This window comes from Taurulus bubalis (genome assembly GCF_910589615.1).
Source record: "Taurulus bubalis genome assembly, chromosome: 5".
In the NCBI taxonomy this organism is placed as follows: Eukaryota; Metazoa; Chordata; class Actinopteri; order Perciformes; family Cottidae; genus Taurulus; species Taurulus bubalis.
In genome coordinates this window covers 23,021,371-23,165,549 of record NC_136593.1, presented here as the reverse complement: position 1 = coordinate 23,165,549, position 144,179 = coordinate 23,021,371, and the positions used below count along the sequence as shown (strand labels likewise).

At 42.0% G+C, this 144,179-nt stretch overlaps 2 protein-coding genes across 2 annotated transcripts in view; one reads left to right on the top strand and one right to left on the bottom strand.

The window, feature by feature from the left end:
• Positions 1-44,573: 44,573 nt before the first annotated feature.
• Positions 44,574-101,256, bottom strand: fbln2 (fibulin 2; the record flags this gene model as incomplete). Its single annotated transcript, XM_079218474.1, has 16 exons — positions 44,574-44,934; positions 47,902-48,025; positions 48,697-48,825; positions 49,931-50,047; positions 51,318-51,443; positions 54,255-54,383; positions 55,653-55,796; positions 57,007-57,144; positions 59,426-59,560; positions 66,459-66,560; positions 68,892-69,005; positions 70,660-70,869; positions 75,431-75,617; positions 76,401-76,530; positions 77,213-77,336; positions 99,429-101,256. 16 exons carry the CDS (start codon positions 101,254-101,256, stop codon positions 44,574-44,576), a joined length of 4,098 nt encoding a protein of 1,365 aa, XP_079074600.1.
• Positions 101,257-127,232: 25,976 nt separating this feature from the next.
• The window catches only part of hdac11 (histone deacetylase 11), a gene marked incomplete at its 3' end in the record, with an annotated part of 21,061 nt that continues 4,114 nt past the window's right edge, over positions 127,233-144,179 (top strand). The window contains exons 1-8 of the mRNA XM_079217758.1: positions 127,233-127,295; positions 127,416-127,564; positions 128,926-129,026; positions 130,080-130,196; positions 133,223-133,265; positions 134,353-134,429; positions 135,654-135,716; positions 142,651-142,747. Coding sequence (XP_079073884.1) covers positions 127,261-127,295; positions 127,416-127,564; positions 128,926-129,026; positions 130,080-130,196; positions 133,223-133,265; positions 134,353-134,429; positions 135,654-135,716; positions 142,651-142,747 — 682 coding nt within the window. The 5' untranslated portion in view covers positions 127,233-127,260. The remainder of the gene's footprint in view (positions 127,296-127,415; positions 127,565-128,925; positions 129,027-130,079; positions 130,197-133,222; positions 133,266-134,352; positions 134,430-135,653; positions 135,717-142,650; positions 142,748-144,179) is intronic.

The window sequence follows — 144,179 nt, the reverse complement described above, 5'->3', positions numbered from 1 at the left end:
GGCCACACGATCGGTCCGAGCCGGCGGAGACACAATGGCCGTTCCTCCACCCCCTTGGAATAATGTAGCGCTCCTCTGGAATGCTTAGCGGGTTCCTGGAGGCCATTCCCCTATTCAGCAAACAATCACTGCCAGGTAATAAAAGAAGCATTTGTGCGATATGTCAGCAGTGTGCGCAAGGCTTAAAAGCAGAGTGATGGTGTGGCAAGATTGCATTCACGCCGTCTCCCAGAGGGGAAAGCTATACTATTATTACCAGAAGCCATTGACACAGCTACAGTACTTCTTTGAAATGAAATGTGGCAAAGGCACTGTCAGATGATACTTGTGCGATCACGACCGCCGTAAATTGCAGTTCCTGAGGTCCAATGATTCTCTGGTTACAGGTGCAGGGACAACAAAGGCCTGTCCCCAGTCAAAGTCCCTCATGTGTCAAACAGGGGAAATTATACGGAAAAATATCCGATTTGAGCTCGTTTTAAAACCACCCATCTCTGTGGAGTCAATTTACAAAGACCAAAAGAATTTGTCAGTCAGACTTACTTATTCTGCAAAGTTTCCCGTTGTTATAGTTTGAGTTTTTGTGCTGTGTTATTGCTCTTGCTGGTGGCTTTCTCTTGTTTATGCTAATGACAGAAGTTGCCGCGGTTGCCGGCACGTGCGTCTAAGGTTTTCCTTTTGGAAAAGTTACTCCAGCCACAATGTCAAATGCCAGTTAAATTCCCGACAACAGCCTCTTAACTTCATCAGCTTGTTGGGAAACCTCCAGTGTGTGCACAGACTTGAGTATCCATCAGTAGTCCATAAGACAGGGTGCCAGAGGGCCGCAAAGCCAGTCTGTACATGCATGTTTTCTACATGCTCCTTAAAACACACAGAAACACACAGGTTTGTTTTGTCTCATCTGCCTGTGGTCTAACCGTGAGCTACACACTTATTAAACCCATTCATCATTTTTACCCGGCTCAGACTGTCACAGCTGTGGTGCGGTAGCTGGAGGACGGCACGTACACAGTGTGTGGTTTGAAGGGATCCGCATTTGTTGATATGTTGGGTGATTTTTGTATTTTCATTATGCTAAAAACATTTTCTCATACATGAGACTGTATAAAAGCTAAAGACACCTGAAACCACCACTGTTTGAGGCAGGAAAGGGTGAAGCTTGGATATGTATTTAAATATGTTGAAATATACACAATACAGTAAAAACAATTAAGATCTTTGAGGATCAGGCCTCTCAAGGAATCACAACAATCACAGAGAAAACACATGATTTACATTGTTATATTTGCCCATTGCATCCATCGACCGTATATAAGAAGTTGACGCTGTCATTGTGACGTCACCCACTGGTTTGTGGAATGCAGTTTTGCCTCGAGTTTGGCGATTTTGTCGTCACCATTTTGTTTTTTGTAGCAACCAAAGAAGAGAAGTTACCTGCGGAGAGAGAATACAAGTTTTAAGACCCTTCCGCATTGGCTTCACTCGGCAGAACCACAGGTTGCCGCCTGATTGCATCACAATCTGCGACTGAGCCTCCCACATCTGGACCCGAAGCACATCCCATTAAACTAATGACCTCATCATTGTCACGTCTTTGGCGGAGCCATAGACACACGGTCGTTGTCCAAATAACAAAACTCATGCTTTCCTTCATAATTAAGTCAGAGAAAGCTGTTGCGAGGCTTAAACATTGATGTCAGTGGAACAACCACGTGCATTAAGTTAAAACCCACGACGAGGCAAAGATGTAGAAAGAGACAGCAAATCAAGCAATTTTTTCATGCAATCTTAACAGGTTATTTACCAAAACATATTTTTTTCCACTTGCAAAGAAACCAGTTCAGTGATTCATGGCTATAAAGGGTTTGATATGACTGAATGAATGAGTGTATGCGCCTGTTGACTGCTGGGTTGTTAAAGTTAATCCTCTTAGTTCCAACGCAATGTTAACCACTGACAATGAGGAGCAAACTCATGGCTGTGGTGATGCTAAACAGCCTTGTGTGTTGGGTTAGGCCCCCAAAAGAAGGACAGTGTGCCTTGAGAAAAGGCAATATTTTTCAAATTGTCTGGCAATGATAGAGCTGCCTGTCACATTTTTCTCCCTGACTACAGGGGCTCCCTTTTCAGAGGGAGGCCTCGGGCCCTGCGACGGGAGCCCTTCCGGCCTTGTTTGCATTCAAATGTGATAAAACTAAGAGGTGACTCCCCCCCACCCCCTCCCCTACAGCTGGGCAGAAAACGGATTAGGTCAAAGTGACAAGGCTTCTCGGGGATCCTGCCTCGGCGGCTAGTCACACCGTGGAAGAAAAGAGGCCTCACTAAGCTCAGCTTTGGAAGCCAACTGAGGGAATTTGCTATCCCTTTCACACTTCCAGTGTTCCCAAATGGCAGCTAGCCAGCCATGGTGACCCGCTTACAGACAGGGTTAGTCATTCAGCGCAATCTCCTCCCAATGCCAGGGTGCGAACCCTCCCCAGCTCTGCTGAGAGTTGACTGAAATAATGTGGGGTTGGATATCGCCAGAGTAAATTGTGGGTTTGTTTTTTTGTTCAGCCATGAATCTGAAAACGTGTGAAGTGTGAAGCTACCAAAGTATACACCACAGTCAAAATACATTACCTGATGTGTAAGAAACCTATAGGTCCCATCATTTAAAACAAAACTTTTGGCAGAGTGGAAAACAATATTTGGCTGATAATGATCAAGTAGTTCCGGTTAAACTGTTCACCGTTCTACATTAATGCGCTGGCTGGCTGCCATATCTTCTTTACAACAATGAGTGTAGTCCCTCAGTGCCTCATTTACTGCTTGTCAAACATAAACAATGTTATTAACTTTGAATTTTACTCGCATAGCATGTTATGCTAGCGTTATATGCTAATCAAGATTTTGTAAAAATATTGATGTAGTTTGGAGACAATGACCTGACTGGATGGCTAGCTAGTCTTGTTGTTAAACGTACTGTCAAATTATAATGACCATTTGTCAACCGTTTACAATGTTATTGACTTTAAATCTTGCTAGCATAACGTTAGCTCTGCGGCTCGCAGCTGAATGGCTTGTCAATTTTGTTTGCAAAACACATGAAAATGTAAATGAATGGTCTTAATTTTTTGCGGCTGCATGGTGGTGTAGTGGTTAGCACTGTCACCTCACAGCAAGTGGGGGTTGGGGTTCAATCCCCAATCCTGGGCGTTCCTTCTGTGTGGAGTTTGCTTGTTCTGCCCTTGGCAGTGTGGGCTCTCTCCGGCTTCCTCCCACAGTTCATAGACATGCAGCTCGGGTTAATTGGAGACTCTAAATTGCCCGTGTGAATGTATGTGCCTTCCTATGATCGCTGCCTTTGCCAAAACAATTCACTTTGGCAATATTATGCTCCTCCTGTCCACGTATCAAAGTGTCCTTGTGCGAGACACTGAACTCCCAGAGTTAGTCCCGATGGACAGGTTATATCTTGCATGATGATTATGAAATAATCTTGTTTAAAGTGTCTCTAGCTCACACCAAGATGAGGGTCCAAAAACGTTTGCCTTCACCAGAAACAACTTGCGGGTGCAGGCTCCTTGAATGATGTATCAAATCTGTTGGATGAACATATAAACGAAGCAGTTTTTGTAATATGGCTCTAAACAGAAAACATGTATCAGTGTTCCATTCTGTGGTTGTATAAGGAGGACAAACCAACTTTCTCAAACAATCAGAAGCGATGTGTGTGGAAATGAATGAATTTGATGAATTTATCATTTTCAAAGAAGATGATTTTGCTGAAAGAAACCTCACTTGAATGAATTTTTTTTATTTTTTTACAATCATTTTAGTTTCTTGAGTAGGACTCTTGAAGATTTGTGTTTAAAAGACAGATTCTCTTTATTTATTTAGATGTGTATGATACACACACACAAATGTGTGTATTCTATTTTCATGCCATGCGGCATTGAAGTGTTTATTTTCCAATAGACCCGTACTCTGTGGTTGTTGGCCCCAGATTACAACCAGTTGACGGTCCCTAAAGCACAGTTTGTTTAAAGCTCAGCTCTCTGTTGACTTTGGCTTAATCCACTGCAAGACACAGGATGCTCCCATTTGAAAACAAGCAAACACAGTTCCATTTACATGCTACGGGACACAAGTTCACATCGCCACATGTTGATGATTGTTCTCTTTTTTTTCTCTCTTCTTTTCATTACCAAAATGTGATGACTAAATTTGTACCGGAGGTAATGGTTTTCAGACTGTGCTCAAGGACAACAAGAATTTCAGGGTGCATTTATTGGCCGTGCGCCACAATATGATCAAATTGTCTTATTGAATATAGCTTAATCATGGCTCTATGTTCCTATAAGATTGAGCAGATACATGCTTGGGTTGGTTTTCAGAGGGCTCAGGAACTGGGGCGCCATCTGCAGGTTCACTTTGTCTGAGGGCTGTATTCACTTATCAGCAATGTATTCATTCACACAGTCACATGCTCTATTGTTGTAATGAAACAATAGGTTTCAGCCATCTATGGGAATTTATTATGATGCTGTCTAGCTGGTGATGCTTCACAGGCTAATTAAGTAGGAAAAGGGAGTAGGAAAGACTGACATGTGTGTGTGTGTGTGTGTGTGTGTGTGTGTGTGTGTGTGTGTCATAGTATATCATGCCATAAAAAAGTCATAGCATCATATGTCATAACAAATTTAAAAAAAATCACATTAGAGTATGTCATAAAAAAGTGTAAGCCATAAATTAATAAGATGTCATAAAATGTCATAGTATGCCATACAAAATACCTTGACCTCAAGTAATTGTTCACCTTATGCTTGGATTTAGTTCAAATGTGCACTATATATATATATATATATATATATATATATATATATATATATATATATTTGCGATATATGTCGTCTTGAACTACTCTGTCGACATGACATTAAATACTCAATTTAATACTCAACTATGCTGTCTCTATTGCCTTTCAATATTACCATATTTTTAAATTAAGCAAAGGTGCCTCTAAATTAGCTGGACTTCCTCTTTTTCTTTTTATCACATGACATTAGGATGGTTTATTCCTGAGGCTTAAGTCTGGTGATATTTAGGTTGTAGGCAGCTTTGAACGGATCTTGTGTGTATTTCCTATAGGTTATATTATTAATCCTACTATATATTATAACATAATTGCAATATATATATATGTATATATATATATATATATATATATATATATATATATATATATATATATATATACATACATATATACAGTCACACAGTTCACTATGCCCTTTAGCATGGTCATGTGATTGTCTGCACGGATGTGTATTTGTATATGATGGATTTATTTATGCATTTACACTATTGTGTTGTATCTAAGGGAGCCTGTCAGGACAGGACCAGGTGCAGCAGTAGTAGTTGTTGTATTTGCAGCTGTTGTAGTACAGTTAGTGGTAGTAGTTATTGTTGTAGTTCTCATAAAACAAGTAATACTCTAGTATGTCATAACAATAATAAAATGTCATGGTATAGTAGGCCATAAAAACACTCCAAGTTAAGTATGCCATAATCTTACTTCACAGTCAAACCTTTTCACCAGATAGTAATATGATTTTGCAGGAAGGTTGGGTGTAAAGTAAGAGCTAGTAATTGAAAAACAAGTAAAAATATCAATATTACCGTAAGCAATACTCTGCTACAAGTACCTGCATTCAAGATTTGGCTCAAGTAAAAGTACAATCAGTCAAATGTACTAGAAAATCTAATAAAAGTACTCATTGGCCAATGGGTTTAAGTATTGTTGTTTTCAAAAATATATATTAATGCTATTCTTCATATTACATCACTGTAATATTGAAACTGCTTTATTTACACGTGAGCAGGACTTAAATGTCACAGCTGAGTAGCTAATATATACAGTCTTAATCTGCAAAGTAACTAAAGCTGCCAAATAAATGTAGTGGAGAAAAAAGGTGCAAGTACAGTAAGTAACTGTACTTACATTTGGAAGGCATTATTCAGACATTTGGAGATTTGGCAAAAACAGGGTGGGTTAAAGATCTGATTTAAGAAACTGAACATATTTGTCTGCGATCTGAACATAGGCATAGTTACTCTGTCGTTGATGCAGGAGATCAGAGTTTGTGTCAGACCTACAATGTCTACGCTGGTGAACCCACCAAGGTGTCAGTGGAGGTTGTCAGAGACTGAGAAGAAGGAGGCCAGTGCTGAGCAGCTGCCAGCAACAGAGAGTCCCAAGACAACGAGCAGCCATACTACCTCCCGACAGATCAATGGGAGTCCTAGTCAAGACTCGCAGAGGCGAGCTGATAGTGTGATAGGAGGAGGAGTGTTTGTGAGCTCATATACACTCCTGGTCAGCGCCTGGCCAAAGACTAGTCCGGCACATAACTCCCCGTAATACTCAAACATAGTTTTAAAAAACGCATTCAAACAAAGTATATATATATATATAACAGGTTAATTGGTGAGCTTAGAGTTTTTGGTCAACATTTTGTTACCTTTGGACAGCTCCATCACAGCAATATCCACCTGCTTCCAGTCTTCAGCTAAGCTAACCTACTCCTGGTGTTAGCTTCATATTTATATACATATACCATACAGCAATCAGAGTGATATTGATATTTGCCTCTTACTATCAGCAGAAAAGCAAGGCACTGTACCAATATGTGACAATATTCCTTTTGTGATTTGAAGCAAACTGTAAAAACTAAAGTTTTAGATTCGCGCTTCGGATCCGTTCATGCTGGTAACAGAAGAACTGATCATTTATCAGAAGGTATCACCGATGTATTCTCACTTTACACACACAGTCATCCCTCCATGCACTAATCAAAGTACTGGTGATTCTCTCCTGTAGGTGGCCATCAAACACATCCCTGTGATTTGATCTAATGATAAATCTTTTTTTTTAAATTTTATACTGTGGCTGTGTGTTAGACTGGTAGGATCTGGACCAGGAAGTTCTCCTGGTCATGGAGAGACCAGTCCCTTCTGAAGGCCCGTGGGCGAGATGGATGAATGTAAATAAGGTGCTTGAAATAAGCATCACAATATACATAGAGTACCATAAAGCCCCGGATGTCTGTTATGTGTTTATTAACTGGCCTCCAGTCATTTTGCATCAGTGCCCCCGGGGCAAGGCAAGTTTAGTATCCCTGATCTAGGTCAAACATGTACCTGGATACAAATCTTACACTTGTTACAATTGTTAGGGAACAGAGATGAGAGTGAGGTTGGCAGAGGACTCTTTTGAGAGACATCCAGGTCACAGTTCACATCTGCACCTGGTGGCCTTAATGACACGAATCATCTGAATTAGAGGGCCAATGTTTTATCTCTTCTATCATCACCTGCATATAGCAGCACTTTGAGCTAAATGACTGTCTTTATATTGAATGTGCTGAGAGAAGGAACCTTGCAGGTGAACACTGAGTAGAGTTTAGAGTTCTTCCAATCACCTTATCTACATCAATGAGACTTGCCTCCACACCTTTTCAAAAAGAATTATTAAAGGGGCAACTTCAGCATTTCTTCAACATGGGCCTTGTTTTCCCATGTTCTTTGTTTCTAAGTGACAAACGGGGATAACAAGTCTTGAAACTAGTCTAATCTACTAGACCAGTGATTCTCAACTGGTGGGTTCTCAACCCAGAATAACTGAATAACATCCAAACAATATTTATTATTACAGATTTCCAATTGAACTGTATTGATTATGAATAATACATACTCTAATAATACATTCATTAAAAGCTCCTGACACAGCAAAATGTTGACCTTCAGGCTGAACCTTCAGGAACGCTCCCAAAAAACTACAGGGCGGGGCTACAAGGTGATTGACAGGTTGCAAAACTGACAAGGAGAAGGCGCAGATGAAGGAGGCAGAGAAATCAACAAAAGGAGGCTCAGAGAAGTGCGACCAATCGGTCTTCAGACCGGCTCCGGCTCCCGGTGCGACCGGCTCCGGCTCCGGCTCCCGTTACCGGCCTCACCCCGCCCCTCTTCGCTTGAGGGAATCCTTTTTCTTTTCCATTAAAATATGCTTAAATTCAGCGGGAAAAAAATAAAACAATAACACAAACACACGATTATATGCATATTTGTAATGTCAAACACAAACATAAAAACAATAAAACAAGTAGACGTGATAATCAACGTATACGAATCAACGTATGTGTAATACGTCAAACACAAACATAATCAGGGAGGACATACGTTTCTGATCAAACGTAATTGAGAATGCGTATTAGTTCTGTATTAGTTGGATCGAATGGTGAAACAAAAATGACGGACGTGACGTCCTGACTTCTCCTCACCACAGAGGCCATTACCATCTTCCTGTAAGGTTGTGACACAATTTAAGGGTAGCAATGGAATGGTGAAACAAAAATGACGGACGTGATGTCCTGACTTTTTTCTCACCATTACCTTCTCCCTGTAAGATTGTGACACACATTTTGGTGCATGTTCTCCACCTGTTAGAAGGGATTTTACTCCGGGCAATCTGGTTTTCCCCCAAACTCAAAGACATGCAGGTACAAATAAGAAAGCTGTGTGTGCGTGTGTGTGTGTGTGTGTGCAAAGAGGCAGAAACAACACAGTTATCAAGGTTTATAAATCATACCCAGTGTGGTGACTGACGTCTCATTAAAGCAGTGATTCTCTTGTGACCAGGGTCCCGGTTTGAAAATGCTAAAGTTACCCTTTAAGTCTCCTTAATTTAGAAAGTAAAACGTGTGTGTTGAGTATTAGTCCAAACCAAAGCTTCCCCTTGGTCTTAAAGCAATGAAGCTAATGATGTCTTCAAATACTCGGAGAGCAGCAAAATGACCGAGCTGTCCCCATCAGTCAAAGGGAGGAGCGCTACATCCACCGAAGATAGACGTGAAGCACAGGCCCTCCTCCCGTTTCCTCCCAGGAGGGGCCGATGAAAGAACTGTCACTTTCCTGAAGCCTCTGGTAGCACAGCGGCTGAGAGATAAGTGATAACAAAGGCAGCAGGATGGAGCCTGATGGTAGCAGCTGTGCGTCCACACAGACAGCTCAGGGGATGAAGGGCTGATCTCAATCATCATATCGACATTTAGGCAGGTTGAGGTGTCTCAACGGCAAGCAGACATGAAAACAGAATTGCTATTGAGAAAATAATGAATCAGCGTGGAATACCCCGCCTGGCATCACATCAAGCAGAGCTTCATCACAAGTTAGCGCCAAAGCAGGTACAGGTGTGTTTGTGCTGTGAGGCCGACAATACTGTTTGTTTTGAGTTTCACATTATGTTGGTGAGAGGAAATAGGGCCAGTGGCAATATGTGGCTGGCTGTGGCTTGTGCTTTTGGCAAAAAGTTGAATTTCTGTAAATGGAGCAAGCGGCAACCCGCGGGAGTGAGAAATGAAACCAACGGCAAATTGCCGGAAAACGGCAGTTACTCAAAAAAGCCTGATTCCACAAAAATATTTGGAAATGACCGCAACGTCTTACCAGCATATAGCGTGGTGCCGAGATATGTTCAATAACATGCCCGCACCACGGAAACAATGCCAGAGGGAAGTCGCTGAGGATCCTTTGCCAATATATTTAACTATACAACTAAAAAACATCACTTCCACACTCTCAGACCATTGATAGAAACTGCCTATTTGTTCCTCAGATAGCTTATGGTTGTATTGTTTCCTTCTCTTTATTATTTTGTGTTGCTGTTTATTTCAAGATAAATTGTGTGTATATCACCAGCACTTTTAATGTCCGCATTTGTGTTTTTGTTGTGTTTCCTGTTGTGGGACAATAAAGATGTGACCACATCTGGACTCCCAGCAGTGGCCTTCCAGTTTATTCTTGTTCCCTGATATTCTGGTAATAAACACTTTGGCTCTTGAGTCATGATTCGGTTGTCCAGAGTTTGTTGAGTGAGGAGTTCCCACATATTGATCCATGAAGCCATCTGTCTAAAGAAGTTTCATTCACGATAAGCCACCACACAGTTCCCCCCAGAAGCACCCATATCTCAAAGCACCTTATAAGAACGTGGTTATTTAAGGTGTGTATTTAATGGGAAGAACAACAGTATCACACCTAATGAAATGAGCTAAATTCCATCATCTATTTGCTGGTTGCTTTGAACAGCAGTGTCTTCTATGCGAATATAATACATGATATCACAATGTAATTAAATACATCATACATTTTCATTGACATAGCTTCAGTACATGCCTTTAATAGTTCATGGCAAACTTATGACATCGTCCACTTCAGGGTACTCCCCTTCCAGCACCTTCCTGAGCTTCCTGCATCTGCAGACCTTTTATTTTCATGCTCTGGTCGATGGGTCATAGGATGTCTTACGTCTTACGGTGATACCACTGGTCACTGCACATGGTTGGGAACCGAACCCCAACCTCGTCTCCCTTGTAGGTTCTCTTTTTCTATTTGACCATCTTCATTTCTGGCCCTCTGAGGGTCCAAGAACGCTCATCTTGTTGTGCCTCTTCACTCTAAAGCACCAGGCACAAGCTGAGCAAGTGCATAGTAGTCTAGATTCCACCCTTGCAGAGTCTGTAGGTTTCGTCCTGACCCTTTGAAGCTTTACCCTGAACCTTTTTTATTCCCAACTCCAGTTCTGGCTCTCTCCAGATAAAAGGCTTCCACCATGCTTAAGTTTGTCATACACTACTCACATTACTTTTTAAAACTAGTTAAAGTTACTACAAGGAATTTTCATTTTGAGTAGATATTCGCGGACCATGTGGACCAAAGCGGTAGTGTTTCTTTAGAAAACCCCTCATTCAGAAAGGTTTGTCTGTTTTTCAAGCTGACGTCACGTTACGAATGGAAATTAGGTATTGGCAACAAAACCTTGTCATTAGGTTTAGCAAAACCACCAACACTGGGTTTAGGAAACAAAACCACAACAACACTTTGTGAGACATGATGTCGAAACACAAGTTTCGTGGTTGAAGGTTCTGTGTCATTGGAGGATAAGTGAATCTTATCCTCCCGCCCACCAAAAGGAGTCTTTCTTGATATAGAATAATAACTGATTTCGCTGGAATGTGACCCGGTGTCACAAATGCATGAAGAATAACTAGATAGAAATAGCACATCTTCACTCTGATGGTCTCGTTTACTGATGTGGATAATAAAGAAGGTATCAGTATTACATTGAGACTGTTTCATAGTTACTTTATGTCTGTATAGGCTTTCAGTTCTATGGCTGGCAGTTAGTTTGGTCATATTTGAGTTGGTGCTTTCATTATTGTCCGACTTTGCATTTGTCTATTTCCTGGATGCCGTATGTACCAGTCTAGACCCTACAAGCAACTAGTAGACGAGTGTTTGTGTCCTAGAGCAAACAAAAGTGGATGAAGTTTTATCTGGATTGTATCCAAATATAGGACACACTAAATAGGGCATTCAGATTTTAAGGAGAATCTTTACATAAGACTGTTTATTGCAGCGTATAAGCAGGCGCTTGCAGTTCCAGTCACAGTTCCAGTCTTGGCTGGACGGGGGTAACCTGGAAGAGGTATTCGTGAGTGAAGAGAGGGAGGGTGCCAGCGCTTTCACAAGCACGCTGAATATCTGCATTCAGGAAGTTCAACACCTGGTCCGTGCTGTTCACTGTCACGGTGAGCGCATGCAGGCTGTCTCCTCAAATTATCACGTCTTCATAGACGTCCAACCGCCTACCCCCACTGATCCTACCTCCATATTAAGTCATTAAGTTCTCAACCTCTCTTATGACGGTTATTAATAGACATAATTTGGACTCAATTGGGGGTTTATAACTCACCAGTAATGATAGGAAGCACTGGGCTTCTCTTTTGAAGTGAGATGCCAATCTTCTGGAAGATGGATAAGCACCAGCCCCCGCAGATCAAGCTGATATCTTCATGTCAACAGCCTCAGGGGTCCCAAAGTGAACGGTTTGTTCATTTGTAAAACACACAGTTGCTTCGGTTTGGGAGATTACACCCGGCAGCAGGCCTGAATACTGCTGTGGTGCGTTTTATATGTGTGCCTCAGAGTTTATAGGTGTGTTGAGGAATTTGAAAGCCCTTGGCATGTTCCAACAATATCTGTGTTGGATAATTCAGATTTGGGATTTTCAATTTTTGGGATCTTTCAGACGGAAATAATAGTACTTCTACGTTCTACATATTCACCAGTTCATTTGTAAGCACAGATGTAGAATATGAGTTATGATGAGTATAGTTATTCAGAGGGGGCCTGTCTTTTGAACAATGTCCCCTTTATGCGTCCCCCCTCCTGTGATCGTTTGTCACCCCCCCCCCCCCCCCCCCCCCCCCCCCTCTCCATCCCCCCCTCCCTCCCAGTTGGGTTTCCCAGCAGTCAGATGGCTCCAGGTCAGTCTGTCAGGTAAGTCTTACCTGCAGCTGAACTCTGCACCACCTCCTGTTGCAGCCGGCAGCACCGGCAGCGCTCTCTCATCCGTTAAACAAACTGGTGGATTCCAGGTTCATGCCCCGAGGCAGCGTTACTTCCACCGCACATAGCCCTAATGTGTTTTTACATGGAGCGTCCCAGAGAAAGGGAGGATTTGTTCCCCCTCTGCTGCCGCTCATATCTAGGGAAGGATCATGTAGCAGATTGTCAGAACATTTCCCTACTTAAAAATGTACATGGTTTTACTTTGAATGACGAATTCAGCCCGCTGAAATATTTGCCAATTGTCTTTTTGCAGTCATCTGCTGTTTTACACGAAAGCAAATCACTCAACTTAGCAGTTTTTCAAATAAAAATGTTATGAACCAATCACTATCTAGTATCTAGATGTGGTATTACAAGATGGGTACTACCGGTATAGAAATGATTTGAAACCATAAATATGAAATATTAGGTTATAGATAAAGATCATGGAAATCTGGCCGAGTTCATGCATCAGAGTTGTACTGCTGTGATAAAAAACTATTTCCAATTTGTACTTTTCTGTACAGAGCACCACTTTTTTGGGTCTCCGTCTAAAATGCACCGACACTTAGAGGATTGCCGGCAAGTTTCTTTTAGTTGCAGTGTTACTGGATAATACCATGAACTATGGATTTTGATGAAGATAACCAGACAGCCTGTTTATTTCCAAACTCCAAACACTACAACGTATATTACAGGCCCCAAGGTGTACACCACAACAATCAAACATGACTCTCTCCCCCCCCCACTCCCTCCTCCCATGCTCGACCACAAATAGATGTACAGTAAGAGCATGTCACAGCTTTCTGCTTGGCACACTTTCAGATATTCATAGCCAAAAGTAACAAAACACCAAGTTACAGGCAGCAGTATAAAAACAAGACAAGATTAGCCCAGCGTCTGCCAACTCCGAGTCCCATGCACCCCAGTTTACCTGATCTTTCTTTGATCGGGATTCAGGAATGGAATGTCTCCTCAACTTCAGACAAACATCTAAACAAGTTCTTTTACAGAGTTTGCAATAAGGCCTGTACACGCCTGGACATTTTATCCGGGGATAATGTGTGTCTAGAATATGTCTATACTGAACCTTGTAGTGTGTGGGGCAGATATGCAAAGAACACTGAGCAGAGGAATAACAGGATGATGATGTGATGTTGCAGGACTGCAGAAGAGGGGTTCATGTAGAGCAACTGTTTAGCAAACAGCTGGAGGTGTCCAAGGATTTGTCAGACTTCTGGACTTGTTTTGCCTTTTTTAGTGTGGAGATATGTGGCAGTACACCACCATTTACACATCAAAGATGGTTTGCACCAAAGTTGTGAAGACAGTTGCATAATGTTTCCTACAGTCTGCAAGTAACCCCTGATGTCGTCATAGTTATTTCATCAACGAAATTTCCAACAAGACTTTTAAAGACGTGGCCATTTATACTGCGTTCATATCAAATCGAACAAAATCATAATGACAAGTTTCCGACCTTTAATTATCTTTTACGTTTTTTTCTGACAGCTGCGTCCTATCTAACGTGGCACTTAGTAATACGGACGTTTATCTGAATAGTGAACGAACACAACATACAATTTCAAGTCCCACCCACATTCCCATGACAGTATGACACCACACAGAAAAATACAGTACATCACTGATGGATGGACATTGGTGTGGGGTCATTATAATAAGAGTTAGGTTGGAATTAATTGAAACAAATTCCACGTTTGAATTAAAACTTTTTTTTAACCAGCAACAGTCCTGTTGACAACATGATCTCATCCCTGTTCTTCATGTTTTTCCACTTGGGCCTAACACACTAATAATGAGGCAAGGAGCAGCCTTTTGCATACCATCTTGACAGCCCTTCTGTCATACATTGCTCCTTTAACATTGTGAAACTGTCGCCATTAGGTTCAAGCTACAAAACTACTTGGTTGGGGTCAGAGAAAAGATCATCATTTGCTTGGCTTAAAGTCACTACAGACATGACGCCATGTGACTCAGTAACCAAGCGTTATACCGTTTTGTGACATAACGTCGCCAGTAAAGATAACTCCACTGTAGCTTTCACATGAATGCCGGTCGCCTTGGTCAAAGTCCTGTGTTTGTTTGTCCCATCCATCACCTCTCCATGCCGCTCTTAGAGGACTTTCTCCTTCTTTAGAAGAGGTCCGTTGCTCCAAACGTCTAATAATGACACAGATGACGTTGGAGTCAGTTGAAAGACAGTCGTGTCTCATACAGACATTAAAGGGTGCCTTGTGTGTTGGAATCCAGACAGAGGGAGACCAGGATGTCATTGGACAGTGAGTGCATACTGCCTCTCACTGCAATTCACTGCACTCTGCAATAAAGGATAGTTCTGGTTTATCACATTGGTGCGCATGTTATTATAACCTATGGAAATAAGACAGTGATTCACAGATATACTAACCAATTATTTTAAAGTTACTTCTATATTTGTGTCAATGAATATCATATGTGTGCTCTGTGCTGTTCTCGAAATCTGGGTATTCAGGCGGAGGAGAGTTGAAACCAGGATATATTTATACATTTTAAAGAATCCTTGAGCACAGCGCCAATATATCTCCGACTATAGATCATATTCATTTACAGTTCACATTCAGTGCATTGCATGTCAACACCGCCTGAAGGAAGAGCCACATGTTTGCTTAACATAGCATCAACTTAAAAGCGTTCATTGAAGTAGTTTACACGCCGTTCCACAAGTCCAAGTCCTTTTATTAAATGCATGTTTGACTTTTGGAATTGTTATTGAAAGGATTTTTCTCGTATAAACAGCTTCAATGTTAATGTTAAATGGTGTTTAACATGGCTTACAAGATAACGTTGCGAAACTGTATGAGTCATATATAAAGTCTTATGAAGTATATTTGAGACCATCTAGACAGGATCTGAATGAAAATGTACAAAGAACACCACATGCCAAATGGAAGTGCCCACTTCTCAGAGCACAGCACCGAACACTCTTGGCACTCACATAAGGAGTCTTTCACATAGATCCATTACGACACAATTGTGCAGGTTTAAATTGCTCAGGACCGGCTGAGACCACAAAGTGTAGGGTTACAATTGTGACACAGTTACCCAACGTGCCACACACAGTGACCGGATTCATTATATTTTGCCAGACAGGGTGGCATGAGAACGAAAAGGAGACCAAGACACCATTATGTTTTTGGAATAATCCTTACAGATGAGCAGACTTTTTCCTGTTCTCAAATACAACACTATCTCAGAAAGAAAGGCTCTCACTACTTACCTTTAAGAGCAACATTATCATCCTGCTGTCGCAAAGTTAGAAATGCACAAGAATTATCAAACTCTGTCTGCAAAAGCATCCAGATTCTCAAAAACAAGCCCAGCAGTTGCGTGATAAGCAGGGCGCTGCTTTTTGTCTTGATTTATTCAGCCCGGGGAAGAACACCTAGCGGCACGTTCATTTGACAGGTGGAGAAAAAGGAAAGGCACTTGTGCTTTTGCAGGCCCCTACCACAGACAATTAAACACATGGCTGTTTCAGAGTAGAGCACACAAGCAGGTTTTACTAGTGAGGACAGGACCTCGCTGGAATTCCTGAGGTGTGCACTAAGTCGGCAGTAAAAACACTCCATGTATCTACGCGGGGCTCCCACACACAGGCAGCCCAGTGTAAAGTGGTCACGCATCCCGACGGATCTGTCACCAGATGCTTAGTGTGTCCCGCAAGTCGCTGACGGCCCCTGGCCCGCTCTTTGTCCGCCTGTCTGCCGCACAACAGAGCGGATTCACATTCCCCCACCGCCACGGCCAGCGCTCTGCACCGCTCCGTGGCAGAATACTTTATGACGACCCGACACGCGTTTTTGTCCTCCTCAAATTTGTCACCCACTGAAAGGACGATCATTAGCTGCGGATGGGAGGCCATTTCAGAATCTGAAAGCAGAGGGCCGTCTGGCCTCTGTGGGCGGGGTCGACCGCCGGCGGGCAGAAACCCTACCGCTCAGCGCCGGGTCAGGCTACATTGAGCCTACAGTACCTGTTCACCGAGAGGCTTCTGTCTGCTGCGCTGTAGGTGTGAGGAGTAAATCACTGGGGGCGTCCTGCTCTAATTCATAGGGAGTCAGGGGCTCAGCACAGGCTGAGACCCACGGAGGATTCCACACTGAAGAGGGGAAATGCCTTTTGTAATAACAAATACTCAAAGAGAACTCAACACTCCAAAAACATTGCTTCTCTCAAGGCCGGGCCCAACTCTTCTCCATTATGATGTCCATTACTCGGCTTGGGAAAATGTATTGGCCCTAAATCCATTTGCAAAAAGACAACACACATTCCTGAGCTGATTTGTTACACTGCAAAAAAGGAATTTCAAGAAAGTAAAAAAAGCCTTGTATCAAGAAAATAAGTAATATTTGCCCAAAAAAAAGAATATTAATCTTGTCAAGCATGTTTTGATTAGAACAAATATCTAATTTTAGGAAAGTATACCTTACTTTTTCTTGATTTTTGGCTTATTTTAAGAAATCTTGTCAATCAAAAAAATCTGCCAATGGGGTAAGTTTTTTTTGCTTTGATATAGGATGATTTGATTGAATATAAGAATTTGCTTCTTTCTAGAAGGGCTGTTTTTGCAGTGTACTCAGGGCGACAACAACTCACTAGAAAGCATAGAGGAATGCCCAGCTGAGAGGAAGATAGAGAGGGAGGAAGGACGGTGGTACTCAGAAAACAACAAGTGCTACCGGTAGAATCTTCAACGGCCATCATTTCTATCGGTAATACTAATATTGGAGCTGTATTGTATGCCATGCGAGAGGAGATCTGGTAAATGTCGTGACATTTGTAAAAGAAGGCCAGTGAATCGATCAGAGAGGTTTTGAACAAATCCTCAGATTTACTTGAAAGAGAAAACAAATGTGAAGGGTTACTAGTGGACTGTTGTAGCTGACAAACTAAATGCTAACATCTCCTGGCACTGGTCCTACTGACAATTGCAGATTCACTTGCTAATCTCTATAAACTGATTCTGCATTGACATGCAGATTCAGTGGGCAACAGGGCGGCATTTGGGTATTGGAGGCTACTGTGTGTAGTCCGAACAGCATTGACCAATCACGTTCGAGCAGGATTTGGTTTAACACAGGCAAACATTCCGTGTCGAGAGCAACAGAGGCCCGAAATGCAATCTTGGAACCCTGACGATAACTTTGCTTTCAATAGGTTAAACATTAGCTTGTAAACTGGCTACTTTCCTACATTTCCGTCCGTACACATCGTCCCTCAGCACTAACTCCAGTCTTGCATCTCAAGCTGCTAATCGGACCGTAAACAATGAGCACAGAGAAGAAAGTCTTGGTCTGGATATCCGCTTGCTGCACTGGAACCCAAAAGTATAGCCCCTTACCCCCCAGAGGCCTACCAGTCGTCAGACCGGTCAGACCGATGGGTTCCTGCTTGTTACAAGACTCCACTGATGGTCAAACTGCATTGAAATAGATTGAGTTAGCCACAAATTATTAGCTGTTGTATATGTTGGTATGACCAGGCCTTTACCAAAACTGTCCATCAGTTTACAGAATACTTTCCTGGTTCAACCGTGAATCACACGACGTCCCGTCCAACGAGGCATTGCTCCCGATATTGTGAGTGCACTCATTTACTCCCATATTAAGTGGTTTAATAATGTGGCTAACCTGCCGGCTTGTTTAAAACCAACAGACAGCTCATCACTTGTAGCGACGTTGCCACGTTCCCAGATTTCAGCAAATATGTTGGCATAAGTACAATGGCAAAAAACTTTTATTATCATTATTATATTATCCAAACACACAAATAAGATATATCCTAAAACAGCCTTACAATGACTATAAAGTATTCTTGAATGACAGTATTGTCAACCGCAGACACATGTAAACAGCTCCAGTTGGGTTAATCATTTCATTTATACTCCAAAATGTGTGTGGGTATCAAAACTGATCAAAATCGACCAAAAAAATGTACGTAAATACAAATTAACGTGATTTTTGACCATCAGAAATGCATTTTACCCGAAGAGCCAATATCTTAATGTAGTGAAAGAGCCAAAATACATTGCTGACTCCTACAGTAAACAGGAAATCAATATCATCGACATGTCTGGAACATATACCCAAACACCTTTTACCCAAGTACAGATGAGCTTCTCTATGTGACTTGACAAATCAGATTGGCATTTCCGTTTCATGATTGAAATTAAATTAAATGTGCATTCTGAGACAATGAGTAACCCTGCTTGCTGTTTTTTTTGGTCTCGTGGGCGTAAGGACTCAGCGAGCGTGATTCACTTGCATCCTGAGGAGTCTGGTGGAAGTCTTTTCACAGTGTAAATAAATCACCTTTGAAAGGGAGCCGAGGCCGACAAGTAGCTTTGATTGAGGCAGAAGTAATGTCGCAGCCTGTGTGTGTGTGTGTGTGTGAGTGTGAGTGAGTGTGTTACAGCAGCAGCACAGAAGCAGACTGCATGCCACACAGGGAGACAGCGCTGGGATCCGTCATCAGAACCATTATCCTTTGTTGTAGCCGGGCCCACCTACGTCAGGCGATGAAAGTTCAGGTTAAAGTGCACTCGGCTGAGAAAAAAAAGCTCTCTGCTCTCTCCAATCCCTTAAAATTAATTTGGCTTGATGGGACGTAATGTGTTTGCATCCATGACACAACGCGCAGTGGCCTTTAACGAGAGCCTTTTAATACGTTAATAGACGAGAGCACACGTTCATTACCAGTTGGTTACACTGCATGGATTTGCATCCTTCCATTAATGAGATCCCATACAGAAGGAGAACAGAAAAAATGTTTATTACTTCATCGTCTCGGATATTCAATTTCACAATTTCTACTTTGTTTGTAAAATTTTGTTTACTTCCAGTTTTAAAGGTGGTAAGTGTTTAAACCAGTTCCTATTCATCCATTTCAAAGAGGAAAGTCTTAGTATTCTGTTAAGGCATTGGCCAATTGGAAGAGCTGCACATATACACATACACATACATTATATTTATATTTAGTGTTACTCACGGCAACGATTGTGTGAATCCATGAGGTCTCAAAAAACAACATGAGTCTTATTTTTTATTCTTACTGATAATTTTTCATTCATTATAGACATTCACAAAGTCAATTTTACTTCAAGTGTCACTGAATATGTTTTTATTAATAATAATAATAATAATTATTAATAATAATAATGACAATAAAATGAAAAAAAGGAGAAAAAAAGATCTTTGGTGAAAAGTGTGCTGCTCCGTGTCTTTGAATAGCTGTTTTCCTTTGGGCACAGCAGGATCAAGCAAAGCCATCAGGAAGGAGGCAGATGATCAGATTGAATTTCTCAGATTATCCATCTACTGTCATGATATCGTGACAGTTTGAGCATATACGAGTACAATATATATTTTTTATTTTATAAAAAGGTTACCAATTGCAGCTTTAGGCAGCAACACTGAAAACTCCCTGGGATAAACCTGACATGACCAAAACACTATATTTTTTAATCTTTAGACAGAGTTTGGCCTTTTACTTAAAATAATAATGTCCCTGTAGCTGTGATGGGTTTATTGGAAAAAAAATCTCTTAAAAAACTTGGAATCTGTATGTAACATCCCATAATCATCAATAACGGTTAGATCTTAACCGAGATTTAAGTAGTGAATAATCTTAACGATGATGCACCACATGCTTCTCGGTTACTTTTACTCGGCATGAGATTTGTTTGCACAGCGACGGATGCTCGAGTCTGAAACCGTCTCATGTCAAAAGCGTGACAGTTGGCAAGGCAACCCTGATTATTACATTAATATCTTAGATTCATCAACTTGGGGGAAAAAGACCCTTACTCAATTTCTACCGATAGCTTTTACTGGTTCTTTAAGCAGAAAATTGTGGTCGTCTTCATCAGAGGAAGTGCAGAAGCTTGGTGGAATACTGTAGCTCGGAAGCTAACGGCTAACATGCTAGGCAGGAGGCCAAAATAGAAAATGTACATGTCAGTTTACGATGTTTTACTGCCGTGCCCTGGTTTCATTTTATCAACATATTATTTCATAATTCCACACTGGAATAGTGACTGATGGATTTGAAACCATTTGCTTGGCTTTTCTTTTCTCTCTTTTTTTTGACATTTCATGTCTTTGTCATTGGTCATTTCTTAATTGTCACGGCACTTTTCTCAAGGTGTTTGCAAATACAGTGGAAAATGCACAATAAAATCCAGAATTTGAAAAAGAAAAACAATGAACATACTCTACTTTCAATTAGTGCCCGAAAAACAAAAGGTTATGCTTCTCCAAACAGTCAACACATGAATACACTTGTTATCATTTCAATGACAGTCTGGATTATAAATATTTAGTTTAAGAAAAAATGATTTGATACCCGTTTTGTATAATTTGCCAACATCTTGATGGGAATCTATTTTGCAGTTGAAAATCGCATCTATTACAAGAAAGCTCTAATTTGATCCGTCTTGTAAGTTCACAGTCGTTGATTCCGTCCAAGCCTCTCCGCCAAACCAGGAACGCAGTGGAGGCCACCCACAAAATATGTTTTTCATATCGGCTCCGATCTCCAGAGATAAGCCCAGAGCCAAGATAAATAAGAACACGCTCCTCTGCCAGCCTCCCAGCTTACGCTGTAAATACTGCATGGAGTGTGCGAGGCAGTTGGTCAACATTTCCTCTTTTAAGTCTGTCTGCCACACCCCGACTAGCGTTACAGGTCCTCAGCTCTGGGCTCGTCACAAATCCTCTTCTTGGAGTTTTTCCAGAAAGCTGGTCAGGGATCAGTCGAAACTGCTCCTCTTTACGCTGAGGCACCGTTTATTCAGGAGCTATTAATATACTGCGTGGAAAAAAATGCTTTCAGTCCAACTCTTGAAAGGTCAAATCGTGGTTAACTGGTGAATGTTTGATGCTTTAATATTTCAGCTCTTTCCTTTTCCTAAACCTGCTTTCTTCCTGACGTGAAGTGTTTGAGCACAGGCTAAACCGCTAAATTCATTATCACCTCTGATGTGTATATGTTGAGCGGATGAAACGCACCCTTGAACTCTTTTTTGTTTATCAAACAGAGAGCTTGGTAAAATATCTGCCACTTCAGAAGGGGAGAAACCGTCTGGCCGTTCTTGAAAGGGGGAATTAACGGGAAACGCTGAGTCGCGTGTCGAAAGACAACTGATGGAACGGAAGCGGCGCTGTGCTTTGTTGGCCGGTCAGGTGTCATCTCTACCCTGACCCCAGCTGTAAGCTGGAGCACACACACACACACACACACACACACACACACACACACACACACACACACACACACACACACACAGTCCATGTGGAACAGCTAGAGAGAAATTCTATTCTTTTACAACAATAAAAGAAATCTCTAAACTTTGAATCCATCATCAGGCCTTTTACAATAGCAACTTTACATTTGAAAACCTAAAATGTAATTTTCTGCACACATTATTATGTAAGGTTGAGTATTTTAATCTTTAATTGAGTGTTGCATCCAATTGTTTTCCTCTTGTTGTGAACCGTTTTTATTGGAGCTACTTTGAACGTACGGATTCTGAAAACCTTTCACAGTGAGATGAGTGTCCCATGTATTGGATTTGAGGGGCAGAAATCTCAAGACAGACATCTTTCAAAGCTTTGCAACTCATGTCATATTATCTGCACGACAAGATAGTGAACAAGAAGTGTTCATGTTTTTATGGTAAACTTTAGTAAACCGTTCTTTCAAAAGTAGCTCACCTTTGGGAGTGGGTCCCGGTGTGCTTGTGTCGAGCTTGGTTACTCACATGAAAGCACAGGAGCTTGCGGGCGTAACAACTCGTGTCCTGCTGTTTGTTCACGCAATTCAGCGAAGCAACAGTTGTTGGCAGTGATATGGCAACAATGTGCAAATAAGTCTGCTAGCAAGCAAACATGGATATTATTAGAAATTGTTAAAAAAACTCAAGACGTATCCTCAATGGTTTGCCGTCTTGCGAAAAGTTATTTCTCATTTTGTTTATGCACATATGTCTTAAGTATAATACATATTTGTTGCATAAAATGACTACTAAGTATGTACCTTATGTAACAAAAAAAACAAACAATGGTCTCCTGGGTTAAAGTCCTGTGTTTGTTTGATCTCCCTTCTCAGACTTTGTCAGTCTTTATTCCTCGTCACCTTACTTCCTTAGCGACTTCCTTGGGGCCCTGCATATCTGGGCTCACATTAAAGTGTACTACATACCAATTTCGATACAGAATTGGTGAGTAAATACACTTTTGTTTGCTCCTGAGTTTCAGGCAGAAATAATTATTTGTAACATAGATCAACATGTCACAGGGTAACTGATTGGCTTTAGTTTGGCCGCACTTCGCCGAAGAATCAAAACCACTGCAGCTCACTGAGCTCGGCCGTTACAGCTTTCCAGAGACATTGCAGGGCAGCTCTCTGTGTTTTGGTGTATGATGACCTATCATGATTGTTTATTGAGTGGAAATGATTTAGCTGCAAACAGCCCATGAAATATTTTCATGTGTCCATCTTCTAATTGTATTATGTAACGCCCTCCCATGTTGCTAAAACACCTAAATTCCCAGAAGAGGGCATGACCAATGTTGACATCAGACCAAAACCCAATACATGGAAGAAAGATACAGAAAGATTACAGTATTATTATAGTGATCTTCGAAGTTCAGTAAGGTAAAATTATATTTTTCCCTCCAAAAAACAAGATAGAGAACTGGTCATATAGAATAGCATGAAACACGAGACTGCTCTTGCTCTTGTGTTTTGGTGGTGATATATACAGTACATGTATTTCTTAAATCTGACAGTGCTGTCTCCTGAGGCAGTTGTCACTCATGACTTGTCTTCCCTCTGTGTATTCCCCCACAGTGATTATCTTTACATCGCCGGAGGACTGGAGCTTAAAAGTGCCGTTATAGCCTCACCTGCTGAGAATGTGCAGGATCAGACAAACACTGCATGATCAGCAGGCTGAGGGGTTGCAAATGGGAAAAGTGGGAATTCCCTGAAGTGCGGCTGGTGCTGAAGAACTTTCCCTGTGATGTTTCATAATGGCTGTGAGCTCTGCAGACTCATAAAAGCAAATGATGATCGCATGCACCCAGAAAATTAGCTGTTTCCAACATAATGTGGGCGATTACAGCTGCTTCATGCTTTGTCTCGAGTCAAGTGACAGAATGGTAAAATGAAATGTTAATTAGTTTCAAGGTTCTAGATTCTCACACTGATATGATCGAAGTGGAGCAGCCGTTTAAAACATCTGCAGTCACCAAATATCCGTTTTGAGTCTGAGTCTGTCGGATCCAGTTTTTACCAATACTATTGCACTGTCTGTGGGTCCAACACTTTAGTTTAGAGGTAAAAATGTAATGAAAAGCCATTCATTTTGTTAAGACATGTATTGCCTCAAGAGGATCAACTTATTGACTTTCTAGAGACGTTTCATGCAGCGCCACCCAACTGGTCAACATTGACACTTGTTACAGCTCAATCTCAATTTTCATGACCCTGAGCTGCATTTTGAGATTAATGTTAACACAGCATGCTAACATGGTAACCTAAGCAACAGTAACATTACTTTTCAGCTTGTTTGCACAACTTATTATCTAGCTCTGCAAACAACCTATGAAATAACCATCATGTATTTAATTGTTTTATGTAACCCCCTTCCACAAGGAGATATGCCTTGTTTATAATAAATGAAAAGCTAGTTTAGGTTATTTAATTGTTGTGACGTCAAGGTTAGCATGAAGAAACCATCTTTGAGAAATGTGTGAATGCTCAAAACTTGGAATAATAGGAGTGTTTTGTTGTTTTTGCTAGCACTTTGTAGATGCAGCATAATATGCTAACCAGAGAATATCATCATGGTAACGCCACCATTAGTCATCATGAAATGCAGCCAGCATGGTAATATGCTAACAATTTCCCAACATGATAGTATAAGAAGATAGCACTGAGCATGTTATCGTAGCACTTACATTAATTATGTATTTAACATGAATTATAACATTAATGCTAATGTAGCATGGTAGAATTATTGCTATTCGAACATTAGCATTCAACTCAAAGTGCATCTGGGCCTAGATAGGCGGCAATCTCCGGTTCTGCCGAGTGAAACAAATGTGTGGCTTAAAACTTGCATTCTCTCTACTGACAGGTTGCTGCCGCTACCAGAGCCGTATACAGTGTCACGATGACTACGTCCATTTATTATATACAGTCTATGGTACAGTTGCGGCTGACGAACTTTGTCGAATGAAACCTATTGTGACAATAGAGACCTGAGCCGGACAAGTTTACGATTTGACATAGTACAGGATTAAACCTTTCTAATTTAGATAGATATGTCTTTCTTCCAGTGCCATCCACAAGCCAAACATTTTTCTAGGTACATTAAACTAACAAGCGGGTGACTTTATTGATGCAACCCTCCAGACATTTTAGATTATACATTTTAAAATCAAATCAAGTTTATTTACAACACATAACAGTTCCAAATTTCTTTTCCATGACAAATAGTTCCAAATCCTAGCGAGATCCTATTTCATACTGACACCAACATGCACAAGCACGAGCGCAGGCTGACATAAATCATCTTTCCTGAACCTCAAGATAGCAATCTACAGCAGTGAGTGCTTCACATCAACGCAACCATGAGCGCCGGGAATTCCCTTACGCTTCAGCACTGCGCCAAGCTAAGTATGAGAATCAACATCAAGCAAAGTTTCTCTTTGGTCTGCCGCTTAAAAACAGTTTATCACACAGCTGAGCTCCTTTCACGATCTTTGTGTCTCAAGGCGACTTTCTTGTACAGTATTTCACAACCACTTAAGAATGCAGAATGATAACAAATCACTCAGTTGGACAGAATCACCGACCTGATCAATTACCATTTTATTGGCTTTAAGTGTTTGCGATAGTGCTACCACGAAGGACATAACTATCCACCTTTCAGACACAATGAACTGCTCGTGCCAAACCTTTTTACTACCTGTAAATTCTTTCTGCCTCACAAAAAAAGTGTGCCTTACCAGAGTAAATCTCAGCGCAAAGGCAGAGTTATGAGGGAAAGCATTACATTAAAAAAACATTAAAATCGGAAGGTGAAACAATGACTCGAGCTCTCAAATTGAAAGACCACGCTCTTGAATAAAGTTGACAAAAAAGCCCCATGGAAATTACTTTTTACATGGGTTGCAAACAGGTTTGTCTATGAACTCAAATACAGCAGGTTTCTTGCAAATTACAGTAAGTCTCTTTCCTCATTATGTGCGGAGAAAAGGTGAGAGCTAGCACCCACATGCACACTCTCACACATTCATGTTACACAGCTCTCTTCCAGACAAGTGAGAGAGATAAGATGTAATCGGCTGATACGAATGACTGCACAACAAAAGCCAGAGGTAAAGTATCTGGATGTAATGTGTGCATTCCATGTTTGTTTTTTCAAAGAAAATTGGCAACACATTCCAGAATATCCTACAACCCTGTATATTGAGTCCAATGAAGTTCAATGGCAATGTATTTTCTAGTGTAGGAATTGTTTCAAACGCTTCAACTTTATAGATATCTGTTGCGAAAATCTCTCTCAAACCTGAGATCTAACATTTTAATGAGCCTCTTTCAGGTCTTTGTTTTGATTTCCTGGCCTACAGTACTGTTCTAGTTCAGTCTCGCTCACATCAACTCTTTCCAGCCTAAGCACGCAGCCGGTTTCAGCAGTCGACCGCTGATAAATCCACTGTACAACCGATGAGCGCCAAAACAGAGGACAGATACATTCAGCCACTAGCTGGTGAACATCCTGAAGCATTTAGCAGCTGAAGAGCCGTCTATTGTTCCAACTAGTTAGTGGAGAACAAAACAAACAGACTGAATATTGGACTTATATTCATCAGGTGGACTCAAACATGTCTCAAAATGAATGATGATCATAGACTGTGTACAGGACGTAGTCAATATGACGTCATCCATTGGTTTGTGGACCACTTTAAAGCCTTGAGTTTGACATTGTGGCCGTGGTCAACTTGTGTTTTTGGAACAGACGAAGACACGAGAGGGCGGAGCTAAGTACAATTGAACGCTGAGCAAGTCATTTTTAAGCGGCCAAGGACTTCATTCAACTTTTATTAACACACTGAAAAGGTTAAAGTTGTGAGACAAAAACACAGAAAACTCTAAGTCTGGACAGCGCCGTGTTAGCAACCTGTCAATCACAAGGTAGCCACGCCCTAAAGCATACCCTGCTTCATGGTATATTTAACTAAAAATAGAACCCTAATTTACTAAATGAACATCATGCTGTAATGAAGAGGAGTTGAAACTAAACTACCTCCCAACAGCGATAACCAACACATTTAGCCCGTCTTTCTGGAATACTTTTTTTTTTTTAACTTAATTTGTCAGAATTGCCAGTGGTTCCTGTCTCAATGCCAGGAACCACTGACACTTTATTATTAATGTGCCAACTAGATCAACTGAATAAACAGAGCCTTAATTCATCAGGCTGGTCTGCACATAAAGCACTGTGGCATGACCGATAGAAAGCTGTCACTTCACGGAGCAGTATGTTAATGGTCTGTCACTCAATTCTGTCAGGCATGCACCATCTATTTGCATACCGCTGCTCTGTCAGTGATGGACAGTGCTTGATATTTACACACAATAAGGACACAGACTAAATAGATTCCTCAGTAGGAAAAAAATTGTCTCGTGTCACGACCCAGTTTCTCCAACTGCTATGATGAATGATCTGTTAGTCAGATCCATGTTGTATTTGTGTTCGCTAACATTTGCAGAGCAATTGAGATCAATCATTCAGTGTTAAACTTGTTGAACTTTGCTGCATGCTGCCATCTGAAGTGTCTAATTTGGGTTTTCGATTTTACCTCATGGCCATTGTGTAATTGTATTCATTGTAAAGTTTTGCATCTGTCCCAAGTAGACGCCACCGGTGATAATCACACGAAAAACCTTGAAGGACTGACAACGAGGTACAGATGAAAAAAGTTATCGTCACGGCAAACTCATCATGTGCTCGTCCTGTAAACTAAGAGCTTTTGGAAGGAGAGCAGAAGGAATTACCGCAGAGCCTCGGGGGGGGTGAGACAGAGCTGATAATAGCTGCACTGCACTCATCATGGCATGCAGTGAGTAATTAAAAAGCTACCTGTAGTTTCTTGCTGCCATGTACAAAAAATGTGGCTGGCTCTGAAGGTCAAGGGAGGAACTATTTTTCCACCTTCTGTCATCAAATCGAGCGCTGTAGATTAGTTTCCTCATAACAGATAAATAAATGGAAACCTGCTATTTACAGAGAGGTTGCACAACTCAGGCTACGCAACTGAGATTAAAGCAATGGATCAAATTACTTAGTGTAATTGTCACACAGTGACAAACCTTGGGTATTTAACAGGCAACATTTCAGAATTGTTTTGGTTGTACTTAATACCAACTCTTATGGTTCGTACAAAAGCTCAAACACCTTTATTAGGCAATAATATGTCCGAGGTGTGTTTTTCAGCTCGTTATGGAATCCTTCTGCCCCCTTGTGGCCAGTAAAAATAAATCAATGCGGAGTGAATTAAGATTAAGATTACTAAGGAATAATAAACGTACTTAATGAACTACGGTATCCTTAAATTCTCTATGAGCCGATGTACTGCCTTATGGGTCACCCTGAAATTTGTAGCGACCCTTATTCGCCAGAAGTAAAAAATGATTCTCATTCAGCGTTCTTAGCTAGATACCAAAATGTATGCGTGGTGATTTGCACATTTTCCACGAAATCAGTTTGAAGTATATGGGATGCAAAAACCCGCACAGGGTGGATGGATCGAACCAACAAATGCTTTCCCCCCAAGGAGACTATTGTTCGTGCCACGTGTGAAAACTTAATTTTGATTTACTTGTCAAGTAACTTCCGTACTTAAGTAACCTAAACCAAAATATTTGGCCTCAACCTAACTAATTACTGTTGTTGCCTGAACTAAAGTTGTTTCCTGTGAAGACAGAAGCTCATTTTGAAAATACTTACACAAGTTGAATTAAAAAAAGACAACTTAGCAGATGTAGCGCCTCTGTTGTTCTACTGCGGCTTCAAGCTTTATAATCACAGCTCTGGATGTGACCTGGGGGGTGATTCAGCTGACCCGAGGATCAAAGCGGCGCTGCCTACCTGTGCGAGCATCCCTTGTGAAAGTACAAAGGCCCGTGCTGTCAGGCCGACCTCTCCGTGTTGCTGACCTGCAGCACCCGAGCCGACTGAGACGTGAACCCACCCGGCCTCGACAGGACACACTGCTGGACAACTTCAAACGCCGGCACTCGGCTCTGAACTTCATTACCTCACATGAAAGAGAGAGGTCCGTCTTCTCTTCTGAGCCAGACTTTTTCCGTTTGATGCAATGCATTGACCTATATGGGCACAGTGCAGGTTTGGTTCTCCGGTCTGCCACATTGCATCACTACAACGCGTGTACAGTACGACACAATTCCAATAAGATCTGTATAAGAAGGCATTCCTCTTTCCAAGTTGATCTCTTTGGCTCTTACAATGATGTAGCTCTTTAAAACGTCCATTGACAAAGAAAAAATGTCCTCCTCACAAACCACTGTCGCCAGAAATGGGGGAGCTCACTTCCTAATGCTTCTTCTACAGATCGTACGAGGCAGTTACTCTTCATTGAGCCTGGGAAGCAAAACATTTCAGAGTTGGAGGAAGGTGATTTTTCTCACTTAACCAAGGGGAGCAGCACGGGGCCGTGTGAGGCTGCATGGGGGTTTGAAGATCCTCTGTCTCCTAGTCTACAACACATGGCCCCCGACAGACACAACATTAAAGGTTGGTAATACACATTTTCGAAACCTAATATTGGTTGAAATTCTCTTTACATCCTGACAGCAATCGATCAAATGCTCTGACAAAAACAATACGAGTGACTGATAAAGACATTGAGATGCACTAACATGCCATCAGGTTAAATACTTAAGTTCACCACTTCTCCCGAAGAGGAGCGGACATGTTGTCGGCCCTTCAATGCTGGTGAATATTACAATATTTTCATTTTATTTTGAAAAATGCAAATTGGAAAAAAATAACGTTGAGATAAAGTTGATCCTATAATTCAGTTCAAGAATAAAGTTGAACAATACTTTATAAATTCCCAATTTGTCTCAATAGTTACAATTGCAACTTAATTCTCTATCTTTTTACGTTTCAAAGATTTATATATAAATTTAAGTGTACATTAATGTCTAACACGGTGGCTTAATGGTTAGGGCACGGTAGTCTTGGGAAGGGAACTACCAACCATGGCCTGAAGTCTGCAGCAGAAGAGCGGCCCAGCGCACGCAAGTATGATCTGCAAACTCTGTTTGGAGTTTACTTTAATCTAAGCACCGTGTTAAACATTTTTTCCTTCTTTTTTAAAAAAAAACATATCCGGCTGCTCAGTTGAGGAGAAAAAAAGTTTGCCATAATGTGACTGGAAAAAGTCATAACATTTTGAGATAAAGTTGATATTATAATTCACTAGTTTAGTGGCTAGCACAGTCAGCTCACAGCAGGAGGGGCCCGGGTTCGATCCCTGATTCCGGGTGGTCCTCCTGTGTGGAGCTTGCATGTTCTCCCCATGGCAACGTGGGTTCCCCCCAGGTTCTCCCACTTCCTCCCGCAGTCCAAAAACATGCAGCTTAGGTTAATTGGAGACTCTTAAATTGCTCGTAGGCGTGAAAGTGAATGCTTGTCTGCTATTCGCAAGATTTAGAAACGTTAGGAGATAGTGCTGCTAGCTACTATCATTTGAAAAAATAAAAATGCATGTATAATAAATCACTGGGCTAGGTATTTTGGTTGGATGTTGCTTACCCCAGCTTTAAAATGACTGGCTGAGGAACAGCAGCTGTCACATGAAGTTGTTGTGGCGAAAATGTTAGCTAACAGTTGACTTTTTTCCCAGCCAGCTGAAACAGAGCAACATTAGCATTTATCTGGAGTGTTCCTGCCCACACTAGTCCAACTAACTCTCTTTAAGTCTGTTTTAGTCTCCACAAGAAATATCTGGCTCTTTAGCCACTTAATGGCCAACTATGTTCACCAGCTTTGTTGCAAACGGTGTCTGATCAGAATGAACAACCCTTTACCCATTACACAGTCATTTATATAATAACGTAGTTGCTCATGTATATAAATATTGATTAGTAGCAGCTTCAAAGAAAGATAAATCCACAAGCTTTCTTGTTCCGCTAAATTAAGCCTCTGTTAAGAAATGAAGCCCTGAATGAAACATTGTAATCATAATTAGGATTAAGATGTATATTTTACCTATTTTTCTGGGTTGCATTTGTTCCTCTTTTACAAGACTGCATGAATCTATATGGAAAGTTTTATGATAGCCAGTCCCTTTCAACAATCTTGCACATGTAGAGGAAAAAAAATAACCAAACAGTGATATGCTTCGTGTGTCAGTCAGGTTCCCTGAAGGCCGGAAACAAGAATGTTAAGGAATGATGAAGTGAGCTTTCAAGTCTTTTGCCCTGTTTTTACTGTCAGTGCCGTAGGGAGAGTCAGGGCTTGGTATGTCAGGGAAAGTCTCCCTCTTCCTCTAGTCATATATCCATGTACATAACGTACTGGCACTCAGATCCTTTGAGTTTCACACGATAGCAAATCAGTTCACAGACAGGGTTTCACATGTTCGACTTGTTTCAGCATGGAAAGTTGATGAAGCACAGGGACTTCAGAAAATATGAATTTTGAAGCATTCTGTAACATTTTGTTGGCAAAAAAAAAAAAAACTATAATTTGTAGGATCGCAGGACTTCAAATGTTATCACTCTTCGGTTTTCAAAGTTTCTGCCATGATTTCAATCTGTGTGACAGACTCTGTCCTACCTTGGTGTCTGGAATTCAGTTGTCCTACTAATGCAACAAATGATGAAGCTGATGTTAGCATTAAAGAGTTTCCTTTAATGCTAACATCAGCTTCTGCCTAAACAATGACAGAATTGACAAAAATGTAACAGTTTTTTTTATGTTTACCCAACTCCTGGCATCTGTGAGTTATGACGGATGTAAAAGTGAGGAGAGCTGCAGATTCAGCTGATAATTCTGGAGGTTATGACAATTGTAAATTTGCATAATTACGCCAGAGGGAGTACAAACAAAATAAACTGAAGAATCTAAAAGACAAGTGTAACTCAGAGACATATGCCCATCGACTGTCGGTGTAACTGGCAAAACGCTATAAACCAACCTCCACAATGACACGGAGCGATTGTAATCATCTGTAAACTTATATATCATATTCATAAACGACTGCATTGCCTTTGTACAAGCCCTGTAAAGAAACAAGTCAAGTACGACATGTATTGTAAAGAAACAAAGGTTAAATAATCTGTACATTTTATTTGGCTGAAAAATATTTACACAAATGTAGATTTTTAAGACCTCTGGTTTATAAAGCATCCAAAACAAAAAAAATTGGTCTATTTTGTATGATCTCTAGACATGTAAATAGTGTTTATCAGTAATGTGATCGTGCATGCCAAGTTACAACAAAACTGGGTTCCAACCCGAACCAAGTAGATTAACCCTCAGTGATGCCAATAGGGTCCTGACTACCAAAAGTAAACGTTTGTTTGGTTTCAGTGTATACAAGTTACGACATGTTAGAAACTGCAACCATAATCTATGAGAAAATAAGTTTCCCTCGAAATTTAACTGAGAATGCGGTTTAGTTGTATGGGCACGTCATTTTGTAGAAGAAGCTCATTATACCTTTACCTTGCAAGATTTTTTATTTGTTGAATGTTACCACCTGGCTCACGGCTGGCAACAAAAATGGAGGCCACCAGAGGTGTCGAGTAACGAAGTACAAATACTTCGTTACCTTACTTAAGTAGAAATTTTGGGTATCTATACTTTACTGGAGTATTTATTTTTCAGACGACTTTTTACTTTTACTCCTTACATTTTCACGCAAATATCTGTACTTGCTACTCCCTACATTTTAAAAATAGCCTCGTTACTATTTCATTTTGGTTTGTTTTCACTCCGGCTTGTCATCGTTCAAAAACACACACACAAAAAACCTCTCCGCCCCGTTGCCCACAGATACGTGTGCGCACACACAGGTGAGCGCTGAGCACACACACCAGCGGACAGAGAGCGTCAAAAAATATGTCGCGTGAAAAGTAGACCGCTATATCTGCGTTTTAAACGCTCCCAGGGTGAAGATGCAACAGCAGCTCTCCTGTGAGGAGCAACCGGAGTTCTCCTCGCACCGGAGCAGCTCTCTGAACCCGGAGCAGCTCTCTGAACCCGGAGCAGCTCTCCTGCTGCAGGTGAAACGAGCCACGGTGCTCGTGTCTTCTACCAACAATGAGCTGCTGGCTTCACATATTACAAAAGTACAAAGTACACGGATCTAAAACTAAGTCATTAATAAATACATGGACAAATGCCTGTACTTTCGGGTAAATGGTTACGGTACGCCGTTAACAGGTTACGCTTGCGCATGCGCGATTTGACGCGACGCCGTGAGCTCCGTGAGCTCGTCTTTTCTTGCTGTTGCGTTTCTCAAAGTAAAAAAACAGATCTAAGCTCAATATTGCGCATGAATTGAGAGAGGCCGTATCAAATCTACAACCCCGTTTAAAACATATGTGTCGAGGAAAGTAGGTCACTGCAGCCACTAATACTGATACAACGTGATGGCTCACATATCTGCACTCATTCTGTTTTGTTTGGCAAAACAAATTAAAAGCTTATTGTTTTCCACAATGAGCTATTTAGTAGTAACTAAATATGAGTATTTTTTTGCACAGATAGAACTTACACAAAACATTGTCTGATGGGGCAATCTGATTTACTTGAAAGTGATTGCAATTGTCTTTATTCTGTTATTTATAAAAGCACAGATGAGTCACACAATTATGTTATTTACAGAAAAAGTTTGAGAACCACAGCTTTAAGCCTATTTTGCACTATTACAATACTTATAGGCAACTAGTTATCATGTCTTCCGCTCCATGAAACGCATGTTAATGCTCAGTAGTACACATATGGTACTTTAATGTATTTGCATTGTAATAAAATGTGATCATTTTAAATGGGCATATATGCAGCTGAAACGGGTAGCCTAGTGCATCCCACATTTTTCAACATAACATTTTAAAACATTATGGCCTTTATAAAAATAATTGTTTTGGGGGAGGTGGGGTAGTGCACTATAGGCCCCTGAGACGCGGCTTAAGAGTTTGTCCTTAATGGAAAAAAAAACATTCCCCTTACATTACTTTTACTTTTATACTTTTAAGTAGTTTTTAAACCAGTACTTAAGTAAAAAGCTTGAGTTGATACTTCAACTTTTACAGAAGTATTTTTAAACCCTAGTATCTATATTTCTACTTGAGTAACGAATGTGAATACTTTTGACACCTCTGGAGGCCACACATCGATCTCCAACACAAAAAGCTGTTTATTTTAGGCCCAAACAATTCCATTAACCAACACAGGATGAGGCTGGTGGAGCAGGCCCTGCCGGGAGAGAGACCCTCCCAATGGTGCTGCCTTTTATGCCCTCTCAGAGGCGGACTGTCCAAGCTCCTCCCTCCAGGAAGCCATTTTAGCCGCATAGTGGAGAATATGAAGAATATGGGGTAACTTTAGCGTTCCATGCTGAATAAAGCATGAATAACCTGAAGTTTGCACTGTAGCACTGAATTTTCTGTTAGGTGATAATACAGTATTCAGCTCAATTATTAAACCGTACCGTACTTTTGCCCCCCCAAAAAATAATGTCCCATCCCATATTCAACCCCATGAATCTGATTCATCAGATTTTCCAACAACTAAGAATATTCCACATGCAGCAGTTTGGTGTTTGCTTTTCAAACAGAAATGAAATTCTTATCATTTTTCCAATCCGTGTACCTTTCCACATTGACTGTATAATAAAGACGAGCAGTCAGAGCAATTATGAGACATTTTCCATAATGGCGTCTATCCAAGAAAAATATTCTACTGAAATAGCATTTAGTCATGATTACAGTTATGACAAAGACAAATTAATCAAAATGAGACACTGCATGTCACATCAAGGAAAAACACGTTAAACCTGGAAAGAAGTATGACTAATGGTGAGTGTGCCGACATTAGCAACGTCCTCAGGGTGGTGAACAAAACAAGGATCTCACGCAAACAGAATCTATTTGATCGCTCGCTGAGTTTTTGTTCGGTACACACAGGCCTCACAGACTGGTACAGCATAGTAAAACAAGACTTTCGTGTCTCTGGGCTTTGGAAGAAAACCATCACTCCTATCCACGATAACCACCCACCAATAGCTCAGATGGACCTATTATTGCGGTGTGAATGTGATCGAACACACAGCAGTGACATGGAATCAGTGGCGTGTTGGTTAGGAAGCCGCCCCGCGAGAGAGGGATGGGAATGTGTCTGTGCTCACATGTGCTGGAATGGAAAATGTAGGCATGCATTTGATGTGCTGACGCTGAGACAGGTTACGCAAGCGTGTTGTGCAAGTGAACATTCTTTCAACAACAGTGTGGCTGTTGGATTGGTACAGTTTGCTGCCCTCTGTTGTCAACCTGCGGCTCACTGAGGGTACCACAAGGAAAGAGTGTATGAGGGCACCGATTTATCAGATTCCATCTGAATATTTCAGAATTTCTTAATACATGCATAATCTTTCCACAAAAAGTTTGCCATTGAATTGGAGAAAACCTGCATTACATTTGCTTGAGCTTGTTCCAGGATTCTATCATTGTGCATGACGGCTTGGTATGACACGCTTGGATGAAACAGTGCATCATTAAAGTGACAAAAGACAAGTTTTTGTAAATATTGAGTGCACCAATTTAATGGCCATATAAAAATGATGCCATCAGGGTATTGGTTCCATAAGCATGGCTTTCACTAACATATACGATCTCTTGGGGAAATGAAGGCTCTATTTATGGCACAAAGGAAGAGGACAGCGCTTCAGTTGCACCTATATTTAGGGTAATAAAATAACAAGTTCGAAGTTAAATAGTCTGAACCAAGAAAGTAATGGATGAATTCTGCTACATTCCTTCTGTTCTTACATATACGTTGCGCCACTGCTTACCAGAGAGCCTTTCGCTGAGAGGTTTAATAGTTCACACCAGCAATCCCCTGATTAATGTTAACATTAACTGTGGTGACTCTACCCGGCAACCGTTATTTCTTTTAAGCTAGATTGAAACCAGCATTCTTATTAATACCTACTATCGTGTGTTTACCTCTGCCCTTATAGCATTATAAGGGCATTACGAACATATGTAGTGCATCTAAACATGGTTTCAAACCACAGAACGTTAGCCTATTTCAATTTTAGTTGAGAAAGGTTTCTAAAATAAAGTTTCTAAATATCTCTGTTAAGGAACTGGGAACCACAAGGAGCAGGACTCAAGGCGAGGTAGTTGTGTTCAAAACAAGGTCAGGCAGGGTTCGGTACACGGGGAATCAGTCAAGGCAGACAGAGGTATCCGGATCAGCAGGCAAAAACTCACAAGTGGACAAAAACGGGTCAAAACACGGGAAAGGCACACTGGGGAAATCGCTGGCAAACTCACAGACAAAATTGGCACAGAACAAGGAGTTGACGCAGACTAAATACAGAGGGGAACGAGGCACAGGTGGAAACAATTAGGGCGAGGCTTGCAATCACGCAGGAGGACGGCACACGAGGAGGGAGGAGCCTGAACCGAGGGACAACAAGGTGAGTGACAGACAACAGAAACAGACAGTGACAACAGAACTACCCACAGGGTCTGGGTGTTACATCTCAGGCTAATTGATTAAATAAATATAAAGTTATGCCGAATGTCTCTTGATGGATTCCATCTGAAGGAAAGTTGTCACCATAAAGGAGAGTCTTTGGTCTGAATATATCACTTAGTGCACTGTGTACATCCTATTGTATGATGTCAATGAAAAAGCTGATACAAAAAACAAATGATACTGTCAGAAATTAGGATAATTTTTCCAAAAGTTACCTAAGGATAAATAAAACTGTAAAACTGGATGTTAAAGTGCTACCGAGGCATTACAATATATTATATATTGGCTCCATACTGTTATATGGAAGTATAACACATAACCTTCTCCGTTCTGTTCCTTCATGATATCACATTGATATTTCTAATAATGTTTAATGCCCTGTGAATGTATATCCTCAGTTATATATCAGCCAATAACAGTGGGGCTTGAGCTGTAGCACATGGGGAACACAGTTAGCAGGTCCTCAGCAGCTCTGGAGCTATGGAGGCACCAGACTGTGAACGAGCATGATAACAACATGCTTCATTTAACACATAACCTGCTGTAACTAACATACTACCGATCGAGGCCCATCCCATTATGTAGGACCAACTCCAGCAGGTATTGGTTAGCGTACAGCCTGAAGAAGTGAAGTGTGTAGTTTGAGTGCCTTTGGTTCTCGCAGCCTGAAGCTTTTTGGAGTAAAACCTGCCGAATATCTCCTCAACACAGCAACTCAAGTACTTCATCTACTAGTAAGGGTCGGGCGCCACTTTCTTCATATCTCCGTTCAAGATTAAATCCGGTCCGCCTGAGTGCTCAACGTCTGGGTCACTGATCACTTTCATTACATTGTCTTGGCTCTGATGTGCTTTTATTGGAGTTTTACTGATTTACGCTCCTTTGAAGGCTTTCTTGATAAGTTCGTAATAAAAACCAAATGAAATGTTGTTGCTCGTTATCAATGTGGAACTAATCTCTGTAAGCAGAATCTGAAGGCAACAGGACACGATTTTGGTACCAGGAGAATTCTGGAATCTGTTCCGAGACCAGGTAGTGTTGACCGATCCTGTTTGATCAGACTTTGGTTGAATGCAGGTAAACTGTCCGCGTGGAGCAAAAGAGTTGTAACACATTGGCAGTATCCCATCTGGAAACTCACCAGATATCACCAGAGTATGATTTTGCTTTTTATTTGTTTAAAATGATCTCGTAAACTGGCTACTTCTGTTCTACTATCTGGAGGTACATGTCGTCTCTTAACTTCATTCTTGCACCTCAGGGTGCTATTCGAACTGTAAACAATGAGCAGCTCTTGGGAAAGGAAGTCTTGGCCCGCATATCTGCTGGCGAAACTGGAACCCCTGAAATATACCCCTCGGCCTCTGGAGGCTTATCCATCGTGAGACCGATAGCTAATGGTTTGCGAGATTGGTATGGAACACTGACTGACTCAATAAGTTCAAGCCATATGCCAACATATAATGTATATGACCATAACCATTCTTTTCATGTAAAAAAGTATACACCCTAAGCTAATAGATTTGATCAAATTCAGAGTTTTTTTGTTATCTTTAAGACTAAAACCAAAGAAAACCCAATGCAATTATGCTGTTTGACACATTACACATGGCTAAAGGCGATGTTTGGTACTGTAACAGCACCTTCAGTTTGCAGTGCATATAGTGGTATTTTATCAGAAATATGAAGACATTTTACAAAAGAGTAGCAATTCAAGGACATAAAAAAACCTCCATTACAAGTAAGAATTCCACATTCAATAGTGGTAAAGGGGGAATAGACCTCTTTCACTGGTCTATTTCCACTTGTCATAGCAGGAGAAGCAACGGTAAAACAGATGTAGTTCTCAAAGGCTCAGTTCCATTAATCGCCCCAGTAACAGTGAGAGGGATCCAGCGCAATTAGTTCCAGAACCAAGGAAGTGTATGGGGTTCATTTGTATCTTTGAATTCTTAAAAGCCACTTTTAGACCACTGAAAGCTGAAAGTAGCTTACATGATGTTGGCGGTATTGGGTGCTGAAGGTATCTGTCTATCTTACGAACAGATAAGCAATCAGCTGGCACGCCTGGTATTCAGTACCCGTCGTTACCTGATACGTCTTTACCTGCTCCTGATGATAGTTACACCAAAAGCTTGAAACTGCAAGTGTGCCTTTGTCATTTTAGAGAAACTCTGCTCTTTTACATTTGTTGTATATCACTGTTTAAAAATATCCTTCTGTTGCAAGTTTGTACTTCCCTGTAATATCAGATGTGGTAGAAACCTGTTAGCGTTTAGGCGTGACACAATGATGTGACTTACGTCTGGTTGTTGTCATGTTTTAGTAACATGGTGGGACCTCATGTATGTAGTTGTCTTGATAACCCTTTGAAGTAGAGACAGATAAGCAGAGATCACGCCCTGACATGTGTGGGATGCCATCTGAATAGCCGGATGTGTTTGGACTTCAGCAGAGAGGAAAGAGGCCACCCAGTGCAGACCAGTGTCACTGCTATACTGGCTTAGCGCTTCCCTGAACAAACTATCCAATCACATAAAACACAGTTGACCATTTTATTACCTCTTGGGAGACCACAATAGAGCTAGAAGGCATAATACCAAACTGCATTCTCAAATGACGTATCAATACGTAGTTAGAGTTAGTGAAACATCGTGGTTTGGTTGTAAATAAACATTGACACGAACATCCATCGTGAAAGTCTTGTGTTTGTTTTAGACTTTCTACAACGAGCATATTTCTTGAGACGTTTTGTCTTTGTTTTTTCACAGTATTACAGTATGTATGTTTCCGTCTGACTCATGCTACTGTACTTCACCACCATTGGTAGGGTCTACTCAAGCTGCTGGTTCTTACAGAAGGTGGCAAGGTGCTGCACAGGTCACTGCACAAGTCTGGGTCGGTGTTTAGTGCGCAGCTCAACTCTCTTAAGAATTGCTCCTTAACCTCCAAATGTAAATGTGAAACTGCACGTGCTAAACACCCATCAGACGAGGAAAATCACAACTTTCTTCCCATTAACTCCTTTTATCCCCCCACGGAACATTTCCTATTACAATATCCAGGCCGAGGACTGGTCCCGAGTGGGAGTCTGTGCGTATTCGTGCAAAGGTAAAGTTTTTAGGTTTGAATTTGTCATTTATAGCACAGATCAAACTCTAGAGTGTGAGGGTCAGTCAGTTTTCCCCCGATGCTGTTCACTGGTGCTGCGCTATCGTTTCCACTGTGTGTGAACAGTGAGCCAACATCCCCATCTATTGGTGAAAGTGTCACCAGAACAAGGCAAGTTTATTTCCTGAGCACCTTTCAACGAAAAGGCAATTCTATGTGCTTTACATAAGACTGAAAGGCATTGAGAATACATGGATATGAACATCTATGAATACTCATGTATATTCCTCTCAGTATAGCATCATTTTAATTGAAACATTGTTTTTCCTTCACAATAAGACTGAGCGGTCTTTGTCTTAACAGTTTTTATCACCTATTCTATTGCTACATTTAGTGTGTGTTACACCCTCCCAACATTCCCACCCGGAAAGTGTGTGTGTGTGTGCTTCACTACTTCCCAACAGATAACCTTTCAAATGGAAAGTAGGGAGGGTGGATCTCTCACAGGTCATCAAATAAATAAACAATACAGTCCGACCGATACAAAGGGTTACAGATAAGAATAATCATAGATATATTTAGGTTGGAAGTGGTGGGTGGTGCTCCGTAAATCAATAGACAAACCAACATAAAGTGTTGTTCCAGCGCCATGAGCTTCCTGAGCAGCTTCAATACTCCTTAGATTCCCCATTTAGGGTGTTGATGATGATGGTGGGGACTGCTGATCGTGATCATGATAATTTGTTCTGACAAGCAGCTTTGTTGCCTAAACCTGACTAACTTTCACAACGTAGCATTGGGCATTTCTGCAAGAGTGCTTTTACTCTAAGAAACTTATGAGCACATGTTAACGTAGCGTTGTGTGATTCTTTGGAAAGAAACTCAGTTTTATAGATCAGTCGTACCCCCTAACCACCGCAAAGCATTTTTGGTTGAAAAAAAAAGTAATACACAGCACTGTGCCATCAGTATCTGATTGTAGAATATATATACAATTCAGTTTATGAACTTACACGTATATTGTATTGAATATGTATTACTATTTTTAAAGGATTTTTTCATGCATGCTAATTTTATATATTTTTTACAAATCTCACATACCACCTAGAGTGCCTTCACGTACCTCCACAGGTACACGGGCCCCCGTTTGAGAACCACTGGATTAGACGATATAATGAGCGTTAGTCGACTAAGAATTTATTTGTTTGAGGACGGACACTATGTAGCGATACCGCGCTACTTCATGGGGAACGCTTGCTCCTGAAAATGTACATGGCCATATCAGACCGTTGGCTTGGAAATGTAGTTGAACTGGTAGCATTGCTATTCCCCATCACTGCTCCCTGCTGTGAGGTTTCAATGAAAATAGAAGTGGGCAAAGAACAGCACAGTGATACGGCGCCAGTGGAGAAAGCAGACGTCCTCCAGTGGCCCCTTTCAGGGCTTTCCCAATATGTACTCTGATGCTCCGTAACTGCTGATCCATCACACATCTGAATTTACAGCCCGGAGTCAGAGCTTGATGTAGTGTGCTGTTAATTTAGCCAAAACAAGGGTGTGATGGAAACCTGCTCCAATAAATAATAAGGGTGGCCGTAAAGACAGACCGAGGAGACGTTTTAATCTCGCGTGTCGCTGCCAAGTCCACTCGGGAACGAACGGTGTCTCACCAATGTCGATCCAGGCCACATCCCACTAAAGTTAATAAGGCGTCTCTAGAGAACATTGATAAGACTCCTCCTGTGGGCTGAGTGGAGGGTGTGTGTGTGTATGTGTATGTGTGTGTGCCGTTTCTGTCCACTGGAGCGCAGAGCGGGGAGAAGCTACAGAGACGGCCCCGGGAAGCACCGAGCTCATCAAAGCCATCTGACTCAGACTGAGTCATGTTCCGTTACCAGTCCAGCCTCCACAGCTGCCACAGGTTTCCCAGCTAACAAGGCCCTTCTGTGGAGCAAGCCGCACTGCGAGGACACGGATGTACAGCGCTGCTCATTAGAGGCAGAGAGAAACTAAGGGGAAACCTGGAGAGAAGTCACACTGATCCGAGCAAAACCTCCAAAGTTGCTTTTAAATATTCAAAGCAGTGCAAAACAAACAACATCATCACCACTAACCTGGGCGGAGCTGAGGCACACCAAGGCTTCACGGTCGTTTGTACTCGCTGCTTTTCTGAACTTGTTGAGTAGGTTTTAAAAGGGCAGTTTGGTCTGGAGCTCCAATATAATTATACAATCGACACTTTATTTAACATATTCAATCATTGCTTTGCAAGCGCTGCACAGTAAACCACAGCTAAGCTGAAACTTTCAGGACTGCTTGTTGTCATGGTTATTCAGGCAGGTGGACCCACATGCAGAATCAACAGAAACCAAAGAAATATAATCATTTTATTACCAGACTGGAACAACAACACAATCAGATCCATTGACCACAAACTGAGAAGGAACAATTAAGACAGGTGTGTGTGTGTGTATATATATATATATATATATATATATATATATATACACACACACACATATATAAACATCGAACAAAAAGTTCAGAAATTTGTGTTTGGTAGATTATTTCTCTGTTGTAACAATTCTTCTTGTCAATACATATATTACCGTTGGAAAGCCTGTTTATTTCCCTTTCTAACGGCGCCCCCATTTGTGAGGAAAATGCATTTCTGGGATGAGCAGCACAGTTGAGTATGTGGGTTGCGCCCAAGAACAATTTGCCAAATCTTCTCTGCCAATGCCAAACAGTGTATTCTGCTATCAAGAAGCTTTGTTACAACAGAGAAATAATCTACCAAACACAAATTTCCGCACTTTTTGTTCGATGTTTCTATAAATGTGTATATATATTTACAAGAACTAGACACAGCTTGAGTAGGGAGGGACTGGCATGAGGAGGTAAAACACCATGATTGGCTAACTGGAGACAGTGAGGGTGTGGTAGGAAACACAAGGGCAGAGCAACCGAGACTAACACAAGACATGTGTGCAGGGGAGGAATAAGGCATCACAAGAGACTGTCTGGAATAAACCAATACAAAGCAGATAAAACAAAGCACCCAAAACTGATGCTCGGCGAAAATACATTGTGAATAAGGTTACACATTTTTGCAGAAATTACCTGCAAAGGGACGCCAGGAGGGCCGTTGCCTGAAACAAATATTTCTAAAATGTGGTATCTTGTGGAAGAATGCTGGTCATCCCTCCAGTAGAGGTAGCTACGCCTCGCAGAGGAGTGTTGTAGCTGCTCAGAAGGCTCATGGTGGTAACAGGACACTTTATGTGGTTTTGTCCGGTAATTCGTCAGGCAATAGCTTCAGCCCAAAAACATCTGTGATTATATTAACTTCTTAAACCTTTGTACCGGTGTTCACCCTCCCTACTTTCCATTTGGAAGGCTGTCTGTCATCTGTTGGGTGTTAGCAAAGCACGCACACACTTTCCGGGGGGGAATGTTGGGAGTCGGGTGTAACACTAAAGGTTCCTTGTGGAACAGTGAAATCGGTGTCAGAAACCGTGAAGATATTATTTTTGAATTGCTTTGTTGAGAGGCGCTTGAGAAATGAACTTTCCTCCGTCTGCTGACACTTTCACCAACAGATGGGGATGTTGGCTCACGGTGGAAATGAACAGCAATGAGGTAGGTTTAAAAAATAAATAAAAAGACGATGCTGACTCTCTGGAATTTGATTTGTGCTGTTATTGAACAAATGACAACAGTTTGATCATCATTTATTGATTGGTTTAGAGATACAAATGTCAAATAGTTCCTGCAGGCTGCACAGATATGTTTCTAGTGTATACATGACTGTATGATATTAACCCTGAGATAATTATAACACAGTAACGCAGAGAGATATATCCAGTAATAAAGGAAAGAATATGACACTTAACAATAAAATGATCAACAGTTACGCTACATTAATATTCTCAGTGCTGGAGTTTACATACATGACTGTTTTTTGGTGTTTTCTAATGTGGATTGCATTGAATTACACTTCCATCTCATCCAGATTACATGTGTACACCAAATGCTGAACAAACACTATTTGATGGATGTGCTACTTTTTTATAGCCACATTAACACATTTGGGTGGTGCCTACGGAGGCCCAAAAGTAACAAAAGTAAATCAAAATTATAACTGAAGCAATAAAATATACAGTTTGCTTAATTTACATGTTGTGAAAAAAGAAACACTAATCAGTTGGTAAAATAAATCAAAACTGTATTTAATTTGAAAGAAATCTGTTTTACTGTAGCCTGTAACACACACACACACATACACACACACACACACACACACACACGCACACGCACACTCTCTCTTTGGCAAGGCCATTTGATTTTCATATACCGGTAAGCATGAGGAATAAAGGAAATGTTGTGTGAGGAAAATATAAAAATAGATAAATGATAAATATTTCTGCCAAGAAATAGGAAAAGTAAGGAGATGAAAAATAGCTAGTGAATTAGCAATTGAAAGTTGACGTATTGTATAATATTGACGTTTTAATTAATTTTGGTAAAAGTGGCAAAATTATGGAACAAAATCATTTAGCTTTTTCTTACTAACTGAATTGAGAGGGAAAACATAATATACACACACAATGTATTATTTGTTAACTAAATAACTAAATAATTTATCACGGTTTGGTTTTGACTGGTCTCAAAAGTGAGTTTCTGAGCCTCCACAGCTGACAAGTGCCTTTAACTTCTAGTGCTGCAAAGGTTTATTACTTTCTTCACCTTCATGAATAACTATAATTAACATTTACATAGGGAGGTTGAAGAGCAACTCTTAAAGAGAGCAGAGCAGCGCACACCGACCCAGACTTGTGCAGCACCTTGCCCCCGTCCACCAGAACCAACAGCTTGAGTAGACCCTAACATGGTGGAGCATTAACGCAAAATTACACTAGCAAGTCAATCTAAAAACACTTTGGTAAATACAAATACACGGGTTCTCAGGATAAATGTCATTGAAAATCTGAAGAAACAATGAAGATAACCTTTGAAAGACAAGACAAGCAAACAGTAAGGTCTTTGGCAACCGTTGACTAGACTTTTGAATATGCTGGATTGTAGGGAGGCGTTACAAAGGACCTTATGAAGTTTCCAGTCCCTCTCCCCGTCTGTCTCTCCGGTGTTACATAGTGCTGGATGTGATGAAGACATAGATCCTGGTGAGGAACGAGGTGAATGTCCCCTGCCTCAGCAGCTTCATCTCCACATCTATCAGGAAGTCTCTGGGCTCGCGGACTTGTTTCTGCAGGTAGACGGCGCCCGTGAAGCTGTTCAGCTTTCGGGTGCCGAAGTAGCCCTCCTCGTTGCCTTTGACGACGCCGATGACGATGTGGTCGCTGGAGTAAGCGGGGGACGGTCCGATTCGGAAGATCTGGGCGGGGATGATGATGTTGGTCTGGAAGCTGAGCTGGTAGTACGTGATGCGGATGGGTGACTTCTGGCAGTCTAAGGAGCTACTGGGACAGCTGGTCCGCTCGCAGTGGCTGGAGATGGGTCAAGAAAGAGAGAGAGAGAAAGAAGGGAATAAGCATGACAGTGTTTGGGGACTTGGGACGTAACACATGAACTATGTTGTGTGTTTTATTGGCAAAAACAAATATATTCAGTCCTAGTGATGCCAGTGAGCCAGAACTATAAGCACATTTTAAAAGATACAAACCAACTAAAACCTCAAATCATTTGCCTTATATTTATTCTACACTGTCTGCTCTCCTCAGCCCAGAGTAGAGACTGAACTACCGACACTCGAGTAGTTCGTAAGATTACGTCACTTAGCATTAAAGAACTGCAGAACAGAGCAACTTCCAACACTGTGCTTATAAAACCAGGCACAAGCTTAGTTTTCATAAAATGTCTGAGTAAAATCTCTGCAGTGAACACGACTTTATTGATCTATTTATGGTTTATTCCACAGGGACAGATACAGAATACTGCACACAGACAAACTGTAAACCGCTCTCTGATTCGAGTATCAGAGCTCACTGGAGCAGAGGGGTAACCATGGTGACTGTCACACAACTTCTCCAGTCACCTCACCTTCATCTTCATCACCTGCACATATGGATTGTGGAAATGAGCCACTTGTGGAAATAATGCCACTGACGGCTCTCGTATGATCACTCCGTATCCTCGTTATTATTCCGAATCATAATGCCGATCATTTCGGAAACAGTCTGATTCTTGTAAACAGAAAGATACTACAGTGACACTTGTGATGTGTTATGTTGCACGATTAATACTGACACTGTGAGGACTGTTGGGAGTGTAAGGAGTGTGATGACTATAAGGGCTATGAGGACAGTGTGAGGACTGTAAGGACTGTGATGGCTGTGAGGACAGTGTAATGCCGTGTTCACACCAAAACAGTTGCGAAATATTGGCGCGTCCAGATTGCATGTTAAGTCAATGCACAGCCGCGTTAGGTTGCGAAAAAGCGGATTTTTCGCCGGGCGTCGCGATAGAGGCGAAACGGCGTTGCGAATATTCGCAACTCCGCTTGTTCGCCGGCGTTCAAATATTTCAACTCCAGCGAATAATTCGCATGACGCGAATTGCGAAAGCCAATCAGCGTTGAGAAGCTCCGCACGGCATCACCGCCGTGACTGAATGAAACTGCTGGTCCACTGAAGGAGCGCTGGAAACGGCTTCATTCAGACACTCGTCCTGGAGGAGTCGGAGCTGTGTGCGACTACGGATAATGTTATGAACCCAGACACGGGGCGGTTGATGTTCCGACGTGTGTGGCACTTCCTCAACAAGTATAAAGCAGAACTAGTGGTTATTTACCTGGTGGATGAAGGAAATAGTAAATGTTTTCACAGAGATAAGCTCCGCCCCATTTCCCCAGCGATGGTTGCGAAAAAACGGATTAACCACATAGAGCGAATTTTTCACCTGCGGCGCAATATAGGCGAAGTGGCGTTGCGAAAATTCGCAACTGTTTTGGTGTGAACACGGCATAAGGACTGTGACGACAGTGTAAGGACTGTGTGACGACAGTGTGAGGACTTTAAGGACTGTGAGGACTGTGTGAGGACTGTGAGGACAGTGTGAGGACAGTGAGGACTGTGAGGACTGTGAGGACAGTGAGGACTGTGAGGACAGTGTGAGGACAGTGAGAGGACTGTGAGGACAGTGTGAGGACAGTGAGGACAGTGAGGACTGTGAGGACAGTGTGAGGACAGTGAGGACTGTGAGGACTGTAAGGACTGTGAGGACTGTGTGAGGACTGTGAGGACTGTGAGGACTGTGAGGACTGTGAGGACTATGAGGACTATGAGGACTGTAATGACTGTGAGGACAGTGTGAGGACTGTGAGGACTGTGTGAGGACTGTGAGGACTGTGAGGCCTGTGAGGACAGTGAGGACTGTGAGGACTGTGAGGACAGTGAGGACTGTTTGAGGACTATGAGGACTGTGAGGCCTGTGAGGACAGTGAGGACTGTGAGGACTGTGAGGACTGTGTGAGGACTATGAGGACTGTGTGAGGACAGTGTGGACTGTGTGAGGACTGTGAGGACTGTGAGGACTGTGTGAGGACAGTGTGAGGACAGTGTGAAGACTGTGAGGACAGTGTGAGGACTATGAGGACTGTGAGGACTGTGAGGATTGTGAGGACTGTGAGGACAGTGTAAGGACTGTGAGGACAGTGTGAGGACTATGAGGACAGTGTGAGGACTATGAGGACTGTGAGGACTGTGAGAACAGTGTAAGGACTGTGAGGACAGTGTGAGGACTATGAGGACTATGAGGACTATGAGGATTGTGAGGACTGTGAGGACAGTGTAAGGACTGTGAGGACAGTGTGAGGACTATGAGGACAGTGTGAGGACTATGAGGACTGTGAGGACTGTGAGAACAGTGTAAGGACTGTGAGGACAGTGTGAGGACTATGAGGACTGTGAGGACTGTGTGAGGACAGTGTGAGGACTGTGTGAAGACTGTGAGGACAGTGTAAGGACTGTGAGGACTGTGAGGACTGTGAGAACAGTGTAAGGACTGTGAGGACAGTGTGAAGACTGTGAGGACAGTGTGAGGACTATGAGGACTGTGAGGACTGTGTGAGGACTGTAAGGACTGTGAGGACAGTGTGAGGACTATGAGGACTGTGAGGACTATGAGGACTGTGAGGACTGTGAGGACTGTGAGGACTGTGTAGATGGAAGAAATGGGAGTGAACGAGTGTTCCTCCTCTCGGTAGTCTCTGTGATTCACCGTAAAGACCCACTGATCAGCAGCTCATCTCTATGCATCAACATTCATGAGGTGCTTTGCATTGATGAGCGTTTATGGTTGAATGTGGGCGTGTAGAGGGCGGGGTGTGAGGCTGAACTAGCGGCACACATTTAAAGGTTGATTTTGAATTCATGAAAGAAAATAGCTCACTGGCAGGTGTACGAAAGGGACATTTCAAGATTCTACAGATGCTGAGGAAAAAAGACGTGACTCACGTGTCCGACAGCTTCTTGTAGTTGTGAGGGCAGTCAAAGGAGAGGCATCTGAAGCCTCCCTGGAGGTTATAGCAGGTCTGTCCGAATGAACAGTTGTGGGTGCCAGTTGCGCATTCGTCGATATCTGAAAAAGACAATAAATAAAAAGGGATAACCTCACTGATTGAGTTCAGCAGTTTGATTTTGAAGTACTTTTTTGGTTGAAAGTCAATCATATTATTTAGAACGTAACGTGGCGCAGGTTGACAAAACAACCCCAACTCAAGGTCTTACCAGATTTCTTTCAGAACTTTCATTTTAAGTGCTGTAATGGCATGATTGTATACAACACAAACTACACAATTATCATTAGAAATTACAGAAAATAAGGGAAACATGGTCTTCATCAACAGATAGCTGTTATGATTTAGGACTTCCTCTCTGGTGGCAAATAAGCAAATTAATGTAATTCCAACATGCTGAACTGTTCCATTACTGTTTTTTCCCCCTAATGTTATGACTTCAATATTTTTTTTGCGTTCCAGCTGTTTGTTAATAAATTACAAGTGTAACGAACAGCTGCAACGCAAAAAAATATTATCATATTAGAAGGAAAAAAGTATTTAACTTTTTATATTTTTGCTTTTGTGAGTTTCTGATTTATGAGTGATACAAATTCACCTATCTGTCTTTCATATTGTATTCGGTTCAATTAAAATTCCTTTAAGTGAATGAATCCCTGGCGCGTGCGTGCCTCCCTTGCTCGCTCGCTGTGGTCTTTCCGCCGGACCAGGACACAGTTCACTGAGGCCTCACCTCTGCAGGTGCGTCCATTGGCGGACAGGACGTATCCATGAGGAGGACAGGCGCACTGGTAGCTGCCAGCAACGTTAACACACTTGAAGGTACAAAGGTTCCCGATGCTCTGGGAGCACTCGTCGATGTCTGTTAAAAAAAAGAAGAAGACACAGACACACATCTCATCAGTCAGATCGGAGCTATGTGTGGAAAACTGAGTGAAGTCAATGCGGAAGCCTCTTTAAACTTGCATTCTCTCTACTGACCATCAGGGGGCGACTACTCTGGTTGTAAAAAGACTGATTGTTTGGAAGTCTATGAGAAAATGACTCTACTTCTCTTTGATTTATTCCCTCAGTAAACATTGTAAACATGAGTTCATGGTCTCAATCTACAGTTTCAAGTCTTCTTCATTACAGCATGATGTTCATTTAGTAAATTATAGTCCATTTAGAGCAGCGGTTCTCAAACCTTTTTCGTCACGCCCCACTTTGGAGGAAGAAAAATGTTGATGCTCCAACAAAATTGTAACAAAATGTTCCATGATGAATTTTTATTGGAAAAACCATTCATGCGTTTTCAAATACCGTAAAAGTCGGGTTACTAGCCGTTACTACCTTCGGTCAGTGTCCCCTTTAGCTCCCCACTGTAGCCAGCTAGCGCTCCAGCTAGCGCTCCGCTAGTTCACCGCTAACTTCCGCTAGCTCCCCGACAACCACCGAAGGTAGCAGGACCAGTCCCCGGCTCGACACCCGACTTGGGCAGTAGCAGCAGTAGCGGCCAGTAGCAGCAGCAGCGGGGAGCTAGCAGCAGTGGGGAGCTAGCAGCAGCGCTAGCAGCAGTATTAGCAGCAGTACTAGCAGCAGTATTAGCAGCAGTACTAGCAGCAGCGCTAGCAGCAGCGCTAGCAGCAGCCTGATGCTTTTTTCTGTTTTCTTTTTTTATATATTGTTTATAGTTTGAAGTTAAAAAGTTTGAAGCTGTAGTTTGAAGTCAAGTGTTTTGTATTTATTTATTCATAGTATACTTTAAACGGTTAATATATTGTTCAATTTGAAGAAAAGAAATTGCCTTGGCAATAAAAAAGTATCGGTTCAGGCACTGTTTAGGCACCGGTATCGTTTTAAAAGTATCGTTTTAGCACCGGTATCGGAAAAAACCCAAACGATACCCATCCCTAATCATAACTGAACATTTGATGTCTGAGTGGTTGTATGCATAAGATTTATCCGCCACCTCGACCAGTGTCTACCTTCACAGGTGCGTCCGTCCTCTTTCAGGTGGTAGCCTTGGCGACAGTAGCATTGGTATGAGCCGTAGATATTGGCGCATTCCTGGCCACAGGGGTTTTGATCACACTCGTTTATATCTAAGCACAGAGAAGAAAATACAAGATTAGAATTCATTCTGTTTTTCATTTTCTTAAAGGATATGACTGATCTCCTTCTGTGTTTTTCTTAATGTCAACAAATCCTAGGAAAAGACTAGATTTGAAACTGATTAATCTTAAATGAAAAAGCCCTCCTTATACTCTCTGATTGCTCCGAGCCCTTTGATTATAGAAGAAATCTGTAAATGAGACATACATGTTGAGTTATTTGTTTTAAAATCCCAAGTCATTTTTAATATCCAGGTTGCTGTAGTCCAGGTTGCTGTAGTTTATAGCAAATGTGACTCAGACAGGAGAGAATTGTGCATTTGTTGGGGCCTATTTTCAGATGCAGATTAATACACCTGGTACAGGTAGCAGGACGCTATACAAGTACAGGACGTTGTATATGGATTAAGCCAAAGTAAATGACAGTGTGGCTCATTGCTGTGTCTTTAACGACTTTAGGTCAACAATGGAGCTCTACGGCACAGAAGGTGTATCCGCCTTTGATACACACACAATACTTGTTAGTAGAAAGCATTAATCGTTGGTTTAAGGTATTTTTGTGGGATTTGTTGACTACAATGAAAATTGCCTCATCCTTTGATGTAACAAAATAAATAACATTTCAACAAGCAAATAAATGAGCACCACCTACAGAAGCAGCATCAGAAGGAGGTTAAGGATGCCTCTGGTGATTCCTGGAGAGGTGCATTGTGGAATTAACACTTCAGCCCATTTTGAAGAATTCTAAAATATGTTTTATGTTACTGCTTAGTGCTTACAAAAGAAAGACGAGCTTAAAGTATCTGGAACGAATTAGTCTGGAAAGCACAAATCAAAATCGAAGAATGTCACTCACACAAGCTTTAAAAAAGAAAAACCCTGATAAAATGCAATGCTTCACCTTTGGATTGTCAACGGAAACCATCCCAACTTGATTAAGATCCGTGAATAATGGCTGTGACAACCTCAGTGCAATGTGAATCGCACTCCCAGTCAGCTACACACTTGACTGATGGTGCCTAAACCTGGAAACCAATATGTCAGACACCCCTGCATCCCAAGGATAGAGACTAAATTGAACCTTGACTTACAAAGGACTCATACACAGTTTCTCAATCAATAATCTAAAAAGTCTGCACGAAGGCTGCATTGGGCGTTCTCCCCAGAGGCTTCCACCTCCACGGAAATAAGACTGTGCACATAAACAAGTTGGCATTTACATTCTCTATGTTACAGCGAAAGAGAGAGAGAGATGGGTTACCTTCACAGTTCTTGCCATCAGACGCAAGGGAGAAGCCGGCTGTGCATGAGCAGTGGTAGGAGCCTCGGGTGTTTTCACAGGTTTGGGCGCACATCCTGCCGGGGTAGCGCCAGCACTCATTTACATCTGTCAGTGCAGGAGTACACCAGCTGTTAGGCGCAGACAGATACCTCCGGGCCACTGAGAACTCAACGCCGGGTCTCCTTCAGACAGATGCCCTGGCGATGTTTTTTAACATGAATCTTTTTCTCTTCAGTTCAGAGAAGCTCCATCACGCTAGTATTGTTAGCTCTTACAGGCAGTGGGAAATTGCAGAAGCATAATGTATTCACTACTATTGCCCTTGTTTTTCTGAATAAAGTCAGGTTGGTAATTTAAAAAAATTAAAATATTTAATAAATGTATCAATGAATGCCAATGAATCAAATGCTCTGACAAAAAATAAGTGCCCGTGCACCCATTGCTCGTCACAGGACTCTTCCACAGGCTGCTAGCTTGATAGCTGTGAGAACTAACGGTAGCCATGTTTGTTGTTTACATTCACTCTAATACTTTTTGGGGAGTGACTGCAGAGGGGGGTCTGAAAGGAGGTGCTGCCAAGTGTTGCCGACTTGCTGGCTGGATTGAGCAACTTTTGTACCGAGTGATGGCTATTTTCATTAGAAAACAGTTAGCAAAACTGGGAGTTTTCCGGTTGAATAATTGTTTTTATTATAGTGTACGCTTGCTGGTTTTCTCAGGATTAGCAACAATGACTTTGACATAATTGTGTCGGCGATTCTGGGAAGGAAAGGTTTCATGGGAAAAATGATCTACTATTGTGTTTCTGAATTGACGACATACGTGTCTTTGTAATTCTGAGAAAAGGGTTTCAAGGTTTTCGGTTTTTCGAGATGCCTCAGAATCTCAAGAGAAGCTCTCATTTACTTGAAAGCTTGATTTCAGGAAAGCCTGGGTCCCGCCTGTTTGGTTTGATCCAGTTTTATTTAGGTTTCGGTATTGCTTAAAGACCCATGTCTTTAAGTAATATGGGATCATTAGTTTGTAGACTTTGCAGTTAATCAGACGTAAAGCCCACTCTGATACCGGTACGACATCCTTCACGGACACAAGATGAAGCATCTGAAATCGAGCCTTAGATAGCTGCCGTACTTGAAATCATATAGCCCTGGTGATGGGTGAGGCTGATTGGCAGCAGCAACCGCAATCCATGAGGGTGAGAGCTCCACCCCATGAAAACATTTCCCCAGAATTCTGAGATGATGTTAGGCTCGTTCGAGATGAGCCAGTTCTGCGCAGAATCGATCGGCGGCGATCGGCGCGCAATGCATGCCGGTTAGATTTGTGTCCGACTTGCTCCCGACTTGCTCTGACGTCATGCACACGTGGTCAACGATACTCTCACGAGACCAAGTCACCGTCGATTTCAGAGTCAGCCGCCGCAGTTGCTTTCCAACGACTGCGTGGCCCAGTGCATGATGGGAAATGCCTGGCTGTCGCCACATCAGAGAGCTGATTGGCTCTTAGATCTGACAGCAAACACCACGTGTTGTAGAAAATTCTTATTTTATGTGTAGTTCTAATACTTAACGCTGGATTATTGACTATTAGTCTCATGTTTGATCTAAAAACATTTATTGTGTGGTTGTTAATACAAAATCGTATTTATACAACACACATCAAAACTACTAGTAATGTATTTCACAGGCAGACATAAAAATACCAAAGGATGCAGCTACACACACATTTTTACATAAATATATATTATATTATAAACACAAATAATAAATCCAAACGTGATCTGTAAACTACAAGTAAACAAAAGTTTGGAACTAACAGGAAGTACTTTTTTCTGTGACTTCCTGCGTATACACAGCTGACAGCTGACAACTGTCCGACTTGATCGCAGTTTTTTGTCAACGCCTCCTGCTGCGGCCGCCTGCTCTTGTCTGGATTCCAGGCGAGGCGCAGCTCTAACGAACGAGCCTATTATTGTGAATCTTTGAGAAAACCAGGGCAAATATAGTTTCTCTCAAGGGCATTATGCTTCCGTAAGAAATTATCCACAGATGTGCTGAGAGAATAAACGCCTCACTAACTAAGATTGAAAGAAATGTAAACATGAAATCCATTGCCTATGACTGGTCTTGAATGGACATCAGGTCATTTAAAGGAGCAATATACGACACCCACCCTCCGGTTGCCCCTCAGGTCAGCACAACTCACTATAGTTTGTGCTGTTGGTGTTATCAGATGTCGCCATGTTGAGAGCTGTTGAGAGGCACTGCTCCCCATTTTGTATAATACTCATTAAGTAGCTCACATGAAAAGCTATAAGTGATCTTTCCCAACCCTGTCAGTCCCCAGCTCACTATTATGTCCTCAGTGTGTTCCCACCTTTCTCGGTCCGAACCCCCCATCTACTCATTCAGTTCGACCTTCACATCTAATCATTGGTAGTTGGCTGAACTTAACAGTAAATAGAGATCACAGATACAATTTTTGCCATGCACCTGTTTCTCTTCCTGTTTTTGTTTTTTTCTTCTCATGTTCCTGTTCTTGTCCCTGCATGTCTGTTCTTGTTCCTGTTCTTGTCCCTGCATGTCTTCTCTTGTTCCTGCACATGAATGTCTGCTCTTGTTCCGGTTCTAGTTATTGTACCGTCCAGCCTGTTCCTGTTCTTTTTTTTATTTGTGTTCTTGTTCTTGTCCCTGCACCTGCATGTCTGTTTTTATTCTTGTACCGGCCTGCCTGTTCCTTTTCTTATTTCTATGCATATTCTTGTTCCTATACCTGCCTGACTGCTCCTGTTCTTGTTCCTTGTTGTTTTCATGTCACTCTGTACAATGAGGTCTAAATAATCCAGTGAAATGTTGGACGACCAAAACTCAAATCTGCTCGTCGTCATCTCACAGACCTGACACAGCAAAAACCTACCTATGCAGATTTTGAGGAGGACGTCATACTTGTAGCCCGTCTGACAGTCACAGCGGTAGGTGCCAGGGAGGTTGTGACAGATCTGGTCCGGTCCGCAGCGGTGTGTCCCCATCTGACACTCATCAATATCTGAACAGGTAGGGAGGGAGAGAAAGTGCGTCAGCAATGACTCCCTCTGCACCTGACTGGGGTCCAACTTAAAGCCAAACAGTTTTGATCTTTGCTTAATTGTTGTCATTTATCAGCCTTCGTGAAATATTTTGGGTTTAGAGCTGTTGGTTGGGCAACACAAGCAATTTCAGTATTTCACCCAGGGCCCTGGGGAAATTGTGATAGATATTTTTTAACATTGTATCGACTAAACAATTGGTTGATCAATCTAAGCATGACTAGAGTCTACAGCCATGCTAGCAGGGAGGCTGCACATCTGAGTTCTCTTTGTTCAAAACCTCATTGGTACCCGTCTACAGAATATCGGTGAGGTGAGGTGCCTGTGCAGATTACTAATTGTTATATTAGTGGGAATGCTGCTGTATCGACATTCATATTAATTCAGAAATATAACTACTAATTGTAATGTACATCCATGTCAGTCCAAAATGTCATCCCTTCATAATTTTATCCTACTAAACATTCGTGTGAAATTGTCACAAGTAGCATATACTGTACATTCTTGAGTTATGGCTAAAAAAAAAGTAGTTTGTGAGGTCATGGTGACCTTTGACCACCCAAATCTGACCAGTTCAGCCTAGAACGCAAGTGGACGTTTTTGCAAGGTGTCCAGAGATATTGCATTCATAAGAATGGGACTGGCGTGAGTTCAAAGTGAACTTGACCTTTGACTACCAAAATCAAATCAGTCCTTGGATCTTATTGGACGATATTGTGCCAAATATGAAGAAATTCCCTCAAGGTATTCCTGAGATATCGTGTTCATGCGACAGATGTACGGTAAGGGTAAGAATATTCTGTAAGTGTTGGCCTTTGTTCAGTACTTTGCCTTTTGCCCATCCCCTTGTGGAACATGGACAAATAAAAAAAATGCCTGCAATAAACTCTGTTGTTGTGAAGAAACCATAGTAAGGATGTGAGGAGTTTTTGTATTCCATTACTCTGTGCTTATTTCAAGGTTTCATGAAAAACATAAATATTTTGTCCATATTTATTCATATTACCAATTATTTTATATTGTCGTTTTTAATGTATAATGTGTTTAATTTCGTACCACTTTTGGCCTCCATATAACTGACCTTAGGCAGGCTCATTCTTCCCTATTATGGCATTCTGACAACAACGCACTTGAGCGCTTGTGTCTTGCAACGTCATTGCTTTCATTCACGTTTCCATAGTCGACGGCCTCCTCAATCCTCGCTGTTGTGTTTCAGAGGTAAATCTCACCGACACACTTGGCTCCATCGGGGCTGACGTGGAAGCCGTGGCTGCACAGTTTGATCTTCTGCTGGCACGTGTATGACCCCACTGTGTTGATACAGTTAAAGCCTGAGCTGCACGGCTCACTCAGGCTGCTGCACTCATTTATGTCTGCAGAAACACACACACACACACACGCACACACACACACAGAGAGAAAATCGGGATTTAAGACAGCTGAAATGTCTTTTACACACAGGAGTGATTACTGAGAGGTTTATTCCTGATTGACAAACCTGGTGATGTCTACTTCCTCTGGGGGATTTGAACAGAACAATTATGGAGCAGTGTATGCACTTGTTGATATTAATCATGTCTTCTCAATATATAGTAGTCCAATACTCGGAGAGCAGTGTTGATGGAGCAGATAATGGATTGCAGTTTTAATGCGTGTAGTCAGGTGGAAGTGGACAAAATAATAGACATGGAATAGTATTTTGACTGAATAAGTATCAAAAAGACAACCAAGCTGAATTATAATTAGTCATGTCTGTTAGATGTGACTTTATATATGTACCTCAAAGGGTTCAACAAAGTCACAGGAATGCTAAACAGTGCTTGAATGGCAGGTGGACAAACCACATCATTTACAAAACTGAACACAAAAATCCCTGTTTATATTTGAGAAAGCTAAAGGAAGCCTCCGAGCATCAATGATAGATCTGTAATGTATGTGCGATCATCTGCTGTGAGTCATTAGGGTTGATGATTACTTTGCTCTGCGGGTGTATGAGACACTTTTTAAAAGAGGAGCACCCAGGGGTGATTATTATGTGATATTCCCCGATTCCAAATTGATAAAGTTTCCCTACACACTGTAAAACAAATTAGCAAGTTGTTTAAAAGAGAGCAAGATTTCTTTGATTCGTACCATAGACTGTAGTTAAGAAGTGGACATATTGAGCGTGACATCGCCCATTGGTTTGTGGACTTTTTTTTTGGTGGGGGGGGGGTTAAAGCCCTGAGTTTGTTTGTTTTTTCTGTCGCCATCTTGTTTTTTTGGAACCATGTGTGACACGAGAGGGTGGAGCTAAGTACATGCTTTACTTAGCTTACAACAATTTTAGGTGACAAACATTTTACAATTAATAGTAAAAGGGTTAAAGTACCAAGGCAAAAACTGGAGACAACTCCCAGACCGGACAGGTTAAGTGATCAATTATGTGTCTCATCTGAGTAGAAGACATCCAACTCTCGCAATGAACTGTAGAACATGGATTTCATATTTTGCCTTTCAGTAATATTTGACATAATTGCTGCCATATGTCAACACAGTAGAGGGTTGGCCAGCAGAGAGCCGCCGCACTGGGGTGTCTCTTACCGACACAGTTGCCATAGGAGTCCTGCGTGAAGCCGCTGATGCACTTGTGTGTCTGACTGCACCGGAAGGATCCCGCGGTGTTCTCGCACGCAAAGCCCGAACCGCAGTTATGGGTCCGCAGAGCACATTCATCAGCGTCTGAAAGAGAGCAGAAGAGATCCAACAGAACACACTTTATTTAAATGTGCTGGCATTTCTCTCTCAGCTTGTCAACAGAACAGCAGGTGGCACTGTGGGCTTAAGCATAGACCAAACCTGTGCAGCATCCCAGAAACCTGAAGGAAAAATATCCTCCTCCTATACCCCAAAAAATACTGTATCAAAACTCTGCAATTAGCAGAAGTTGAGCAAAACTTTTTAAATGACAGCTATTGATTCTCATGAGCGATGAATGGAGTTTAAATGAGAGATTTGTTCCTCTGCGCCGCGAGCCCGGTTTCTCAGGAGTTCCCATCGCGTTGAGATCCTCTGAGACTCGTCCCGTGGCACACGGTGTTTGTTTGTTCTTTTTCACAAGTCATCGGCAGAGAATGACATCTTTCCAACACCGTTGCTTTAATGCAGCTAATTAGTTGTCCCCCCTCCTGTTGGATGGCCGACTAAATGTTACCTTCAATATCTAGCGACATTGATTAGTCCTCCCTGGTGCCAAGGACTGATGACACGAGTCACGGAGCTTCAAAGCGCTTCCTCTCTCGGTGATTATCTTGTCACACACCGAACGGTGGGCCAAAAAACGGCACCATAAATCTCAATGAAGCCCTGCTGACTGAGCCGAGTTTAAGTCATGACCACGGACATACAATCGTCACAGTATGGCCGTAATAAAAATTATTCTAAATAATCTACATAACTCGGTTTCGGTGGGGGGGGGGGGGGGGGGGGGGGGGCAAAATGAGGCATCTAATTACATGCTGGTCCTGTGAAACGAGCCTCTTTGAAAACAACTGTCTGCCATAAATAAAGGCAGGACAGTCCAATTGCACCTATTCATGTTGCACTACACTGCAGTCTATTCGGGGATGTACGCTCAGGGATCTCTTTAAGGACAAATTATCACTTGGTTTTTAGAGATACAATTAGAAAGAGCAGTAGAATCGGTATCAGTATGAGTCAGGAGTGTTGGACCTGTGTACCGCTGCTTGTTTAAATTGCTGAGGCAACACCGAGTAACACACTCCAACTCAAACACTCAAACACGGCCAAACTAAGTGTCAAGTTAAGTGGAAACACACTGAAAGGTAATGTTTAGCACCTGACAACACGAGGGCCGTCACTACATATGAATCAGTATTATGGATTTCCTTAGTTATTAAACAACTACTAACTTCCAGCAGGGCAAGAATACGCAAGAATACCAAACTGCTGAAGCTCTGGTCTAGTCTTCACGTGTGCCGTCGGCTTATAGTTTACGTTAGTCATCTGTGTGTTGTGAAGCTAACCGAGGGGGCTGTACGGTTAATATGCACTTTGATGGTTTGTTTATTGGAATAAAAAGCGAGGTGGCAGAAATACTTTGGATTAGCTGATCAATACTACTCTCATGCCTTTACTGTAATTATGAAGCAAACAAAAGCAGCCAGCTAGCTTAGCACAAAGACCGGAAACAGCTAGCCTGGAGCCCATTTAACTACATTGGCTTGCAAGCACTGATTACTCGCAGATCGCTGATAGTGCCAGCCTCCCATCTCCCATATTTATATCTGCAATTTGAGAGTAGAAAATATGGTAGTGAAGATTCTTGCACTTCTTTTGCATGTTCATGCATGGCTCGCATTGCTAATGTTTCATTTGATTTGATTTAAGTGTCAGAATTAACTTAATAAAATTGTCTCATAATGCCAACCTGTCGAGCAGCATCTCTTAAACTCACTAATAACATGGCATCATCCCTGCAATGGTTGCCAGGCAACAGGCAGAGACTCCAGCAAGTAAATGTGCCCAGCCAGGACATAGTCCAGCACAAAAGGGCTCATAAAACCACATCTTACCCCTTGTTTTTTGTTTTGATTTAACCAATGAGAAATAGTGAGCTTTAGACATTCTTGCATTTAGTTAGTGCAAAGCTAAGCTAGCTGCTGGTTCCAGCTTCATATGTAGTATCACTCTTATTATAACTGTGCATTCCACAATATGTTAGACTATTCCTTTAAAAAAAAAAAAAGACAATATTGTAATGGGCTGAAAAATGTCACAAAAAGTCTTTTTGCAGAATTGTCCCAAATTGACGATATTGCCTGATGATAGGGTTGTGGTTCTGCTTTACTGTCCTCCTGTCTTATTTCTGCTCACTTTTGAAAAAGAAGGTAAACAACGCTGTGCTGCATATTAAACAAGACATCATCAGCGTTTCCACCGACCACTTTAGTGGCTCTGGAAGTGACTGCTAAATTAAATGCACCAGCAACAATGAACTCACCCTCGCAAACACCGTTCCTCAGCTGGTAGCCCGCAGGACAGGTGACCCGCGGCTCGCATACAAATGAGCCCACCGTGTTCACGCAGCGCTCGCCGGCCCGGCAACCGTGGGTGCGGGTCGCACATTCGTCCACGTCTGGGGGAGAAGAACGATAACAGTGACAGTGTGTGAAATGAGGAGGTGGGGAGAGGGAGTATGATTGAGAGGACGGCTCTCGGAGGCCTGTACGTAATCCCCCCCACACCTGCACCAGCTGGCCCTGACTGTGACCATGATGGGGCTCAATGAGTCAGTAGCAGACAGACGTCAGCGAAATGCACTAACAAAGGAAGTCATTCTTATATATATCTAGGAGTATGAGGCATACCAGGAAATTACATGTTTGTCTGCATGGAAATCCCTTGCTGGGAAGCTGCCATAAGAGTGTCAGACTGAAACACTTTAACATTGAACTGAAAGCACAAATGCAGCATTGTATCTCCTTTTAGCTCATTTCTTTTTTGTTGTTGTTAGAACTTGAATGTTTCAGTGTTCTCATCAATCTCTGATCCAGATGGAGCAGGCAGCTGATTTAGTACTAATAGACCCACAGTAGCAACTGCTGCCTTCCCAAACAGTAACTAGCTGGTGAACTGAGCGTAGCGCTTAGCAGCTAAAGGAGTATAGGAGAATATTTGGAGACCAGAACAGAATAACAGAAGGTTAAATATAGATCTAAACTGACATTTATAAATACATGTGATACATATGATACATTTATGTTGTTAAGCTGTATGAATTGTTACAGCCGACTTGCTAATATGCAGCTAATCTTGTCTGCAAACTGTCATTAGCAATCCATTGTTTGCTAGCTCATTTAGCAAGCTATGAGCTAGAAAGCTAATATGAGGTTTAGATACAAAGTTTTTTTTCTGGGTTGTATTCAGGGCTTGACATGCCAACAAGGCAAGTGTTTTTTCAAAGTTACTAGTAGCAACCAGTGCGTTGTTGTGTGTAAGTAAGTCATTTTCACCAGGTTGTCTCTTCTCCGTCTACCTTATACCGGTGAAGTATCGCCACATTGTAACTCCTGTCAGGGTTTTTTGTTCGATATAGTCGCTCACTGGCTCAAAAGACAATAGACGGAAGAATGAGTAAACGGTGTGTGCAGGTGCTCATGGGAGAGGTAGGATCGGAAAGTCACGTTTTAATGGGCGAATTATTTCCGATGCCTTTTGAGAAGACAACAATACTTTATATTTATATAAATGCAGAACGTGCCACCCTCCAAAGTAGCTAGTAAGTGTCACTGCATGACCGTCCACTGCCTAATTCCACCTGCATTTGGCTGGGTGGGCGGATGCCAACGTCAAGCCCTGGTTATATAGTATGGCTCAATGATGATTACAATGACGATTACTGTGTTTTAAAATGAAATGATTTGATTGGCACATGGGCAAAGACACAATGGCCTTCTTCCTAGTGTATCCACAGACAGGAGGTGAACACAAAGTAAATATACATAGCAGAGCACAGGACATGTTTTCAAAAAGCTGACATGTATCCGTTGGCAGAAGAAAAAAGACAATATCCGAGTGAATATTTGTTCTCAGTCCAACTGATACACACAGCGCTCACAGAATCGGTGCTGGAGTGCTATTTGGCGCCCCGTTGTATCAACTTTGGACAGCGACTGCTTTGTAAATCCCAAGTCAAAGTCCTACGTTGCTTGTTATGCTTGTTTGTGTGAAATAAAACACAGTCGTGAAACTTGTGGATCTTTATCAGTCAAACAGCACCGCAGCCAACAAACAGGCGCTGTTGATTTATGACGGCGGCCTGTCTCACCACTGCGGCTCACAAACCGCCGCCTTCCCTTATCGCGCATCGCAATGCACGGCCGATTAGCTGTATGCACTGATAGCATTGGGCAGGGATTTATTGTTTGTGTGTTCATGCTTGTTGCGGGGGAGTGTCGCAGTCATCCAAATGTGAAAATCAAACCCCCCGAAATATGTTGCATTCCGCGGGGAACCTGCCGAAAATCTGTCCAAATCTGCATGACGAAACCCGGGGCACCAACACAAAAAGCAGGAACAAGAGGGGGAACGTATTCTCCCGTGTTTCCTGTGATCTGTTAGCAGCCCCTCGCTGAACGCCTTTGTCGACTTTCAAAGCTTTTGCCACGGGGGATGCGAATGAACACGTGCGCCTTGCAACACCTTTCCCATGGGAGAGCAGGAGGAGGAAAAACACTGATATGAGGCTTCCAGCAGCAGCTCTTTTCCCTTAAGGTTATTCACCCTTAGAAAAACTACACAGCATCATCTCTCACACCACAGAACATGGTTTACTGGATTACATGAAGCCTCTGTGGAGCTGCAGCAAACATATTCATCTTCACCCCCTGAAATGAACAATTTCCTCTTTTGACATTGTGAACTCTCTGTGGAGTCGACAGGACTCGTGCTTTCCAGGCAGCGCTGTGACGACGCAATCTTTCTTTTCGGGGTCCTGCCTTCGCAAATGTTCCCAACCGGGAGACATCTGCTGTCCCCCGTTGTTGGGAGGGTATTTCGGGGGCGAATCACACCGAGCGCCTGGTCCTCCGGGCCTTGCTCGCCTCGGGATTGGACGGGACCGTTTCCAATGTTTGCGCATTGCCAGTGGTGCAGAAAGTCGCCGTCTCCTTCCACTCCTGTGGCCAGCTTTATTTCCAGTGCGTCATTTAAAGAGGGGAGGAAATAAAAGGAAAAGAGTGCCTATTGCCTCAAGGTCCCTACCTTCCCCAGCGGGTCCCAAAGTACAGCCACGTTACGCGAGTGAAGTGATCCATTACAAGGTGGAGAGAGAGACTATTTTCTTTAGAAAAACGCAAATGCTAAATTGAACGGAGCGTGGGGAAGGCAGTTTTAGAAGGATTCCATCGAGGACGAGACCAGGGGAGGCTGTGCAGAGGGAGATGTCGGAGAGGCAAGGCTATTAAGAGGCAAACACACACCCTGTTGTTCTTACACACTTTTTTTGTTCAAGAGTTCAAGCTGAGGTGGATGAAGTCAGCCTTGGCTTGTTTGCAGATTTGGTTTGAGACAGGAGGGTTAGGATTACACAAATGCAGACTGGTGGGAGTGTGAGGAGCACGAGCTGTGAGCATTGGTTTCCCCCAATCCTCACACAAAGAGAGAAGTAAACACAGACGTATTTGTGAGTAGGGCTGGGTGTCGGTACGCGATATCTTTACGGTATTGACCGGAATAATCCAGTGCCAAGTAGGGTCGAAACCTCTCCAGTCACACTATACCTGCGATTCGTTTTGTACGCAAAACTATTTGTATGTTGCTCGCAGTTAATCAACATAAGCATTCTTTGAATAAATTAGAGATGCATCGATACTGATATTGAATAGCTAGATTGGTATCTATGACAATAGGCAGTCAGGTGTCGCATACCATTGTTTTATTTTTAATTTACATCTTTTTTTGATAAATTTGTATTTAAAGCTGAAAGACTGAAAAAGTCAAATTGTCCATACGATTGTCCCGCTACCGCAGCAGCTATGATCCATACAGTTTGTGGTTCGGTGAAGGCGAGCTTTGTGTAGTTGACGGCAGTTAAGTGGGTCAAGATGCCACCAAACGTTACAAGAAAAGGTATAAAGTTAAGTACTTTATACTTCATTTCATATATCGGTATCGGTATCACTTTAAGGGTACTGGTATAAATCTTTAAACAATACCCAGCCTACATTTGAGCAAAACCATTTCAGGCTTAATCAACAACTGAGCAACTCCATCTGCTGAGAAAGGCCTCAAGATGTTTCTGAATGTGATGGATGAAAACGTGTTGTCAACATAATCAACTCAGTGATGCTGTCCTGAAAAATATACCTGTTCTGATGTGTGTTGCTCATGGCCACAAAACTATCCAAAAATATGTCAAGGTTATGAAAACACAATTATGAGTCGTGTTGCTGGCACTAGTATTTGTACTTTCATGTATATAGAACACTTAGCTTGATACTATCACAACTTTTAAGGGACACATTATTGAAACATATCCAAGGTGATGAGATCAGGGAGATGATATCAATTTAAATGTTTTTTCATTTAGAGTGCAACGGCTAAAGAGAACACGGTCCCCCTGTATCAGACCACAGGGCTTCTTTGTTTGGGTTTGGCGGGTCCGTCAATCTGTAAGCTATGTGGTGGATCAGTGTTGATATCCTACACAAGGTGGGGCGGAGTGATATCACCCTCCAGCCATCCCAACCATGTAAATCTAAAGAGATTTGATAGCAATGTAACCAAGGAGAGGCTAGCACATGCAGGCCTTGATGAAGAGTGCAGTCTTATCCATAGACTGTATATAAGAAGTGGACAAAGTCGGTGTGATGCCACCCATTGGTTTGTACCAAATCTAAGTGCCGGCTTAGATTTCGTCTGTCGCCTTCTTGGTTTTAAGCAACCAGTAGAGGAAAGTAACCATATTTGAACTGATGAGGAGTGACCCTGTGGTAGAAACCTCTGGTGGTGACCTGTCAATTACATGGTAGCCCCACCCTAAAGCAAACCCTGCTTCATGGTCTATTTGACTCTAAATGGACCATACTTTACTAAATGAACATCATGCTGTATTGAAGAAGACTTGAAACTAGAGATTGAGACCATCATGTTTACTGAGGTAATAAATCAAGAGAGAAGTAGAGTCATTTTCTTATAGACTTCTATACAACCAGATGAACAGTAGAGAGAATGCAGGTTTAAGGCACCTCAACATTGGCTTCACTTTTCAGAACCAGAGGTTGGCACATGAGCTCATCCTTATATTAACTGCTAATGTTAGAAGTGAATTTGATAGAAGGTGCGAAGGTGGCAACCACATGTGTTGGAGCTGGAAACTAGGATGATGTCTGTATTAGGTTTGTCAGTGTGTTTGCCAGGGAACTTTAAGAACATCCCATCCAGGTTGACACACAGCAAGGATCTCTATGGGAGCAACTGCATCTGCAGCTGAAAACACTATAGAGAGAGAAAAAATGGACCCTATAAATATGAATTAAAATATGACGCAATCTTGATATTTGATTAATCTCATCCATATTTCTGATTGAAGTGCTTGCATTCGCTAAACAGATTGTTCTACCACAAACATCCTAGGTGTTTAATGCCTCACAGTGTTTCCACACCTAAACAAGTACCACATAGTTTACTTCCACAGTTTACTGTGTCTCACACCTCACGGTACTATTTGCTTTGTTCCATTCCAGCCTAAACCAAAAGGTTGCCCACCCACATCTTCACCATGTGGGAACACTTTTGGCCCTCATTCCGATCGCTGAATGGAGTGAGATCGGAGGGGGCAGCGCTGACTGTGTGGCGCTCATACATCCAGAGGTAATGGCCCCATCTGCTGACTGACTGACTGATTCAATAAACTCAGCAAAGGCTGCACTTCCACTGTATATATTCACCGTCACAAATCCAAGTTTCTATAGCAGGCCTTTAGTATTTAAGCAGCACATGATCTAAGAAAAATAGTATTCATGCAAACTATTTTAATGTAAATATCACTCACCTCCTAACCGCCCATTTCTGGTGTAAGATTTGCACAAGCAACTTATCGAGCTGGTGTGTGTATAGATATCCAGAGGTAGACCATATACCTTCTTTTTTTTCTATCAAAAAGGGAAATTGCTCTCAAGTTTTCACCTCCTTTGCAAATTCATAGATGTATAAGGACTGCAGCACATGTATTAAAGTGAGACCATACATGGAAACATCTATATTCTCTTCTGGAGGGAAGTTTAATGTCTGCCAAGTGAAGCCAATGTAGTGTCTTAAAATATGCATTCTCTCTACTGATCAGCAGCGGGCGAGTTTTCCAGTTGGAAAAAGAGGTACGTATAGAGGCCTATAAGAAAACGACTCTCTCTTTATTTATTCTCTCAGACATTAAACATTGTATACATGAGTTTATGCTCTTAATCTCTAGTTTCAAGTCTTCTTCAATACAGCATAATGTTCATTTAGTCAATTATGGTCCATTTAGAGTCAAATGGACCATAAAGCAGAATATGCTTTAGGGCGGGCTTACTGTGATTGACAGGTCGCTGCCACTACCAGAGTTGTATACGGCGTCTCTGCGTCACTCCTATGCCTTTTACCAATATGGTAACTTCAGTTTATCAGTTGCAAAAAATCCAAATGACTTTCAAGTTTAGTAATGCTATTTGAGCAAATTTCCACCTCTATCTATGTATGTACAGCTAGAGAACGATTAGAAAGGAAATAGAATGTAGATTCTTCTTCATGCGTTTCCCAAATAGTTTAGGCATTCTATTAGTGTTGAGTGAGTTACTTTCAAAATGTAGATGTAATATATGACACATTACAAGTTACTTTCATTGTAAAGTAACACAATTACTTTACAATGTTACCATCTGTGTAGAGCAATGGGTTATCTATTACTCACTCAAATAACCACAGAAGTACAACTAGGCACAGAGGATCGATGTTGGAAGAGTAGTGTAGGTCATTTGGAGAATAGCAGAGCCAGCAGTTGAGCATATAGGGAATCAACTTTCATTGGTTTATAATGAGAAGATATAACAACAAATAATTCGTGTTACCAGGTGTTTCTCGTGCATGCTGGATTTCCTGTCATTTAAACTACAACAGACTGCAGTTGTGAATTCTGCCCCTTACTTGTTGTGCCAAGGTTTCGTGCAGAACTCTGTGAATTGAAGGTTAGTAGGTAAACAAATGCTATCTGTAGCTGCTGCAGAGTAATTGGTCATGGTTGAATAATGCTCCAAGGAAAAGGTCTTCCACCACCAGGATGTGGGAGCCCAGTCAGTCGAAGCATTGTTTAGAACAATGTACCTTCATTCTCCTCCTTCACCAATGACTGCGTCCTATTAAAAAGGTGTCTGGACAAACTGCTCAATTGCACCTTTTTGTCCTGCTGTCATGGCCGTACGTGTCATTCATCTACACAACAGTGAAAGGCGTTGTTCGCTGTGTGGGGTTTGTTTGCTCCACCCCTCAACCCTTACCTTCACACGTGCGTCCGTCCGTCTTCAGCGAGAACCCTGGGAAGCAGGAGCAGCGGGCGCGGCCTGCCTCCGCCGTGCACTGCTGTCTGCAGGGCCCGTTTCCTGCAAGACACAAAAATGCAAGCTGCATGATTCTCAACTGGAGCTGTTTTCACTGCCGTCTTTGTAACTCGTTGCGCTGATGTCTCGCTCCCTCGAGGTTCCCGCAGACCCCACTTTCACACCCTCGTCGCTCCCTGAAGGAATCTCACAAACGGAATCAATTCTCGCTATTTGACAGCCGGATGGTCCTCAAAGGCGGTGGCAAGGAACCGTTTCCCAACGATTTCTCCCGACACATTCCCTGCTTAGCAGTCAGAAGGCCGCCCGATACATTGATCGGCATCTTCTAAACCTAACAACCAGAGACACTTTGAAGGAGGAGCGGGGCTTCTTCGTTGGAGTCCGGAGCAGACGCTCGAGGATTTGATCTCCTCCCGACTCGATCAAGATTCGGCTGGTGAAGCAGAAGTGGCATGGACGCGTCAGATCAACTGTGACTGAGTATTTTACCAGTGATGCATAAAAGTGGTGCATGCAGCGAGGCAACTGGCCCCGTTTTCTTTTTTTTACTTCTGTTCAAGAGAGAGTTATTGGCCTCGGGGGCAACACTTGAGACGCACGTCAGCCCGTCCCGGTGATTTAATAAGAAAGGCTGATTCGTTGAGCAGATGCGTCCTGCTCGCTTGGCTCTGGACATGCAGCTAGAGGCTGGAGACACCAGCGACTGCCTGAGCACTTCACCGCCTCAAATGAAACACTCTCCGAAGCCAGACTTAGTGCTGATGTTAGTCTAGTTTTAGATGGTCAGCTGGTGTTTATGAACATGTGTTTCTGTTGTACTGCTACTACACTGCCCGTATGGCTCTGTTTAGTCCTGTGAAATGTAAAGATGGGACATCTTTTTTTCATATTAATAAACTTTCTTTCAAACAAAAGTTCAAACAACTGCCACAATAGGCCAACTGATCAAAGCAAATTATAAAAATCAAATTACTGACTTATAAAGGTGTCTTTTAAGTGTGTGTGATAGGGGATTATTAAAATACAATTATTTTGTTAATTCATCTTTAAATGTTTCAAACACAGGTGGAGATCGACATTTGGGGAAATAATAATTTGGCAGTCAAATCAGATTGTTTTTTAAGATATTAAGCCGCTAATATCGGCAGTCTAATTCTCAGCATGAAATAGTCCATTATCCAAACCGCTTATCCTAATTAAGGGTCGTGGGGCGCTTGGAGCCGATCCCAGCTGACATTGGGTGAAGGCAGAGTTCACCCTGGACAGGTCACCAGTTTATCACAGGGCACATATAGTATAGAGACAGACAACCATTCACACTCACATTCACACCTACAGGCATTTTAGAGTCTCCAATGAACCTGAGCTGCATGTCTTTGGACTGTGGGAGGGAGCCGGAGAACCCGGAGGGAACCCACGCCGCCACAGGGAGAACATGCCAGCTTCACACAAAAGGACCACCCGAGATTGGGGGTCGATCAAAATGTCTACCTGTTATTCCTACGGTCTAAGACGGTCCATACATTTCAGTGAACATGATCAACTCTCGCCCCAAATCCAAAAACTTTGGAGGACTGAAAAGATATTTCAATTTGTGATGTCATCTGACACTGAGAGCACTCGTGGGGATGTTCTGTGTGTATAGCAACCTCTTCTGTTTTGAAACGGACAACACTACAACAGAATATATTTAATTTGGGTATAAAAAATGAAACAGACTAAATCTGTCTCCCATTCATTCTCTAGGAAGCAGACTTACTTTCTGGCTCTGAGAGAGTAGCTCATGTCCACAGATATTGATTGAACTTTGCTAGGCCATGGAAATATCATACTGGATATATAGTTGGTGTTCTCCTTTAAGAGGCCTTAAAGGACTCAAACGTTGTACTGCTGTGTACAAAGTTTTTTGTTTCATTTATCGATAGTGCCTTTACGTTTCTAAGTTGACTATAATATCTGGACTGGTAACTGTAGCCAAGTAGAAAAGTATAGGTATGAGTTGGAAAAGGTGGGCAACAAATTAAGTTAATAATTAAACTACATATAATCGGGTAATATTCACACAAGATTATTTTTCTTATCGTCATTGATTGATTTGAGGAGCATGACGACACCGTTGCAGTCAACGACGCAGAAATAACGTTTCACCGATCAAAGCCATATTCATATCGTGGCCTTTTTTAAAGCAGGAGGATCTAACATCACCAACTAAGATGATTCGCTGATTCATCCAAGAACATTAGGTGTTTTTTCTTTTTAACCTGAAAACATAACATGCTGCACAAAAGGGCAACAGAGAATCCAGGACGGCCATCGTCTCGCTGCAGTGACTCAATTGTCAACAGTCTGAATGTGTGATGTTGCCGTTACCTGCACATGGGTCGAGGCGGGCGGGGGCGGGCGTGGTCGCAGCAGATGTGACGGCTTGTGTTGGGACCACAGCGGGAACGTACTCTTGGACTCCGTTGTCCTCGTCGGGACTCACTGCACATGGAAACAGAGACAGAACACCGAAGGGTTAAAGGAAATCAATCCGGGTCTTTTAAATGAATTGAATTGCGGAAACAAATGAAGACTCGCAGGTTCATGATACACACAACCAATTTAAAAAAAGGGTAATATTAGACAGGATATCTATTTCCTAATGACATTACATAAATTAGCCCAGGCTGCATGTCTTTTATACTCTTCTTTTTTTTTTTTACTCTTTTATAGAGCACGGAAAAGGTCTGTGAATGAATGATCTTGCCTTTGAGGTTTTGGGGTATTTTGATGAGCCTGTTTAAGTGGCTTTTGTTCAAAGTATGGTGGAGAGATCTGTTGTTGGTTTAACCACGGCGTAATCACGGTAATAATGACCGTAGATACACATACCATTAAAGTTCAAATTCCTGTTTTCAAGCTTTTAATTGGAAGTAAAATACATCAATTTTTATTGTTCATTCCCTCATCGTCATCTGTGGATTCCAGTCAGGTTTTACTACGATACACACACACACACACACACACACACACACACACACACACACACACACACACACACACACACACACACGTGTCTAAGGAACACAAGGTCAAACAGGAGGCAACATGAACGGCATGTTAAAAAGTGAGTATAATACAGTACAAACACAACTTTAACAGACCAACACTGTTTGTTTACTAGAAATATGTTCTTTTGCTTGGATGTATAAAAGAGAACCGGATACAGTGTTGGAGGCGCGGCCCCGTTCATTCTCATGAAAGTTGCTCAGTGGCGGAAGAAGCATTTAGTCAAGTTTCCGAGGAGGAAACTAACCAGCATCCTCTGCACAGCTTCCTTAGAAAAGAGAATAACTCTGGATGAGGTGATTAGTGAATTTCACCACTAATCAATTTTAGGACCTACTAATTTAAATAAGATCTATTGAAGTGTTCGTACTGGGAAGTTGATCTCTAAAAAATATATATATTTCCAGACGTCTCTTTCCTAATGTGAGTCAATGGGAAAAAAATGACTTTTCCTCATGTTTTGTGGATTGACAATATAGAGGAATTAATGCATGCAAGACATTACAAAACAAATGCTTGCCACAAACACACTACCAAAATGTCACAAATGTGAGGTACTTTATAAACCCCCGTCCACCTTCCGCCTCGAAGGGGATAATCGAAGGACCCCAGCAACCTCAAGCTATCGTCACGTGACCAACGTGGCGGCCGAAAGCATTTGTAGGCTACTATTTGAGTAACTCCCGGGGAGCTTTGGCCATTCTGAGGAAATAACCCTGGAAATAACCCTGGTCATCAGGGTTCTGGGTTATATTGCCTAAGAGTTTTGAGACACATGGGCGTTTAACAGGCAAGGAGTGTTTAATGAAAAATGCTATTGAGTTTCATTAAGGGAAATGTAGGATTCAGTATTTTTGGATGAGGATATCACTGTTGCTTCAATTTTGACCAATTTATATAATTGTCTCTAGGGAGTCTCCCATACTAAATCCCTGGGGTACCCTTAAATGATTAATTAGTGAAATATTTCCAATATGCAGCCATCTGGACTCTGTAATTTCATGCAGAATCCTAATCAGAAAACAGTGAAGAGGAGTACTGCTCGCTGTTCACATGCGAGTCGAGCTTCCCAGGTGAGTTACGGCACCTGGTGCGCAGGAGTGTCCGTCCTGCTGCAGGACGTAGCCCCGGTTGCAGCCACAGCGGTAGGAGCCCCAGCTGTTGGTACATGTGTGCTGGCACAGCTGACCCGGGTGAAGCCGGCACTCGTCCACGTCCTCCTGCTCCGGCACTGCGTTGGCGGCTTCATCCGTGGCGCCGATGGAGAAGGCCTCCTTGGGTAACTTTCTGTCCGAGACTGGAAGGAGTGAGACGAGTGAACAGTTTATCCCGCGCACTTGACCTCATGAAACTGAACACCGACTCCTCCTTCAGAATGTTTCAATCCCTACATTCCTAACATTACAAGAAACCACCAGTTAGAAAAAGACTTGTTCAGGACTGGAAACTTTTACTGAGACCTGGGCGGCAACCTCTGGTTCTAAGAAGTGAAGCCAATGCAGAAGAGCTTTAAACCTGCATTATCTCGAAAGGCCAACTCCTCTAAATGCACAAAATAATTCAGATTATATAGAAGTCTATGAGAAAATGACTTTACTTCTCTCTTGATTTATTCCCTCAGTAAACACTGTAAACATGAGTTTATGGTCTCAATCTCTAGTTTAGTAAATGTAGTAAATGATGATCCATTTAGAGTAAAATAGACCATAAAGTAGGCTATGCTTTTTACTATGTTGGACAGGTCACTGCCAGAGCATCTTTAGGTCATTCCTCCACAGTCTAAATATGGTCACTTGAGAAAATGCATGGCGACGGTCAAAATCCAAGATGGCAACGGCGAAATGCTGAACTCGAGGCTTCAAAACGTCAGTCCACAAAAAAATGGGTGGCTTCACAAAAACTCTGTCCACTTCCTATACACAGCCTATGGTTTAGATGGCAACATGTAACTTTAGCCTCATGAAACTGACCTAAAGAGACAAAACAACACCTCCTGCTGACTGATGCTATCAGCTTTCATGCCTAAACCACCAGTTATAGTGGAAAGGTGAGCTTAGTGCTTGTGAAGTCAAACATGATTTTTATTTTATATAAAAAGTAAGGAAAAATAAAAGTAATCGTAAATTAATAAAGTAATCAGGAAGAGAGAAATAATTGCAAATTAAATAATAAACAAAGCAATTAGTAAAATGTTAATGCAGACAATCTGGCGGAGCTATGTAGGCACCGGAAGTAACCGCGGGGGTTTACGTACGCGCACGGGGATCAGAGAGCGTGAGCGAAGATCTGCAGCAACTGTGCAAAGACACATCTACGAGTCCGGAGAGGCAGCCGGTAAGAGTGGCGAACTCTATAAGTGACTGACTGTGTTAATGATCACTGTCGCCACCAGTTTGGTTAGCGCGAACGCTAAATACGACACGGGGCTCCGCAGCCTAGTCACGTGTGGCACGAGGGAAATGTTTGACAAATATCGTTGGTTTAATATTATTGAGTTTGTCTATGGTTGATTTTACGGTGTCTTTTATATTGTTTGCTATTCATGTTGGTGGAAGCACGGCTGGGAGAACTGCATGTGGCGAAGGTAGAGTGTGTGTAGACAGAATGCATGGGTGACAGAGTGTTTGCTGGCATATTGAAATGTGGGTTTTTCTGTTTTTTTTTATTTAAAGGTTTTTCACCTCTTTTGCTATATGGAGCTTTGCTAGAATGTAGGTTGCTTCATTGAAGCGGAATGGCTTGACAAGCTGAACTCAAGAATAAAAGGAGAAATAAAAAAGGAAAAGTTGTTTGTCATTGGAGTGGAATCTGGGTAGATGGGTCAATCCCTTTCAAGTGAGGAAACTGCGCGAGTTCAGAATACGGAAACTTGACAGTGCCTCCACTATACTGCGGCAAGAACAAATAGTGCTGTGCACGAATGCAGATTCATCAAAGCCACCCTTATACATCAAGGGCTAAGGGTTAAAAATATACTGCAGCAGTGATGGACCCAGATTTGGGTTTTCAGTCAACATTTCTCACAGTCATTACCTGGGGTTTAAATCCGGAGGAGCAAGGCGATTAAACGTTTCCTGTTTTAATTAAAAGGCAGTGAGTCATAAGTCTGAAAACATATCCCCCACGGAAATAATTACAGTGCATCTCATCCATATTTTCATCCCTAAAACACTCGCAAAGTAAAGGCATTCTGAGAGTGTGTGTGAGAGAGCTATACACACACACTGGCTGAGAGCGTGAACAGTTTCTGCTGCTCTTAAACCTCTCACAACTTTCAGCCGGTTACTTGATTCTCACTTCAAAATGACATCATTCAAATTTCCCTTTTAAAGCTGAAGGAAATTAGCTACAGTCGCTGGTTTTCGAGCGGGGCCCATTAAAGGGCGGGATGAGGAGGAATTCCATTGATGTTGTGAATGAAATCACAGGCTGAGACGATGACGAGAGGAGACTGACCTTACCTCACCATCACACAACTATTCTTGTTAAAAGGACGGCCACGAAGGCTGACGAATAATGAACCACATGCTGCGTGTCTGGTCCCAATATGTAAACTAAACAGCTGAACAAAGCTCTCAGCTCTGGGACTTTTCTAAGATAATCAAATTGCACAGGACAAGTACAGACAGACAAAGACGGTAACAGATGGGTTGTCATCCTGTAATCTTTCTGAAGTCTCATTTCACCCATTACACCTTGGAAGTCATTGATGAAAAACATGCAAATTCCTTCCAATAGTTCCCACAGCTCACATAGTCAGAGGCCAGAGCACTGAACAGAAGCAGAGGCGCTCCCTAGCCAACCACGTTTTAGTAGATAGAGACGAATACTAATGGGTGTTGGGATACGTTTGCACTGAGGCGTGTTTATTCTGCTTGAAAACTCATTGATGTAAATGTCACTGGCGTTTACGTGCTTGATGCATCGGCAAAAGAGGGAAACTTTGCTGGCTCAAGTAGAGAGACAACAGCCTGTGCTGCCATCTGTTCCTGATTCATCGCAGCTTGGAGACATCTTTTCCCATTTCTCTGAATGGTAACGCTTTTTCGGGGAGATTAAATTCGGCCAATAGTCTACGTCTGAATTTAACTTCAATGAGGATGTAATAGAGATGGTTTAACCCAACAGCCATTTCATATTCGAGAAGGTAGTTACAGGAAATACCCTTTGCAGATCTGTTGAGGAGGCAGAGTTGGGCAAAATGTTTTGCTTGTCTAAGTATTAACTGCAAACTGATTTATTTGACCATAGTTTTTGTGTGGTATCTTACCTACTTAATGCATGGCCAAGTAATTTTGTTGCCTACACCTAACCAAGTATGTTTGTTACAGAAGTAAACCTAAAAACAAAGTAAACCTATGTTGGACGAGCTGAAACTGACGGGCTTTTCCGGACATGTCCAAAACTGACTAGAGGGGAACGTCATAGTTTGAAGAGCAGGGCCATTGACTAAGGGTAGGTATTTGATGAGTTGGGAGTGAGAATGTGTTGTAAATAAGTTATCAGAAAACAAAGTGTGACCAGGGCCCAAATCAACATGGCTTTTAGGATCTTGGAAGTTAAGCAGCCTGTTCACCCTAACAGCAGTGCAATAGTCATCTAGTCTGACGATTATTCCAGACACTAATTCTTAACATGATTTGGGGTTTCTGTTGCATTCTAAAAGTAAAAGTATCAAAGTCTAAATTAGCTATACTCAAAATAACTATTGTCCCATTGTGACATGCATGAAGGAAATGGAAAAGCTATTCACAGCTGCACAACATTAAACAAATTGCCAATAGTGGTAAAAAAAAGAAAGAAAAGAGCTTGAGAAAGCAAACAGAGGAAAACAGAGTATTACATCTTTTCCTTTTTATGGTTTCAATTTAAGGGGATTTTACTTTATTTTTCCCTGATTTGCAGTAGCACGCCAAAGTCACTGTTGGACTGACATCCATCAATGTATGGCATCATTGCCAATTATAAATAAGATAATCTTGCTTGAGATGAGCCAGGACTGTGCCGAATCAATCATTGGCAATGGCAGCGCAATACATGGAGGAACGATTAGTGTTTGACTTGTTGCAAACATGTTGATTAATACAATGAGAGCATGACAAGATCAACCAAAAGGGACACAAGAGGCCGGAGCTAAGTATAACCAAACATTGAATAAGTAATTTATAGCTTTTTTACAATTAACTGACAGCCCACTTTGAAAATGGTGGGCCTAACAGGAAAACACAGACAACTCCCGGAGCAAACAAGCCTGTGGTAGCAACCAGACAACCTCAATGTAGCCCCGCCTTAAAGCATCCCCAGCTTTATGGTCTGTTTGACTCTAAATGGACCATCATTTACGAAATGAACATCATGCTGTATTGAAGAAGACTTGAAACTAGAGATTGATTGACATTAAACTCATGTTTACAATGTTTACTGAGGGATTAAATCAAGAGAGAATTAGGGTCATTTTCTAATAGACTTCTATAGAATCTGACTTCTTTTTCCAGCAGGAGGAGTCACCCCCTGCTAGCCTTTAGTTATAATGCAAGTTTAAGGCACTTCTGCATTGGCCTCACTTTTCAGAACTAGAGGTGGAGATTCATTCATTCATAAGTCTTCTATCATCATGGAAGTATATTCTGTTGAAAGAGTAAATTTAATGAATGCATTCCAAATATTCCAGATGTAACAACAGACCTGATATGTAATTATTGTAGCTATTCTAAAGCAGGTTTATTAGTTTCTTCTTCACTTGCCTCTTCTACGAGAGCACCTCTGACTATAAGGGGCGGTTTGTAACAACACCAACGTGCACAATGAATGTGTTTTCAATATCGGTGAAACACTGCTGTGCGGCGGGTAACGGGTACCTTTTCTAGGCCTCGACGTCGGCCTGGGCTTCTGCTTCCTCCTCAGTGGGATCTGGCTGGGACCCTCCTCCTCCTCGCAGCAGGTGAGGAAGACGTGCCCGCACGGGTAGCCCAGGTACTGGTGGGCATCGCAACCCCGTCCTTCACTGCGCACGCGCAAGCCGAGGGCACAGCAGCTGCAGCACACCTGCCCCCAGCAGAGTCCATTAGGAGCGCGGCACCGGGATGCCGTTCACATCTCTAATTACCAGCTCTCTTTATGGGCCTCCGCCATTAGCCCTGCTTTCGTAACCAGCAGGAGGGGCAGACGCAACGGGCCAAACAGGCCGGCAGGCTGGTTCATCCCTGTGGACGCACTGCCTCAAGCTGAACCCCGTGTCACGCAAAGAAAACCAGACGTTCACCTTTTTTATTATACTTTTCTCAAAAACAATGACCTGGCACAGCGGTTTGGCTCGGCTGCCTCTACAAAAGATCGAGAGCCAAACCGCTGGGTTTCCTCTCGGAGGAACGGGGAATGCTGCTGGAGCTGACTCGGAGCAAAGGCACGACTCCCATCTTTCATATGGAAGTATTCACAGGGCAGGCTGAAGGACGCATGCAGAAACGGGAAGTTTTGACAGTTCTTTAGCAATAAATTCAACCTGTTAGCCAATAAAGACAAATAAACTGTCTGACCTTTTACAAAGGCCTCTCTGCTGACACTCTGTAATGGAAATCAGGTAAAAACAAAAGTGCATTCCAGGTGATTTCGTAATCGATCGCTACCTACTGTATACCTATAACTGTTTGCATGGTCCAGTTGTGTCGTCCTGAACTGTTTGAAATATTCAGTCATATCATACATGACTCCCAAAATGGCAAGGGTTTGTTTTATGGAGAACTAAATCAGTCACGCCTCAGCAATCGTCCTCATGTTTCCTCTCGTCACTATTCATTGAGAGAGTATGGTGGTGTAACGGTAATGTACCTGGTAGGAGTGATCTGTGCATTGGTCCTCCTTCTCCACTTCACAGGTGTCCCCTCCTCTGGCTGAAGTCATGCCCGATTCACACTGGCTCTCCTTTACGGAGCTGAGGCAGCACTGCTTCCACGCAACACTTGACACACACACAGACACACACAGATATAGTCATAAACTACACTTCATGAGAGTGGTGTGGGGACAACATTATGGACACAACCGTTTTATTAATTTTTTTTGTCCTGAAAACAGTCCAGACTGGCTCATCTGAAGACAAACAACCAGCGTTTTCTGAGGGCATGGTAGTCAACTGGGAAACATGAATTGCTGCCAGTCAAGTTACAGCTAACATCCATGTCCATCCAAAATATCAATGATTCATCATTGCATCCCATTGTCACAATTAGCATTTGCATTCTTGAGTTATGGCCAAACATCTTTTTTGTGAGGTCACAGTGACCTTTGATCTTTGACCACCAAATTCTAATCAGTTCATCATTGAGTCCAACTGTGCATTTGTGCCAAATTTGAAGACACTTGCGCTTTCTGGAATGGAATGAACCACCTGAAAACATAATAAATACCGGGAAAAAACGTACCTGGAGAAGACTACAACTATTATCACATGCTGGGTATGAAATATGGATTGGTGTGGAAGCCCTTTTAAAAAGTTGTAACTTTTTTTAAGCTGTAAATAAAGAGGCTTTTAACACCTACAAACTGGACTTCGTGGTTGGGATCCACCCACTGATGGCTCATCCAACAAATGAAATTACAAAAGCAGCTTCAAAAAACGTGAAGCTAACACAGTCACTTACCTGCATGTGGAGTGCCTGTCATTGTTCATCAGTCGCATGTTGTTGCAGTGGAGGTTGTCTGTGGCCCATTTCTGGCCAGCAGCGCAGCAGCTCTGCAGCAGTTCTTCAGCAGAGGCCCCTGGACCTGCAGACATGCGGATATGCATACTGCATGAGTAGCGCACACAGAAGACTGATGGAATAAAAAGCAGTTGAGCAGTAAATCCCCCCCGGTGTCTACACAACTAGACTGAATGGAACGGACAGAAGCCCAAAGGAGGAAAGTGAATACGGCGAGCAGTCTCACAGAAACATATGGTAGACTGCACGGGCCTCAGAGGCGCCATTAAGATTGCTACGGTTGGCTAAAGAGGAGCAGTCCCGTTAGCAGAACACAGTAGCCCCATTTTATGATTGGAAACCTCGCTCCGGTCTGAAGAAAGTTACAGTTTGTTCAATAAATAGTTTTCATAAGTAGAATGGCAGTCCACACGTCGGGTTGTGAACAAGAAGTGAGACAGATTGGTTTAGTCAGCATTTTTAGAGGCTGCGACAAGGAGGAGGGAAAGTCCAGTTCGTTGTCGGCAGAGACAACGTCTGGTGAGAGGCACTGCGACCATTTTAAAGCAGTTGAAGTGGAAAAGTGAGTCTGACTACCCACGGCACAAAGACTGCTTATGCACACCTAACTCTTCTCGTTCGAGCGTGAGTAAAATAAAGAGGACTGCGTTAGAAGATATTTGGTTCTGGTCCAAGAGTCGACAGCCACAATCGCAGCTCTGTGCTAATTAGCTAACATGCTTACGCTAATCAAGTAAACATGTGAATTATAAGTCCAGGCGGCAACCTCCGGTTCTGCCAAGTGAAGTGTCTCAAAACTTGCATTCTCTCTACTGACAACATGGCGATGGCCATAATCAAGATGGCGATGATGAAGTCGCCGAACACAAGGCTTTCAACCGGAAGTCCACAAACGGGTGATGTCACGATGACTACGCCCACTTCTTATAAACAGTCTGTGGTTAAGCCGGTTTAATACTTAACATGATCGCCATCTTAGTTTAGAATGTGAACGTTAGCGACTGAACCAAAAGCTGCAGCGGAGGCTGATGTCTTTATTTGTTGTGCCGCAGAATTTTCCAAATGACTATTACTATTACAGAGGGATTACTACAGTTGTTACAGTTCATCCTGAGCCAGGTGCGACATTTTTTTTTACTTTGAGCTGCTGGTGATGCTTGATGAAAAGTGAAGTCTGAAAGAAGACGGATTATGTTATGGAAGCAACAATAGCTTAAAATTGTGTATGAAATAACAACGTTTTTTTTTTTTAGTGTCTTGGCTTAATAAGGCTCACATTGCAAAGCATTATGAATTGCTCTGTAAATTCACTGAGTTGTTGTCATTAACTGGCCATTTATGTCATTTAGTGAAAGAAAACCCAAAATAAAATGCCACTTCAAAACCGTTTCCACTTTGCCACCCACTTAATCCGGAGAAATGGCATCGTTTCAATGTCATCAACTGAGGGAAACGAGCATAAAACATATGTTCAACGAGCAATCCATTAAATCCCCATAATTGAATGAATGCATTTCATATTTCTGAACCACACATTTCTGTTGAGGCTTAACCCCCCTCCCCCCCACAAAAAAAAAGCTGCCCTCAAATGTCTTGCTCCTAATTAGCTGTATTGGCAGCAAACCATGCCTGCGTCAACAGGCCGCTGACGTAGCATCCACCACAGTGACCTTATCCCCCCCCCGCTGCTTTTATCCACACATTAACTTGAGCACTCGACCGCACACTCATTCACACACACCTTCACGCACAACTTCTCTCTGTGCCCTTTCAAAGAAAAAGAAATACAACAATAAACCTCCGTTGGCTTCGTTACTGTACAGAACAATTTGCATAGTCTTCAATGAAGTTTTGCAACTTTTAAAGACATGAACCTGATTCATGTCTACAAAAAAAAAGAGAATTTAGACACACGCATAGCAGAGTTCATCGCACGTCATTGTGAGAATTCCTGTTAAGCATGAAGCTTATTTCTAGTAATTAAAAACAGCTACATCAGAGGATTGGCCCGTAGGGGGGCGAATAAAGCACTGTGATCAGATTAAGCCCTTTCCTGCATGTAATATCCATTGTGTTCACCTCCAAGTATAATACTTCTCAACTATGCTAATCCTGTACTGCACTGTAAATAAAAAGTACCATAGAGCTGGAAATGCCTTAAATAGCTCCGCTTTAAGCTTCACTTTGAAAGTTCTTTCATTTCGCTGCATTGGGTTTCATCTCAGTCCCGGCTCCTTTTTAGAGCTCAGCAAACAATCGTTTAAAGCAAAGGCTGTCCATGCATAATTCAAAAGCACCGTCTTCGGGAAATGGTGTCAAGTCGACATGAGCGAAGAAAGCAAAAGGCAGCATCTTATTTTAACCACCAAAAACATTGGTGTTTCACTCCGTAAAAAGTGTGTTCGTCTAGAATTCTGGAAGACTTTCATGTCAGACACAGTAATGTGTGAGGCTGATGAGTCTCTGCAATCTGTGGGATCCGTCACTCAGCTTTGCTGAGAAACACATCAAGGCATGTGTCCTTTCATTTTGACGGCCCGCTCTGAGGACAGATGAATGAAGACGACGGGGAACGATTGCTCACACAGCTACCGGTTTGCTCTTCATAGATCTTCTGCATCTTGTCAAGGAGTAAAAACATCATCCCGGTCCGTTTTCTATTATTTTCCTCCAGAAAAAAAAAGAAGGAAACTGCGTTTTGAAGTAACAACCGGCGCAGGTTCATTATTTCACACTAAATGGGAAAGCTGGAAACAGTGTGATACCCCGCCGTTATGCGAAGCAAAAATTCCAGGAGAGCTCGCCCCAAAGGGCCAAACATGAGGTTCAGCAGTAAGGGGGTCGGCTTAACACCCAGGAGCAGCCGACTAATTACCTGAGAAACAATGGAAACCGCCACCTGTATTTATAGCATACACTTTTTTTGTGGCTATTGTTTAAAAGAATTGACATGGTGGCAGCAACGCCAGGCCCCTGTTATGTAGCAGACGGACCATCACTGGGAGACATCCGTCCACTTAAGGAGCTCCCATGGGGTTGTGTGGACTGATTAGCCCGGCCTCACACTGCTCGCTGCGTCATTACTCTGTCTGGACAAACACGGACCTGTCTAACGCCACGCTGAGACACATGTCAGACACATCTGCGCCGCCTGAGAACGCACAACAGCGACAGACTGCAGCACCGGACACAGCGAGACGTTAGCAGCCACTAATGTCTAATAATATGGATGCTTATGAACTGACGACGTGGCAATTGATTGATTCTTCACGCTGATATAGAAGTACGAGACAATTAGTGCTGGCCATTGCTGATAGGATGGAGGTTCTTCTCTGAATTAAATGACAGTCTGGGAAAACTGCCTTGACATTGTGTCCCCTTTGCAAAATATATTTACATTATGTATCTCATTATCCCATAGCAATTATTGTATTATAAATTAATATGAATTAAATACAGTACATATGTATACTTACATACATATATTTGTGTTTTCCTAATATTAAATATGTGGTTGCATAGGCGTAAAACTGTACAAATCAATATTTCTTATTTTAACAATGTAATGTAAAAAGAGATGTTTATAGCTGTTTCTACATGCTACAAACAGATGTTTCTACATGCTACAAACAGATGTTTCTACATGCTACAAACATATGTTTGTACATGCTACAAACAGATGTTTCTACATGCTACAAACAGATGTTTCTACATGCTACAAACAGATGTTTCTACATGCTACAAACATATGTTTGTACATGCTACAAACAGATGTTTCTACATGCTACAAACAGATGTTTCTACATGCTACAAACAGCTGTTTGTATGAGGGACAAATGCTGCTATGTTCTTATGTGAGTGCACTGATAAATACATTTATTGTTTGATTGTGAAATAGTTGTTGTTATTTAGCCTTCATAGGGCTATTGCATGGTTAAATCAATTAACTTTATTAAAAAACATTTTTTTTGTAGACACAACATAAAAGTTGATATAGTGAACGCAGTAGCAAACAGTTAACACAGTTTACAGTTTAATTTCAGCATCATGCCGCCTAGGAGTTATATATTAGCATTTATTTAGAGTAATGTTTCTCTCCAACTGATTAATATTCCCTCTTTTTTTTGTTTTCACAAACTCTGAGAAAACAGTATCTTTCTTGCAGAGTGTGACCTTATGAGTGCTGCTGCTGGAAAGCAGGTATGTAAAACCAGACTAATGTAAACATATGAATTGGTGCAGCCTTAAAGCTTTAATCTGCAAACCCTACAGAACATCAAATGTTTGATTTTCGGGCACAGTTCTAGTGTCCAAAGTTAAAGGTAAAATTCAGAAATACAAAGTTCTGAGGGGAAATAAACAACTTCGAACAACATAGAGAGACGTAACACTTGCTAGATGAGGTTGGAGTGCATGTTGTTACAACTCAGGCAAAACAACACCGTCTCCGTCCCACAACCCTTTTTTCCTATTGAGCTATTCCCAGACGTAGAACATGATTCTATCTCTCCCACCTCTGGGTGCTCCCTGTTTCCATGTTGTATATTTGTGCAGCCAGTATGAATGGACTAACGAGGCATTTAAGGCATTCGCGGAGCGCCGTAACAATACCAACAGGCGGGGGAGAGTAATGGCTTAGAACAATGTGAGGATGCTGACTGCCAAAATGAAACGCCGCTTACAACGCAGCAGCTTGGCAGGAATGTCTCTCAACAGTCAGTGGAATATTAGAGTTCATGTCTCCGACTTCTAGTACAGGATGAAGAGCAAAGTGCTTGACCTTTTTCCGCCCGGTGTTACCACGGTGGTTTCTGGAGCCCCACTTCAGTTGTTCAGCGCGACACGCAGTGATAAACGATCACCGTCACAACCAAATGCCATTTCAGTTTATTACAAAGTTGAAACTTATTTCCTGTTTCAATCTTTGCTCTGTCAAAACTCTGCGATAAAAGACTTGTCAACGCGTAAGGGGGCAGCATTTTTCCCGCTCATTAAAGACATTCAGCCACGTGAAATAAAATGACAATTCAGTCCATTGAATGGCCAACATGTTTCTCATGCATTGTTTAATGATAGAAATCTTCTAATTAGTTTCATGGTAAGGAGGCGAAAGCTGTCTTGGACAGTTAAAAGCATGTTTAAAATAGTTATAATAGTTAATCTATATATTAGTAGTTATATTTGTTATACTTCTATATAACTGTATAGAAGAAGTTTATATAGTCACTGTGACTTTACTTCATGTCCTGCGTTACAAATAAGAGGGGGTGGCATGAAGTGTAGCCAATGCTTTGCTTTAGCCTAAGATGCTAACAGTTGGCCATGGATAACGTAGAACAATTTCAATGTTTGTCTTTATCCCAAAGGCCACAAGACTAAATAAATGCGGCTGTATGTTCACAACATGTATTTCCCTCTATAAAGTTGCCTGTCTGGAAAACAGGTACAGCCAGAGATCACAACCATTGCCACTATTTCAATTTGGCAGACTGGCAACTTTTTAATTCAGGCTGGACAGACAGGTGTATTTTCAAATGAAGATCTGCCTACTGTCCAAATATCTAGTCAATGAGTGCATTGTTGTCTCAGGTGGAAATTCCAGTCTCTACAATGTCACCTAGTGAACAACAGCCTTGTTTTTATTCACACATTTTTCAGGTCGGTCCATCCGAATCCATCCGAGGTTTTCACACGAGCACAGCGGTATGCGAGTGACATCGTCTCTGCCTTTTTCCCTCACTCAGGCCCCCGGGGTTTCATCTGTAAAGCAGATGGCAACATAATGGACTGTGGGCTTGAAAGCACTGTCCTTACCCTGAGCCCAGGGCCGTTCCCTGGAATTTGTTATTCCACTAAAATAAAGAAAGGCCTGTAGAGTACAGTACAGCGCTGGCTTCTCTTTGTCTCACGCTCTGCGTTCATCAGGGGCAAAACCAGAACTACAGTGTGCTCCACTCACCCTTTGAGATTTCCCCTGAAACAACAGAGCTACCGTCTTGCTATTTGCCTAGAAATGCTAATCTCCTGCGATTGCCCATCCGGCCCATCCGGCCTCCCACTACCAATCAGCCCCTGTCCATGCCTGGCGATCTATCCTCCGTAGACAGCCGTCAACAGCAGCGGTCCACAGCGGCTCCAGCTGCCTCGTGGGAAATGCTGGCCGCTGCATCTTTCTAAATATCAGACAGCAGGGTGGCAAAAACCAAGTCGAAGTTAAGCATTTGCCAACCAAACTTTATTCAAATTTGCTAATGCGGTTTATAAGGTCTGCACCTGATTTAGCTTCGGCTAATGCGGGTCATAGACTTATTGGATTGGCTCCTAAACTCTGAACTTATTCACACCAGGAGAGAGCAAATTAGTAGTTTCCTTGATATTCTGGGACATCCTCTCTCTGCCACAGTTTGTTATGCTCAATACTGCCAACATCAGGCCGGATCATCCTGGTAGGAATCCAGCAGCAGCCGTCTGGATTCGATCTGAGCTGTGGACCAGACATGGCCTTGAAAGCAGAATTTGAAAGAGCTGCCCTCCAGGCAGCAAAAGAGCAAGACTCTTTCAAATCAACCCCTCACATGTGCCAGTGAGAGCAGCCCCACTGTGGAGAGGTTTGGTCTCAATGTTGAAATAAAACGTTTCAGCTGTCATTGGCCATATATTTTAGCAAGACTCTTCTCCTAATATAATAGGAGGTGAGAAAGAAGAAGACGCAATGAAATGAAAAAATACTTTGGGGAAACTGGCTGCTACCAAAAGTTGCCACATAAAGTCAATGCAATAACCTGAATAGGTACAAATAAGCATCGGGCTTTGCAAATTACACAACGCAATAAAGGCGACTACTCAAAGTTCATGCAATTCACGTACACACGTGAGTTGAAATACATCCTTTTGTTATCTATGCTAGTTATGTTCTGCCCAACTATTGTAAAGTTCAAGAGGAAACCATGAACGAGGAAAATAGAAATGCTGTTAAATGTGAGCCTCGGTATAGTGGAGGTGAATAGAAAACCTTTAGAAAATCCACAGGCCACCTTGCTGTGAATCGTTCCCATTGTAAGTAGGTTATTCTAAATAAATACTCTTCTCACTTTAAACTTGTCACAGGATTATTCAAAATAACGTGAACACAGTTTCTCCAGAGAAGAAACAAATCCAAAGCTATTTGCATGGCTACATACCACAAGATGTCCTTTAGAATTTATTTGTGGCTAATTTGGGTGAATTGACCCTTCAGAGATGAGATTGTTTGGAAATGGCTCATACAAACGTGATCTCACGTAAATACTTGAAATGACCAAAAACCTCTGAGCAGCTTATCCTATGAAAACAATGTAACGTTAAGTTTAGGGGGAAAAAAAGATCATGGTTTGGGTTAAAAGAACTATGTTTGTTACATAACTTATTTCAAAGCAAAAAGCACATAACATTTGTGTCTTGCATCAAACATGATTGTTTTGAGAGCCAAACTACCAACACTGCATTTAAAAAAATAAACCGGCAAACAAAAGCTTTTACATCTTAAATCACAAATGAATCTGACTTGCAATAAAAACCTTATTTGATTAGAGTGTCAATAGTTTTGCTCTCAAACATATGTTTGACTATTAATAATAATTGATGATCTTTCCTTTGGCCACCACATTACGTGCCACCACCACTTAATGCATCGTTAACAGGTCATGGTAAATTCACATATTTCTGTGAGATCAGGCTGCTCCGGTTCTTAAGCCTCAACTTCCAAATGCTCCAAATGCTCCCCATCGCAAAACTATGTTATCACAAGAAGGCTAGCTGCATTGATGATTTTATGTTCACTTAATTAGCTCCTCTCCCTCAAGAAGAAACAATGTTTTTTTCTAGCAGATCCAAGTGTGGTCCAACAAACAAAATAAAAACAAAAGCAGTTTTTGCATGATCGTAGCTGCTTGATGTTCCACTTTACGGCTGGCGACGTGACCGGGGTCGTAGCATAAAATAGGCAGCCGTTTCCTCCGCGTTTAGAGATAAGGAGGACGCCCCCGGTGACAGATGATGGACCCCACTCGACATCGTCACTCGCTTTACGCAGGCGGTTCGCCTCCCGCAGAGGAGCCCCGCGAACAAAATGGCCCTGTCACTGGCCGAGAACAAAGCGGGAGATAGCGCGCCGAGTGGCGAGAGCTTTCGGAGATCCACTTAAGATATGTAAAAATGAAACCCATCAAGCTGAGTTATATACAAGAAATATAACAGGAGATGGGAATCAATATCATCCATTATTCACGATATCTATGCCAGTTGCTCTTACTTTTGACATCTTAAAGGACACTCTGGGAATAACAATAGCCATTAAAAAACTATCTGTGATTTTCCAACTAGGTCTGAGCTTTATTCCATGAAGAGCCGAGGAAACATGCCAGAGGCAATGGAAGTAAAAGAAATACGTGTTATTTTGAGTGTCTTAGATTTTGCTCAGACAGTTTGATACAATGATACAAAATAGGATAAATCCAAGTTCTGGGCCACTATGACGACATTGTTACAACCTTTTGGCTCGTGCACTGAGCACCTGCATCCTGCGATGTGACACTTTTGGCGGCCCACATATATATCGGTAGTCATATGCAGTCGATATGCTTAGCTGCAGGAGACGCAGCATTGTTTTTGTGGCTGGGGTCATAGGGTGGGTCGGGGATGAGCCAGAAACAGCAAGAGACAGGAAGTGTTGTGGCTCGAGGGGTTCGTACTGACTCCCTAAGGCAATAACACAACTCTCCCATCCATCACATGTAATGTTGCTTTCACACACAGACTTCAAATAAGAAAAAAGCAGAAAAAGACCTCAGGGCACTTGGAGAAGTTAAATTGGGGGATTGGAGCTGGCGTGGATGTAGGACACCTGAGGGTCGTCCATCTTCGAGCCGATAATCAGACGGAGCTTCCACTGACATCGTAAATAACTGGGATTGTGTCCCTTTGGTCCGTTTGCCTTCGAGTTACTGACACCCTGCCTCGGTCAAGTCAATACTGTCGGCAACACTAATAGAGCGCCTGATGATTTGTGCCCACTGCTGAGTCTGGCTGACTTCATTTAAAGGCGTTCCTCTTCACTCTTGACCTCAGTAGCTTGATCTGGCTATGGTCAATCTACAATGAGTAGGCCATGCGGCAGCTCATATGGATTCCTTTTTGAAGGACAACAGCATACTGCTACTTGGAAGTGGCAACTCAGAAAAAGAAGCAACAAAACATCTAAAGCTTCCAGGTGTTGTTTCAGAAGCAGGAACTAGGGTTCTTCCACATTTAGTCATTTGGTATCTGACTTCTGGTTTTCTTGATAGATGGATGAAATGAATGGATGGATAGGTGAACTGTCTAAAGCTAAAGATCACCAGTTCTTTTTAACTGGTAACGGAACACAAAATCCACAATTCAGTTATTTGAATTAAATTAAATGAAAATTGGGAACTTGCTACGCAAGCCATTTGGACCCATGTGGTATGCCCTCTAACCACTGGGCGAACTCTCTGTGTATTCAGATGTAAATAGGTGATGACTTCAGGAAGGATGATTTAAGGTACTAACTGTGGCAATCGGGTGCTTAAAAGTTTAAAAGGGGCTTTATATCCATGAGCTGACTGTCATAGCTGGTGCCCACCCTGTCGGTAAGCAGCCACACGAACAGTAACTTCCTGACTTCAAATTACAAACTTGTCCCTTTCACCTCAGCAGTATCTTTGAAAACCCCTGCATTGACGCGAGACTGTCGCAAAATGGTTCAACAACTTTCGTTTTCCAGCGACACACCTAACCTTCGGTTGAATAACATATTCAGGCCTTTCACCACTCTTTGTCTAGTGATGCTGCAACCTACCGGAAAACCAGGATGCTCCCAAACAAAAGATCTGAATGACATCGCAGGCTCTTCCAGCTCTGCTTTCTCATTTGTCGTTAACCTGACTAACACAGTTTAGCAAACACTGTCTCACTGACATGTCTTGTTCACGTATAGAAGAGCACGTACTCTAGTGAACGGTTTGGTTTGAAGAGACATGCTGTTAGACCTGTAGTCCACAGTAAACCCCCCTAGTACTGTTCTAAAAGACTGATACAAGTTTCTAGCTCAGATGCGATGTCCCGATTTCAGCTCTATGAACACGTGTTTGAATTCCATTTGATTTAAGTATTTTATAAACCCATGATTTTGTGGAGCATCCTAAACCTCAAAAAGCACATAATCCTGCAATTGAAAACCATTAAAGTCATCTGAAGATACATAGATCCAATTAGGCTGAAAACAAGAAGATTGCCTCGCTTGAGAGTGCAGAAAGAGTGGCTGAATGATCTAAAAGTGCAAAACAAAATGCTGCATTGGAATCATTTCACATAAAGAGAGACGATTAGAGGACCATCTGGAAGAAACTCATGATGTGTTTGTTTTTGGATGGGCCTGCCACAGTGTGTTTTCGGCCGAGTTTCTTCATTGCAGTAAGTGACTATTCCTGGTGTGTATCACTACGACAGGCAGACGCCGCTGTTTTACACTAAATGCCAAGTCAGTTTACTATGTTGGCTCCCACACAGAGAGTTTAAATATACTTTATTCAACTATGTATTCCCTATGCCCTGTTTTGTTATTGTGTCCCTTTTTTCCATACAGATAAGAATAAAGCTCTGGGTAAAAATAGAGTTCTTTGAATGATGAATACTGACCCTGATAAATCCATGTTAGTCATACCCAAATCCTTGAGACCTGAAGCTAACCTGACGATAAACCTTACCTCAACCTATGATAAGAAGATGTCCTCTTAAAAAATGTTCCTCATTTTACAATGTTTGTCTGACAAGTTAATTAAAAACATTTTGGGGACGCAAAGTATCGACCAACTTAAAACAATTGAAAATGAAGCCATGTACCATCACTTAGAAACTTTATACACACACACACACACACACACACACACACACACACACACACACACACACACACACACACACACACACACACATGTATACCTACAAGGTCAATTAAAGTAGACCACCAAGTCTTTGACTTTGTAGTTTTAGCCATAGCGGCTAATGCTACTATGCAATAGTAGTACTATGCAACTCCCCAATTATTCCAAACAACTTGTAAACATAAACGTCCTCACCTTATGTGCGATTGAAGCTCTACTCATAGCAAGTGTTCAGAATAGAAAACATTGGTTGAATCACCATGTTTTTTACATGACTAATAATAGAAATTAGAGAAAACTGATCTTCCGGTGTAGAAAAAAAATGCTTTAATTGCCTCTGAATAAACTATTAAAGTACTGTCTCTGTACCAAAGTTACCATTCTCCCTCTCAACCTTTAACTTTAATTATTTTGCCATTTTGAGGAAGCCATTATAAAAAAAAAATGTGAATGCCCCTAATCAGCACTGCTGTTGGAGGAAGCGTTTGGGTGATAAAAGCAGCTTTGGCTTTAATCGCAAGCAGCGGAGCCAAGGACAAACCGCAAACAGCTTTAGTGACTCTTAACTCTGTTTGTTTTTGTAATGTAAAAATAGTCCTTTGCAAGATTTTAAAGGGTGACCTTCATGTGATAATTAAGATCTCTATATCATTAGAAAACTGGATCGGAGGAGCACAGATCCAGGTGGCAGGGCCACGCTGGGACAGAAGAGTTATAGACGGGATGAGTTTGTCTTGATATCATGGATCTGAGCCAAAATCTATAAGATTGATCACGATGATTAACTCTTTGTTTTCGCCGTGTCCAATTTGTTTACTTGCCGAGTTGAAGCACAGCTGATGTGATGAAGCAGGTGATGAAGGAACTCTGATAAACAACCCACATTTACAGCCTGACTACCTGGTTCAGCGCTGTATGAGTCGTTGTGTAATCGCCTCGAGTTGAACGTTGTCATACGTTTATGTGATGTTGTTCACGGACACGGGACGTCCCGGAATACCTGCGAGCCGAGCTGCCCCTCACGTTTACTCCACTTGCTTCTCTGATAACTTAAGATCCAGACGTCCCGTGACTAAAATCCTTCATCTGGTTCATCTAGATCTTAAAAGTGTATCGTACAAAATGGGGCCTGAAACTGGATGAGTGGTGAGTTTATGACAGCTTCTGTCAGAAAACTACAATGCCGACGAATATACAAAGAGTTCTATGGCGCTATTGAAGGGTGACCAAATGACACGCAGGGTTACGTTGATTTAAATTAGTGCGGTTTTCTCCGGTTTTGAAAAAATTGTTGCAAACTTACAAATGAAAATATTTAACATAGTTGTTACATTTTAAAGCTGCAGTCAATAGGGTACTACATTTGTAGTTGGGTTCTTTTCCAAAAAAGAAAAAGGTCTCAACAATCGCCAAATCCGGCTAGAACACTAAAGTGGCAACACTGCCTTCAGGACACTTGCGGTCTTAACGGGCACTGATCGTACGTTCCGACCTAATTCCTTGCAAATAGGTGTTACTGCTTGGACAGACCATTTTTCTGCCAATGTCATGAAGAACGAGTAAACACATCGCAATGGATCCATGCTCTCCACAGCTAGCGGTGAGGATGCAGACTGCAACCAACTGAAGCGTCTACCGGGTACCAAGAGTGGGTACCAACTACGGTGGCCAACATTAAAACAGAAGGAAAAAGGAAACGGAACTTGTCAGAGTAGCGTAGGTCATTTAGAGCAGTGGTTCTCAACCTTTTTTCAGTGATTATCCCTCTGTGAAATATAAGGATTTGTGAACGGATGCAATTTTTAAATATCTATAAAAAGAAAATCTCACGTACCCCCTGGAGTGCCTTCACATACTCCCAAGGGGTACCCATTTGAAAACCACTGATTTAGAGAATAGCAGAGCCAGTGTGTGTCTAGTGGGAAGTGAGTGGTGAAGCAAGAGCAGGAGAGTGGCGGCGAATTTGCGTGTGCGAACGAGTTGGCAGCGGAGTAGGAGAGCTTAGTTTAACAGTGAGGATTTAAGGTGGAAGTTGCAAGAAGCCCTCAAGACCAACAGAGGTTTCCTGTGTTTTTGTTTTCCGTCCCCAGGGACCAACGCGACAATGTACACATGTGTTGTCCGACCACGATTGGGAAGCCGAAGCAGGTTGGTTTGTCCATTCTGGGCTACTGTAGAAACATGGCGGCTGTATGTAGAATGGCTCATTCTAAGCAAATGGAAACACAACGAATCCTATTGTCAGGGGATTATATACTGAAGAAAACATACTCATCAACATCATATTTCATTTCTGCCAATAGATCCGTCTAAATGTTACATACTTCCTTTAACGTGTGAGACAAGGGCCTTAATATGACACATCTGTGAGCGATGTGATGCAAGTAAGATAAATGTCCACTCAGACAGGAAATCCAGACTCGGTCACTTCAGCCAGCAGCCTGTGTAAATCGTAGCTCAGTTTGAATTGTTTGGTAATTCTTTAGAAGCGTTACTAATCTAGACATAGACATGTGTATTTTAAAGCTTTGTGGACATACTCTGCTGTTTGGACATAATCCAGTTTCCTGATCAAAGTGTTTGCTATTGTATATCCCAGAGGAAGCAGTGTGATTATAGGTGAACAGATGGAAACCTTTGTCTCGCGTGCGCGGCGCCTCGACACAGACTCTGCTAGATTAGCTCCGTTCAAAGAGCTGCGAGAGATTCTGTGGGAATGATGATGTGAAAACTGTTTTTTCTTTCCGTCTCTTTGAGGGCGCAGCAGCGCGGACAGCCACGAGCCGTGCAGATTGTGCGAGGCATATCCCGTGACCATCCTATCTGTCGGGGCCCGGGAGTGTGACTGGCATTTTGATTGCAGTTATTTTCTCAAGAGGGACCGTCTGGGGCCTTGAATCTGGATCATACACAGCGGCAACACTGGATCCAGCGAGGGGGGAGGGGGACACACATGTTTTCTGCTATGGAGAATTACAGCCGCTTATTTCTTCAGTTGTGTATTCTACTCTTCTAGGTGAAATAACTAATGTTTTACAGCTCTGGAGCAGATGGCCGTGATAAATCGGAGGGCTGTTGAATGGGTTTTTATTGATACCAGTGACCTTACAATTACTACGTCCTTTTTTACACACTTTCCACGCTGCACTGTGTATTGAAACCAATAGTCCCCAGCTATAAATGTCTCCCAGCAGCAACCCATTTTGTCAAACCTTTCAGAAAGGATGCGGGGAGTAAAATATCTGTTTTTTTATTTCACTATTTATGGTATTAAACTTGCATGCATTGTCTGAAATGTACTATCCATCAACATCAATGCATTTCATACAAATAGTTTGGAGAGTGGTGACTTACCATATCCATGACATACGTTTAAGGACTAGATCCACTGGTGATCTATAATTGGCTTAATCCTTATAGAGTAGGGCTAAAGCGTTATTGATGCACTGCATTATTTTGTGGTTATGTTAGATAATGCCCCATTCAGGACAGTAAATTACAGAAAAATACAGTTAAGACTCTGACGAAGCTGATATGAAAAAAAGTGTGCATAAGTTACATAAATAAAAATCTTTTGTTTTTGTCTTTTGGGGCAGACCCCAAACGCACTGTGTACTGATGTAGGCTTCGGCGTTTGGACGAATACGTTGGTTTTTGGCGACTTGGCTGAGTACGTCGCTGCTTGTTTTTCTGGCAGTCCTCAAAAGAAGGCGCTATTAACCAACTTATAGTGCTAACGACATTTACCTAGCTAAAGCTGACTAAATCTGGTGGTGACAATTGACTTTTAGCCAAAAAAATGTACCGTCTATAAGAGCCAGCTTTTGTATACCTCCTGTCTGAAATCAAGGACCCAATGTTTGAAAAAAAGTCATGTTTTGCATGATAAATCTGCCAACATTATCACTGTACACTGTATAATATATGCAGTGCTGGATTGGCGAGCGTATTAAGTGTACTCTCCTTATTTGATGAGCCAGATCTATCAGCGGCATTTATATTTTTTCAAGTAAATGCAATAAACAGAGCAATCTTTTTTTTTTTGTAAAGTTCAGAGGAAGCCTAAATGTCTATCAAACGGTTCCAAAAGCAGGGCGATGTAACAGATGGAAAGCTAAGCCTCATACTGAGGCGGCTGTTGTCATCATGCCTGATTTATCGTGTCAGTCACCTTTGAAAAGCTACTTCCCATCTGACTTAACTGAGTCCCAGGACAGAGATTGTGAGGCAGCTACCTGGCAAATAAATCATCCTCATTTGATTGACCAGCCACTCAGTCACCCTGACACACTGTTCAGAATATCTGACTGGCTGAGCGTTGTTATATAAGAGACCTGTAATAGAGTGTTGTATTAAAAAAACAAGTTAAACACAGGACTTTCACACAGGGGGTCGCTGTTCGTGTAGAACAACGTTGACTTTATGCTGCACTCACCTGGAATCTGGCAGACTGTAGACGGCAAACCGGATATCATGTTAGTGGACAAGAGCAGGACGTCGAAATAAGGTGAGGCCGACAGACAATACCAACAACGGTAATGGTAGCCGTCTGTCTGCCGTCTACTATCTGCCTGATTCCCTGTGAAGTCAGTAGTAGGCTACTTTAAAGTAGTTTTGTTTTGTAATTTATACAAGCGTAGATATTTTACGTAACAAATGTAGTTATTTGAACCCAAACTAGATATTTTCCTCAATCTACCAAAGTAGTTGTTGTGTAAGTAAACCTACAAACGAAGTTAACATTCAATGAAAGTTTATTTTGAAAAGACATGATGAATGACAAGCGGAAACTGTACCTTTTCCTAAGAACTCATGAGTTTATTTTGAAAACACACTATGCATTTAAGTGACACGTCTTCTCTGACGTGTCCAAAACTGACGCTAGAGCATCACAGTTTGAAATGAAAGGCCTGTGACCAAGCGTTTGTTATTTTGACGAGTTGGGAGTGAGAATGTGTTGGTATTACGAACTCTGAAAGCTCAGGACTTCCTGTTTTTAAAGCAAGCTGTCAGCTTCGTTGTGCAGGAACCTTTACACCGTGCCTCCTTAATTGGATACATGAAACAAAGGTACGGTAGAGCTCCAAATAACAATCAGAAAACTATTCATTATAATTGAAGATGAGGAAATTATCCCATCTGAGAAGCTGGAACAGTCAAATGGTTTGTACTTTGGCTTATTATTTTACATTAACAATGCACTGCAAATCAAATAGTTGCAGATGAATTGACTATTCATCCAAGCTTTAGTGAAAATCAATTTGACATCACTCAGGCAGAGAAACTGAGAGGTGGATTGGTGGTGTCTAGTTTAACCGGGACTTGTTGGGTTCTAATTTGCATCCATGTCAGTACTAATGATTTCCCAGTTTTCAATATGTTAAAAATAATTACATTTTGATTGATGTCAAAGAGTTGTATTTTATAATACACTAGGCATGCCAAAACATCTAGCAGATTCCATTCCTAATCTTCAAACATATTACCACATATTATATATATATAAAACGATGTGTCGTCAGAACTGATAACCTGCATTAAGACCAGCCCGGAGTGAGGCCCTCCCTGGCCCTCCCTTCTATCTCCACTCTAAGATAGTGAGGAGCCACCTGTCGGCACTCTACGCTATCTGGAGAAAAAGCAGCCAACCTGCCACGCAACAGATAACTCCTCCTCAGCTTATCCTCCTGCATATGCTGCAGACTTTTTAGGGAAGAAACTTTGGGATCAGGGGCATCGTGACAGAATAATATCCCAACTGCTTGTCCTACCTAGTTTTTAAGATAGGAAAAATCTTTTCTTCCTATTACAGAGGCAATTCCTAAATCTCAGACCTCCTATTGTATCTTAACACATTTGTGCCCGTAACGGAAATTGATCATTTCTTTTGGTGGAAGTGTTCTCTGGGCTTGCCTCATCACAGTCTGGTGACATTTTTGGTTGAAAAGTGAGTTTTTGTGATCATACTTTAACTAGTCTTTGGACACATTGGACATTGGAAAGCTTTTTCCATATATTTTCATCATATTCTAAGAAAAAACAGTTGACCAATGTGCACAAAGTAAGTATAGTATGATACAAAATGGCTGTATCTTAGAAACTACAAGGAGCACCATCAAGTATGTATTTCCTATTAACTCATAACAGGTTGAATAACAGAGATATGCACGAACATGTACTATTTTTCCTAATTTAAAGAACAATTCTAACTTTGACTACATTTGATTTTACATGTCATCTAAAAAAGTTGTACTATTGGATACTTGCTCAAAGTTTGTCTGTACCAGATTTCAAGACTTTAGACCAGGAGTGTCCAACTCATTTTAGTTAAGGGGCCACATGCTGCCCATTTTGATCTCAAGTGGGCCGCACCAGTAAAATCATAGCATAATAACGCATACATAACGACAATATGTTTAAATCATTGGTGAAGGTTTTTGGATGATAAACTCTATTTTAAGGTCTTTCTACAATTAACTAGAAACATAACAGACATCAGCCCACTGTTTACCTGCCTGGGCTCTCCTCTGCAGATTTCCTCGCTTTGTGATGCGTTTTTGAAAACGCTTCAAAAACGCATCACAAACGCGTCACAAGCAGTTTGGACAACCACTTTCATGACGTGATACATTTTTAACGATTTGCATTACAATGCCTCCTGGTGCAATACAGTGAAATGTTCAAAAACGTTATCCTCCATTTGCAGCTCGTACTTTCTCCCTGAATTTCATCACAACGCCTGTTTTTCTCCCGATCATTGATGGTGCACCGTCTGTAGCCCCACTGACAGCACGGGTCCAGCGCTTCAACAAGAGAGCTAACAATGTAATTGGCTGTAGTGGTGTCTGTCATAGGTACCAACTCAAGGAACTCCTCGGTGACCACCAAAGTCTCATCAACACCACGTTTAGAGTTGTGGGTTATATATTACTTATATATTGCGGCCTTTAAAGCCATTTGACATATAGGCCAAACAGTGGGATTACAATTTCCATATCCATTGAGACTTTTTCCCATAGATTTACATTGGAGACTTCAGATTTGATCAGAGGGTTTATTTGTTTTAGTTAAATTCGTCTCGGCAGTCTATATACACCGATTAATTATTACATGGACCTGGAAATGTAAAGCTTCATCATATGGTTTAAGCAGCCTTTGAATCATTACAGTGTTCATGTTGTTCCCAAGCTTCCTTGTTATCATCGTCATTCAGACCCAACAACAGTCCTGCTGCCATTTTGGCAGTTATTGTTAAAATGCCCTCCTAACTTTGGATTCCTAACTTGGAAACTTACTAATTTAGGACAGTTCTGTAATACTCAAATCCTATTCGAGGAGAAGATAGTATTTCTTTCTGTATGCAGTTTGGAAACATGTTTCTGTAATACTTAAAATATGACATCCTAAACTGAAAAAAGAGGATTTCAGACTTTGGAAGTTTCTGTAATGAGGCCCCAGGTCATGAGCCTCCAGCCAGTCCACTGGTCTCCTGATCACTATGAATCAATGTGCAAATGGCCTGAGAATAAATCTAACGTGACACACTGTGATTATGTAATTACATTATCTCATCAAAAGATTAATCGATTAAGACCAGCCCGCTAATGGATGAAGAACTGGATCATTATATCATCTACGTGGTCTATTTAAAGAGCGGTTTGATTAAATGTATTGAGTGTTGAGTGTATCACATGATGTACTTTAAATGGAGAGCTTTACACGGTGCAAAGCAACAGCTGTATAAACGAGTGCAACATAGTACAACAGTCCTGCAATACATCCTCCATGTGTTAGGCTGACATTGATCAGATATGATCAGATATGATCAGATATGATCAGCTGTCATTCGCTTCAACAGCTGATGGAGTTTTGTCCAGAGAGTTTTTACTGAACATTCCAATAAAAATGCACTTGAAATATTGATCAAAATGATCGTATGTTTTCAGTTGATTTAACGGTGTTAAACTACTACTTATATTAATAAAGACAAAGTTATCATGAGTGTCAGAGTGGAGATGTTTTCTCTGTCGTCTGTTACCGTTTAATAAACTGCATTGAGTATTTATATACTGTGATGTGTCCTGCTTATACGCGCAGGATCGATTTCTACCGGCGGAATGCGTCTTATTTATTTATTTATTATTAACGGCGGTATGTTTTGAAATTCTGATTGTGACATCATTATAAAATAATTTACAATATCAATATAGTTTCTCTTCATTACGTGTTGTAAAAAAGTGTTTCCTCTCTCCAGCTCTCTCTGATTTTAATTATATACATAATAAAAGTTATTGAGGGAAACAACAGATCAAATCTTTGAAGACAGTTGTTTGTGGTTCTTTTGTTGTTCAGACCTACAATGAACATATTTTAACCAGATGGTGAATAAGAAAACAGATATAATATATAGCTTGAGTTTAATCTGTGATCTTCTCTGGTATGAAACTCCAGCGATCAGTCCGCTCAGCTGCTGCAGTGTCCAATCACATAACAGTGCCTCATACAAGCCCACTTCCAAAGTAATTGTTTGGATTTCACAGAGGATGGAACTCCGTAGTCACTCACTTTTATACATCCCTCCGGCAACCAGTCAAATTGCAATTTATTTCAAAAATCTGACCTCTAAATTCGAACCAGTTCATCCTTGAGTCCAAGTGGACGTTTGCGGCAAATTTTAGGAAATTCCTTCCAGTCATTCCTGAGAAATCGGGTTCACGAGACTGGACTGGACAGACAGACAACCTAAAAAAATTGTCCTCAATGGTCATGTGCACAGGGTCATAAAATATGAAACAGAGCAAAGCAGCAAATCCTCATATTTAGAACAATTTCAAGAATTCATCTAAAAGTTATATTATTTTCTGTTCAAATCAATTAATCAACAACTTAGTTCCACTATAAAAACACATTTAACATTATATCCCCCCCCTCAAAAGAAACTAGAGTATGAATGTAAATATATATATATATATATATATATATATATATATATATATATATATATATATAACATATATACATGTGCATGTGCAGTGGTTGTTGAATGATTGTTGTATTGCATCACTTCCCACTGTACAGGTAGTCCACAGTGTAGAGTCTACCTCTGTACATCCACACCCTCCAGGGCACCAACATCTGGATCTGCTACATCAGAAACGGATCAAATAACTCAGCTATCCCATATAAGTGCAATGACCAAAAGTTTAAATAGCTGTCATGACGTTTTCAACTGAATTAATGTCCTTTATGATCCACTATAGCGTCAGTTTAACACATCTGCGAGTCAATATTTTACATTTGTTATGAATTAAATGCGCAGGAACAGATGTGTTTCACTTTTCCACCGACTTTGAAGTAAATAGAAGAACTGTGTGTTTGGCATGAGCAGAGACGGCTCCTATACCGTAGGACTGACAAAAAGGCAGCACCTATGGAAAATGGAGTTTATTTTTTCCAACAGAGAGGCCAAGAAGCAGACGTCAGGGTACCGCCCACAGCGTTTGATGGATACCTCAGACGTCGGGATGGGAGCAGACAGTAGTTTCTAAAATCGCTTAAATTAAAATGTTTAAATCTACAACTCGCTTTTTAAATAACACCATCTAAAAGGCCGGAGGCCAGAGAGGATTTATAACCGAATCCAGATCCTTAAGGTCACGTGTCTGTTTCCTCGGGGGAGGGTTGAGGCGACGTGCAGTAAAACAGCGGCGAGGCCCTGTGTGCTGAGTGAGGGATGGTGGTGACTGGTATGGGACTGATGTGAGAGGATGTTCGCCGCGGGAGGAGACGTTTGACTCCCTACTCCAGACAGACCCTGGCCTCGATATTTATGTTCCGGGTCAGATACCCGGGGACCACTTCCTATGCGTTCATGACACATTTAGAACCCGGACAGAGAAAGGGAGCATTGTTCTGTGAGCACAATTCTGCAGAGACAAACATTAGGAGGACCACGTTTTAAATGATTTATGTAGGATTCAAAAAGGGGTGCGGAAATAATTTCACAGAAACTTAGCCATATAATTAAGATTCATGAAGTGCTACAGCATTCCACACAAGTATGTGCTGTTTTTAGAGACCTCTTTTAACCCTTTTATTTTTATTTAATCCCAATATTATAGCATTAACCCGTTACTTATGTTGCAATGGGAGCGCGTAGCAGCAAAAAATAGAGATGCACCAATCGATCGGCCATGACCGTGCTGCTATAATCCACAAAGTTTCTTGTATGCGGGTCGGGTTCGCTGGTTGAATAATGTTTTGCAGGTTGGGTGGTGCAGATTGGCTCTCATAAGGGGTTGGATGGATGCGGGTATTACAAAATCCTGACCCGCCCAGTGTGGAAGTTTAGATGTAAATGATATTAGGTGAGTTGTTAAAAACGATATGTTGCACCTATCTTCTGTGAGAGTAAAATATTTGAATTTCTCAATTATCCATGAAAGATTAAACATGTTTTGTGTATGCTGTCAATTATAGTTTTAGAAAAAAATAAATGGTATTTCACCTTCTCAGCCTCACCTAACTGGAACCAACCACCTGCCCAGGTAAGTATAGGGAGAGGTAAACAGAGCAAGAATCCAAATTCACACAGAATAATTAACAAACCAGTAATGCAAGATCTCCAAGTTACTGCTGACATCTATATCTATCCATGGGAACCCACCCATACCAATGAGCACTGCACCTATCTTCCTACACCCTAACAAAGTCCAGCTCCTCTCTGCCAAGAGGACATAACGAGGCCTCCCAGGCAAAACAACAGCAACTAAAAAATGTATCCTTACCACCAATCATAATCATACTAACCCATTTTTATTGTGACAAAGATATGTAGAGAGTGGGACATTGTACAGTGTAAAGATTCAACTTTTCAGACCTAATGAAATAGTTAAACCTTTTCAAAATGACCATAGACCTAATTTGGCATTTCAATACTGCAATTTCAAAAACATAACAGTCACATAAAAACAAATGTTGGGGTTAAGCACTCACGACACCCCTGCTCAAAATTATTATGAATAATATTGTTATTCCTAATTTTTTTGGCCAGAAGCAGGTACTGTAATGTAGTGGTATATTTAGAAAATCTCTTTTCATATGCCAACAATACATTTTCAATGTATTAACAAATCTGTAGGTAAGTTCATGTAGGTAACTGATACCCATTACATTCGGAAATAAAAATCCCAGTCTTAAAAGAAAACTTGACTTACCTTCATCAGGTTTGACGAGCAAAACAGGTCGGTCATTTCTCTCCTCCTCTGTCTCCGTCACCTCCAGCTGGTCTTCTCTGTGGAGGTTAAACAGCCTCTGAACTGGCTTTCTGCTGGGCTCGCTCTCATTCAGCTTGACCCTCGCTGGCGGCTGGGACGTGGTAATGTAATAGACCGTGGGGTTTTTCGGGTCCTCAGGCCTCCTGGGGGAACTGGTGCTGGGCCCGGGTGTGGTCTTTTGGTAGCTGCTAGTTGGACTGCTGCTTTCTGACTCTGCATGGCTTCTCTCCTGTTGTGCCGACTTTGTCTTGTAGAAAACATCCCTTCCTTCGGGCCCAGTGACGCCGTGAAATGTTACGATACCTTCCTCCTCCTCTTCCATCACTTCTGCCTCCATCCCTTCCTCACTGTCCGGTGCGACCGTCCCCTGTAAATCTCTTTGTCCGTTTGAACTTGCCTGGGGGTGGATTGGGCTTTCTGGGCTTTTCGGCATGTACAGCGGAGAATTCACTGTATCTGATTGTCTCTGATGATTGGTTTGACTGTCTGTACCTATCACTGGATGAATAACGTCGATCCGACTCTCACCGCTGGGTGTCACACTATCTGATGCACTTCGGTCGTGTATCTTCGTCGTAAAGCTTCTCTGATGAGGAACTGCGCTCTCTGAACTTGTAAGTGAATACTCTGGGTGTTTTTCACTCCCCGGTCCTCGGTTCAGTGGAAATATGGCACTATCTGAACTCTTGAGTGTGTGCAATGGATTCTCCAAATCTTTCGGTGTTGTCAGATCCCTGAACGAGGTACTTTGCACACTTGTTGGACCCTGCAAGAGCTGCCAAGACGTAGTGGCGTCCTTGTGCACATGTGGCCTGATGGTACTCTGCTCTGCTCTCGGGGGGCTTTTTGTCACTTCCTGTCCGTCTGCAGGATGGACATGAACTCCGTGTCGTTCTCTTAGCTCCAGCTTGCTTCGTCTGTCGAGGTTCTGGAGGGCGGAGGTTCGCTCGGGTCTGTCAGAGCCTCGGGACACAGAGATGACCTTGATGGAGGGGGACGACTGGGTGGGGAAAACTAGAGATTGAGGGTAGGTCTCTGGGAAGTCTGTCGGACCGTAATCATACTCTTCTGACTCGTCCTTATCCAAAGGCGACGGTTTGAAGAGAGGAAGATTCCCATTGGGAGGAAGGTGTTGCGGTGGGGTGAATTGATCCAATTGGTCAAAGCTGGAGGGGTAACTGTTGCGCCTGCTGGCTGGGTCCTCCCCTTTTGGTGCAGCTAACATTGGTTTATGGGCCTGGTTCGGGTCACAGTCTGGCACAGGGTAGCACATTAGCTTCCCTCCCTTGTCGGGGCAGTGGCAGACCCGGCAGGGGTCAATGTGGAAGGAGTGCCCGGAGTCGTACTTTTGCTCGTCATGGACGCACCCGACACGCTCGCACTGCATGCAACCGTCCACCGGCTCAGAAATCTCGATGCAGTTCGGCGGCATTTCGGGGCAGCTGATGAAGTGGCAGATGATCCGGCCCCCTCCTACGGGGCAGGAGCACTCCGTGCTGCCGTAGTCAACGAAATACGACTCTCCCTCGGCCACCTTGCCGTTCTTGAATCCTGCGTTGACGCAATCGTAGTACTGGTAACCCTCGCACGTGCAGCCCTTTTGCAGGCACGAGGCGCAACAGCCGCCACTCTGCAGCACTTCTTCGATGCAGTTGTCCAGCTGGGGACAGTCCGTGCCGGTGCAGTCACGCTGGCACAGGCAGACACCGGCGTAGAGAAAGAGGAATGCACACCTCAGCAGCGTTACTTCAGCTTTTAAACCAGACATGGCACCAGGTGTATGCACAAAAATCCAAAGAGATCAGGTATCGCCCAAGGCCTTTAGATTATCTTCAAGGATTCTGGTGCATTCCGCCCCTTTGAACCATCTTTACTCTGCAGGAAACAGCAGAAGGAGAGACAGACAGAGACTTATTTCACAAAATGAAAGCAGATCAACATCTGGCTCGGTAGTTGAGCTCACGAGAGTCACATTATTACGGCATACTAGTTGTCTTAAAATAAAGGCTATACACTCCTCATTAACACCAGCTGCAGTACAGTGTTTTAAATCATTATGCAGCCGTCAACTTGGAACCTGCCCAAGTAATTCTACCGCGTCCGTGATTATCTCCATAGGGACGATTGCTACAACAATCAAGGTTGCAATCAACCCTACAGTGTAACTCCTGAACACTTCATTATGGTGTGGCAGTTGAGTTTGTTGGAATGTACACTTTATGGAAAGCACATTCTCTAAAAGTAATTAGCGAAGTAAAGACCAAAGGGCACAGTCTCCTTTGACTAATGATTCTTGTTCCAAATGATGTGTTAAATAAGAGTTGCAGCTGCAAACTCAAAGTGACGGGTTCCACACAGCTTCGACCATTCTGGAGTCGGTTCGTTAGTGCATTTCTGTAAAATACAGAAATCAAAGCTAATCCTTAATATAAAAAATCCTGATCTTGTGAAATATAATCAACAAAGGAATCAAAGCCCCTCTAATTACCCATTATTATTTCTGCCAAAATGTTTTTTTAAGGCAGATCAAATATATCATCAAAGACACTACTTACTTTCCCATGGCAATTGATGCTGGCCAGCCCGCAGGTCATCTCCACAAGTAAACACACACCCCCACTACAAACTCAAACTGCTCTACTCCAGCGCTCATATTCATGAAGTATCTATGTCGTGCTGAATTCAACACTAATTTGTCACAAATGGTACCCGTCAGAGGACAGTTAATCTGCTCTAAATAAGCACATCGTCGTCTGTGATCCGAGTCATGAGCGGCACATGAAGAGGGAACCACAGGATGAACTTAACAGCTTGAGAACAGTTCACACATTTCACTCAGAAGTATTCAAAAGTGCTTTTGTTAGTTTGGAGAAGGTTTATGTAACACAAAGGGATTCAAACACATGAACAACTCAACACCAGAGAACGTTGTGACACAGTGGAAGTGTAGCTAATTGTTCTATATATAGTTTTAACTTTTATTTTAAAGCATGGCTTTGTTTTCTGTCAGTCTTTTCATGTGCTAGGTCCTTAAAAGCAGCAAACTGGACTGTAAAACCATTGAGTTCAGCCATTAAAGGAAACCTTCACCCTCAAGATGACCACTTCAGTTACTCTTTCCATGTTACCTTGAATTCTTGAAGAAAAGTGTTGTAAAAGTGTAACAACAGAACAACTATATTGAAATATCCAGGTATGCATGTGTTTGCGAAGTAGTGGACGTAGTTTTGCTGTTGTTTAACGCCAATCCAATTTACTTCAATTCATCAAGACGTTTTTTCATTCTCCGTTCACCCCAGAGGAATGAGAGAAAAACTAGGTTTTCTTCAAGAATTCAAAGTAACACAAGGTGAGTAATTTATATTTAAATCGACATTTTTGGGGTGAAGTATTCCTTTTAAGTGTTCCCACATCCAACAATGAAAGGCCTCCATGCAATAAAAAAGGCTGTTTTTATGTTTTGCAGTGTCAAAGCCAACCATGTTGAACCACAAAAAGCTTCGTACAAAGCAGTCAAAAGGAGAAGAGTTGAATAATTGGCATTGCTTACTCTAAACTTTTGGAGTGGAAGCTTCTGCCAGAGCCTTCCTGACTAGCCCCCCCAGCCCGTCCACTGGGGCCTTCAGTCGCCAAACTGAGGCTGAGAAGTCAATAGAACTGACAGTTACTGTACCGGGAATAATAGGAGTTGGCAAGGCTGCAAGAGTAAAAGCAAACCTAGTAGCCTGCGCAGACCTGGTGTTTCCCAGAGTAGTGCAGGATGGGGGACTCCTCTGTTTTCCACACACGTGCACACACACACACACACACGCACACACGCACACACGTACACACACACACACACACACACACACACACACACACACACACACACACACACACACACACACTCAGGCTTATCCCTGAACAATCCGTGATGTCATCAAGCTCTGCCAACATGTACAGAAAATAAGGATTCTTTCACAGCTTCACTTCTGAAAAATAACTGCTACAGTTCTCAGACAGACGCTGGAGCACCTTTTATTTTTTTATTTTTTTTTACCATTTATTATTTCCTGTGTGTATTCCACAAACGACTATATGTCTCATTGTGGAATACACATAGGGAGATTCATATATACATTGATATATATTAAAGACACAATTAACTGAGTGATAATCACTTTAAAAGTATGGCAGACAATCAGTAACAACGTAAAAACTTTAAAGAAGTCTAGAAAGTTGTGTCACGTGCAATTAATAACTAATATGTCCACAATAAACACTAAATAGAGATACTGTGTATTTAAAAGCGTTCTAGTGCGCAAACATGGCAACCTGTCATCTTTTTCCACCTGATAACTGTAAAAAAAAAACTAACTCCACCAAACTGAAACACTTTTACAGTCAACAATAAATACACTCACACTTAAGAAAGTAGCGTGCTGAGCGACTCATAAAGTTCGTGCAGCGGGTCAACCTGTATGCTGTTACGGGGAGAACAGAGCCTCTGCACGAAGTTCGGCGACGCGTTCTAGAACGTTCCATCGAGTAAAACCGCGGTTTGCGTTACCTTGTCGCGTGCGGACTGATGGGCTGGAGAGAGCCGCCGGCTGCCGGTCCTCCTGAGCACCGCGAGTGGGAATCTTTTGACCATCGCAGCGCTGCAGTGCTGGGACCGGGGCAGGCAGAGGGGGAGGTACGAAAAGCCCCCCCGCCACACACACACACACACACACACACACACACACACACACACACACACACACACACACACACACACACACACACACACACACACACACTTCTGGAGAGTCCGGAGGAGATCCCATCACGACGTAATGAAGAGCAGGCTCTCTGCTGGCTGGGCCGGCCCACACATACACTGCAGGTTCTGTCGTACTATACAGACGGCGGACATTGATTTGACTTCGCCATGGAGAGGCAAGTTAATACAAATGACGTAGGCTTTTGAAATGTCAAATATATAGGCTAAAAACATAAGCAACATAAAATAAGAAAGATAGCCGAAACAATACAAAACACTCCAGCAAAGGCTAAAAAACATAGTTCATAAGAGTCATCAAGGAGAGAAATTAGTCGTTTATGAAGCAGACATTGCAGTCAGTGTCGTTCAAATTGAAGGAATAAGTAAAGTCATTAACTCCCAAAAGGATGTCTATCGGAGCTATCCTGTATCTGTCTTCAAAATATACCTGGACCGTAAAGCTTTTATATATGAAATCCAGAGCATGACTAGAGCAGCAAACAACTATTTCCAATGTAAAGATACAGAAGAGTAACTGTTAAACAAGCCCGCCATTCCTGTTGTAGTTTAGCTTCTTGGTCACAGTTTTCAGTTCGGCTCGATTTGTAATAATACTTGTAATGATTTTCCTGAATAACATAACACAGATTTTGCACATTCAATAGTTAATGGTCAAGTAGGCTTATGTTTAGATAATTGCACAACAGTTTAACAAGCCCACAGTTTGGTTTGTACTTAATTAAACTTTTTTTTCATGGTTCGGTTTCCCTTGTTTGGCTCGTACAGCGGTTACAGCTGACAACGCTGGTGGTCTGGGCGGCGTTGTCAGCTGTAACCACAGAAGCTTAGGGGCCGGTCCTGGTGAACTTAAGAGTTTCCTGTTAGCCTATTTTGTTTACTTTTGATAAGGGTTTCCCCCGGCTATCGTTCTTTATACGAAGTTGGTTGCCAGCTCTAGCTCCGCACAAGCACTAACAAACATCTTTCTTCAGGGCAGGAAAGTGAATAAGCATGTTTCCCTAAAATGTTGAACCATACCTTTCAAGAAACAGGCTAGCATAATGTCTGACTTCCATGTGTAACTATCTATTATCTAGCTATGGATTTTTTCTAAATTCCACATACTGGCCAACTCCTTTGAACTCACATAAATTGTCAGCCCAAAAATGAGCTGGTTGAAGTTATTACTTCACTCTATTTGTCCTGTCATGTTTAGCTTATAGCATAAAGTCACACTGCACAGCCAAAGTTAATGTGCTGCTGAACTCTCTTATATTTCCTTTAGAGCCTTGTTGTTGGCCCCCAGGGTAAACTTCAGGCGCTGTCCACTGCTGCGTTTTCAAGGAACTTGCATGTACCTCTTAAAAGGAAGGCCGTAACCTTGGCTCGCACACTCGCACCATTACTCATGCTGCTGTCGGTCTCCTGCCAGTTGCAGATCATGTATGATGCAGGACCATAGGCTATCTCAACTACCCACAAAAGAACAAATCTCCTTCAGAAACAGGCCTGTTTTAAATTACCTGTTGAGCCCTGGTCCCTGGAGGGGGTAAAGAAGCATGCCATTCAAATGAGCACGTCCCTGAATTCGCACCCTGTAAAGAAATAATTCATCCTATCCTATCATATACAGTATATTGGAGGGGGCATGACCCCGCAATGGCAAATGCCAGGAGGGTAAGTATCTTTACGACTCACGTTCCCAACACTCCCTCATCGCAAATCCGGGACCCCCGGGACGTCTGAGTTCAAAGATTGTAAGTGAGAGCGATTGTTTTGCGATAAAATGTTGCATTCTAGACGCTCATCACGTCGACCCGATCAGCAGTCTAGACCCCTCCCAGCAGCTCGTATGAGGGTCTTAATGAGGAGCTGTCAGGGCCTGGGGTGAAGTGGTGGTCGCTGCTGTGATAAACAGATCGGCTCTGATCGCGGATAAGACCACTGCCAAGGGGAGTGGGCCGGCTATCAACTAGAGATGAGAGATGAGGTAAAACAATAGAGAGGACTTGCATTCAGAATGTTAAGGGCTGGGGCAGTGGAAGGACACGTCCAAACTTGCTTTTAGGCTGACGTTTTTTATTCAACTACGGGGCCAACTGCCTTATTTTTCCCACACAAGAACAAGAATAGACTGGGCTGTGACAGACCGGCTCCCTGGAGTTAACTGGGTTTTTTTTGTCTGAAGTCGCACAGATGACACTGTGTAGGATAACAAGATCACAGAAGGGTTGCCATGGTGGAGTGAACAAACTTGGGTTTTTTGCATCCACATAACAGGATCAGGCTCAGCCCTGCTGTAAAACACAGAGTGGGACTCGGCGACGCATGGGTGAGGATTGTAGAATCCCAGTGTGATCTCCGGGGAGAGCTGCCAGACGAAGAGGAGGCTTTGAAATGGGCCTCGGGGAGTCCGGCTTCATGTGTGGGGTCACCGGGGAGCATCTGGTTCAAGACTCACTGGTGTCCCTCTTGTATGGTCTATTGAAGAGAGGCTTGGCAGGGGCCTCCAACAAATGAATTCCACTTCGATATTGACTTCGATATGTCTCACTTTGGGCTATCCAAATACATACATTAATAGGAAAATTCAACTCCAAAAGAAAATGTAATGATATTAAGATAACTATTGTTTCCAGTTTGGTTGGGTATTTAGATTGCTATCCTTGTTTTCTCCAAAACAGCTGAAGTTTGAGGAAAATGAGATCATGCTATATACAGTATCTGGATTATGGATTATGGTTCGGGTTCAAATAACTACGGAAGTACGGAAGTTCACATAAGTCAACGTTAGGGTTAATTTAACTACGGAACTGGCATCACCAAAGTATGGAAATTACTTAAGAAATAAGTAATTGTTTGCTTTAAAATAGCTACGGAAGGGACATTACCTAAGCACAGACGTTGTGTTATAAATATGCACATTTTGGGGTTAAAATAACTACAAAAGTGGTGTTACATAACAAATAAGTCAACGTTGGGGTTCAAATAGCAATGGATATTGCGTTACTTAAACATGGAAGTAACAAATAAGTCTACATTGGGGTTAGAATAATTACGGAAGCGGTGTTACTTAACTGTGTAAGCTTTCTTGGTTTCACACAGAAAATCGAACAGCGGTCTCCTGGGTGAAAGTCCTGTGTATTTAGAAACACCCATCCACTCTGACCTCTTCCCCAAGCAGACTTTATTGTGTGAATACAAATTGATTACATAGGTGAGATATACGAATTATAGTGCATTACTGTTTGTAGCCTGACATACATACAGTACCACTTCCATCTGCTGAGCAGTTCACACACAGGTCACCGATAGCTTGTTTGGCTGCATCTGCAAACGATTATCATAGAAAAAATCTGCACATCCTGACTTTTACATATGTATCACAACTATGCCTTTAAAAAATAGGACATTTGTGTTAAGTAACAGAATCATAACGCAATGCACAACTCCGCTGATGGTCTGTCCTTGAATGGCACTATTTCATTGTGTGTGTGGGGGGGATAAACTAAAAGGAAACACAAGGGAGATATTTAATTTCTGGAATATTCTTGATTCAGTCTGTGTGTGTTGCTGGCTAAAAAGTTTTGGAGAATAAATGCATGAAATTACTTCCAGGTTAACTATATTCAGACGGCAATTTGTATTGAAAGTATAAATAGAATACTTTTCCCGTTGCTGACTGGAAGACTAAAAAGGTTACGAAATATCTGCCTCTCAATGAACGACGGTGATGCGTGCAGCATGTTGCAATAAACCTTTGGCACCAGCTCAACTGTAAATTCTCATTCCCTGCAGAACGCAGCACACTGAGGTCTGTTAATGATTTTCAGGATATACGAATACCTGGTCAAAGGACCAATGCAGCATCACCGGTTCTTTTTTTTGTCAACAGCACAGAGACATTCCTACTGCTACCTGAAGAGGAGAGACCTTCACTTGGGCTTCAGTCTGACGGGTTATCGGAAGGATGCAGAACAGTGATTTGCAAGACAAACGTGAATTCCGGAGAGAGAGGGGAAGTGGGTGGTGTCGTACTCTGGAATCTCCATTAGCAAGGCGCTGTAGGGGACAGAGCGGCCCTGCCCCGCACCACTGATTCTCACTCAGCGGACTCTTTTATAAGAATAATATGTGGCGAAATCCAGAGTATACAAGACTCAGGTGGCCCCTACGTGGACTGAACTCATGCTGTGTTCCATCTGTATTTACTTCACACGTTTCATTCATTCTGAGAATGATATTACCAGCATTAAGATTAGGTTACAAGGTTACAAGCCGCTCTTACGTCCGGTGGGTTTCCCCGCTGTAGCACGCTAACAGCAGCGCTAGCTAACAGCAGCGCTAGCTAGCAGCAGCAGCAGCAGCAGCGCTAGCTAGCAGCAGCAGCAGCGCTAGCTAGCGCTACTGGCCGCTGGCCGCTGCTGCTGCTGGCCGCTGCTGCTGCTGGCCGCTGCTGCTGCTGGCCGCTGCTGCTGCTGGCCGCTGCTGCTGCTGGCCGCTGCTGCTGCTGCCTGCGTCCCCTCTGCCCGAGTCGGGTGTCGAGCCAGGGCTGGTCCCGCTACCTTCGGTGGCGGGGCGCTAGCAGGAGTGCTAGCTGGCTACAGCGGGGAGCTAACGATGACACTGACCGAAGGTAGTAGTGGCTTGTAACCCGACTTTTACGTTAAGCTTAATGCCTTGATCATCCTTGGCCCCTCAGTCTGTGGATTTGTACAAAAATGGAATGAACCTTTCCACCGATATTTAAGCTTCTACAAGGAACCTTCATTTTATGTTTTTTTCCCTGTGGACGAAAGTGCTGTGCACCAGAGTGGCTTTAGCCATTTTATCAATTCAGTGATCCGACAGTCTTCATATGCTCAAACCTGGTTCTGGCTCTCCCGTGCCTCCCTTCCCTTCAGTGGAGCCCAAAAAACGACCAAGCTGGAGTCTGAGCTGAAGGAGTTTCTGGTGAAAAGCATGACAAGATGGCTCCTGTGACGAGCTTTGAGAATAACGAAAAAGGCCAATCTTCTCGCTCATGGTCTCGTTTACTTTTGTAGGTCATAAAGAGGCATCAGTATCATTTGAAATAGTTTCACAACCAGTTAAAAGTTACTCACAGAAACCTTTACCAAAAACGGCAAATTAAAAAACGAAATCTGGACCTAGTTTGACTTGAATGAAACAAATTGGACAAACAAGGGTCATAAAGCCTCTTCTGTGTTTGTCGGTGAGTGTCAGCTCGTCATAGTTACTGACAGAACTTGTTAGGCGGCACAGTGTGTTTGGACAGAGCGGAATGAGCAAAGAGCGGGGCATTGACAGACGGGTGCCCTCACTGCTGCGTGTGCCAGTCAACAGGATGCTGGAGACTTGTATCCCCTGTGCTCTGATTGAGACTAACGGCGTGTTATTGACTACTAAGTGAGAGGGGAGTTCAGCGTCTGAGGTCAGAATTAAAACTGGTGCTATTGCTGCTGCTTGGCTTTTGGACGTGTAAATATGCAGTTACATAATTCTACGTGGTGCGTTGTGTCCAGCTTGTGGCCAATAAAAAGATCACACAGTTGATCCACAGTTAGTATGATGAAAGGTGTGCTGGATTTAGTGGCATCTGGTGGTAAGGTTGCAGATTGTAGCCAACTCACACCCCTGCACTCACTCCTTTTCCAAGCGTGTTGGAGAACTAAGACGGACTTCCGGTAACATAAATATGCCCTCTCTAGAGCGCCTTGAGCATTGGGTTCGTCCTTTCTGGGCAGACTCTATTAAGGGGAACGGCTTCAGGTGATTATATACTAACTAAAGCATGGTAATGAATTCCATTTTTTATAATAAATTCCCCTAAATGCTATACAGTGGCCCTTTAAATATGTAAAAAGAAGGTGAAGTGGCATTTGCACTTAAGTTTAGATGTATGTGTGTAGTTTTTACATGATCTTAAATTTAAGATACCTCTCTTTGACCTGCAATTGCAGATATAATTTCTGCATGATGAAATCACTGTCATTGCATAGCGGTTCTTTAGATTGAAAAATAGTAACTCATAAAGGGGCTTTTATTTTGAATTCTTGCATGTCTTTATCAACATTTATCTGTGCATTATGTTATAAAACAAGGCATTTTGTATCTCTGGAAGGCATTGGTGGTGTGGTCACGTGTTATATAGGTATAGAACTTCCACCTGGATTTTGGATCAAAAATGCATTAAATAAAAAGGATTTTTCTTTATAATGGTGATTGTTTTGTTGAATGCAACTATTCGCACCCATTCAGCTAATCAACTTCTGATTTCATGAAATATGCATGGGCTACCAGCAGGCGCTCGGCAGGGTGCTTTTGGTTTCCAGGGGATGTTGCTCGATAGGAGGAGGCATCCAAATTATGCATTGCTCTAAACTGGCTCCCTGTGTCTACAGCCCTCTACGCTGCAACAAAAAACTCCGTCGTGGCATTATAGCTCAAAAGTTTCAGACTGTGAAACTCTTAAATCAAGACCCACGCACCAACTCAAATGCCATCTCGCCCTCTGAACCCTGCGGCTGCAGCTGCACCGATTCCAACCCCTTTGGTGACGGGTAGACGCATTCCCAACGCGAGCTGATGAATGGACCTTAAGTAACCAAACCAACACCTAGATTGGTATAATAGCTGTTCCTTCTTTCAGTGAGTGACAAACAGTTTGACATGTTAGAATACTCTATTACCTTTAATTAACATAAAAAGATCAGTGAAAATGATTGCTGCCGGGCAAGCTCTGTAAATGTCAGATATTTCCCCGTTTTTTTTTGCAAAATTCCTCCCCATGGTTTTCAAAAATCTTTATCCAATTATATTAAGGGGGACATACGGGGGGGAAACTATTTCATCAATCCATGTGCAAATATAAAGTTGTGAAATAAGACAATTCATGTCAGTTTTTGTTCGCTGCCTGGAAGAGAAAGTATGTGATGCAAACAAGCCATTCAGATCTGTATCTGTATGTCTACTGTATGTCTCATGCTGGTTCATTAGACTACGGGGGTCTTAAAGAGATAGGTGCTTTTCAGACATATTCAGGAAAAACATTATGAGAAGAATAATGCTTTTTTGTTGTTTTGTTAAAGCATGTAAACATATGCTGGTAGAAATCCAAAAAATATAAGTAAGAACCTGCAAATGAGCAAAACATGTCTCCTTTAAATCTATACTTTATAAGTAATACACATAATAAACATCATTGCATTGAGCAGTGATATTTATTTATTTTTTAAAAGCTCTTGTTCTGGGAAAAAAAACAAAGCTGTGCCATTTGGGCTCATTTATGGAAAAAAACAGTTTGTTTTTCTCTCAAATCATTTCTTTATAACAGTTATTCAAAAGAATAGCCTTTGAACTCTGCAAATGTCAACCCAATCAGCAGTCATGCTGTATGTCGACAATGCAGCATTGTTTTATGCAGCCCTGAAGGCCAGCTGAAAAATGGCAGTGATTTTGTTCGAAATGGGACAAAGGATCTCTTCCCATATGGGCAGCAGATTGACGTAAGCTGGCCCCGAGCGTATACTTCTGTCCGCCAGACAGCATCCAGCAGGAACTACAGCGAGAAACTATAACATACTGTATCTCCTTAAACCTGCTGCTGTTACTGTCAACATTCAGCGTATGGTGATCATATCGCACCACCTTTTTCCAGGCAGCACAACATCAAGCCCCAAAAGAAATATGTTCTCATCATTCTTTCTATCCGTTTTGGAATGGATGGTGTAAAGACTGGAGTCTTAGGAGGAAAACCAATGGACCCAGATTGGTTCTGTCCAGGCGGCAGGTTCTGAAAAGAGAATCCAATGAGGAAGTGAATGAAACCTAGATTCTAAACATTGTGAACATGAGTTGATGGTCTCAATCTCTAGTTTGAAGTATTCTTCAATGATGTTCATTCAATTATGGTCCATTTAGAGTCAAATAGACCATAAAGCAGGGTATGCTTTAGGATGTGGCTACCAGAGCCGTACGCTGCGTCTCTACGTCACTTCTGTTCATTGGTAGCACACAAAACAAGATGGCTACGGCCAAAATGCCGAACACAAGGCTTCAAAGCCGCAGTCCACATTCCGAAGGGTGACGTCAAGAGAACTACGTCCACTGCTTACAAACAGTCTACGGTTCTGCCTGACCAATCACTGAGGCCATCCGATCACAAGTGCATTCAAGGACTGTATATATTAAATATGATTTCAAAACTGTTGCCACACACATTTTAAGACTCTAACAATCAAACAATTTCTTACAGATCAATTTCATCCATCCATCTTCTATGCTTACACTGTGGAAGCAGTGTGGTCACAGTGGAAGCAGGCTAAGCAAGGCAGACCAGATGTTCTTCTCCCTGACCAGTCTGAATATGTAATCCCATCAGGGTGAATATCATCCTCTTTAGGATTATGATGCAGGTACCTTGTGATTCCACAAGGCCTTTTCTTACTGAGGCAGTCCTAATTGAGCTCCATGGAGCTTAAGCATCCATGCCTGGATGCCATCTGGATGTGGGGCCTTTCCTCCTATGCACCGGCTCGGCTGCCAGCAAATATCCTTCCTCTGTACAGGGCTGATTCCACCATGGATAAGGTTCCGTGCACTGGTTAACAGTGTCAAGACATATGTAGAAGGAATCCAGTATGAGATGGTACTGTGTGGGCTGGATTTGATTTGATCCAGGACTACCAAAACGAGATGCTGAGGATAAAACGTTTCCGATGAGTGAAATACATTCTCTCAACTTCCAAAGTCTGGAATAGGAGAGATGTTCGTATGGGCCCTAAAGTTGTCCCAGGACCAGTTGTGGACGTGAGGGAACCTTCCTTCATGTTCTCAAGGTGCATCATATGCAATCCAGGGCCCCTGGCATCTGAAGTTGTGGGCAGTCTGCATCATTTCACTGGAAACCCAAGCTAACTCCATCTGTCGCAGCAGCTAATCAGCATCCCACAACGTCCTGCAGTCTCTCTTTCCTTTCCACCGTTTTTAGTTGAAAGCTGAGATACGCAGGAAGTCTGGAGAGGCTTTTCTCTTCTACCCGTCCTATCATCCTGACAGAAATGCCATTTCTTTCTCCCGAATGACATCTGTTTCTTCTACGACAATACACAGCCATCTGCAATCCTTTATTCAACTAAAACTTTATAGATCTTTAACCTCTCCTCTTTCGAGAAAAAAAACTGCTACGCGTCAGGGAAGAAGTGACGCACAAAGGGAAGTTCAAACACTCATAGAGGGACAACAAAAGTGCTTGAAGCAATCATTTTTTCATGTATTCCGGCATCAGCACTGACTTTGATAACCCTTGTTAAAGTCCCTGCTGCCCCTTTATTCCCGCCAATATAAGGGATTTTTCAAAGATGGCAGGCACGGCAGGGTGCATGTGCTGCTCTAGGGTTTTCTCGGGAGGGACAGTGTGGCAGCTGAGTCAGTAGAACATTGCTTCTGTTGTTTAATCCTGTCCTGAATACCATATTGAAGGTAGATAAAGGAAGATGTATGTATTTCCATAACGACAGGAACGACAAGGACTCCTTTTCTTCACATAAAAATGACACACTCAGTATTCGTTCATCATTAATAACTGTGAAGTAAGCAGCACTGACACATTCCAGTAGAAACTAACAAGACCATGTGAAAACCGAGTATAAGGCTGGACCACGTATCAATTGGATTCCTGGATATTAGATTTTCTTTTGCAATTTTCTCCAATGTTCCCAGTTATATATTTTTTATAGTGTAGTATAATACAATATCATATGAACTAGTTCAGCATTATATGATTCAAATAATTGAGGACTACTTTAATTTATTAATTTCAACAATATAATCATGCTATTTTGCTGTTCTGGATTAATAATCTTAAATGTCATTGTCTTATTTTATTCCCTTGTCAACGCTTGTGGACAGGCAATGGTTTGGTTACTTTGTTGGTGCGCTGATAAGATAATTTTAATCTTCCTGTATATCTTTGTGACATAAACATAAACAGACCGTAGCTTTGCATTTCACTCATCAGTACTCATCAAGGTAATTGGTCAAACTGGCATTCATCTACACAAAGGGAAAAAGAGTCAGTTGTTTCAGCAAAGGTCCACGAACATAGTTATGCTTAAGACCTCTAATCACCACGATAATTAAATACTCCTGTACTTCGGGGGTAAGAAGGAAATAAGTCGTACTCTCAGCTTTCTTGGTACATTTATAAATTAATTTGACAGTAGACAATGGAGCCAAGAGTGGAAATTAGGTTAAAAAGAGATGGGGATGTCGTCCTGATGTTGGTTTCTTTTTTAACCGTGAACACAATCGTTCCCCGACCTTAAACAGGTAGCTCTTTTCATATCTCTCCACAACCCAAGTTTTTTTTTTATCTAAATAAATGATGTTGCCCTGATTGTAGCAGATCAGAACATTATTAAATATGTTCAGAGATTAGTTACATATATGGTACTTTTTTGTTTAATTTGGAGGACTTGTTATCTGGGTTTTAAATTGTGTTGACAGTTGTCCCGTTTATTTCTCTCTTGGCATTCATACAATGTGTAAGGTCTGTCAAATTATGTCAGCAATTAAAGACAATTAAAGTGCTGCAAGGGATGAGACGTAAAACAGAGAAATTAGTCAGCATTTTTGCACTTCTAACAGCCTAACTTTAACTTTTTAGTTCTGTGTTAACTTCTAAAATCCCATTGTCTTTTTGACGAGGGTACAAGGGCAATTCTAACTTCCAGGTATGGCCTACAAAAATACCTCATCCCTACAGTGCTTAATTAAACATCCTGTGTGAGCTCTTCTCAACAACTCCAGATGGACTTTTAGACTTGGAATACTAGCCAACCTTGATCCTAGTCATCAAACTCTAGTAAGCACATTCATATTTTGAGTCGGTTTAATGCATGCGGTTTGATTACAATTAAAATGATCCCCTAATCGTCAGTATGTATTTAACTGTGAACGTAAAACTACATTAAATCCTGAACCCTCATTTAAAAATCTTGACGTTGTGTTAAATTCATCACAGGGTTTTTCTCACTCAGGTGTTTCTTTCTTGTCTTGCCAAAATTCCTGAGATTTGTGTTGTGAGATGAGTGTCGTAAGCGAAGTGTCGACAGGACCCCAGGCGGCACCATCTGGATTTCATCACTTTATAATAAAAAAAGTGATACTGTAAGGATAACATCCCATTCTTTTTCTTTCATGCCAATATGTGACTCGATCAAACTAAAGTCCTAGAAGTGTTGGAGCAGATGCTCAGCTATTCTGAATGCAGACAATGATGCAAGTGGAACACACAGTGTCTGCCTTGTAGAAGAAATTCAGAGAAAAATGCCGTTGGATTATTCATCAATCAAGGACTGTTGCAGATATAACATTAAGTGTATCAGGTATGTCCATAAATCACAATGAAAATCCACTCTGGAAGATTACAGTGTACGAATATGAAATAAACTCCACTTCCCTCCACACTCTGAAGTGATGCATTGATACACATTTTTCTATTTCAATGGGAAAAGTGATGGTTGTCATTTATCAGCAAAATCTTTACATACAAAGTATCTTTAGCTAAAGGACATTGTGACAACACAGCACTGTCATCCAAGCTGGTGATTTATGCAGTCCAACAGTAACAGAGTATTTGGAGCCCATAGAAAATTCAGAAGACTTTTTGCCTTCTTTTGAAAGACCTATTGTTTTCTTAATTCGTTCCTTATTGTCTGTGGCAGCTTGGATCTGGACGACGGTTTCTCCACTCGCTTGTGGTGGTTTCCCTGACAGATTTGTCTGAAGCAGATTTGAAAACGTCTGGCTCCCCTCCGAGGCCCACCTCCGAGGCTGATCAAATGAGGACTAGAACATGACTTCTTTGGCATCCGCGCAGCAAGAGCAACCGGTTCCCCAGAGAAGACTTGTCTCTTGAACATAAACAAAGCCAGTCTCACTTTGCTACATTCTTCAGTAGTATTTTGAAGTTCTAGACATTTAGATATGCATATAAAACAAAATCTCTAACCATAATTCAGGAATTAGTGAAAAGTTACAGAAAACAAAGTCTTAATTTTTCAATAATAAAAAAAGTGAAATGTAAAATGACATGTGGTACCCCACAATGTGTGAACAATATCACAAGATGGTTAAGGTTAGGCATCGACCTTGAATGGTTAAGATTAATAATTGACCTCAAATGTTTAAAGTTAAGCATTGACCTCTCATGGTTCCAAATGGTCCAAAACTATAGGATGCACGCAGTGCAGCAACAGAAAACCATACAGGAACATGCCATGGACTTTTTAAACCCCCTCATTAGTCAGGCGAGTTGCCTTTTGCAGTCTATTTCAGATGAACAACTTAACAGATGTATGATCTGTGCAGTGAGATTATGTTTTGATAACAGCATCTCAACTAACACAATTGGTAGATGAATTTATGCTTTCACATATTTATATGTATTTTCTGATCACATATTGCCTGAACTTAAACTGCAACAACTGCCGGAGAAAAAAAGAGAGTGGCAGTGGAAGTCCTCCGAGCAGACAGATGTTGGCGACTGGAGCATAAAAGAAATTAGCAGTAAAGTTGTTGAGTGGTAGTCAAAGTACAGTGCAGGTTTCAGTTAGTCCATACATAAACAGCTTCTCAAGACACTATTAAAGTTCCTGTGTCTTGTTCCTCAACCGCTGGGTAAAGTGAACGGGGTTAGCCCTGAACTGACCCTCAACTTTGGCCGTGGAGTCTCCCCTGTGCTTTCCGACTACAGTATGGAAGCTGAAGCAGGAATGGCTAACATGTGTTCTGATTATTTGTGCTCCTGCACAAAAACTAAACTGCCTTTAGGTGTGAGGGATTGAGGGTGCGTCAACCTGGTTGTCCTAAATCATTTAAGAACAGCAAAGTCTTGCATTTTTGGTTTGAAGATGTAACCGCCCTGACGTTAGCATACTGCTTCTATGCCCCACCGAAAGAAACCGCTATTGATAAAACCCGCACTCGCAGACAATGTGTGAAAGTATTTTTTCTGAGCTGTGTTCATGTGTCATGATGTTACAAAAAAACCTGTTAACTGAACGCAACTTTGCGTTAAGTAGCCCGCCTTCACGTTTATGCACATGCCCACTGAACCCGGTTGGCTTGCCGTATGTATCCAGCATGTAGAAAAGACACTTTTAGCAGGGGTTAGCTTACAGACACAGCAAGCGGTGACCATTTCTAGTACTTCATAAATCCAGTCTCCAAGTGCCAGCTTTCAAACCTGAGGGAATCAAAGATGTAGTGTAATTAATTTGCTAAGAAGATAACAAAGTAACAGTTTTTGAAATGCAGTTTTTTGTTTTGACCTGATGCAAGCTAGCTGTCTCGCCCTGCTAGTCATTGCGCTGCGGATAAGCTAATGGGCCAAACAAATAAAGGAGCCATCTTATTTGGAGTTGACATTAAGCTTCTCTTTCACTTCTCTGTCTGTAAGACAGCAACTCTCAAAATTTCCCAAAATGTTGGCGCATTCCTAAGAGTAAAATTTCCCGAACAGCAGCAAGTGCTCTGGCCAAAGAATACCGGACTCAACAGTATCTCATGGCTTTTAACGCTTTTGAATAAAATCCTCACATTACATGAATTCTGGGTACTGATGGTTAGAAGACTTCTCACCACTGTTTTGGAGGAATGCCTTGACAAACTCTCAGACAAAACAGATTCACTGATAACAGTGGCGCAGGAAAGACACAGAATTATTTTTTTCTCGAGAGAGCGAAAGACTGCAGTGTGTCTTGGCACGTTACGTCAACAGCTTGATTGATTATCGTTCGTTTTGCACCCAGGCAGAGAGCCACGTCTCTGCGGCTGTTGGTGGATTGAAGGATGAAAGCTCAGTCTGGAGCCCTGTGTGGTCCGGCACCTCCAGAGGCCTCCACTGTGTCAGCCTCCTCCATGAAGAAACCTATATATTGGACATCTTCCTGAAGTCCAAGCTTTATTTAGAAAAAATAAAGGGTGGGAATACGAAACAGTAATCATTTACATGGGTATTTTGGAAATGGGTTGAATTCCAGACACTTCAAAATCTTTTTGCTATGTGTTGTCTCTCCTAAATTTGTAGCCGTGGAAAGCAGGCCACTTACTGTGCACCAGCGCCAATAATCACAGTAGGGGATCAAGGAATGTTGGGATATAACTCCCGACTTTTACAGATCATCGAAGCCCTAAGGAAAACTTGTGATCCAGCTGTGAACTGGACTGGAGAAAAAACATAATTCCATGAGCGGCTTTCTCTTTTCACTCTCTTTCAGTAGTCTGTTTGGTTCATACTGTTACCAAACCAAGGACTTTGCAACCAGTATAGCTTTAACAACTAGATTGTTGTGTTGGCATGTGTCTGGGGATGGCAACTAATATAAGGATTGCAATGAAATCTGGTATTTCTATTCATGCCCCCGTGATGAATTGTAATTCATCTTAAAATGACCCCTTAAAGCTGGTGGGCAGGGTTTTTTGGCGTCATTGGGCAAACATTCCATAATAACCTGTCAGCATATTGTAATTTTGCACCTCCTCTTGGCTCTGTTTTCAGGTTTTAGAAAAATCAAGCCTGTGACAGACAGGATAGTGTTTTCTGGGTTCTGGAATGTAAAATGTAAAATTCCAGAACACAGACATTCCGGAACAGAACCCGAACATTCCAGAACTCGGAAAATCGGGCATTCTTGTCAGGAGTCGCCCCTGATGGCCATTAGGAAAAAAATGCGAGAGCACTTTGCAATGGCTTCACTTTTCAGACCAGGAGGTTGTTTTTGAAAATTAACATTATATAGAGTTACTTCTTGCCGCTAGCAACTTTGAACACATTTAGTCTAAAAGTATGTGTAAAACATGTTTGTGTGAGTGTAAATTCTCATAATTTACTGATGGGAACGAGAGAGATTCCTTCTATTTTACAAACTACAGGTTTTTTACCCATATGACCAACATTGTCCTCGATTAATCCAAACTCAGCACTTCATCCTTGTTGACAAGTTACTGAGAGTGTTTCTTCTGTAATAGAATTGCCGTTTCAATTTATTGATCACTTATATTTTGACGTTTTCCGATCCCCGTCAAGAATGAATAAATCTATCAATGTGGAACAATGTACAGGAAGATTCGGGGTTCCCTGACAGTACTTTGACAACAGTAACTTATGTGGAAATACAATGGAAAGAGTGAATGAAAACAGCCTTTCTATTTAAAAGAAGAAACTAGGAATATGATAGTAGTGAGTGTATCGTGACTCTTGTACTCATTGAATCAGTCCTGTGGAGATGGACAATATGCTGAATTCACTGTTTCAGCCATTATAATACAGGTACTCCTGTGTGGCGTCTATGTTGTAAGTGGATGTGAACCAAAAATTAGGCCCATTATAGTTTGCTTTACAAACAGGGACGGAGTACGGATAATGCCATTATTACCATCATGCATCCATCCATTCAATCCACAAAGATCACAGAGAGATCTCACGCCAGCTGTAGGACTCTCCTGGAGGTGAGTTTGGTTCCATGAAGCATACTAAACTACCCGCTGAAAGACAGATAGACTCCCTGTGCTTTAATAGAAAGAAACGATCCACCTAATGTCTTTGAAGGATGCTGCTAAGCCCTATGATTGTATTCAAACCCACTGGGAGAAACAAATAAAATGATACCCAACAGTGTGTAGGCAGCCTTCTTGTAACATGAATCTAACAAGGTGAGTAAAACAACTTAATATTCAAGCTGCATTGCAGGGGAGAAATTGCATAATCTATCATACATTAGGTTGTAAACAATTTCACTGTGAGGTATTCGCTGAATTGGAGTAAAACAATAAAGAAATAAATCCCCATTGGTCACCCCAGGAGGTCTGTCTGCAAGCATAGAAATATCTCACTGTCACCGGGCTCGATGTTCATAGTTATCAGAATCACACAACGCTTATTAGCATGGAGGACAGGGGGTTGTCATGGAAAACTAGATTTGTCTAGATTTTGCTGTCAGACGTGCTTTTTCAGAGCTGTGAAAACATAAAACTAGCCTGTCACGGCTGCCACTGACAACGATGTCAAACTGACAACAAATGTTTTTCACTCAATACCCAAATCCATCCGTTCAGGGTCTAAATCAAGTTTGTATACTGAGATGCAGTCGTGGTGGCTAGAAGTTAACTTAAAGCTGCAGTTGAATTTTTACATTAACTTTGTCGACTATGTGTAATGTGAAATAAGTTACTTGTAGTGACAAACTCACATAGAATTATCTCCAGAATCTGCAGCTCAGCTCTACGGAGCACTTATCTTGTCTCTTTCAGCATCTTGATTTGGTTCTACGGCCCTCAGCATTGTTTGTGGTTCAGTCTCACCGGTCTGAACCAGATATTTCTTTCAGTTTGTAGAGACCTAGAGTAGAGTGAATACTGGAATCATATTCCAGGCAGCAATTCCCTGTTCTGCAATGTAAAGTAAATGCGCAAGTGCCTTAAACCTGCATTATTTCTAATGGCCATCAGGGGGCGAGTCCTTTGGTTGTATAGAAGTCTCTGAGAAAATGACTCTACTTCTCTCTTGATGTATTCCCTCAGTAAACATTGTAAACATGAGTTTATGGTCTCAATCTCTAGTTTAAAGTCTTCTTCAATACAGCATGATGTTCATTCAGTAAAGTTAGAGTCACATAGATAGACCACTAAGCAGAGTATGCAGGGCTACTTTGTGATTGACAGGTCGCTACCAGAGTGTTGCCTGATATGGGAGTTTTCCGCGTTTTTGTCTTCGAACTTTAACCCTTTCACAGTGTTATTAAGCATTTGGTTGTACATAGCTTCACCCTCTTGTATCACGTGTTGTTCACAAACCACTGAGTGACGTCACAAGGGACTCTGTTCACTTCTTATACATGGTATATTGTATATTCATAAAGATGGTCAGACACATGAACAAGATACCTTTCACAATCCCAAAACTTCCCATTTTGTTAAACGTGGTGGACGTCTAGCGATGGAAATTGGTTTTAGATGAGCTAAAAATGGCTTCACAATTGATTCACTTCTCTGATTGAAATCCACTGACAACATGAATCTACAATAAAAAAGATTGCCTCCACTTGACTCTAGGTAAACGAGCTCCAGAACATTAAGGGTGAATACCTTTAAAAGAATGCAGCTAAACAAGAAGCAGAGTAATGCACTCACGCCCCTCAAAAATACATCTTTGGACCTTTTACTTATAGAGCGCTTTTATAGTCTTCCGACCACTAAAAGCGCTTTCACACTACTGTCGTCATTCACCCATTCATTCCCTGATGGGAGGGGTTAAGGTTCCACCTGCCCATCAGGAGTATGTAACATTCACACACACATGCATACACCGTAGGCACAGCTACAGGAGCAATTTGGGGTTAAGTGTCTTGCCCAAGGACACATCGACATGGTCTAGCAGAGCCGGGGATGGAACCGCCGACCCTCTGATTGAAGGACGACCCTGCGTACCACTCGGTCACAGTCGCCCATGACTGCATTTTCTTTGCATTAGTTGTAAGTCACATTGTGTGCTGTAGTCTCTGTCTCCTAAGACATTGGTTCCAACTGTCGAGCACCAAAACAGCTCTGCATACAGTTTAGTTATTCCCCAGACGCCACGCTTGCAGGAGGGCCGTGTCGTGAGAGAGAGAGGCTGCTTAATTCCTGCTTTTAGTGACTGAGTGAGCATGAGTCACTTTGAATCTCCTCCAACGTCTCTCTCCCATCCAGCTTGACCAAAGACCGAAAGCTCTACGGTCGACCGACGTTTAGTCAAAGTCTGGCTGATGACCGTAAAAAAAAGAAGAGCCCATGTAGAATTTGTCCTAAAAGCCCTTTGATTTCTAGCTTGAAACGGCTGAAAGCATCTTTGTAGAGGAGGACTCCGTTGTATGCCTGAGTGACCGGCAATTAGGCGCAGAGTCAATACCATCATTGTGTTTTCTTTACAGATCAGATTTCCTTGCGACTGGCGAGGTTCGCTCATGTGCTTTTGGAAACAGTAACAAGACCTGACCGTTGTATTGAGAATTTCCTGATGACAAATGGGCATAAACAGCGACGCTTTGAAATTTGAAATCCAGAAAGTCTGCCAGTGAATACATTATCCATGCAGCCTTGGATCGGAAACAAATCCAGACCTCGGTTTATGCTAAGTGTGCCAGTAATTGATGAGTTTGTTTCAACACCTGATGCAAATTCAAATGCAACTGTCTGATCAAATTTTCATCCAGATAAGATCGCCTTCCCATTCGACAGGTTTAAACCATTTCCTCTGAGCCCACAGTGTCACATGTTTCTTGGTAATGGTTGTTTTGCTGATGTTGCTGGGATCTTTGAGCTGGAAGATTTCATTAAATCCTGAAGCCTGTTTGTCCATTGATTTTCCCAAGGACAGTTATGTTTATATAAAGGGAATATTCATGATCTCAAACCCTGGCAGGACTCTAAAATGTAACAGTTCCTTTTGTATTGACAAGTTGTAGATATTTAAGATGATCAAACTTCCTGACCTTCGGTGTTATCGTTGGCTATTTTCGAACAGCATTCCTCAATCATTTGTTCTTTTTCATGTTGATAGACAAGAGTGCATTTGATATGTATCAAATCAATCAAATATACAATATGCGTCACTCTTTATTTTGATAATTAATTATAGTTTTTAATATATGTACAGCTGCACACATAAATATGACATCTGAACATTCTTGTCACATCATGCCACTTTGTGTATTTATTGAAAGTATTCACTGTCAACCTCATCTGACAGTTATGATAAAATACAGCGGTATAACAGCTGGTGCAGCTGTGCCGCACGTCATATTTAACAGACGTAGATGTAAAATGACGGCTCCAAGGGAATGATGTCTCATTTCATTAAATGCCTGTTGTCTCCTCCTCCCCTGCATCTTAGGTAGGAGGGACTAAGACATGAGGAGAGGGGGCAAAGGAAAGGAATCGAGGATGCGCAAATGGGAAAGGCTCCTCAAGTCTCCCGTTTCCCAGTGCTCCCCTGTCTGTCTCTCTCTGTTGGTGGTTTGTGGTTGCTTTTCAATGCGCTAACGCAGTGGTTCTCAAACTTGTTTTGGAGGAAGAAGAATGTTCATGCCCCTAATGTAAACACTTACACTTACTTAGGTACAGGCATTTCGTCATGTATTTATGGATGACTTTTATGAATATTGTAATATGTGAAGTTCTCAATAAAGGTCTTGAAATTAAGAAATTCTGCATTTCCCCACCTGTAATACCTCCGCGCCCCACTAGAGGAGAACCACTGTGCTAGTGTGTCTCCTCAATTCCTTTCCTTGCCTCCTCTCCTCGCGTCTTAAGCCCAGTTTATGGTTCTCCGTCACGTCGTCACGTCGTCACGTCGTCACGTCGTCACGTCGTGACGCCGTCGTTGAGCATTCGAAGTTGTGCGTCGAGGCACCGCGTTGCTCTGCAATTAACCGCCATGCCACCAGGGGGGTGTGTCTGTGTGGCTGTGTGGTTTCAGGGGTTATAGCTGAATTCCGGTCGAGGCTGGGAAAAAGCAACTGCCGGAAATTACGTTCTGAGCGGACCAATCACAGCGCTTGCGGTCCGCGTCAACGCGACGCGTAGTTAGGATTTTTTGGAGGTGCGCGTCAGCCTAGTTGTCTGCGTCTTTAGTCCTGCCCACGAGAGATGCTATCAGACGTCATAAATCAAAGGCAATTGGATATGACGAGTGGCTTCATCAGCTGTCCATTGTGATAGAATACAGCTGAATTTGATTATCTCCATCTGATGAGCATTGTAGTGTGCAACTTCTATACTTCATATTAATTCGATTCAATTGCAGTAATCTCCCTTTCTCGTTCTCCCGGCTAATAATGCGCACCTGTCTGCAGTCAGCTCATCACCTCTCCCAGTCAGCTCACCTGCCGCTGGCCAGCTCATCGGCTTGCAGTCGATCTGCCCTCGGCTCTTCAACCATTCCCGCCAAATTGTTGTCTCAACCTCACCAGTAGCTACACTTCAAGGCCGATCGTGGCCTGTTCATACCTCACTATGGTTGGTCCACCTGGAGACGTCCACACATCCCAATTGAAGCAACCAGACGACGGGCATGAGGCAGTCTCTGCCTCCGTCCAGCTCAACCCCAGAAACAGTTCATTTTTCCAGAATGAGACGGCGTCCACGAGCCTGGCACACCGTCAGGAAATCTGTTTTCATGAAGCTGAAATTATGTTGTTATGTCTGTCTGTGCGTGGACACATTCTGGGAATAGAATAACAATCCCATGATGACTCCACACATTCACCCCTGACTACTTTTTTGGAGTTCCTACCCATTGTGTGTGTGTGAAGACCAGTATGCCGTTTCTTAAATATGCACTAATTAATACACTGAGTAGCATTACTGATGAGCTCATTAGTATAATTATTTTTGAGTCATTTATCATGATGACTATGGGAGAGCATTGTCTTAGGCATGTGTTGAAGACTATGAATTTTTGTGTCTAGCAATTGTAATTCCGTTTCAGCACCCCTGCATAATCAACCAGTGACACTGACCGAAAAATGAAAGCTGCAGTAGTGGCCTCCATATTTTATCCGCACAGCTGCTTGTTGTGACAGTTTGTTTTGTTGCTTTTGTTTTAATCAGAAGCTGAACTATGCTACAGTGCTGCCTGCTATGTTCATAAAGTATAACTTGCTTATCAGAGTATATTTAGCTGTTAAATCTTCTGGACTTACAATTTAAAATGTACTTACTTATTATCATTACTTTTCCTTATTAGGCGCTGGATGCTTTAATCACTGGATCTGATTTAAGTTTAAAAGCATCTATATTTTTTGTGTACGCTTCACTCACAAACAATTTGTGGAAATCAAACTGAAGTAAAAGTAGAGTTAAAGACATAGGAAAATAAGAAAGATTTCATAATCAGCAAGTATAGACTTCAGAAAACCTAATCAAAATAGTATGAGATGAGTCAAGTTTTTTTTAGGGATTCAAAATAGAATCTAAAATAATTAATAAAGTGTGTACTATAAATGTATAGTAATAATGTATTATTTATTATTAATTACATGCTTGTTACTGCTACCGACGCTTCCTGTCAACAACTGTGAGGGAGAACGGTCTTTCAAAGGATCCAAAATGAACACAGAGTGACATCCTTAAAGTGTGTCGACATGCTGCCACTCATGGTTAGTTATTGATTCGGATCTCATCCGGGAGTCGAACTTTGACGCCCTGATCAATGGCTTTTCTTCACAGAAGTCCAGAAGGCAGCTAGTGGTTAGGTAGACTATTTTTCACTATATGGCTGTACTAAATTTGATGTTCATTTATGTATTCTTTCATGGTTTGTTGTTCTTGGTTTTATTCAAATTAAAGTGTGTGTTTTCACTCCAAAGGATATATATGCTGTGGCTGCTTCGGAAGGTTCCTAACAGGGTGAAATGAACCGGAAGTACAGTATCTAAGTGGCGGCCATCATGATAGGAGCTGTTTGAGTTGTGCTTCCTTTCTTAGCTCCTTCAGCATAGGAAACACTGGACTGTCCTTTACCAAAGGCAAGAAGATAACGCCGCCCCACAATTCCTTGCGGTGGCAACATTTAAAGTGACGAACCATTCGGCCGTCCATGAAAACAAACCATATGTTTCTCCTGGACAGGTTTAATTATCATGCTACATATACAGTTGCAAACCAATGGAATTCATGTTGATGAATATTAATAGATAGACAAGCATGTTGTTTCATTATATATGTTTTTATTTACTAACATGTAACAAATCAGTAAAAAATATAACAGTAAATATAGCAAAATGTCAATGAACAAACAACATAACATCTCAATAACAAGAAGCACCAGTAAAAAAGCAAGCTAGCACATGATCATTACACTTTTCATAAGCTAAATATAACAGTGCAATCTACATTAATGCTCAAAGGAAATATTGATATTGAACGGTTTCATATATATTACATGAGTGCATGAAGAAGCTCTTTATACAGCCTGCATGCAACAGAATAATACACTTCATGGTGTCACGTTTCACTTGCGCTTTTTGTAGTCCTTCTTCGTTGTAGTTTCGCCATGGCAGACCTACGTCAGGGATTTACGTAGTTTAATGAAATTGTAGTCGGACTAAAAAGCGCCAGTTGTCTTTTTCTAACACCTCATGCATTCTCCTTCGTATCTTTCCTTGACATTCATGAGGTTTTCCATTCAAGGAAAAGTGGTTCTGAGTGGACGGGTAGGAGGTAACCTTTGATAATGCCGCAGTTCCTTCCGCTTTAAATGTGCGTGTGCGGCAGCGGCGTAAAGGGGACGCAGCTCGCGCGCATTCTACGTACGTCTCCTACGCAGCAGCGGAGCAGCGCGGAACGCTCGCGGATACTGTGAGAGAAACACCAAGAAAAAAACAAAAAACGTTTTCTTTCTGTCAGCCTGCTAGCGACAAGCCACCCGAGCGTTTAGCGTGTCGGGAAGGACAATAACTGACCGTCTCTGCTCACTATATTAATCTCCTGCAGCTGCTCGGTAACCAGCGATATTCCACACTCAGTGACAGGTGAGACACGTCGGTAGTGGCTCGTTTCTGTCCTCTAAAACAGTTGCAGACCGTCTCAAACATTAGCCGTGGCGACGCGTCTGTCTTTGACGCTGAAATGTCCCGGGACAAATCACAACACACGTTCGGAGGTTGTGTGTGTTTGTGTGTGTCAGTTCACACGCTTCCTTGTGCAGTTGCGTCTGTGAAAACGTACACATGCCAGCTGCGCATGCGCGAGATATTGGACTCTTGTATTCATGATAGTTTACTGTCCCCCTATTCTTGCTTGTGCAGTGGCGTTGTGGAATGCAAAAAGTTGCTGAATTAAATCATTAAAACATCTTATTTCTAAACAATTAGCAGTGTCCTGAGAGTTGCGGTGAATATTTACAGTAGTTACATGTGCATGAATCTTTGTTGTTGTTGTACCTTCCTCACCAGATGACAGTAGCAATGCCTGAAAAGCATGGCCCACAAAGCAGATGATGACGGGAAAGGGAGGTGAGCAGCACAAACACACAGTGTGACAGTTCCAAGAATGCTTATTAAGCCACAGGGGAAATCACTCCATGTAAAGTGTGAGGCGGCATGTATTTATTTTCTTTGACGTTGTATTTGCAGCTCCCACCGCACTGAACTGCACGCCAGCATCCCTCAGACATGCCTTCCCATTGTGTACCACCCAGACTACAACATCACCTTCATGGGCATTGAAAAGCTCCATCCGTTTGATGCGGGGAAGTGGGGGAAAGTCATTCACTTCTTGAAAGGTAACCAGAGAGAGAGCGTCTGTCCACCCAGTTTTTACTGGTGTACAATAAACACCAATATACAAACTCTTCATCCATGTACATTCATCCAAATGGTTTGTTCTGTATTTCGAATTGACATAAAATGGCATAAAATGCCAGAAACTGCTCTCAAGTAATGTTTGCAGTGAGATTGTGTGACAGTTTGTTGTTATTAAATGCATCATCATTCATTTAGACAAAATACTTGAATCACAAGATTTCAATCTGTGAATTCTGTTATTACGCCAATATGTAAATAGTGATGTGTAATTAAATTGACCTGTCATCCAGCCCTAATCGTAGGACCAATGTTTAATCAGTGCTTGTTCTGCTTTCATATATGCTTGTTGCTCAATAATTTAAAAACTCTGTATTTAGTATATTGGCCTATTTATATATTTTTATTTTTGTAATATTTTATAAGGATTCCTTAAATGTGGCTATTTGCAGGACATTTCACAGTTGACAATATACATTTCAGTGCCCCCTGGTGTAATGGAAATAAAATTGTTATTGTGACATACAGATTAGAAAGAACAAACGTGTGACAAAATATACAGACATCAACACAAGCCACGTGAAACCGATGTTATGGTTTAAATGTGGATCCGATTTCTGTTTGTGGGAGTATTGTAAATGTAAGTGTGTCCTACATTCATAGATGAAAAACTGTGACCATAGGGGGGGAAGAGGAGAGTCGAATAAATAAACAAAATAATACAAATAAATAGGTACATTTATTATAATGTTTGTAAGTACGCTAACTAACTACTGTAAAAGTCGGGTTATACGCCGCTAACTCCTGTCAGTGTCCCGCTGTAGCAAGCTAGGAGCAGCGCTAGCTAGCGCTGCTACTAGCTCCCCGCTGCTGCTGCTAATGGCCGCTGCTGCTGCTACTGTCAGAGTCCCCTCTGTCCAAGTCGGGTGTAGAGCCGGGGCTGGTCCCTACCTTTGGTGGTTGTCGGGGAGCTAGTGGAGAGCTAGCGGAAGTTAGCGGAGCGCTAGCGAAAGTTAGCGCGGAACTAGCATGAGCACAACAAGCAAGACACATTTTTAAGGATGGATTTTTGTGGCGTGTATGCGCAGTAAGAGCCACGTGACGTGAATGGCTTCGCAGCGTAGAATTGTGACGAAAGTCGATCTAGAGTGACGTACAAGTCCCATTAATTCCAATATGGCTGTGTGCATGTTCTCCCCGTGTTAGGGTTTCCGCTGGGTCCCCTGGCTTCCAACCTCTCTCAATTTGCAACATTAGCGTTCTGAAAATTGTTTTGCGCAAAAGTTGTAACCACTCCGACTCTACCTACTTGACTCCTGATCAAACAATGCCTTTGTCTCAGAGGAGCAGTTCGTCACCGACGGGAACATCGTGGAAGCCCGAGAGGCGACTGAAGAAGATCTGCTGGTGGTTCATACCAAACGCTACCTCAACAGATTAAAGGTTTAAATCAATCTGGATTTTCAAATTGATTTGTTATTAAAAATACATGTTATTGTATGTTATGGCATCGATGTGATTTAAAGAGTTTGTTGTCTGTGATTTTCTCTGCTGAAAGTTTCCTCTATTTGACATTTTCCCCCCTTGTATGTTGCAATGCATAACAGAGCAGAGAGTTCTCATCAAAAATGCAACGGACTATCCCAAAAGGGAGTTAGTCCTCATTCAAATCAATCATGTCAAGCATATTCAGACGGGTACCTCTCTGGGTCATTTGAGTCAACGAGAACCTTTGCACTTTAAAGGAACAGCGTGTAGCCTTTAGGAGCATCTATTGGTCCATTTGGAATATAATACTAATTGGTGTGTTTTCTTAAGCGTGTAATCAACGGAAATTAAGAATCGTTGTGTTTTTGTTGGCTTAGAATGATCCGTTTATAACTGCAAAGGGATCGGGTCCTCTTTACGAAGTCCACCATGTTTCTACAGTAGCCCAGAACGGACAAACCAAACACTGGCTCTAGAGACGGGCCTGTTTTTCGGATCAGCCACTTTAGTACTCGCTGCCATATGTTACACACTGTAGCTTTTTAATTGATCAGCTCTATGAGTTGATCAGGATGCTACATTTTTGAGTGGATTTGGGACTCCATTCACACAGTCAGTGATATAGAAATACTGTGATGTGGTTGTAAATATCTCATAAAGTAGTGTCTGCTGCAGGAGGCGTGAATATATCTTGGAGGGCTCAAGAGAGGTACCTGTTCTGTATTGTGTGGTGAATTAGCATTCTTCTGTGCCGTCCTGTTTTCATGTGAGAGTCGAGGCTCAAGACTAAGCCCACCGGCAGCATTGTTGAGTCTTTCTTTAGTGGGCTCGGGTACATCTTTTATATCCAAACCCTGGTGGGCACACATTGAAACCCTCTCTTGGGCTCTCTGGGCTTTTCAGTCAACCGAGGTCCATGTGTGGTTTTGTTGTTCCTGACAATGGAGTCATAGCACAGACGCAAAAAGGTCTATGTATAAACTGTGTCGAATTCTTTTTCTTTTCCAGTGGTCTCTGGCGGTGGCAACGATCACAGAAATCCCACCTCTGATGTGTCTGCCTAATTTCCTGGTGCAGCGGAAAGTGTTGAGGCCTTTGCGGACACAGACTGGAGGAACAATAATGGTAGGTTTAATTTCCTCCTAATGTCTCTCCATGTCTGCAGCTCGTAATATAAACATATTTCAACCCATCGTCCTTCTCTTCGCCCTCATGTGTCATAGGAAGACATAGAGATGATGTTCTGTAGTGTACCACTATCAAATGCAGATGTGATCCAAGATAGTCTGTTACCTTCGTCACATAATACAAGCTTCTGCACGGTCATCAAAGATCACATGTGCAGCTTCCAGCACCCACACAGCATCATAAAATGAGATGGTTTCCTACGAATATGAATTTCTTAAATATTTAGAGAAGAACTATAACTCTATATCTCCTCATACTCTTTAACTTCCCTGTTGTAATCGATCACTGCTGCTTTGTGTGATGGAATACAACCTCGACTTGGCTAACCCTGGTCTAGACACCAATGACCTTCATGGCAAACCGCACTTCATTCCCAATCAAAAAAGCAAGTGTAAATGAATGAAGATATTTGGATAGAAGTACATTTCATACATTCTTGCCAAAGACAAAATCCAGCTGTGTATCCACTTTGCAGCGGCTGAGTTGCGGATAGTTACAGCAGTGTGTGTACTGATTCCGTTAGCTGTTCGACAAACACACCTTCCAAAACAAAGAAAGTGAGTCATCTTACAGCCGGTGATATACGCAACCAACGTGTTCTAAAGCTTTGGAAAACACACTTCTTTCTAACTCAAAAACCAAAAGGCGATGTATGCAAGCAACCACCTCGCTAGCCTAAACCAAACTCCAAACCAAACCTCACCAAGCTGTCTACCGGTGTAGCAGCGACTGATTGCAGAGATGTACAGCAAAGATTGTACGTAGCTCAATTTGCTGTTAGCGCTGGGCGTAATCAGTCCAGCACATGGTTCACTCTGCTTGTAGTGAAGTGTAGAGCTTCATAGGCTGCTGCCCACCATACACTGCCTTATTCTTAATGAAAAAACGTTCTTAGACGGGCACAATTTAATATGTTGCTTGTATCTAGAGATGACATTTAGTCCTAGATACGTTGCGGGAGACATTCACCTTGTTCAGTCAACCTTCAGAAACTCAACATCCCCTTCACGCTTTGTATTTGAATTTAATCTGATGTTTTTATGCAAATGTTACAAAGTTAAGGGGAATAAAAAGTTTTGCCCAGCCAGTGTGTGTGAAGTGAACACCTGTGAAGGGGGGAATGACTTACATTCAAAAAAACTGTAAATTGTTCCTTTTGTTGAAACTTCACAACCACATATTGTGATGAGAAATGAACAAATAGAACCAAGACCTTCCAAGATTGCTGCTGAGACTGGGTATGATATGATCCTAACGCAAATCAGAAGGATGGGTGGATGTGAGGAAACAAAGGTGTTTTTTTTTTTATAAATGTGGCAGGTATTGGTTGGGTTTTCAAAAGTGGTAAAGGAGAGATTTTGAGTGTTTCCCAGTGACGGAAAAGCGACTTCAAAAATAAAGTGGAATTGCAGCTGTAGTGGGTTTGATCCCTGTTATTGTGCAAAATAGTAGCAAATGAACATTTTAGCATGCTTGAGTTTATCTCCGATAGAAAGTGATCGTGTTGTCTCGATCCCAGCCCCTCTTCTAATGTGATCCCTCAAATGATCTGAATGGGTCGAGTATTTGCCGAGGGTTAGTTTCTGACTCATCTTGTCCTCTTTGTGCGGTTTTCTTTGTTTTCAGCGAAGCGCGACGGAAAACTAAGAGCCTTCTCTGCAAATCTCGTTATGCAAAAAGCAGGAATAAGGAACAAGTAAAATAGACAGAAGCTAATGTGATAGACGCACAGCTACACGACTTGAATATGCACCGGCTCATCAGTGTTATGTTAATAAGGCACATTGTATGATATTTTGTCCTGATATTTGATGTATTTAAAATGATATCCAAAGGTCTTTTCACCCCAGAGACGGTTGATGGAGTCATGTGGATGTAATTAGAGGGCTAATGTAAAATATTCCTGGTGCCGTCCCTGCTTAAGCTGAGAGCCATGGCTGTGAGGGTGCCATACATGCTCAAGTGTGTTAAATCCCCCTCCCCCCAGGCATCCCATACACACTGAATACATCACCCCATTTTTGTTATCCCCCTGTGCAATAAGCTGCTGCATGTAACAGCATTTCGATTTGCGAAGAAGAAAAAAGAAAAAAACACCATATCTGATTACATTTTGGCTGTGCAATTCCCAAGATTGCCTTTTTTTTGTGAGGTGTAGCTGATAAGCTTCAGTGGTCTCTAAAGAGGATGAGCAAGGGGTCAACACGGCCAAAAATGACCCCTTCCTCATACTTAGCCATGCACATTAGAATTAGGGCGGATCAACCTGTGAAACAAACACCGCCTGTCTTTCTTTTCTCCTGCGAGAGAAGTTAGAAAAGTTACCATATACTGTTATTCTACCGTAATTGTGTGCTCCAGCATCTCCACTTACATTAATGTATATTCAGCTAACTTCGCTTTATTGTCCCCAAATCTGCGCAGTAAAATAACTTTAGATTGTACATGTTCATTGGGGGTGAGTTGGAATAGTTGACAATACAATCTCAGGAGCCTGATTCAACTGCTAATACTTTACCATAGATTGTACATAATGTCACACATTGGTTTGTTGACGGCCGGTTTGAAGCCAAGTTTGTAATTTTTTGCCCGTCGCCATCTTGGTTTTTCAAACCTTAAGTGACGCGACAGGGTGGAACAGAATGCTGAACAAGACATTTTTTGGTGACAAATGTTCCAATTATGAAGTGAAAACACACTATGAAAGGGTGAAAGTTCTCATGGGAAAATAGGGAGAACTCTCAGACTGGAAAAGGTCGTAGAGACCTGTCAATCACATTCTAGCCCCACCCTAAAGTGCTTGCTTTATGGTCTATTTGAGTCTGAATGTAAAATAATTTACTACTGTAATTTAGGAGACTTGAAACTAGAGATTGAGATCATAAACTCATGTTTACAATGTTTACTGAGGGAATAAATCAAGAGATAAGTAGAATTTAACTGAAATATTACGTCTTCCAAAGGCAGGAAAACTGGCTGTCGACCGAGGATGGGCTATAAATATAGGTAAGTGAGTTTCTATACAGACACGCTTAATACATAAATGGACCAATCCCTCTGGACTCAAACCGGTATACTGTATATTTAACTCCAATATTTTACTGTCAGAGTACGTTTTTTCACTCTATACAATACGCTGTTCTCTTTTTATACGCATATACCACATCATGAAGAAGTGATGTTTTATTTGAACATTAGAACGTGTTCCACATTGAAGTTTTATATGTTTCGTGACCACGGCCAGCATGAACACTGCCGTTGTTAGTGAACACTTTGATGATACATTAAATATAAAGGTTGCAACCTTTTCTTCCAGATCCTGCTGCGTCACCAAATTTCACTCTTGAGTTTGAGAACAGTTAAACCACATTTCCCACTGCCATCAGTGGCCGGGCTGATCGAGTAGGAGGTCTTTAGCTAAAAAAAAGAAAGAAAAAAAAGGTCATCCTTTTGTTATTTGTGCCAAGCAGGGGAACAAAAAATAGCTGCATCAGACTTTTCCTTTGCACCTCCTGCTTACTCAGCTTCTTCACACCTTCTGTTGATGAATCATGGGGCGGGGGATTGGTCTGCATAAATAAACTATAAAGATATAAAAAGGCTATTCAAATGTGTCTGACATCTGCATATTGTGTGCCTCAACACTGCGAGGACGTAGAGGTTGAGGCTGTTTATAGAGGCCAGCCAATGAATGGTAATCATACTTCACCCGTTGCCTTCCCGGCCTTTATTAGTATTCTACTCTTTCCTCTGGTTTAATGAACATGAGCATAGCAGGGCAGAGGGGAGTATAACTCTTAACCTGAATGAATGGTTATCATCCCAATATTGTATCCCCCCCCATCTCTGCTCTGAACATCGCCTCTCTTCAAGCTTTTTAGTCTCATTTGAGCGGCGCCATTCTGCTGTGAATACACCCATTGTCGTACCATTGGGGAACAGCGGCAATTTTCATAAGCCGCAATAAACTCAATAACAGCCCTGGGACCAATTACGGTCGTTTTGGAATAATAGACTCCTTTTAGATGTGCACTGACCTGCTCGGCTCGTCTAATGGCCCTGACATTGAGCCGCTGGATTTCCTGTTTCCCAGGAGGAGGCTTCCACCACTGCTCCAGCGACAGAGGAGGGGGCTTCTGTGCCTACGCCGACATCACTCTGGCCATCAAGGTAAGACTGATGCCCGTCGTATCTCATTGGAAGCCTTCACTCAAACACTGGCTAGTGGCTACATGTCCGATTAGAGGTCTTATTTGAATTTAGTGAGACAAAGTTACTGTTGAAAGAAGAAATAACAGTCTTTCTTTTATATAAAAGATACACTCAATAGAGTTATGCTGCTCCAGCCTTACTTGGTCTGGTATGACACGTAGCTTATGGCGGGTAATGGTAGCAAACTTAAGAGATAGCGTCACATTATCTGATCAGGCAGAGCACGTTTTGGTAGCATGGGGCAGCTTTTTGGAATTGTTTTTAGTGAGTTTTGTAAGTTGTTTTTTTCCGCTCTACACGCCTCACATATTTCACAGGAGCGCCTCGAACGCCTCGAGTTCTGTATTTACAGTGTTGTGACTGTGGCTAGATACCCGGAGCTACATGACTTTATCAACCGTAGTTAACTTGATCTGAACAGGACACAGCCAGGAGGTAAATTAGTGCGGTACTTGAGATTTCAGTTTTTTATTAATTGAAACTGAACTATTAAGAAACGTTGAGGTCATGGTTTGTGTACTGCTAGCGGTAGAACTAAGCAGCGGTTGCTGAGCAAAACACACTCACATGGTTTAAACACACGCCTTGCTGTTGAATGAGGAGGAGGTTGAACAATTATTTAGTTCATTGTCATTAAAATATCAATGTCCGTTCCAACCACATCTACCGGCTTTAAAACAAGAAGCAGTGGTGAAGAAGTAAAGCCCGCCTCCTTCTTGATTTTATTCGCTGGCTTGGTCAAGTGTAACATTAACAAGTGGTGTGCCAGGCTAATATTCTATATTTTATGCACAACACACATCAAAGTCATTTTTAACAGCTGTATCCTTAATGATGATATACAGGGGAAACACATTTGGCCAGTGGATGTCACATGATTCTGACTTTGGTCGCTATGCCAAAATGGCCTCACAGGCCATAACTGTTCCTGTGGGCTTCGTCTCACTTACTAGAATAGACCAAAAAGAGCCAAGTGTTTGAATGCAGCTATTGAAGAGTTCCATTCAATAAAAGTAACCAATGGATTGATGTGAGCTTCACCAGGTTATTGTAAACATGTCTGCACAAAAGTAATTTAACATTTAAGGTTTGGGTTTTACTTTGGATTCCCTTTAGAAGAATCTGAGCTGTGAGTATGTCATTTTCAAAGAGAAGGCAGACATTTTCTCATTCGTCTTTCAGTTTCTGTTCGAGAGAGTGGAAGGCATCTCAAGGGCTACCATCATCGATCTGGATGCTCATCAGGTGGGCCGATACCATTGCCTCTTTCTCTCTGTGTCAATGTGCATCGCTGCTTAGGAGCTGACATTGATGAAAAGATAACCTAACCCCCCCTTTTTTTTTTACAACCGCACGAATCAATGAGGCTCCCTTGCGGGCCAAATTGGCCTTTACTGTCATATTCAATGGAATGTATCTGAAAAGACCTCCGCTGGCCAAGCTAAGTGCTTGCCAGCTTTTGATAATATTGGACGATCCCTGGGGTATCTGCAGTAATGTCAGCTACTTGTATGTCTGGGCTTGTTTACACTGATGTGCTTTTCAAAAAGGGGCTGCAGTACCACTTTTGCTATTTAATTCATTTTTTGGTACAGCCAGTAGATCCATTACATTGTATCATCATTCATGCATGATTGGACACAGTCTTATTGACAAATGGGACTATCTCCCATTAACTTTAAGTAATACAAGATGTCTTGATAAATTCCCTGTTTTACCAATGATCAATTCAATTGTTCTTGACATTTCTGAAATGAATTAAAACCTTTCACAAAAATGGAAATCTTTATCAAAATAATCCTGAGCTGTGTTACAATATAAAAAGATAGAACTAAAAATACAAAACAAAGCGTTTCACCCTTTTTGCCACCGGTTGAGGATCTTAAAATGTCATCATTGTCCTTTCCTTGACTCTCTGTGAAATTGGGACTTTCTCTACAGCGCAGATGATTTACTGAGAGCTTCGATGAGGTTTGTAACTTCTGTTTTAGTTCCAGTTCTTTTCATTTAAGAATCAATTCTCAGGTTTTGTAACTGTATTGCCATTCAAGGCAATCATTTTTTTTTTCATGGCCTGGATTAAAGATGAAACTTAAATTGAGCATTTCGTCCAATAGCAACTGTACACTATGAATTGTGAATTGTCACAAAGTATGTTTTTGCTGGTTGTTATAACTCAAGTTGGATTTAAAGAATGGGATGAGGGTTGCATTAGCAGAAAGCCTCTGGGACTGCATCAGATCTAAACCAGGATAAGGCTCATAACCAGGGTACTCATGTCCATGATGTGAACACACCCTTTGATGAAGTCTCAAGTTTCCCGAGATCAATGTCAGTATTCCAGGTATACAGCTGTATTCATTTTGAGCTATGACTCATTGGTAATGATGTACCTTTACGTATTGACACAAGCAGGGGATCAATACAGATGCAGAGTAAATAATTCATGAGGAACAAAGAGCAAATCTGCATAGAGATGGGCCTGAAGTGCCCCTCTCAGCAAATAATTGGACACGACAGAAATATTGGGTCTATGCAGTTAAATCCGAATTACAGCCCCGAAACATAACACTTAAAGTTCTCTTGTCCTCATATGAATTAAGATTATGGCCCAGACAGCTGTGTTGCTTATTCAACCAGTCAGCAACAAAACAATAATGATACATATTTTGGTTAAACTTATGACAAGCTAAGCTGGGAGCCCTGCCGTGAAGGCATATCCCTGTCTGTCTGTTGTGAGCAGTGTGTACAGTGAGTGTGTGATAAGGCACCCAGAGGAGAATTTTAGTCAAATACATTTGTATCTCCACCGTGACAGAACATGTTACCCCTCACCTAAATAAAGACAAACAGTGATAGTTGACCTCTCCATCAACACAAATATCAATACTACTACTTTACCTGTTCTTGTATGGACCTCACTTCTGTGGTCCATTCTAGGGTGGTAGATATCAAAAACTATTTCTGAAATTCTGTCCAGTTAATGTAAGGATGAATAATCAGTGGAGAATCATAACGATAGCAGGTCGCTCCATAGAAAACAGTGTAGCGATGCATTGGTAGTGGCGTGTAGTTCCCGGCACGGGGGGCCAATAAAACATGATATTGAATGGTTCATAGATAGGTCCCATGAGTTTGAAGGCTTATCTTGACACCAAAACAGTTGATGAGATCCTTCATCCTCCTTCTCAATTATTACACGGTAAATTCAGTTATTTTGTGTCAGTCTGTGTGTTCAAACTGTCACCGTGACGGACAGTTTGAGACTCCTGTGGAGAGTTTTCCTCTATTGCCGCAACCGGACGCGCTATGTTGTAGCCGGGTGTGTGCAATGCATCCTGGTACATGTCGGCGCTGCTGGCACAGCTCCGAGAGCTGGAGAACTTTGCTTTCTTTGTCAATATAGCGTGGCCTGAGAAATGACTACATTTACCACCAGCACTGATTGGATGTCCACATAAAAGATGTTAAATTTCCTTTTTTAAAGCCATTCAGTGTATGCTACTCACCGTCTTGGATGACAGGGCTGGTGAAAATCACTCAATCTTTTTTATTCTATCCTAACTGTTTAAGAACAGATGAACAACATGAATAATGGGTTTTATGTGATTACAAGGAGATTTACAGGATGAGCCTTCACCAAATAAAGTGACAAAGATGTAACAGAACATGCGTGCATTGAGCTGTCGAACTGCTCTGAGGAGGCATGCTCATTATTGGCACCAAAATTGCAGTGCTCCACTGGATTGGCATTGCCTCATACTCTACCTCGCTTCTTCCCCCATTGTGGCACACGAGGAGTCACCATGATACCAAAACAGCGCAGACGAGGAAATAACCTCAGAACACCAGTTTGCCAACACGGAAATAGAGCCCTTAATGTTTTCCTTTCATCTGTCACCGATATATGGAAAAACGATATTCTGAGATGACAGGGGAGAGGATATCCCAACATTGTTGGTAAACCAGTGAAGCGCTTTGGGAGTTGGTTTGACAACAGCATCAAGTGTACAGTGAGAATGAAAAAGGCAGCGGAACTGGCAGAGATTGGAATGTATGACTGGATGAAAAAGGTGTACCAAAAGAGGGCTCTTGGGGAAATGCAAAACCTGGATATACCTGCAGGTTTTTTTGCCAAGACTAATCCTGGTTTCAGAGTCTCCCATGACAACAGTGAAGGCAATGGAGAGGAACATCAGTGGGCACTGAAGAAGATGGAGGGCGATGGATCCCAAAAAGCTTCAATAGCGTTTGTCCTATAGCTCAGGGACTAAGCGCCAACTCACGATCCGATCCAAAAAATCCCAGAGAAATTACCCAGTCGAGTAATTTAAGGTAAATGGACCCATACTTGTATAGCGCCTTTCTAGCCTTCCGACCACTCAAAGCGCTTCAACACGACATGTCTTTATTCACCCATTCACGAGAGGAGCTACCATGCAAGATGCCACATCAGATTATCAACCATTCATACACCGTAGGCGCAGCTACGGGTGCAATTTAGGGTCGCCCAGGTAACCAAAGCGAGGCAAGAGCTACTTCTGCGTGACTGGAAGGACGTCAAGGTCAGCACTGCTGGGATAGAGGTCCACACAGGAATGAAGTGGACAGCAGTGAGAGGCAGTGAGAGTCCAGGTTACCACACAAGGACGTTGTGGGGGCTGCAGTAGCCAAGCTGGGGAAAGGCTAAACCAAGGGAGAGGAGAGAGTTGATTCATTCAGAAATCCAACACATGGCCGAGAAGAGAAGATCAGGGAAGGTATGTTGGAAGGAGACCGCAAAGTTAATGGACACAGTGGGGAGGAAAGTAGATCACTTCACTAGTGGTGACCAGCAGAACAAGATTCCTTCCTCACAGCGTCTGTAACGTTCCAAAAGCCACAAATCCAGTCACATGGGGGCTGAAGGAGGATTGAGGCTGCAAGCAATGTGGAACCCTGGAACATACTTTATTCTGTCTTGCAGGAGGCCACTGACCAATGGAAGATACCGCTGCAACCATGGCACAGTTCTAACAACGCTATTGTAATTTCTGTGATAAGGTGCAGGGAAATGCAAGAAGATCCAACAAAGACAGCAGCTCAACAACTTTGTTAGGAGCAGGGAGAAGGCCGCCCAGAAATCAAAGTAAGAGCGGACCTCACACGTCTCACCTTCCCACAGGACATTGTCCGTACAACCCTGAGGCCAGACCTGTTACGATGGTCCAGAGCCACAAGGATCATCTTTATGGTATTGCTATGTTCCCATATAATCCCTGGGCAGGGCGCTGAATATACTCTGCATTTGAGAACAGCAGAAGAAGAAAATCTGTAGAAAAAAACGTGGGACACGAGGCGGAGAAGAAGGGGGCCATGGACAGCCCCCCTGGCTCAGGTTGGGCTTGATCAATCCAGTCCTGTGCACCCTTTTAATGATGTTAAAATACTTAAACCCTCCACAATATGTTGAAATCCACTCCAACAAATGAACAAACTACAGTCTGAAAAGTTATCCGAAAATTAAAAACGGTAAGTATGAATGCTTTTTTGCACTCCTATCATCTGTTAGCATATATATGTGTAAAAGAATGAAGGGTGATTAATAAATTGCCATCAAAGTATAGTGTAGAATTTAGAAGCTGTTGATCATCACTCGCTGGTCATCTGGTAATGAAATTGTTTTTGCACAAACATCCTTTCTGTTTTTCTTAGTTGAAAAAGAAAATGTTAAATTGTTTTGGTATGCTCCAGTCCTGCCATTTTTGTATTATGTTTTGTTAAGTACTGATATATGGTTCTATCATGTAATAGCCAAGATATGTTAGAACTTGGTAAAGAACTGAGGGAAAAGCCTGTTTGAAGGCGTTTGGCTGACGTTAACAAATGGCAGTAAACAACAATATTTCATTGTACAGTATGTGGGGGAGAGGATAAGACTAATAAGACTGCAGGCAGCAGGAGCTCAGGCAGCATATGAGCTGATTTATAGTCTCAGGCTCTTAGAGGTGGAGCAGAGCGTGTTGATTTAGTCATTGTCTCGAGTAAGCCGGTACGAGCCTTCAGTGCAGTAAGAATTTGTTAGTTCATCCATGCAGTACACTAAAACCAACACAATACCAGTGGTCTACACTCTCTATATGGACTAGAGACATACTGGTGTCTTGGTTTTACTACATACTGTGGTTCAGCAGTCTGATGGAAACAATTCAGAATCCGATCCAAAATCAGAGAAATTGGCAACAGCCATCCCCGACGTATGCTTCAGGTAAATACTTCTATTTATATCACTCGACCACATAATGTTAGCTTAGTATTTGCTTTAAATTCATAAACATACGCTTTATTCGTTTAAAATGACCTACAGAGCCCAGTGGAGACAGGGCTCCATACCATATCCCAAAAAAAGTTCACGACGATGATCATTATCATTGGTGCCCCTTTCGAAGTCTCCAAAAGCCAACTTAACGAACGTATGTATGAGTAGTTGGGGTGTAGCCGTTAGTGTGTAGGGAAGTACCGACCTTGTGGGACAGCTTGTGGACACCATTCTGTGCACTAGTATACAGTGCATCCCAAGAAAATATAAGAAAAAATTCAGTCAAATTACTCTTTTAAAATAAATAATCCTTGAAAGGGAATTGGAGTGACCATATTTGAACTCCGGAGCATTGACAGAGACGCTGTAGAGACCTGTCGGAACAGAATGCTGAACAAGTAATTTTAGGCGACCTAATTATTATAATGAACTTTCATGAAGTGAAAACACACTTTGAAAGGAATTTTTGTCCTGATTACTTTTCAATCCCAATCCTTCATAAATGGCAGTAATTTGTAATGTCACCTGCAAGGTCAGATGTCTTGGATTGCTGTTCTTACCACTGAAGACTGAACACAACAGCAACCAGCAAAAAAGATTATCCTATGAACAAAATGGAACACATTTAACAATATGTTTATAAATACAGACGAATGCAGATATTTTTAACATTTGTATACGCAGGAAGCTTTTCGTAGGCAAAACATTGTCTGGTCTGTGAAGTCAAAGTCAAAATATTAACCTAAAATATTAATATTTATTCAGGTGTGCATTCACACCCAAATGTACAAATCGCTGTACACATTTATATTATACTGCCACTTGGGCTTGATCTTCAGCTCTCACCAAATTGTCCTGCTTGTCCCATATAGCCTCCTTTTCATCCAATAATACTACAGACATGGCACAATGCCTAATCTCCTCCTGACAGCAGACACTTGACAAAAAGAGGAAAAGAGATGAGAATAATGGAGTCGCTATGACTTCTTTTACAAGTATTTTTGAACGTGTAAAGTCAACTAGACCAGTGTTTTTCAACCTTTTTTGAGCCGCGGCACATTTTTTACAATAAAAGCTTGCGGCACACAAACAACCAAAAAAGTTACAAAAGTCAGCATGTATGATGACAATTTAAGTCTCTTAATTTGTTGACACTTACTCAGTGTGAAACCTGGGCCTGCTTGGATAAACACAGAGCTGATATCCTGGCAGGAACTGAAGAAAGGCACACAAAGCTCTTCTTCAACTGCTCTGTCTCTCTGTTTTTAGTTTTTATAGCAGCCATGCTTGAAAAGCTCATCTCACACAGATAGGTTGTGGAAAATGGGAGCAATGTGGAAATTGCTCTGTTTGCAAGAATGGGGAACTCCTTGGCAACTGTCAACCAAAAACTGTCCAAAGGTAGATCAGCAAAGCTCAGCTTTAATCCACAGTCTTGTCTCAGTCTCAGTTTAGTTTATTTTGTCCGTGCTTGTGAGCAGGTTTTCATGTCGGCCTTGCATCCGTGTGTTCAGTTCATTCAGGTGCGGAAATATATCCACCATGTAGGCCAGCCTTGCACAGCACTCAACATCTGGTTGTCTCGCTTTTACTCTGCTCACGAAGCCTTTGTTGCGCCCAACCATGGCTGCTGCTCCATCAGTGCAGACACTCATGCAGTTTTCCCACTGATGTTTGTCGGCAGGACACTTTTTTCTTACCATCACTCGTACTGGGCTTGCTCAACAATGGCATGCGGCATCTAAATAATATTTTTTGGGACCATTAAGTGAAATTGGACATTTTCCCGCAGCAACCTGGCGATCTCTCACTGCACACCGGTTGAAAATCACTGGTCTTTTTTTTTTTACTTTTACTGACTGTGTTTCCGCTCTGTCGCAGGGAAACGGACACGAGCGTGATTTCTTGGACGACGGGCGAGTGTACATCATGGATGTGTATAATCGCAACATATATCCTGGGGACGGGTATGCCAAGAGTGAGTGATCGAACCGTCAGGTTTCTTCTCATACTTGCTTTTTAACCTTCGTATTCCTAAAAAGAGCAAACTTTTGCACACCAGGACGTCGACGGGTACGAAGGAAAATACCACGGGTAGGAAGAAGAAAAAAAATCTCTTCCCTTGTAATAAGAGATATTTAGTGGCAACGTACATCGACCTTCATCAGGTTACTTTCAAAGTACAAGACAGTGTGTGGGAGTTTTTTTGTTCTATATTATCTAACCTTTGTATTCCTAGAAATTGTATCTGTTTTAAAGGACAGTTCAGCCCATATCAAAAATACATCATCAATCTAGATAGTTTTGGTGTAAGTGTTGGGGCTATCTGCTGTTGAGATGTCTGCCTTCTCAATATAAAAAGGGACACACGGCTTGTGGTGCTCAAAGTCAACAGCAAAGTCTCTTTCCAGAAATTACAACCTGTTTACTCAAGATAATCCACAGAGTTTCATGTCGGAACTATTTTCTTTCAGCCATAATTCATCTGCCAACTGTATCACCCCGCAGAAGGGAGCGTGCATCTACACTCGCTACAGCTAGCTCAGCTAGCACAAGCTAGCTAGCTAGCTGACGTTACAGTTCAACTGAGGAGGAGGGCATCAATGTATACATCTCGCTCTGTCACGAGCATAGACTGTATATACTGTATGTAGACGTAGTCATCGTGACGTCACCCATTGGTTTGTGGACTGAAGCTTTGAAGCCTTGAGTTCGGTGATTAGGCCGTCGCCATCTTGACTTTTAGCAACCAATAAATGGAAGTTCCCATATTTTGACTGCGTAGGAGTGACCGTACTGTTGTATACGGCTCCAGTGATTGGCAGTGACCTGTCAACCACAGAAAGGCCGTCCTAAATTGGACCATCATTTACGAAATGAACATCATGCTGTATTGAAGGAGACATTTACTGAGAACATCAATGAAGTGAGTAGAGGCATTTTCTCATAGACTTCTATGCAACCAGACTTCAGAAAGAATTAAGACTCTTGTCTACGAGTAGATGCACGTAGAAAGTAGAAAGAAAATTGTTCCTTGACTGCTCACAAGGTCTGTGGATTATTTTAAAGAATAGTCATGATTTCTGGAAAGAGACATTGCTTTTTTTTAGCGCTTTGAGCACCACAAGCCGGAGGCTATCTCGATCCAATTCATTAAGAGAGAAGGCAGACATCTCTACTGCAGAGATGTGACCAAAACAATCCAGGTTGATGAATAGCACTACAGGTAAAAGGAAGGATATACATTTTTGATTTTGGGGTGTCAAGTAGTCTGGTACAAAATCAGCTCCACACTGCTCCTGATGTCTGGTCGGCGGTTGAGGTTGTTGTGGAGGCGGCCCACTCCTCCAGGTCCGGCCCCTAGATGTCACTCAGTGCCATTTTAATTGTGCTGTGATTTCCCTACCCTT